Source organism: Oxyura jamaicensis, chromosome 1 (assembly GCF_011077185.1).
Source record: "Oxyura jamaicensis isolate SHBP4307 breed ruddy duck chromosome 1, BPBGC_Ojam_1.0, whole genome shotgun sequence".
Taxonomy (NCBI): Eukaryota; Metazoa; Chordata; class Aves; order Anseriformes; family Anatidae; genus Oxyura; species Oxyura jamaicensis.
The window spans coordinates 110,068,540-110,211,926 of record NC_048893.1 but is presented as its reverse complement, the minus strand read 5'-3'; the positions used below and the strand labels follow the sequence as shown (position 1 = coordinate 110,211,926).

The following is a 143,387-nucleotide window of genomic DNA, read 5'->3' as shown; positions in this document are numbered from 1 at the left end:
CCTCTCTGAAACAGGCAGATATGAAAGTAATTTAAGCTCAGTGAAGTCAGATTAAGTAAGTGAATGGGCTTGCTGGATTCACTAACAATTAAGCACTCATGAAGAAACTGGTTTGAGAGAGACCAGCATCTGAAACAATTACATGCTCAAAGTACAAGGGCAGAATGTCTCCTTAAAACCTACCTGTATGACCTGGAGGACATAATGTCCAAGCAAGTTTACTCTTTAGTGTTTCAACTGTCAGCTAATGTTCCCATTACTATTAAACTGTAGTGATATACGAGCAGCTGAGAAAACTCTAGTGAGAACATCACACTTCATACTGTCAAAAGAACCTTTCAAACACACCCAGACAACAAAGAAGCTTTAGAATCTACAATTAGTTTTAGGTTTGTGCTTGATTTGATTTTTATAGCTTATAATAGAAGTCCATAACAGAAGAAATCGATTGGAAAAAATCTTTGCTGGATACTAATAGCCACAAAAGCTTACCATGTTCCTGTTCTGAGGAAGGAGGTAAAGGAACTGTATCTGTACACGTCGAGGTTGGTGTATCTGGCTTCAGCGATATCAAGTTTATTCTCCTTTAAAAGAGCAGAAATAGTTCAAGTACTTAAAGCTTTCACTTCCACTTTATTTGAACATATACTTTACATAGAATCATTTAACGTTGTTTAGATGTATGCTACTATTTTTTTTCTTATTATTATATGCTGAGCAGGGCATTTTTAGAAGTACTTTAAATACAGCCATTCATCTTTTTCAAGTTAAGACTGTCTGCAAAGGTAAGGATTTTAGCCTGTTTCTTGACACCTGTTAAGGCTTTTAGTTCTACTGCAACAGCTTACCATTCCTCTGCTAGCCTTGTCCACATTAACACTTTAGACTGTTAAAACTCTAGGGAATTCTTTTGCCCTATGAAGTCCACTAACAATTCTCCAGTGGAGGAAAAAAAAAAAGAAGTCATTTCTTTACATCACACTCATCAGATTTTCTATTTTCTTCTGCTAAATGCCTTCTGGATAGCACTTAAAAATAAGCACAAGAGTGGCAGAAGATTAACTGGACTATAAAAAATACCACAGGCAGCATCACGCATGCTATTTCAAGATGACATTCATAGCATAATTTGCTAATATGATAAAAATATAGCTTCTCTCTCAAAAACCCATGCAGGTTAATTTGCACCATCAGTCACCCTGCCCTCCGGACAGAACTTTCAACTACTTAAAACCTTTTCACTTGTTAGTTCCCATACAGATGAGCACAGATGTATAGAAAGCCATCATTCTGTGACCAACTTCTCCAAGAATTTTTAATGCAATTGTTGATGAAATCCAGTACCTGCTTTCTCATTCACCTCTTTCTCCCTGGCCACCTACTAATTGATATATTCCTATGAGAAATACCCTCAGACTCCCTCAATTATAAAATAGCATTGTTTGCTGACAAGGTCTACATCTACCTAACTGAAAGGCTGTCCATACATCCTTACTGTGGCCTACCAGCTCAGGATCTTTATACTGCAGGCTGTCTGGCAATCAATGCATTGATTACAGGCTTAAAAACATCTAAGAACATCTAAATCTTCACCTTAGGAAAAAAAATGCGATCAATACATTAAGTCCCACACTCTTTTACTTCAAAAAGTATTTCTTGTCAGAAGGGTCTTATAATTTTTATAGCATTTCCTGTCAGCTGAAAGCTTCAGGCACCATCTTTCAACAGAAAATGGGATGTAAAGAACAGACAACGGTCTCTGACACAGACAAGGTCTAACAGTCAGGTTAACTTTGCTACTGCTTCATATTTTAGATAGAAATGCAAGAACTGTATGTTTAGGACTTGAGACATTTTGACCTTTTAGCTGCAATACAACTGGAACAAGAAGTTCCACGTCAAGACAGCTACCACCAAGACACAAGGCTAGGAATTTATGTCTAAACCTCAAACCTTTAAATGCAGCACAAGCACAGCTTGTCTTGGCCTTCGGATTTATGACTGCAAACGGCAATATAAATCTCACCTTGGCGTCTTGCTCCATGCTTGTAAAGTGTTGAGAGTAATCCTCTTGGGCTGGTTTACTTTAGTACTCTGGCTGACTGGCTGGCTCATTTTCCTCTCGTCTGAAGATGAGACTGGAACATTTTTTACGCCAGCAGGTGTGGAAGGCAAGTCCTTACTGGCACCTGTGAGTGTCTTAGGCTGGAGGGTGGGAGTGCTTGGAGGAGTCCCCTCTGTCAGCCTAGAGCCTGGGGAAATGGCTTTGTGACACTGACTCTTCTTCACTTTCTTCTCTGTTGCACCAGGAGTCTTGACATTTATCTGAGGCTTCTCCTTCAGTGGTATTCCCAGTTCATCTTTCTCAAAGGTAACAAATGAACAGTATCCATCCGTGGAAGAAATTGCAAGAAAGGCTCCATCACTGGACCTATTCGGATTTTTTTCCATTAGGAGCAAATGTTAAAACTTTTTTCTTCAACTCCCACCCCCCTCCATGTGTAACACACATCTGTTCCTCTTCCCTTCCCCAAGTATATGCATACTTCTAAATAAAAATGCATTCAAGTGAAATACATGCAATTCAAATGAACCAAAGATCTTCAAGTCTGGCCTTCACATCTGACTTATCTCTCTGGCCTTGTCTGTGATCAGTGGTATTATGCTGCTGCTAGCACCTGCACTCATCTCAGCAGGCACAGTTCAATTGCAGGTACAGAAACCCTTCAGCCACAGTTTCTGAAATATTGCTGAAGTCTAGACCAGCAGACCAGCATTCAGACCAGCAGAGCAGTTTAAGCTTGTTAGCTAAGATCCCCATGCTAAGTAGAGATCCCTGGGCTCAGAACCACTGTGGTGCTCATATGGGCCGGCCCATGGTACTTATTTCACCAAGTAATATCAACCACTGATAAAAACCACAGGATTTCCTATTATCTTCTGCTCCCCTCCTCCCGACACACAATGATTTTCAGTTTCTGAGCATCAGTTATAACTTCTGATAGAGGCTTCCACGTTGTCCTCAGATGAGGAATACTGGCTAGAAAGGCGTAACAAGCCTAGTCCAGCAAAGGGATTATCCTCATTGCAAGACTTGGCTTCCATTTTCAGCTCCCGTTCAGAATTCCTGCATCAAGCCAGATAAATTACTTAGAAGTAGTACATGAAGAACCACCAAGCAGAACTGTGCAGATAAAGCATAATTTGGCCAGGACACAGATACTTGAGAGCAGAGATGACCTTTGAAACTTCTGAATAACGTCATTATTACCAGTAACACCACCTGGACAATGAGTACTTTCCAAAGTCACCCAACTACATTAGCATTTGTACAAATTTTCTATTTGTCTGTACAACGCTATCTACTTGTCCTTCGGCTGCTTGCACCTTGTTTCCCAACCAAAGAACCATAATTCTCCAGTTTACACAGCAGACGAGATGACTTGCTGTTCAGATATCGCAATGACAGTGACCAAAGATGCATCATAAATGAAATACAAAAATAAAGCAAGACACAGGAAGTTGTGCAGAGCCTCAGCGTATAAGAAGGACAACCTCCCCTCTCCCCGCCATCACAACAACTTTTAAGAATCTAACAATTACATACCATGAAATGTCACTGAGGGTGTGATAATGTATGTTAGAAACATAGCCAAAGGGGAAAGACTGCTCAGTATCATAAAAAAGCACAGAATCTTCTGATGCAACAGCAAACACCAATCGATAGGGCAAATTCAACAGAGCAGGAGATGATTTCTGACTAATTTCATCTAGAACGTAAAGAAATGAAAACACTGAGAATTTTCTCTTGTATTCACTGCAGGGTAGTAAACACACAATAGTTAGTCATGAACCCAAACAAAGATATAATTACTCATCATGATACTGGCTGAGAAGATGGCACTTCTATAAAACAAAATTTAATGTCATGCACTACCATTTCTATTGCCTACAGATTGCCCTCCATTGTCCTAAGAGAGAGAAGTAAGCAGAAATTTAGTTCATCCAAGTTGTTAACATTTTGTTTTGTCTGTCATATTTTCCAGTTTAAATTCTTCAACATAGTTATATGCACTTTAATACTAAAGTCAAAACAAACAAACCTTAGGAAATACTTCAAAGACACCATAAATTTATACTATCACATTATATTCACAGAGTCATAGAATGGTTTGGGTTGAATGGGACCTTAAAGAGCATCTGGTTCCAACCCCCTGCAATGGGTAGGGACACCTCCCACAAGACCAGGTTGCTCAAAGCCCCATCCAGCCTGGCCTTGAACACTTCCAGGGCATTCTGAACAACTCATTCACAATGTATTTAGCTCCACGCATGGTATCTTGGATTCAGCTCCTAGCTCATCTTTGGCTTCCAACATCAGTTCTTTGTAAAGACAGATTATTTGGACTTGACCAAAACCTGTGCGCCAGCTAGCTATTTTCAGAAGTCCCTAGTATACAGACCTCCTGTTCACTTCCATGATCAGGGAAGCAATGCACTGAAAAAAACAAGACATTAACATAATGTTCATGTAAGGTGCTTATGTTTACAGATTTGTGGACTATCTCTGATTTTCACTTTTCAGGGATTGTACAGCAGAAACTAACCAGTGCATTTAGGAGAGCTACAGAGACTGACAGCAGACCCTCGTCTCCTTACCTTGCACCACAGAACTACAATAGATCTTAAGATTATGATGGATATACAGAACACAAGAATAGGTACTTTTTAAATCCTCCAAGGAATACTATAAAATGACTCTCTAAAGAAACAGGTTTTATTGCACTCCTTCTTGAAATGAGAAAAGCTCTGCTTTTTCACCAGAACAAGAGTGGTCTTCTTAAAACATAAACATTCCTGGCCCCACAGGGCTCGCAATAAGGCTATACTTCAATCTCCAGGTAAGTTCTCATGCAACTTCATACCATTCTTCCCCCCCTCAGAACTCCTGTTCTGGCCAGTAACACCAGCATTGCTTCAAGTTTGACTTCCTTGAATAAACATCAATGGTTGTTGCAAACTACACCAACTCTGTGGCATTTCTGTGATGTGGTTAGTTGGGACTAAAAAAAAAAATTTCACTGGGTTGCTCATTTAGTGCTAAGCCAAATTATTTACTTTTGTTCACAGAAAATGATTAAAAGGAAAATACTAAGCAGTATTTCTGTAACCTACAAGGACAAGTAATAAGTTCATCCGCTATATCAAAAGCTATTCAGAAGGTACTTGAGGTGAATTCAGGGTCTTAGAATCAGGAAACCGCTTCTAAGATGTGGTACAACACCACCTTAAGGAATGTTAAAAGGCTAGGGAATAAAATCATATGGCCTACAAACAAGCAGCCACACTGGCCTTTTCACACGTTTGCTGTAAAAATCATAACCCCCAAAGGATTTACAGTACCTTTATTAAGTGCTCGTCTCAACTCAAAGTAGACTGGGCAGCAGCGAACAGCAAGAGTTGCCTTTCCAGGACAAGGCAGATGACCCATAGGCCTTTTATGAAGAATAAGTATTTCAGAAAACAGCATTTGATTATTATTTTTTTTAATAAAAGGATATTTTGATCTTATTAAACTCTACCTTTTAAGATTGTTTCTGGAGAAAACATACGTGGTGTTTGTTACATTTTCTCCTGATTCAACACAGCCAGCTGCAAAAACAGAGGTCGAAACATTACTCATCAAGTCAAAAAGGTACTGAATACACACTTTCTGCCTATAAACATTTTACTTCTCAGGAATTAGACTTGTCAGTTGGGCAAGAGCTGTGCAACCTGAATACAACTTAAAAAGGCATCCCAAATATTTATTTAATGCTGTTTGTGTTTCCTTTATATTCTTCCCACTCAAAGCTTCTATTTGATGATGCCAGACACCTATAAAAGCAGTGCTTATATGGGCAAACTGATCCCCTCCTTGCAATGTTATTTCTACTATGACTGCAGAATGTTTTTAAAAAAGGATAAAAATGATGAGAGACCTGACAGTCAAAAGAAACCACTCATTATTCTTCATTTCTATTTCAACAGAGCTGTATTGTTGCAGTGTACTTGTTTCAGTTAAGAAACATGCCACAAATATAACTTTTATCACCAGAGAAGCTTGAGGCTCTGGATTGCTAATGAACGAGTATTGTGGAGTCTCTTATTTCCTTCAACGGGAAGATGATTAAGGAGGAATAGCACAATTCAAATAAATAAGCATCCCCTAGCAGTTTGAAAGCAATCCTAATGCACATTCAAAGTAAAGTATAATACACATTACATGTTCTTACATACCTGGAGTGAGTAATAAGGAGCCATCAGGAGTAAAACTGAGTCTGCGGAAAAATGACTTCATGCTGTCATCATGAAACATCCGATAGCTCCTAGCCTGTAACATTGAAAATATGGTTGCAAGAAGTGCCATGAATATGTCAGCTGGAATCCAAGTGCGAAAAGTCATCTAGTTGTTCAGTCCAACCTCACAGAGCTTTTAAAATAAAAGATAAATATTTTAAAAACCATGATTCCTTCAAACTAATTTTCTCCCTTTGCAATAAATTCTTCACAGCTAAGAAAAATAACCCTGATCCCTCTTCAGCTAATCAAAACACTCTAAGAGCAGTCACATTAGACCAGTAATCAAAAAGTAGTAATAACCTGGAGAACAACATTAGGTAACAGTCAGTGTAAAAACCTGTTCGTTAGGCATTTAATTTTAACTCTAGGAGTAGAGATTTAAAGAAAGCTTCTATAACAGCAAAGAGACTTCTCTCAGGCCTGTTCTTTAGTCTCTATAAAACTGTTACAAATATTTCACAACAAAATAAAAAGGAGTAAAAGGAATTAAAAAGGCTATAGCTAGCTTTGAAGTGTTATTTTACTTTGAATTATTTTGGGGAAAAAAAAATTATTTGGTTTCTCTCTTAAAATTAGTGACAATTTAGGAAATTCTAATCCTATTTTTCTTAAAAATCAGACCCCCTTTTTGTAAATTTCAGGCTGTTGAATTTAAAAGATTAATGCTATGTCATATCCATAAATAAATGTACAGCTACACTCTGACAGACATCTTTTAAGTCTTTTTAAAATTCATCATACTATTTTTTCCATGTCATTTTTAACATTTAGAGCCAAAGACGCTGTGTTACTACTTTACTCAGCTGAACTTGCAAGAGATCAACAGCAGCAGGCAATGTTCTTTGTTAATCACTTCTACAATGACAGAGGAAACCTGAAGAAATCTCTACTCATAAAATGTGAAAGTTAGATACAGACAAAAGTATTTGATATGTGGATGACTTGAATGGCAAATATTTGCCCATTTAGTTTCAGAGAACAGAATAACTCGTACAGAATAGCACTCAGCATATTTTCCAGTACCATCAGCGGCACCACAACGTACCTCTCCTTCAGCTCCTGACCCAGGTGGCATCTTGGTAACGTTGAATGCTACGCGCCTGGTTTGCGTGTTGTATACCCGCAGAACCCTACATAGTGGAGAGCACAGTTAGCTGTAACCAGCTTCCCTTCACCTCAAGTTTCATACAGCGTTACAACATCTCATTTTTCAGTCAGGACTGCCAAAAATAAATGACAATCACACAATAATTATAACTCTGTTCATGAGACCGCCAGGGAGGACGTCTTTATGGCTAAGCAAGCAATTAATCACTGACAACTATTTAATTCAATGAGGTTTGTAAAGTACCATCATATGATTCTATATGCATTCATAGAGGAATAAGGGAATTAATGGACAGTGAACAGCCACGCCATTCCTACCTGCACTGTAGTAGCTAATATGTTCCTGTGGGATAGGAACTAGCCTCAGAGACAATTAGTTACATTTCTAGGCTTTTATTCAATTTCCTTTGGAAGACATGAAAACCAGAGTCTAACTCCACAGAGAAGGTTTGAGCTCCACTGACTTCATCTCAGTAAACAGCAGGTAGCCAAAGCATATCCAACTGCTGGTCCCACCATCCTGTCCTTTCTGCCAGCTCAGACACCCACTGAAGCCTTCACTGGATTACGTTGGTTTGTGTTTCACTGCTGTTCATTTTAATAGAAGCACACAAATTTCACATAACTGATCATCAAAAAACAGAGGCTCATAATGACCTAGTAGCCATTAACTCATCATTTTTCTGAGTCTATTGCAAATCTTAAATCAAAACTACTTTTCCACTACTACAATAATTTTCCTTGCAACTGGTGCCAAATGAAACACATTTATTAGCCAGCTGCGACCCCTTCTGAGCAGCACACATGCCCTAGACAGCTTAAGTTGAACTGCAAAGTTCTGACAAAGGCCAAGTTTATGAAGTGTGTGTTTGCTTTCCCAATGACATCACTTACAAAACTGCTTGGGATGGAGGGAGCAAGAGGGCAAAAGAAATATATCAGTGAAAAAAAATATTTTTAACTGATTTCCTAACCTGTTTATATCTTTCTCGAAAATGCATTGACAAGGGTGGACTTATTAGCTCACTGACTACCAGAGAACGCAGCAACCTCTTAAGATGTATCTGGTATCTCTAATGACTAATATCATGAAAGCTTTTTTCCTGAAGACAATTTTCTAAAAAAGGTTATATAAGCTTACTTGCCATTTAGAAAAGACACTCAAACCTCAGGAATCATTTACCACAAGCAAAAAGTTAACTCAATTATCATGTTGCTTTCACATCAACCTTCTTAGACAACAGTCTAAACATAAATAGAAGTCACATTTATCTCAAGAACTCTAAGGCAAAACACTTAGACCAACAGCTCACCTATCACAACTCAGAGTTGCAATGTACTGGCCTAGAGGATCCCAGGTTATTCCTTGGACATAACTCTTGTGTTCATTTAATATTGAAACCTTCTGCCCTGAAATTACAAACAGTTTCCAAATTCTGAATTCAAACGAGTTTTAAAAACATTTCTTCATTTCAGAAATAAAACAAGGCAAGATGTTTTAAAATGTAAACATTTTTTTTTTTTTAAAACAACCTTATTTTGATGGTATCTGACAAGAATGTTGGAAACAGAAATATTCTAGACATACAACAGATTCTAGACATAAATGCAGCCAATTGGTACATGCTAATTTAAGGCTTGTTCCCTACAAACTAACTCAGACAAGCAGCTTGGTTCAGGCATGAAATGTACCAGATGAGTATATTTCAAAACCTTTCTGATTTAGAAAAAAAGTTTCATGAACATCTAGAATACTCCTCAACAATTAACTGACTTTGGCTGAATACAGAGCCAGAAATTCCAGCACTAAAACACAACTTTCAGCTGGGGCTAGATCACCAGGCGCTGCTCTCTGGGGCTGTGGAAACTCACCTACTCTGCTGAGAAGGCACTGAAAAAATATACTGCATGCATGCTGACTGATGGCTTCCACACACCCAGCTTTCAGAAATACCTCTACAGCAGTGCTAACTCATGCTCTTCCACAGCTCACTGTATCATGAAGATCTTTCAAAGGCTTGAACTCTCAGACCTAACATGAATGTCACAAATCTAAAGCATTGTGATGAGGTAAATTTACAGAAAATTCTCATGAAATACTATGTTTTAAATAACAGTGACAGAGTTTCTTCTAGTATCATAGGGTTGCTTTGTTTCAAGGGAACAGCTCTTTGAAAAGATTACACAATGAGTTGAGGCCATGCTGTGTAATTCCCAAAGTCCTTCTGGCCTCCTTGTTCTCAGACAGTGACCAAGGACACATGCCTAAGAAGAAAGTGAGCACGTAATGGTATTTCTCCAGGATGCCCTGAGAGTTGCCAACAGTTTGTGCCTGTAGGATTTCTAAAGCCAGTGCTGTTGTCTTTGTACTAAACAGCCCTATGGATTTTTATTATTAATTTTCTTCCTGCCTTTTTTTTAAAAAAAAAATAAATCATGCAAGCTTTTAGCCTGAATATTATAAGAAGCTCTCCTTGAAGCTCTTTACTTTCATGTACCTCCAACTTCAACCACAAAGCCTACATTTTCCATTAACGGCTTCTTACTTCTAACTTATTAGTTGTGTCTCCACTTAGAAGACACAAAACTCCTCTGCAGCAATAACTTAATGCTAAAAAAAAACAGCAAGAGGGGAAGACATGACACAAATATTATGTAAGTAACATAAAAGGGCATCCAGCTTTTTTTAGTAAAAATTTGAATATATATGTCCATTTAAAGTTGTTACAAACAGTCCAAAATGCAAGACATCTCACCACTATCTGCCTGCACATACACACTTAATTGAACATTCTTGTATTTACGGTAAAGGAGTGTATGTGAACATAGTTAGAATGGGAGAGATATTAAGCATCCAAACCAAGAACACGAAAAACCGTCAGCAGCAGAACATTCATACTTTCATGGGTGCATGCACTGAGAAATTAACCTGGATGCTATTTTTTTTTAATTAGATACTAAGTATAAGAAATGCAAGATTAAAGTTCAACTCTAGTGAAAGTCAAGTATTTCCACATTAGATTAGAACTGAAAGTAATGATTGCACTGCTAATAAGAAAACACCAAACCACTGTCAAGCAACCAAACCTCATTGGTTACTACCACCCATACATACATGGCTGGACACTGCAGAGTGCTAAGTATTCTGGGCTGGTCCAACAGAACTTCTACAGTTGGGCTTGGAGAAGAATATGAGCAATCCCACGGCAGTGGGATGAAAATGAAAAAAAAAAGTTTTTTTTTGCTGAACAGAGCCTAAGAAAGTGTCACGTCTTGCAAAAAGAAACGGCCTACATCCTACATGTTCTTTCTGGATTTGACCGAGGTAGTTCGTTACTTGATACCAGTCAACTTTTATGTGTTTGTTGGCGTGGGGGGAGGTGAACAAGTAATACACAAGACACTTGTATAGGAGCGTGGGGTAAGAAAAAGGGAGCTGTCTGCTCTCCCAGTCCCCTGAGGTGAAGAGATGACATCACACACTTTGAGGGCCTGAGGGTATCCTGATGTGCTGAGCTATCTGCCTCACAATTCCACAAGTTTAGCAACTAAGTGGGCTGTTCTCTCACAAAAAAAGAAAATATTTTTAAACTATTTTGGTAAATACCCTAAGACACTTCCATCAGTACTGGAGCCACAAATAAGAAAAAGCATTTACCTTTATTGACATCCCACATTATTGCTGTGTTATCTACAGAAGCAGATGCCATGTAATTTCCATCAGAAGTCCAACAAATATCGTACACATCTTCTAGGTGGCCTCTAGAAGCCAACAGAGAAGAAATCAATTATTAAGGTGAATAGATACATGTAAACATTAACAGTTTTGTACAATTTCAGGTTAAAAAGAAAATCAGAGATCCAAATAAAAAAAAGCACAGAAGTAAAATGAACAGCATGATTTTCAGCTTCTAAAAAACTTCTGTATTTTAGGAGGCGGTAGAATGTTTTTAAAAGCACATCCTACTGCTACTCAAAATAAGCCTGCCTTTTAAGCGTTCCTTTTTTCCACAGACAATAAAAACCTTGCATTTGAAATCACTTTTGAATTTATATCTAAAGATCTGCAAATGAATAGTTCTAGGATGCGTAACATACAAAAAATTAAGGTTGATTTAGATGCAACTGAACGAACATTGTAAGATATTCAGAACCACCTAAAAGGACTTCATCGAAACCAATTTGTATTGCTTGTAGTTTGAAGATTTGCCATACAGTGTCATTGCTTTAATTTTTTAATAGCGTAAAATTTGCAATGCTAAATTTAGGGAAGGGGGTTTGGCTTTGTTGGATTGCTTTAAGAGCTTGATGCTCCTACGGATCCTGATGGTGCTTCATGCAATTTCACTAGCATGGCTGAAACTTTGCACATAAACCTCAACAGTTGCAAGGAATTTAACAGTTATGTATAGCATACTTATTTTTTGTAAAATAGTGTAAATTCTTAGTAATTTCATCAGTATAGACAGAGACCTAAATTTTTAACAGGTACTACACAGAAAATGGAGCAGGTATAAATACTGCTCATCAAGAAGTACTGCAGAACTACTTTATTTCTTCCAACCTTCTGCCAAGTGAGAGCAGAACATATTCCAACTGCCAGCATTGGTTTAATGCCTTAGTCACTATCAGCTAATACTTATCTAGACTAAACAGGCCCAGTGTGTATATTTTATGAATGACTGAATAGTTTGAAACTATAATATAGTAGATTTTTAACTATTAAAAAGAACTACTTTTTCGACTATAAAAAAGACAGTTCTAGCTTCACAGCTACTGTCTGGCAAATTTCAGTCAACGCTTTCAACTACTGACATTTATTGCTTTAATAATGACCAAAATTTCCACTATAAAGCTAATAAACAAAACTATGTATGTATATATACATACACACACGTTAAATAAGTGACTGCAAATCACAGGAACCAGTTTCAGAGCACATCAGTTGTCATGTCAATTATGTCACATAAATGCCTTAACTAAGAGGATGCAGGTCAGCACTGAATCAAAAGAAAAGGTGATAAAAAGATGATAAAAGGATGAACACTGGAGTAAGCAAATCTTAGAGAGTATTGAAGTTCTAAATACACTGAGCAGAAGACCGTACCACAACAAAAGCCACTGCAGAATCAAAAACCCAGAACAGAAAGCAAGCTAAAAAATATTGAACTACCTTAAAGTTTTAACAACTGTCCAATTCTCTTTGTTGAGCTGTGCTTCGTCTTCATCCTGAAAAGCTAGTGGTTCCAGTTCTTTGCTATCATTCAGCTTCCACAACAAAATAACAGCATCTGTAGAAGAAATACTATGAAGCTTTCTTTTCCACTCATTGTTTTGTTAATACGTTACATTTAGTTTAACATTACAGTTATCTCAGGTATGACACATGAAAACCAAGCCTTAATTTGTGATGAAAAACAAGACACTGCTTTACCCTCCATGTGAGCTACTGATTTTCATCTAGATATTTTTTATGTAATGCTAATAAAAAGAATAGAGACGCCCAGGAAGAAAGTGAGAGTTAAGCACCTAATCTTCAATTTACTTCTGGTTAGAGCTGGCTATGGTTCTGCACCTCAGGTTTTTGAAAATCTTCCACTGAGGTAGGTTAACACTCAGCTCTGTCTCACAGAGCACCCACCCACCTAACACTGTCCCTACTGCGACTGAAGAACCCACATGGCCCTGAAGGGACAGGGCTAAATTTACAGATTCTGCCACAGCACCTCAGTATGACACTAGGCAATATACTCAGTCTCCCCACCTCTGAAACAAGGACAGCAATTATTTTATATCTGGAATACATCCTCTCAGACACACAGACAGTGACAAGTTATTTAGGAACTGCATGACAAGCCTTTCCCAACTACAGTCAGAGGGCACCCAGGACTCCACAGCTAGAAGTGCGAGACAAGTATGAACAACCCCCCATGTTCATTTCCCCTCTCCACTCACCAGACGCCCTAACAGCTTCTTTATGCATTATCACTCACCATCTCCACCAGATGCTAGGATCTCACCGCTGGGAGAGAAGCGCACAACATTTACTGCTTTGGTATGGCGGGCGAGGTTGGACAAGAATTCCACAATAGCTTTTCCATCCGGTCCTTTTTCCACCTTCCATATCTAGTTACAAAAGCATTACAGGTAGTTTTCAGAAACAAGATGTAAGCTGTCTTCATCACTACAAGAATTCACAATTTACTCCTTGGGCAGTCATTCTGAACTTATTATCTGAAACTGACAGCTAAAGCTGCAATAGCACGTTTTTCCCTCTACAAGCTACAGCTGTAATTATATTGCAGTATTATTTTAGTCTGACGAAATATATTACCAAATATTTCCAATAAATTTAAAAAACAATCAAACACATGGCATCATTCTCTCATCTTTCATGAACAACCTCCACCTTCAAGTGAATTTGACGTTTCTATAGATGGTGGTTTTAATATTATGGGATTACAGTAACAACCACAAATAGTAACAGTCAAAAAAAAATTCTCCTTATCTCTACAGGAAAAAGAAAATGTGGATGCAATCCAAGTCCAGATTGAAAGGGTAAGTCTGATCTTTGCATCTCAGATCCTCTGATAAACCAGAATATTTCTCCATTAAGAAAATGCAGCAGTAATAATAACAAAAAGAAAACCTTCTTATTTCTCTTTACCTGCTTATTGCATCTGTAGTGAGACCTCATTACAATATTTTATTTCTTTTTCAAATATATCAGATGAGTGAAGACTTACAAAACATAAGCAGACTCAAAAGATATTTAAAAGGTAGAACTATTCAAGACTGACAGATGGATACATTCTCACATAGCAGAAAACCTGTGTGAATTCTTTGTGTGGGAGTTCCTTACCAAAGAGCACAGAGAGGCTCAAAGAAGTTTTTTTTTTTTTTTTTAATTATTATTATTTTTTTTAAATGGCAAACCACCATGCCTGGATACTGAAGAGATGCACAGGGAAATGAACAGCCCAGCAGTGATGGGAACCTGTTCTGTTTCAGTTTTAGTTCCAAAAAAAAAGGAGGCAAAAAGAAAACTGTGCCTCTCTAGTCCATTAACTTTATTTAAGGAGATGACTAAGATGCATTTAAAAAGAACGTCGCTCCCTCAGTGCACTCATCTGCCCAAAGCTTTCCCAGGCCTAAGGCTTTTAAAAAACCGATTACTGACTGACAGGAACAATGTGCACCAGGAGTTTTTAAGACATTAAACAGCCATCTGGCTTTGCAACGGCGCATCTCACAGACACATCTCCTGGGGCTTACGCTCCTCAGCCACCTGATATTCTCAGCGGCGACCCTCAGGAGGCTGAGGTCGGGACTCCCAACGCCTGCCGACGCCGACCCGCCGCCAGCCCGAGGCGCTACTCACGCGGACGGCCGTGTCGACGCCGGCCGAGGCCAGCCGGTTGATCTTCCCGTCGGCTCCGCGCTGGAAGTCTAAGCTGTACACGGGCTCCTTGTTATGCCACGCTATTTCGCACGTGATCACCTTCATGGCTCCTTGAAGAGAACGCCGCGAGGCGCCGCGCCGCTCACCTCACGGCCCAACCGCCGCCAACGGCCGCGCAACGGCCGCCGCGCGCCCCCCGCCCCTACCTGCGGCGCCGCGCGGCCTGGCCCCGCTCCCGCCCGCGAGCGCGTTTCCCGCGCCCGCTCGCTCCGCCCCTGCCCCCGCCGCCGCGCCTGCGCAGTCGGAACCCCCCCCCCATGCCGGGCAACGCCGGAGGGGGAGCAGCGCCCCCCCGCGGGGCGGCGCCATGATGGCGGGCAGCGATAACAACCTGAAATGTTTTGGCTTTTTTTTGTATATATTTTTTTTTTTTAAAGAAAAGGACATGTAAATAAAGGGCACGTGGACCTGCCTAAGCCTTCTCCTCCCACCCAGGGTCAGGGTCGCTCCGCTTTCTGACGAGTCGAACTGCTTGTAATAAGGCAGAAACGCCAGCCGTGCCGCAGAGCATTATTTACAAACAAGAACATCCTCTTTGGGCACAGGTTTTGATCCAGCAAACTCAAATTTATTTTATTTTTTTTTATTATTATTATTATTTTTATTTTATTTTATTTTTTTACAAAAAATACATTTTAACAGGTAAATAAAAACCATTTCCATTAGTCCACTGTTCATCAAAGTGTAAATGTACATTGTAAATTTTCAATTTTTAATATACACGTGCTATATTTTGACAGTCACCTACAATAAACTCAACTACGGGATCTGATGAAACGTAATAAATAAAGAAATGGAAAACTACACACCAATAAATGGAAAATATAAACTTTTTAAAAGTCATACAAAGTTATATTACAGCCACCTCTTCAAAAATCAAACATTCGATTTATCCATTAAGAAGTACAAGAGAATCGCGTTATCCTTATTGGCATATGAGAACAGATAGCATCTTCAAATTGAAATGCTAACCATTACAAGAAACAGTTACAACTTAATTGGATCATGTTCCTTTTTAATCAGGACAGTTAGCAGTGCAAATGCCAAAATCGTTGGCTTGATAAAAAATACAATTCCTAGGTATTAAAACACTGGATGCAGTTTCATGATTTTTATTTTTTATTTTTTTAAAGCAAGAACCATTTCTCTTGATCACTTTTTGGATGATGAATAATAATACCAGATGTAGAAGCTAGATGTGCTGTCTTTGCCTCCTCTTCTCATTCATGATGACTGGGAAGGAAAAGCATCCAACAGGATGAGGAGAATACTGCCTCCACTGTAACAATGGCTTGTCTCAGCACCATTTCTTCCAGGAAGTTTTTGTGTGAGCATTAGAGCATTGAATTAGTGACTTAATAGCTGCTGTGAAACATTTTAGGAGGTTAAAGGAAAAAAAAAGTGTGACTCTAAAGGATGTCTAAACTTTAAGACAGCATAAAAAATTGTACTTGAACACTTTCAGCTTTAGCTTACTGTGTAGTTTAACACCACAGATAAGACAAGCCTCCTTTTCGAAGTATTTCTATTTCAACCAGATAATCAAGGATTTCATAGTCTGACCCATTTATACACAGCATGGCACATTGATAGGAAAGTAAGTTCTGGAAATGAGTCTCAGCACCCTCACATGCCAGCCTGAAAGACTCCAGGGCAGAATATATGCTTAATGCTACAGCAATTCCCCCCAACCCCACAAGATAACATATACAAGCATTTGTATACATCACAGAACCTCCATGTCAATCCTTTTCAGCACTGGGCTGCCCTGAAAAAAAGTCTTCAAGTCAAGAGGTAGCGTTACAACTGAGATCCTTCAGGAGTCCAACCCTAGCTTTCGATACATTCTCTCCCCTGGGCCACCTGAATCATTCCCATTCCGTCAGATGCCTCTGACTTGGAAAGAAGTGGGTAAGAGCTGCATGTTGAAAACCAACCACTTGAACCCATGTACTGGTACGTACTGGACTTGGGAACCAGCACTGTTGCATTCAGATGGGACCTACTGATGTTCAGATAGGAACTACAGACGGTAGAACCAAACATCACTCCCACTGCAGTCAAACACAGAAACAAACCCTAGGAAGCAACAATCGAGTAGCAAGGGCAGAACACACACAGGTATGTGGTCTCCAAGACTGAAAAGGCTGAAATATCCCATGGCTTTGTTTATGCTGGAAGATTATGTACACAATGTTCATAAGTGGCACCAAAAAATCCAAAAGGGAGTCGAAGATCACTCAGTTTCAGGATGAGACCCTTAAGGAATTTTTTCCTCTTTTAGTAGTAAAACACAGATATTGCCAATATGAGCAAAAATGTTATATATATTAGTCACATTTCTAGAACATTAATGCAACATACAACATTTTTGATAGTAATGAAAATACTGTAGCTTACAATAACATCTCCGAGGTTTGTTCTGAGAAGGAAATCAAGGAAGGCTCCTTTTCCATTTTTAATATATTCCACTGCTTCAATTTCAGAAGAGGAAAAAATTACAAGTATCAATGCTTATATAAGACCAAAAGTCAACCAAAACTTTTGTAGAAAAGTATTAAGATTCCTAATCATAAAAATATTTGCAAATTTAATTACAAATACATTTTAAAAGCAAAATCCTTAATTAAGTACATTGGGGTTGGTCAATATTGACAGTGCTCCTTTAAGAGGAAGTTAAGATAACCCCCACTGTATCTGTGGGAACATTTAAATGCATAGAGTATATACACTTATCGATCAAACTATGTCAAATATATAAAGTGAAGAAGCAGTATTTACACTTTTGAGCCTATACAAAGGTTATAATGGAAGAACAAATAAGAGACTGCTAAAATCTTAAGATATTAAGTACTACTGATTTCATGCATTTGTTCTACAACTTGTCCTAAAATTTCATCTACCACATCAATATCATAATTTACTTGCTGCAAGTCTAGATCAGGCATGATCGTAGCCAAAAGCTGTCCAACATTCACTCGAAGGGAGCGTAGTTTCAGGCTGTGAAGAAATAATTTGATATGTTTAGATATAGACGAAGTTTCATGTTAAAATACACACAACTTTAATTAATAAAGCTGGACTAATATTCAATAATGCAAAGGCTCTGTGCATGACTTCCGTAAACCAAAAGGAAACTGAAACTGCAACAAGATAGTTTCGAGATCTACTGATTTTTCAAAGCTGATTCTCGAGTTTTTAATTTTGAAGGTGTACATTTCCTTAGCATCAAAGGAATACTAAGAATTCTGCCTTTCTGAAAATAAGTTTAATACTTCCATTTATGTTAGCAAATAAGCACTTGCACAATCCTCTACCCATAATACCTCTTTATTTCTCAAAACAGTATTAAAAAACCACAGTATTTTTATACATCCTACCACCAAGGGGAACAAAAGAAGAGAAAAAGACAAGAAAAAAAGAGAAGGCAAGAAAGAGTAGCTTGTCCAAAGGCTTGAAATTATAAAGAGGAATTAAGGTAGGAGTTACAGTACAGAGAAAATACTATTCCTCCTCTTTTTGCTTTCTTTCATGGTTCAACTGCTCTACCGTCTTCCTGCTTCAATATCATCCATTCCTTCTCTTGAGAATTTCTTTCTACCATCATTTCCGTTATTATTTCCAGTAGCCAGTCTTCATAGTGCCAACAAATCCCAATAGTACTTTTAACTTCCACCGCAAACGATGCATGTATTTGTTAATTCTTCCAGTCAGATGCAGTAAGCAGAAAATGAAATGCTGGCAGGTGAAGGGGAAACTGAACCCCAGAAAAACTTGGATTGAAAGGGCTCTCTAGAGGTCATCCAGTCCCTTCCCTCTACTCCCTTCAACACGTATTGAAAGAAGGGGTAACTCAAATCAAGTTGCTTTGGACCTTCTTGTGTTTGGAAAAATCTCCAGAGACGGAGATTCCACAGCTTCCCTGGGTCCCTTTTCCAGAGTTTGACTGCCCTCACTGTGTATATAAGAAAAAAAAGTTTATAAGAAAAAAAAAAAAGTTTAAACAATCTTTTCTTGCAGCTTGTTTCTGTTGCCTCTCATCCCATTCCTGTGCTCGCCAGAAGCCAGGCTTCATCTTTTCTAGACCCACAGCCAGCTGCAGAAGAAAGCACTGAGATACCAGATCTCAAGGCAGCTTTTTCTTCCTAAGGCTATTTCCCTCAGCATCCCCCTATACATCAGACTCTCCAAGCCCCTAATCATCTTGGTGGCCCTCCAGTGGCCAGTGTCTTTCATACACCAGGGAACCCAAACACTCCCTGTCTGATCTCACAGTGCCCAGCAGAGGGCAAGAATCACTTCCCTCAACCTGCTGGCTGAACTCTTGCCAACAGAGCCCAGCAGGCACCGGGCCCTCCCACCACAAGAGCGCACTGTTGACTCACACTCAAACCTCTAATCCCCCACCGCCGGCCCAGGAAGAGCCTCCAGCTCGTTCAACTGCATGGGTTGATCCCAATGCAGCTGAAAAACGTCACTGTTGCTTTGCTGAACTGCTGTGAGGTTTCTTTCAGCCCATTTCTCCAACTTGTTGAGGTCCCTCAACAACATGCCTACCTTCCAGAGTATCGGTGGTCTCCCTCCAGTCTGGTGTCACTGAGAATTTACCAAAAGTTCATCTTGCTCTGTCACCTAGGCCATTAATGAAGGCATTAACAATGATTGGCCTCGATATTGACCCCCAAACCTATCAAACTGGCCAGTTTTACCTCCTAGTCTACCTATCCAAATCATAACTCATGAATTTTGGTTATAAAATTATGGCAGCCCACATGGAAGGCTTTCCTAAAATGAAGGCCCACTTTCCCCTTATCCACAGAGCCAGTCATCTCATTGTAGGAGGTAATCAGGCTGGAGAGGCACTGTTTGCCCTGAGTAAATCCACGATGGCTGTTTCTAATCACCTGGACTATTGTGTGGCTACATGTGGCATCCAGGCAGATATGCACGGTCTTCATGGGGACTGAGGTTACTCCGACCAGTCCGTAATTCAGATCCTCTTATCTGCCTGTCCTGAATATGGGCATGACAATTGCCTTTTTCCAGGCATCAGGAAGCTTAATTGACTGCCACAAGCTTCTGGAGACTTCATCACAAGGCCAACTCCATCAGTTGATCAGCTAGCTCCCTCTGATGCTTGTCACCTCGTTCCACAGACTTGCTTGCATATGTTGAATTTGCTTTGGTCCCATAATTCAGTCACCCTTTACTACAGGCAATGCTTCAATTAACAATTAGGCTCATGGACCTTGGGAGCCAGAGGACAGACCTCACCCGTGGAAACGAAGGTAAAGGAGGTAGTGAGTACCTCAGTACCTCCTTTACCTCTCAGGTACCTCTCATCCTTTGTCCACAAGGCCTCTGCCCCACAGAGCAGCAGGCCCATAATTTTCTGTTTTCCTGTTGCTGCTACTATGCTTACAGAAGCCCTTCTTGCTTGTCCTTCACAGACCTTACTAGTTTTAACTCCAGCTGAGCTCTGGCTTTCAATTCCATCTGACATGCTCAGGCAGTATGTCTATATTCCTGCTGGACTAATCATTCTTCCTTCCACCTTGTACGTGTGCTTCTTCTGGGTGTTTATTTCTGCTAATGGAGAGCAGCAAAATCTCGAAAGCATAAACTCTTGTTTAATGCCAAGATACACCCTGGACATGACCCAGTTCCATAGGACTGCTCTGCAGCAAGTTGCTATAATGGGAGGATAAATCAGTTCTGAAATTGAAAACAAACTCTTTCCAGCAGGGTACAGTTGATTCAAGAAAGAAAAATAGCATGCAAAAGTGAAGTTCATCTATACAGAATATGCTAATGATCACCCTCTTTCTTGCCTTCTTTCTCCTTCCCCTTGTTCTGTAAATTGTGTCTAGAAATTATCTTTTGTGTCTAGAAATTATCATACAACATTTTCAATATTTAAAGAAATGTCAGTAGGGAATTCTATTGTGCAATGGTCAATGCTGCTCAAATACCTAAATCAATAAAAAAAGTTACTTGATGAAGAGATGAAACATGAATGTTACTGAGCTGGGAGTCACAAAAAGCAGTAGAGAAGAATTCCAAGCACCAAGTTTTATTATATGATTATCAGACATGACCTTCAATCAAGGTCTTTCAGATACAATCAGCCAACCAAAATCTTGTTCGATATAGTCTAGAAAGAACAAAATTGATACCTTTCTCCATCAGAAAAATTTACAGTCTCTTCTACATTACTGGTTGTAGAATCATTTGCTCGTGCTACCGCTTGCGGAATTGAAGCTTTTAACTGTGCAATTTCTGCTTTGAGTTCTTCACATTGACAGGCAATTTTATTTTTTTCCACTTGTAGCGTTTCAATCTGGCAAGTAAATCAAAATAAGTAATTTTATACATCACATCCATTTGTGGTGGTTAAAATAAATATAACCAAAACAAACTACTTGTTGACTGCTTTTAATTAACTTTACAGGAAAATTTTATGATATGGCAAATTAGACAAACTGCTTTTGAGCAGCCAGCTGAACACACTGCACTCTAAACCTACTTTGTCAGACTTTCTCAGGTTTGCTTATTTCTATCAATGGAAGCAAAAAAACCATAGGATTCTAGACTATGTTAGCCCCTTTTAGGTGCCTTGATTAGTTAATAGACTGAATTTAACTAAGCAACGTTAGGTACTAGAACTGCTGTGAAACATCCCTTCAAGAAGACGGAAATTTACATTTTTAGTTATCATTTTGTAGCATATAACTGTTTTAACAAACATACCTCACTTTTGTAACTGTCTCTCTCAATGCTGCATTTGTCCAGTTGCCTGAAAACATCATCCAGCTGCACAGCAATTTCATCGACCTCGCTCTTACTTTCACCATCAGCACACTTGCTGCATTCAGTCTTTAAGTTCTGTAGAGTACTGCATTGTTCTTTTAGTTTTGCTATTTCTTCTAATGCCTGCTCATATAGCAAGCTTACTTCTGCCAAACTTCTTTCATGAACGTTTTCTTCTGCAGATGAAGAAATTGTCTCGGTTGACTGATGGCACATTTCTTTTTTCACATACTTATTATTCATTTCTAGTATCCTCTGTTCCAGTGTTTCTACCTGTTTGGTTAATACCTCACATTTGTTTTGGTACATTTCTTTTTCTTTGTTTACTAATTGCAGCTGATTTCTCAGTTCGTTTCCAAGATCTGCAGATGTCTCTGAACGATTATTTACATTGTGGTGCTTAATTTCCACTTCTGCACTGGGAATTGGAATTTCAGTCTCCTCTTCCACCTCTTCCTTTTTAACCACTAAATTTGGGACATCTGTCTGTGTTGCAGAGGTCAACTGTTCACTTTTTGAATCTGAAGCAGTCGCGCCGCAAGGTTCTGTGACATCACAGTTTTCTATCTGCTTCTCCTCCTGGTCCACATTAATACGTTCAGTTTTTACCACTAGAACATCAGAATCTGCAGAAGGCTTTGGAGTGCTGCTCTCCTCTAAAATAATAACATCATCATCATCATCATGGTTGTTGAATGTTCTGTCATTTAATCGAGGTGTTTTTAAAGACACGGGTGTGACACAGCCAGATGTCTTCCGTTTCAGACTGAGGAAGAAAATATTAAATTGATTATTGTGTTGTTCAAATACTGCAAAGTCATTTGTTTTAAACTATGTTTAGTGTTTCTATAAGCACAATTCAAAACTGCTACTCAATAGAAAGAGATGTCTCCCTGCAGCACATGTTAAGATCAGTAGTCACAATAAATACCTTTCCTGTAAAAACAATGGCTGACGTTCACACTAGGTTATTACTTTCATACATTATTTTAAGACAGACTCAACATTTAGGGGTAGAGAAGACTTGTAACAGAGGTTAAGTAAAACATACTGTAGAGTGAGCTTAACACAATACCTTTTCCTGAAGTGAGACAAATCACTAAGCAATTTTCCTTGCCAGTACACAATGTTTTTTTGCTGCTTTCATTTTTCTTCTGCATAAGGTTTCTAGATATCTTTAATTAACATGGTTCTTCCTATTGTACCAGAATTGACATACAAAGTTTGGCAGCTGTGACCCCAAGATGGGTCTATACCCAACATCATCACTTTTATTAAAGAAATTATTAGGGATAAATAGGAATCTATTTTGTATAGGTTCACTAACCTGTTGTCAGAATCAGAATGAGGTGAAGATACTGATCTATTTGAAACAAGCAGAGGTCTTTTGACAGAAGCATTTGATGTTTCTGGTAAAAGTGCTCTTGGAACAGCTTCCTTTCCACTCACAGCTGAGAATGTTTTAAAGTCTTTACTTGAGGAAACAGGTGTTTTTAAAAACATTTCATTATTGATCTATAAGATAATGTTAGTTAGGAATAGAACAAGTTATTATTAGTAGATTCTTCAGAATAGGTTTAAGTAGTTCTGTTAACTATCTGAAAACACTTAGAACTATGACATACATTTCTTCTGCGTACTGCACGGATACAGAAGTAATATATATATATTGCAATATATATCTCCATATAGCAATCTCCCTGACCCCTAGTTTAATATTTTGCAATAAGAAAGGTGAACTAGACTCCTTTTAAAAGCCTCAATTTTCTCAGCTTAATAATCACATATGCAAAGAACAAAGAACCCACAACTAGTTTCTCAGCTTAATAATCACATATGCAAAGAACAAAGAACCCACAACTAGTCTCTATTGATCTGTATTAACTATTGTTTCCTTTGTGTCTCTCCAATGCTGGTTTTAATTTTAGTTTTTTGTGCATGTCTTAAACATAGAAATATTAGAAAGCAGCAAAGGTTTTTTGTATCTTAATGACATTTTTTTGCTGGATTTCTCAGAGGACTCCAGCTGCACAGTCCTCCCGATGCACGGCTGCTTTCTGACAATAAATCTTTCTGATCTTACAACTCTTTCTATAGAAGAATAGAAATAGCTATTTTTAAGTACCATGTAGAATCCTGGGGAAGAGCTTTTTCCAAGCAGCTTTGTAGCTGTGTCTGAAGTCTGACCATCATACACAAAATATGGGATAGATGTTTCTATCATTTAAGTTGCTCATAATTAATTCAGTTTGTCCAAAATGAACAAACCGTTTTACTTTTAGAAATTACTTTTCTACTTGGATAAAACTAACTGCAGGAAAATGAATACAATGAAGTAGATGGATTAAAATAACACATGCAAAATCTCTTCTCCAGGAACTGAGTGACCTGAGGTTAACAGTTAAGAGAACAACCTAAATCTAACTTTGTAACTCAGAATCAAGTTTCCTATCTGCACACTCCCATTACTAAATCATTTTGAATTCCATTTGAATTTGAGTGCCTCCTTGCAACACAAGCTTTCAAAAATACAGCTACTACAAATTCTACACTTATCCCAGCCCCCCGATTTATTTTTTTAAAGAAAACCTTTGTTTTCATCTCCTTATCATATTTCTCTCTACAACAAATCCACTTCCAACAATCAGGTATCATGTCATAAAAATAGCTATCTGTGACTGACATCTTTTCTAGTACTATTTCCTGAGGCAGCTTTGACCCCTTCAAACCCTTTGTTCAGTACTGCATAGAACTCGGTGCATTTCCTATCATTGGACAGCAAAGATGGGGGATTTTTGGTTTACTAAGAGTGAATATAGCCTATATAACCATCAAAACAAAACAGGCTGTTCATCTGATCAGCTGACCACTAGTTAAGGCAGCATAAGTCAAAGCCTAGCCTACTGGATCAAACTGCAGAGTATTGTTGCCAGCAAGAATAACTCCGTTGCCAACGTCAGTTTCCTATTGACTTCAGGAGAGTTACCTGGTAGCCGTAGTCCAGCCGTTTCTTCAGTTTTTCTCTGTCTCTGCACAGGAGAAAGAAAAAAAAAAAAAAGGAGCTTAGATTCAAAGTGTTGATTCATTGTGAAACCATATTAATTTACATCTATGATTAAACACAATACACCTTATTTGGCTAGGTACATTTTTAACAAACACATTCTACTTTACTAAATGAAAATTTTCTGCATTATGAAATGCGTTCATTTGATTCATGTCAGTATGGAACAATGCTAGGGCCGCATGATGAAATATAACCTTCTATCTAAGAAAAACAGTGAGTAGCGTACATAGTTCTTGTATCATGCAAAGGAAGGGTCCAGCAATTTGTGTAAATAGAGGGTTTGAAGGGCGAACATTGAGACTTGGGTCTGGGAGATAAGAGAACCAAGGAGTTTTTAGGAAACTGCTGACTTTTGCATGGGACGCTGCGCGAGCCTTTGACATCCAGCAAAGAGATCACCAAATAAGGAGAAAGGGGGAGTTGAAGGATGACCGAAGGACAAAGCCTGGGAGGAAGACTACGAGCCTTCAGCATGAGCGATCCCCAGAGACTGATACGCATGCATCCAGGAGAGGGTTCGGATTCTGGGAACTAATTATAATAACCCTGCCTTTTCTAGGAGTAGTGATGAATATGTATTAGTCTAGGAGCATAAAAACCAGCCGCCTGATGTGACAAGCGTGCGTCCTGGTGGAGCAGAAATACCCGGCGCACCCAGCACTGTTTGCTTGCCTCTATTTGCTTAATAAATTGCAAACTTTAATTGGAATCCTATTTGGAACTCAATCATTTATCACATGCATGAACTTAGGAACTATTGCAGTTTAAATTTAGCTTAACTTCAAACAAGTTCTCTCTCGGATTAAGATTTATTTTTAAAAATTGTTTAAAACAATAAAAAAAGCCTTCGAGGATGCAAACCAGCAATTCATTAAAATTGCTTAAGTCATTTTTTTTTTCCATGTAACTTAGCTAAGAATCCTCTAATTCTTCAATAAATGCATTGAGGTATTCAGCAGGTTCAATGTGGGCCTTGAAAACAGTTTACCGAGATAAGGGCTCCTAACAGACATAAGGTACAGTTTCTCTCTAACATCCCAAACTATCCTCATACTGCTTACTACTATGGAACACCACCCCTCTGAGAAATGTAGTGAACACCAGCTTCTTGCACTGCTCACCTCACTAGTTATTAAATGAGATGGACCTCTTCGGCTATGACTTTTCTGATTTTTACTTAAGAAGGAAAACAAGCATTAGTCAAAGAGAAATTTGAATGTCCTGTCAACATGCTAACAATGGAGAAGAGAAAAGAAAAACGCTATTCAGCTAGTCATTACTATGATCAGGTCTTGATTGTAGAGTGCTATTTTCTGATGGATGTATTCGCAGAAAGGTTGCAATCATACTACAGGTGAAAGAAAAGTGTTTAGCTTTCACGTTATTTTTCTAGCGTGGACACACTTACAAGAAAGTCTCTAGCACTCACTTTTTCTTATAAGTTTTCTCATATGTGGGATGTATTAAGTCATCATCTTCTGGTTCTTCTGGCACATTACAATCCCTGAGTTAAGAGAAAAAACGGCAACAAAAAGAGCTTTACATACATACTTACATTAGGTGATATAATAAAAAATAAAAGCAATAGTTTGACATTTATCTAAATCAGATTTTACCGGAATTGTGGATCAGGGTTCAGCGAGCAGTACCACTTTTCTGGCAAGTGCTCTATTCCATCTGGAAGCTTCCGCCACTTCAGACATGCATCACATTGTACCCATGTCTGATCAGGCTGCTTTCTGTAACGAAAAATAAACAGAACTTTCACAATAAAAGGTTATTTTCATAATGGAGCATAATGTAGTAATAACAGTATATAAAGTTATTTTATTTAAAAGTGATACTCACTGGATCTCCTCAACTGGCAAAGCTAATGGATATTCTTCATTTTTCTTCACTTTCATTTCATTCCAGTAATCATTAAGCTTTTCTCCTAGAGCCGCTATTGTAAGTCTAAAACCAAAAGTTTTTTAAAAAAATACCTTAATAAAATTTTAGAACAGAAATAACATTTTTAAAACTACGCTGAAATAATAAGCATATGAACATATGAGTATTTCCATTTGCACAACAGTGAGGTTTTTGCTTTTAGCAAATCCTGGAAGTTCAGAATTGTGGGAAGTCATATTTGTCAGCTAGGAAATCACAAGAAAATTTACTTGGGACACAAAGACAGTTTTAAACTGAAACCGAGTCTCCTTGATTCAGAAGCACCGTGCATGTACAGTGCAAACCCTGAAGCCAAGTCATCAGCTAAGCTTCAATCCTAGAATAATCATGGTACAAAACTGCCTCTGTCAACCCGGCACTGAGCCAGGTATTTGGCTGCGTGTTTATAGGTTAATGACCACTCTAAAGTGACCTACAGCAATGCTACACTGAGACTGTAAACATATATTCACATTAGTGTAGTATATACTCTACACGCTGCTAAAAGGAGCAGGCCAGTTTTCCCCTATATTAATTTTTAGCTAGATTAGTTTCCTGATCAGGACTTATCATGCAATTGCACGACTGCCAGAGCTGGCACACAGCAAGGCGTGGTATGGAAGAGGAACAAGCCCCACAGGTCAGGTAAGGGTAAGACCGCCTATTATCAGCATGCTGATTTATATCAGAGTTAAGTGACTGGAAAAACAGAGACTGCGAACCAGTCCCTCCCCTCCCAGCTTATTCCAATACCTACACAACCCCATGCTTTGAACTAACACAAATGTCTCAGCAGTGACCTAGTCTCGCCTAGAAAGCTTCCATCTGGATAACCTCCAAACCCAAGTCATGAATTTTGGTACCAGAAAAAGGAAGTAGCGCAAGGGCAAAAATGAGCAGCAATGCTTGGATTGAACTGTGTCTCTCTTGGTGAGGAGAGAGAGACAGGTCAGCTTACATTGATCATGAAATTGCAGCATCAGCTTTTCATTTCTGTTCTGGGCTGCTTCTGAAAACCTGTACCAGCAATCTTTGTAGAAAGACCTTTACTCAAAGACCTTTAAGTACCTCTATGTCCATATTACAAGTACAAAAAAAGTAAAACATTCAGTGTTCACTGTGCCAGCCTGTGGGAACACAGCGTAAAATTTGGTTAACACAAATAACTATCCTATGGCATATCCTCTGCCAAAGGAACTGTTAGTGCAACCACAAAGGAAATGGTTCAGGGAACAGTTGTACTTAAAAATGAGCACAAGAGCTATGTTATCGTTAGAGTGATTCCCTAGTCTGCTTCAACCCATGTTCTCATTAACAGGTCTGCTAGTATAATAGTGGCAGACACAGGGACTGCTTAAAGCTGGCAGTATCACTGCAAAGAGAGTGCAAACTGTGCTGTGCGTACTACTTAAAAATACAGGCAGATTAACTGTGGCTGCAACAGTCATCTTCCCAACTATCAGGCTTGCTCCTTCTCCACTAAGAGCTGCTGTTTCAACAGCAGGAACAACCAGGAGCTATAGCAGGGGAAGTCTGAACTGCTACAATTAACAGCTTAGTTTGTGACAGCAATCTGATGCGGTTTCTGGGTTGCCCTTATAAGCAGAGCTGCATAAAAATCAGCAAATCGGGAAAAGCTTCATGGACGATTCAGCTGTCCTTGTCAGGGGAACACCAACAATTGCTTGAAGGACAAAACATACAGCTTGAAAAAGCTCATGACTTCTCCTGTCAGAAAGTCTACCCCCACCAACGTTTACAAGTCAATACCCCCAAATTAAGTCCACATTAAAACCAAGTGTTAGGATAGGTAGAAGGGAAATCTATTCCTTTAAGCATGTCTTGTCAAAGGAGCCATAAACAAGTACAGAGACAAACCTGACTGACACATGATTAGGGAGGCAGTGATAAGAACAAACCTGGTCAGTCACGCTAACTATTAAGGACACGTGAAGTGTGAGAATGTTTATTTTTTTAAGTTGGGAGGATGAGGAAAGGGAAGGAGATAAACAGAGAGAACCATAAAACCCGACCAACTAGTATTAACAGAAACAACCAGAAACAACCCTGGACAGTCACACTAATTGACAGGCTTATCAAGAAACCGGTAAGGATGCAAACCCGAAAGCCCAGGTAGTTGGAGGGAGGTCAGTGGAACTATGCCAACTAATGAGGCAACGTGCAGGGGAAGAGGGTGCAAAAATGGGGGAGTTAAACAGAAAAGTGTATAATAAGAGTGGAGATTGCACATAAAACAAGGACTATCAGTATGCTTGGCTGACAGATCCCTGCACTTGATGCCTAAAGTATTTCCTATCACCTTATTAAATCTTAACTACCTTTTTGTTGCATTCTGCCTGCATCATGTTTGTGCCCTGCAAGGACTAAATGCCAGATGCTGGTGAGAGCCACGCATTCGAGTAAAAATTGGCGCCAGCTACTGGAGTAAGACTTGGGGTGCAGGCACCTCAGCCTGCAGTGTTGGCTGCTGGTGTAAGCGAGGGTCCTCAGTAGTTGGAGGGGCCAAAGTCCCTTAGGTCAAAGAAGGGTCCTACAGACTTCAGGCACCAAGTGCCAGCACTTGGGGCACCATAATGAATGGATATGGTGCCAGCTACTGGAGTCAGACCGGGTGTGTGGTCACCCCTGGCCTGTAGAGTCAGCTACTGGAGTGAGTGTTGGGGTCTTCAACATCCAGTTACTGGGGTGCGAGCAGCATCTGTCACAAAAAACAGCAAGTGTGGCACCAGTGAGAGTGCGGGACTCCGTGTCAGATGCTGGAGCAGGACTGCAGGTCACAGCCCAAGTGCCTGGTGCCAGTTGTTGCGGGTGTGTGGAGGGAGGTGTTTGTACCTTCTTCAGACTTGGTGTGCACGGGGATATGCATGTGTATTCACCAGCAAACTTCAAGCTGGATTTGCCAGTGAGTAGGAGACCCCAGATCCAGGCCAGGGTATCAAGTGAGCAAAGGTCTATGCTGATACATCCAGGGGCACTTGTGAACATGGTGTGTCTGTGGGACAAGCATACAAATGCTGCCTGTTTGCCAGTGAGCATCAAGCTAGACCAGCTAGCAAGCAATAGGCCTGTGGGGCTGGGTAAGGCAGCCTGGGACTTAGTCTGAGAGGCTGTGACAGTACTCAAGGGATCTGTGAATTTGCATCTGCTTGTGAATATAAAGTATCACGTGTGTGCCCTCACTAGGGACCTTCAATCTCTATGAGTTGAGGAGACAGGAGGGTACTTGGCTGTTTATGTCCATGTTTTTCGTGAGTCCTGAATGCAGGTGCTATTGAAGGCAGCATCTTTGTAGCAGTGTGTATAACCAGCCACATCAGTGTTTTGTGTGTGTCTGCATCTGTGGGATACGTGCTCAGCTTCACTACCAGTTCAGCCCACCAATGGGAAAGCGGCAGCCTGTGCAGAAAGCCTGGGTATCCCTCAATACGAAGCAGCACAGAAAACAGAAAATAGCCTTGCCATCATGAAAGGAAAGAAATTAGGGTAGAAAAACTCGCAAGGTTTGCATCTAGAACATTTTCACTGGACAGCTTTTCTGCTTAGATAACTCACCCCCTCCATCCCTTCCTTCCCTCCATAGCTTCCATAATGCCAGCACAACCAAGTCACAGCAAAGTAGTGTAAACAGGCTAGGAAATTCACCTGGATTAAAAACATTTCTGATTTTTATTTTTTCTTTCAAATCAGACTAGATTCCCAATCAGGTTCACAGAGCAACTGTAAGAAATACAGATACTGATTGACGGGATGGGTGCAGATGTGAGAAGTGGCAACCCTGAGCTAGAAATAACAACTGGAATGAAGCTACACTCCAGATCACAGCTGCCTTTAGGGCATCTTGTATTTTAAATGCTGTCAGGTAGACAAGGACCTCAGGACATTCAAATCCACACTTAAGAAAGCAACTGAAATGAACAGCTGAAAAATGTGCAGAAAACTGCCTAAGAAATCATTACAGTTAATAGTATGGGATTCATACCTCACAATTTTAGTCATCTACTACACAAGTAGCCTCAAGCTAGTGATTCTGGGCTCATTTTGGAATCAGCAAAGGGCAGAGTTGCATCCAACCACTTTTAAAGACACGCACTTCAAAATGGCATGTGTCATACATACCCTTGATTTCACTGACTGCACAATGAATGCAGCACGACCAGCATAGATGTAAACACCCTACCCCTACTGTTTGGAACAGTCATGCAGCTTAATGGTGGAACATAATCATTTATCCTTATTAAGAAGATTAAGAAACCTTTTATGGTCAAGTATTTCACAGTGAATGACAGTATTCCATAAAATGTTTATATAAAATACACATTTACCTGTATTCATTTGTGTAATCAAAATCTTGTTTGTTATGAGTTGGTTTTAGGAAGTTACACTCAATAATTCCAACTACACCAACACCCATGTTGTTTGCCTGAAAGAGATTAAGATCTATCAGGAGAAAAAACAAAACAAACAAACAAACAAACAAAAAAAACCACCAAATTCCATGCTAAAACCATAAAACATTGTCAAAGGTAATCATAACTTATATACACAGCAAGTAAAAAACTTTCTGCTTATCACCTGTCTCCAAGAAACCACCACCCACCACCCTTTACTCCCCCAACTACAATACTCTTGACGAAACACATCCCCAGGATAAAAACAATTGCATACAATTTAATGCAATTTTGAACGTCCATGCAAAGTAAAGTAAGATGTTACTAAAAAGCTACATCAATATAAAAGTTTCCATCTGTACTCTTAAAAAGAAAAAAATCAGCATTTGAGTGAGAATGATTTCTAATGTTGAAATATTTTTCAGCTTAAATTCCTACCTTTAGCTGACAGCCAACTCTTTCATAAGCTTTGATGAGTCTGTTTTTATGGTACATCATTATTCCATAATGATCTTTGTTTCTGCAGTTAAATCCAAAAGTAATTCTTACAGTTTTAGCCTTTTACCAGATATTAAGGAAATGTCTGGTTAATGTCACGTAACACAAAACCATATTTACTTTGAGTGCTCATTCTAAACTGGATCCTTGAACTTTTTTTATTTTTAAATATACTGAGACAATTCCTTTACTATGCCATTACATAACAAAACACCAGACAATAGCTGCAACATGCCCAACAGAATTAAAACAGCTTACATACAAAGTATGTATTATTATATCATAGAATAGCATAGGTTGGAAGGAACTTAAAGATCATCTTAACTCCACTTCCCCTGCCATAGGCAGGGATGCCACCCCCTAGACCAGGTTGCCCAGGGCCCCATCCAGCCTGGCCTTGAACACCTCCAGGGATGGGGCATCCACAGCTTCTATAGGCAACCTGTGCCAGTGACTCACCACCCTCACAGGGAAGAATTTCGTCCTAACATCTAGGCTAAATGTCCTCTTCTAATTTAAAAGACCACTCCCTCCTGTTCTATCATTATTTACCGAAGTAAAGAGTCCTTCTCCATCTTTTTTTATAAGACCCCTTTAAGTATTAAAAGGCTGCAATGAGGTGTACCTGGAGCCTTCACTTCTCCAGGCTGGATATCCCCCGCTCTCTCAGCCTTTCTTCACAGGAGAGGTGCTCCAGCCCTCTGAGCATCTTTGTAGCCCTCCTCTAGATTCACTCTAATAGGTCCACATCCTTCTTATGCTGGGGGCCCCAGACCTGGATGCAGTACTCTAGGTGGGGCCTCACAAGGGCAGAGCAGACTGGGACAATCATCTCCCTTGTCCTGCTGGCCACTCCTCTGTTGATTCAGCCCAGGATGCAGTTGGCCTTCTGGGCTGCAAGCGCGCACTGCTAGTTCATGTCTCTATGGGGCTGCTCTCAATGAGTTCTCCCAGACTGTCAGGGAGTGCCCTGACCCAGGTGCAGCACTTTGCACTTGGACTTGTTGAACCTCATTAGGTTCACATGGGCCCACTTCTCCAGCCTGTCCAGGCCCCTTTGGGTGGCAACCCTTCCATCCCTTCCTTCTTTGGTATTAACCGAACCACTCAGCTTGGTGTCATCTGCAAACTTGCTGAGGGTGCACTCGATCCCACTGTGAATTATCAAAGGATACATTCAAAAATTTTGGCCTATATATATCACTTTCAATGAAAGCAAGGCTTTTGGAAACCAGCTGTGTTTTTACTTTTTGTCCTCGCAGAATGATCTGCATTCTTGGCTTCAGATACAAAATACTGCAGTAAGCCTGCAAAACACACAGTAATTCCTGTTACTCAAAAAGACAACAAAACCCTCCCTATCCCCCAAAAAACCCACACCAATCAAAAACTATCAAGATACGAATATTTTACAATACACGTTATGTTGGAAAGACAATCCCAGGTTTTAATTAAGATGTTATGAACTCGTTTGTATCAAGTCCCCCCACATGCACACACTTGAATCCACAAAACCCAGGAAATTCAAGTGTACCTAAGTGTGCATAAAATACAAATCACATGAATAGCAATTGAAGGAGAACTTTTAGGAACATGACAAGTTAATCGGGAGTCTGAAGAGGCACTTTTATCATTAAGAGCTCTCAGTCATGCTCAAATACAGAAGGCCTGTATTCTTATTCCCTATTGAGATCTTTAAGATTCTATTACAAGCTTAAAAAGAAAAGAAAAAAAAAAAAGCAATTGTTAACTTTGTTCCAAATGCCTTATCAAACTACACAGCTTTCTCATAGGAGTGTCAATCCATGAATTTTAGTCTGCCTTTCATTCATCATATTTATACCTTCAGTATTTGAAGCGGATTTATGACTTCAATGAGTCTTAGAATAACTGAATGCAGCATTTCAACTGGAACAATACTTCTGAATATTATTCAGAAGAAGTGCCCAGAACACCTAATAATTCCAGGTGCACTTTCTTACAAAAAAATCACCTTCAAAGACTATGGGATCAGTAGCGTAAACAGTGGCTGTAATAATTAGCCTGCAGACATGGTCTTCTACTGGAACTGCTTCCCAGTTCCTTGATCTCTTTTGAAACACAGAATGGACACTTCACCAGCTGGTAACTAGCAAAAATTTATTTGTGAAGCATCATAAAAAACAGTAATTTTCTTCTGAAAAAACAGCAAGTGTTTACAAAAGTCCACAAACATGTTTCATGTTTTTCATATAGTGTGGACATGTTGCCTTAACATTTATAGACATTTGTCTTTCTTTTTGTTTCCAATCACCACCTCTGAAGTATGGTATATGATGTTAAAACAAAAGCACACATCTTTCAGTTTCCACAAAACAAATAAATGAAAGAAAGCATACATACTCTTAGTGAGTAGTCGCTTTCTGGAACAATCTGGTCTAGCCTCTCTTGTTTTTTATATCCTCTCTTCCCCGTTTCATCTAAGTCTTCTGGAATCCTGATGTCATATTTATCCTTGTCGAAGTCAAACTCCGTTTTTTCATTTTTATCTCTAAGAAATAAGATAAAAGTATACTAATTATGTAAAGGAAAAAAAAAAAGATACTGAGGGAACCCAAAGGACATCACGAAGATGAAACAATTCCTTTAGAGTTTTTCTTCACAGACTTGCTAAATTTCACAAATTCACCAGCTCCTTTTTGAAACCCCAGGAATATGAGAGCAGTGACAACAAATGAAACTTTCCCAAGTTCTAATTGTATTCTAATTAGGTTGCGCTTCATGAATAAAAGTATGCAGTATAAACTGTAAATAATGGATGAGCCAAGATGCATGCATTCTTTCTAAATGAAAAATATCTTAATGCTGAAAATTGCCTTCCTAAGGTTTCTATTGCTGCAGAAGTGACACACTACAACTTTCTAACTCAATAATATTTCATTGTGATTTCTTATCGCAGTGCTCAACAGATGGTTTATTTTATTCAGTTTTAACTGACCACAGTTTTGCATAACACTGATATATCATAGCAAAAAATACTCCAGCAATAAAATATTGAAACAGCTCTGTTGGGTTTTTGAAAGTAGATTTAGTTGCAGCACATTAGACACAACATGAAAAAAAATCCCCAAGCGTTCTCTTCCACAACTTCCAATGAAAACTCTCAAATTCAGAGCATGAAAGCTACCCGGCATAGTTAGCTGACTTTATTTCTCGAACAAAAGAAAATACAAAAAGCGATGCACATTCCTAGAAGTCGTCATTCCTAAAAATGAATGAAAGTTTATCTGGATAATGCAACTTAGTTTTTGAACTGTACAAGAAGTAAATTTTTTCTTATGAAGTACATGGCAAGGAGAAATGATTGAAATTAGTAATACCTGACTGTTACCTTGTGCTTTAAGGTCCCTAAAACACAGAAGTAGTTAATGAAATTAAAAAAAAGCCTTTCATCTGCTATAATGGACTGAGATTTTATCTGTAGTTATCCCAGTCTGGGTTTCCTCCCTATACTTTTTTTTTCTGGCAGGGGAGAATAAACTGAAAAAGAACTGTTTTCCTGCCAAATCTACTGAACCATGAAATGGCTCAAAATTGCTTCTGATGGATACCTCGTTATTTTAGGTATTTAAAACTCCAGTAAGCTGAACGCTTAAGAACGCAGTACAAGGAAATACATTCCCAACCAATTAGCTCTATCATTGTTAAAGGAGTGATAAAGTTCTTCCAGACAGGCCATCAGACAGGTTCCCTGCTAGTAAGACAGCAGCAACCATGCAAGAAAGAGAGGAATGGGAAAGATGGGAAATGATGACACCAGCCACCACTGCTATAACAACAGTTTAAAAAAAAAAAAAAAAAAAAGGAAAAAAGGCTATAAGCCCGAGCTAGAAAAGGATGAAAATCCATACTGCTGTGAACAATCCCACATACTTAAGTAGATGAAAATAAATAACTATTTACTTGGAATTCTGTTTACATTACAATAAACAGTTAGTAAGTTTAGGAAGGTCCAGGTCTTGGTCCAATTCACCTATTTCAATTTTTCTTCTGGCACAATCAATGGTATTTTATCAAAGGGAAATATGAAGTCCTTTACATTCTCCTTCCTCCTTTGCTACTTGAGATTAGCAACAGTTCTCATGCAACACTACCGCCCTTCAGATACATCAGTTTGAGTCTAGTTTCCCCAACTGCAGCTAACTCTCCAGTCTTTTGGAGTTACTGTATAAAAAAAACAACCCTTCTATATTTGCATACACTGAATAAATAACAAATGAAATGAGAGATAAAAGGGACTGGACTTCATCTTACCTTCTAAGATTCCAAATTATAATTCTTGTTCCTTTCTTCCCCATGATAGCATCTAGCTCTGCCAGTAATTTCTCCTCAGTAGGAAATAAAGAATGCGTTAAGATGGCCTTCAGGCTGTTTTTGGATTCTGTTGGATCACTTATCTGTCGTAAGCATTACATTAATGAGAATAACTTTGAATTAAGAAGAAAAATAAAAACTTTCAAAAGATAAGCAAACTTCTGCAACAGAATCCTCTGCTTCTCACAGGTTCTCATTCCACATCTCAGATCTACAATTGTAAAGATTTTAACACATTAGTCTAAATAAATTGTAAGATGGGTAGAAGGTTATCTGTAAAGATAAGGAGATTTCCTTCAATGATGTCATCACCCAAGTTTTGCATATACACACAACTTTTTGCTCAGAAATTGTCGAAAGGATATGTTGGTTGTTGAATGTCACTATAGGAACCATGACATGCTCTGCTTTTGTGACCTCAAGGAAAGTCTGAGATAACAGGCCAACACTCATGGTTTCTCCATTCTTGGTGAAGACTATTGCATCTTTTCCCAGGCGCATGGACCCCGATTTAAACCCATTTCCATACAGTCCCACTGGAACACGGCCATTCATAACAGATTTCTCACTGAAGCCAAAGCTGAAATGTAAAAACACATTGAAAGAGCGTAAAAAGCCCCACAGCACTTGAAAAACCAAAAGATGCATTCAAAATGCATTAACTTAGACTTACACACATTGAGATCATCTCTTGTTTTAGAGATCAGGTACTGCCATGCAATTGAACAATGAACAGCTAATGTAAATCCAGAGAAATACAACCTATATAAAATTACTAAAATCACAGTGCAAGAATTCAGAGAACGTACATTCACCTTTAAAGTATTGATAAGAAATATCATATCCCTCGAATTATCTGCATTCACATAGGTTTCTAATAGTTACCCCATGGCTTCACAATAAGTTGTGAGAATATCCCCTTTGGGTTATGGGTTTTTTCTTCCTCCACTTGCTTAAAAATGTGATCTACAAAATTTTCCATTGGTAACTTCTCATTACATTTAAAGCAGAATGCAGTAAAATGCGTAACTGGGTATGGCGCATGGGATTTCACAAGTAAGCTATTAATTATGGTATCTTATAGAAAAAAGAAGTCATTTGAATTCAAACTTCCTCAAATTTAAACCCAGAGATTTATCTGGAGGCAGAATAACATATTTTATACTAAAAAAGCTTGAACAGCAACCTCTTTGCTAACTGTAGAAACAGGAGCTGGAGAAAGAACAGTTAAACCCTTTAGAATATTAAAAGGTAAAATGACAATCCACACCAATTTAACTCCCACTCCCTTAACTTTTCCAGAATACCTTCTATTTTCTATACTCCAAAGGGTTTGAATTGAATATTCCTTTGTCTCTTGTTCACTAATTTAGTCTAAAGCAAGCTTGAAGGGGGAAATGATTCTCCTTAGCTCCACTGAAGGGCACTACAGCTTACCTGGCACAACACCTGCACAGAAAGTTAAGTGGGAATGTTTACAGAAAGCGTAAGGAAATTAGGAGATAAAATGTATCTCGAAAGCTGTATGAAAGCTATAATAGCATCTGTCTCTTCTAGAACCTCTTTTGGATAATCACTCACCTTCAGAAGTGCTAAATTTAAAAACACGCTTAGTAGATTACATGTGATAGAAAGGAATTAACTGAGCAATAACAGAACTATAAATTAGAATCTTTACAAGAAAACAAATTGCAAAAGAGGTTATCTACCTTAGCATTTTGTGCAGCTTCTCTGTGTTCATACCATTTCCATTATCAGTGAATGTCAAGCATATATTGTCATTTATCATTGTTTTGTCTATCCATATCTGCTTAGCGCTCACATCTGGATCATAAGCATTATCTGAAGATGGCAAAAAAAAAAACAAACAAGAACAGAAAACTAAAAAAACACAAGAATTTAACACTTTAAAATAAGTTTACACTTAAAGTGCTTAATTCCAGTGAAGATGTCAGGGAGCAACTCTTCCAAAGTTATTTAAATGCTTAAGTGGCATGCAACAGTGCTGTATCTGGTAGGTATTCCCCCAGAAATAAAAATCCACCAAATGTTAGTCTTGCAACACTGCCAAACAGTTATAAGGAATTGCTGTCCCTAACTTAATTATGATGCTGTGCTCACACCAACTTCTATTTGGTGAATATAGCATCATGGGCTCTCAGTTCTGCATTAGTGCAGATCCTAACAGCACTAAAATTGCAGCAACTTTTCAGCTGCGTGGTTAGGTACGTAATAGTTGCAGAAGTTATGTGCTGGCACAGAGATGGATTTCTCAGAAAAGTCCTTGAATATTAGTCAAGCTTAAAACACAGAAGTATTTTTTTATTAGAAGCTTTTAAATAACTAAATGTGCTAAAAATTAAGTCTCCTAAAGCATTAACCTCTTTATTGTTGACAACACTAGATCAAAACATTACAATGAAACAGCTTCATCAAAAGCCAGCAAACCATGCCTGAAAACAAGATGAAGTGTTCCAGCTATTACAGACAACAGTACTATACAGCTAAAAACTTAGTCTGAGATGAGTGGTTGAAACAGAATGAAATGAGTGGTTGAAATTGAAAACAAAACCCAGACAAGTTTCTAGTTTCATTTCCTGTTTCCCAAGCAGCTGTTGCAACATTCACTTTTCTCCCAGCCACCCAAACATCTCCTCTGACTGACTTCTAGGAGGACAGGTTATTGTGCACAATGCAGACAACAGCTCATCACTAATATACCTGGCAGCAGAAATATCTTACCTGCAGCGGGCTTTTTAATTGGGAAATCTGATTTGAAATACTATCACAACTTCAGATAATCAACTTTGAGACATTAAAAAAAGCAAACAAAAACCTGAAGCCAACCACCCCCCCCATCTCAGGTCTGTGAAACCTAAAATTTTGACTCCACAGGTGCAGGAAATTAGGCGAAAAAAATTACTGCTGCTCTACTGCCATATAGACTCTTTATCAGCAGAGCTGACAATCACAAATACATATCTTGCTACCACAAGTTTTTCAGATCTAAGAAGCTGTGACTTTCACAGAAGAGAAGTATAAAACGCTATACCCTATCCTTCCTACTCACTGGATTTGAGAGAGCCTGCACATTTCTACTGCAAGTGCAACTGAAATCATGGTTCCACGGGCATTTCTTGGATGCAAAGCTGGTTTAAATCTCATCTGCACTAGAAACACTGTCTAGCTTCTCCTCCCGCCACCTCTGCGCTACTCTTGGAATTTGGAGGCTGGGGGAGCTGGAATGTGATGGCACAGTAGGAAGCAGTGTCCCTGCCTCACTGTCTGTTTTGCAGGTTCAACTGAGGGGCAAAACCCAACAGCTCAAGCCAACAGTGCAAGCTGTAAAAGGAATTACAGCTTGGCAGCTTTCTTTCTATGAGCATAAACTGCAAACTGCATCCACAGTGAAAAAATTCATAGAAGTATTTCAGCATCAACAAAAGAGAACATTTCAAGTACAATCAGTTTGAAAGTATTCAAGACCGTACTTGGTGCAAGATTTGTTAGCTCACCAACTCTCTCTATTTAATCTCTTTGATGCAAGTATCACCAAGAGTTCACCTTAATTTAAGCTAAGGACTGTCAGGAGAGGCCAGCAATATAACCAGGAAAAAGTTGACAGAAGGGAGCTTACAAAGCTCATTTTAGCCTATTGAGGATTAGGTTAAACTAAAACTCAGGCCTCTATAAAGTAGCCCTATTATTACTACTTGATATTTGCCTTGTGGTATAGCCTCACACAGCATGAGGAAGACATTACAGGATCAACTAACTAGAAGCCTTTACACCCATCATGTTGCTACTATGCTTCTGAACCTTTGTTAAAGCAAAGCGTATGACAGAGGCAAAGGAAGGAAGAAGGCAAGCTCAGAAGCCTTGCACAGCACGTATGTTAATTCCAGCCAGGTATGGCATGGCATAAGACAGATGAAATGACTTAGCATTTCAGTCATGACTTACCACCAAAACAGCTAGTCCTTTCCATAGCCATGTGGTTCTTGTTTCCTTGTGACAACTCTCCCCTTATCTAGCAGAAAATTTCTTTCTTTCGTTATTTTTCCTCTGGCTTAAGAACTGACAAAACTAGAGCATAGGAAGCTAAAGAATGTGACCAGAAGAGTTGCTCCATTTGGCAAAAGCAAACTGCTCGATAAGCTGAGCAAGTCTTTCCATACCACGCCTTTATTTCGAGGAATGAATATGAGAAAGTAAGCTAATCATTCCCCAACTCAGGAAACATGCAAGTGAGAATATCCAGTTAGTGGTTATTCAAAATAAAAAGCAAGATGATAAACAGGGGCTAGTAAATCAAACATACTCAAACCAGCAGCAAACACAGACTCAAACAGCAGACGATAGAGACAATTACAAACACCAGAATTCTTAGGACATCCATGGACCAACCATTCTAAGGAACCACTCAAGTATAACCCTGAAGATGTTCAACGAGAAATTTTGTAATCCAAAAGAATAAAATAAGGATGTTTGAGGAATACTGTGTTGATGTGCAGAATTTGCTGTTGGATATTTTCGGGAAGCTCTGAAGTGAAGGAAAGGGAAAGGTCCAAATGGATGGAAAAAATGCACAGGATAATGAAGGTGAGGGAAGAGTGGAAATAACACAGGCTAACTGCATGAAAGCTGTTCAGTACACATCTGTGGTTGGAACCTTTGCCACTTTGTTGTACATTCTTACTAAACTTTATTTCCTACATGAGTGTGCTCTCTAACCTGAATGCGTGCCTGTACGCATTTGTTCTGCTAGCAAACCTGAAGATGGACAAGTCAACAAGTTGGAAGAAACCAGCAACTGCAGAGATCCAAGGTCTAAGCCAGAGACTGGTAAAACGCCCAGGGTCTGGACACAGTAACTGGAAGGACTCCAGGTCTTGGCAAAATACCCAGAAATGTGTGTAAATATGAGAGCTAAGTGACCAAGAATAATGCACATGTGCCACTAACAAAATTTAAACGTGGTTAACCATCAGACAGGAACAGAATAAGGCAATTTGTGGGTTCTTGCAAAGCTCTCATCCTTTGGTCTGTGCTAATCTGCCTGTTGCCAGCTGTGTCTGTACAGGACATTAGCGTGCATGCATATCCTTGGAATTTGTGCTCAGTCTTACTACTGGCTGGGCCTGGGAACCACAAAGAGCAATAGGCCTGCATTTGGTGGACTAGAAGAGAAAAAATTCTCTTGGCCCCACTGTCCTCTGCATTTGGCAAGCTTCAATAAACTCAGTAAGAAGAAAATGCCAAGTCCTAGAAGGCCCCCGCAACAGATGTCAGATAGTACACATGCTGTCAAGAAAGAATGAAGTCAATCTGTCTGACTGTACCCAGACAAGATTTTGATAAGATTCTGAATGATAACAACAGGGTTTCCTTCACTGAAGAGAAAAAAAAAGAGTTTTAAAACAAGAAAAAGAGGTATTACAATCAAGTACTCAGGCAACTACTGATCCACATACCTATAAGTTCTGCTACTGCACTGAAAGGCCAGGTGTGACTGGTGGAGTTGGTATGCAAGAACTTTGGACAAAGCTGAAATAAAACAGAAACAATGGCATTAGTTTGTGTTCTTCAACAAGAAGTTACAAAAAAACATAAAAGCCTTAGACCAAAACTAGCAACAGAAGCTTAAGCACTCAAATATTAAAAATGTAAACCTTAAACCACAGTACGGATCTGGGAAAGGGAATAGCACCCAATACCCTCAGTGACTTGCTATCCCATTCCTCCTTTTACGTATGTTGATCAAAATCACCTGTTAGTGGGACCCATCAGACTTTCTCAGCCTAGCAGTTTATACGGATGGCAATTCAAGCTCAGACATTTTAGCCTTGCTTATGATCAGATGCAACCACAGGAATGCAGCCACTACGTGGATTAGATGACAACATGCAAAATAAATATACATGCTTATTGGACACAGCTTGCAGATGTCAGTGACAAAAGTATTCTCAAGTAATTCATGACAGCCTGGGTTTGTATACATTCACCTAGATCAAAAGAACATGAAAACCAGAAGTAGATATCCGTACCACTTCAGGATTTGTTGATGCAATTTTTGGGGGAAGTATAACTGCTGAAAGTGATGGCTGTATTTGCATTACCATTTAGAATACCTGTAATTATACTTTTACAAGGTCTTTAACACAAATCTGCTGCACGTATATGCTTAAGCCTTACTGGCACAGTTATATTCATAAAAAGCAGTACCTATGAACATGTAACACTGGAAATAGCCCTTGTACAGCGCCGCTGCATCAGAAAAAATAATCCATATTTTAAAGTATTTTCCAATTTTTATATATAAAGTGCATCCATATTCTCACCTAATACATTTTACAGAACTACTACACTGACAATCACTTGCACATAATTAGTAAGGTCTAAATAAAAGCAAGCAACCACTTCAAGTCTTCAAGTTCACTTGTCGGCAAAAAGAATAATGCTAAGAGCAAGTTCCAGAGCAGCGAGCCAAGTGCCACGGTGGGAGCACAGCAGCAGCCCTGGTTCAGATCAACATAAATTGCCAAGAAATCTCACCTTGATTCAAAGGTCACAAAGCGCGTAGAGCACACTTTCAGACTGCAGCTTAACCGTTGTATTTCTCCACCGAACTAGGCTGCAAGTACGAGTGGGCTCTACATTCTTCACTGCCATCTGTGTTTTAAAATCCCACTTTTATAAACTCCAGTAAATTGAACCAGCCCCAGTCACTGTGCTCCTTTCAAGTTCACAACAGATGCTTACAAACAATTCAGAATCTAACACGAAGATGACATCAAGCCAAGTTCTGGGAGCCTCACGTATACCATGGCACATGCTCAAACAGACCTTTCAGTTTCGTTCTGTACTGTATCACAGGCCAGCAGATCTAAAGATCTGTGCTGTTCTCTTCACTTCAACCTTTCACAGTGCTGGCAGCATTTGTTTCTTTGCTTTCTAAGATGATGATGATAATCAAAATGTACCAGGAACAACTGGATTCCCCCCCAACCCCAAATCTCTCCTTGCTGAAACATGATACTAACACAAAACAAACAAAAAAATCAAACAAAACCACCCCCACACAGGTACACACTCAAATATTTAGCATCTGCTCAGCCCACTGCTGAAATATTTCTTTGCTGCTAGCCAGTGAGAGACTCCTGTCACGCAGAAGGTAGACTGGGACTGCGCAGTAACCACTGGCACTGTAACCTCAGCAATATGGACTTGGAAAAAAGTCCTGACTGTAGTTTCGAAAGGTGTGAATTCAAAGTTGTGGCCCTCCCCTGGTCAATAAGACTGATGAAAGAAGGAGCCTTGGCACCACTAAAACTGACCCTCACAGCCAAATGTCCTTTTTTTCCCACAAAGCAAAGCGTATGTGGGCACAGCAAGAAAATCTCTTCACGCAGTGCCTGAGTAACGCAGCACTTCTCCATCCTTCATTTCACTGCTGCGTACTAGTGACGGACGTTGAGAAGAATAGCATTGTAAGGAAACCCCATTTTTTATAAACAAACACGTGCCGATCTCCTGGGACACTATTTCATTTGATAAGGTTTTGAAAAAGGCTGAAATGTGATATGCGATGGCGGGAATGTGAACAGTTACGGGAAACTAGAAGACACGGATGTGGCCATGGGAACCATCAGAAACTGGTTCTTGGCTTTAAAGCTCCACCAGCAAAAGGCGAGCGTCCCCCAGGGTGGTTAGTGGGAACATCTGCATCTCAGCAGATAGCACCATTTGTTAATGCAGGGCTGTGAAACACCAACACGCAACAAAAACAGCTTTAAAAAAATGGAGACAAGCGCTGCAAGGCCATTAGCTCCCCAGGTTGCTTCAGAGCACATCCAGCTGGCTGCCAGCACAACTGAGTGAGAGCTCGGAGGGAATTCCTGGAGCCCATTTTGTCCCCAACACTTCATTTCAGCAAATCGCTACTTTAATTAGCTTTGTGAATAACTGCATTTCCAACGAATGCAGTAAGAAAGTTACTCCCCAGGTGAACGCTCACTTTGGGCTATTTTAGTATGACTGCAGCTGAGGTGATCCAGCTGTGCTGAATGCTAGGCCCAATATATTTTATTAACTAGTGGGTTTTGGTTGGCTGCTTCATTTTTTATCCTGAAAGCAAGCACAGCAAAATCCCTTTTGAACATAGAGCTAAACCTCCATCTCCTTCAAACTGCATGTACAGTCCATGTTATAAAAAGACTCAGCTGCACTAAGGAGTCTCCTGCAGTTACGATGAGCAAATAATAAGAAGGCAGCTTACCTTTGAAAATGACAGACAGCTTTGGGAATTTTATTGTTACAAGAAAAATGGAACTATTCCATCCCTTAAAGAGTTTAAGTCATGCACAAATAACATAACCGCTGAACAGTCTTGTATTTTAGAAGTACTTTGCAACTTTGGGAGGAACAGCCCCATTACCATTCTCTTCCTCCTACTTTTCTTCCATCTGGTTGCTTCTTCCTTTCCTGCTACACGCCTTCCTCCTCCCTGCCAGTTATGCTAGCACGGTCGCATGACAACATAGCGAACCACATCATGGCACCGCTCCAAATTAAAACTAATTTTTTAAATCTTATTTTTAATCTGGATCACTTCCTGATCTGTCTCATCGCACAACTGAGAAAAAAAAAAAATGTTACCAGAGCAACAGCAAGAGATAAATGCCAGGGTGGGAACGAGCTGCCAGGCCTGCTCGCGCTACCTGTGCGGTTCATGCACGTTTCTGAAACCAACTGAAATGTTTTGGTGAAACCCAATGTATTTCTAGACCACAGCTGCTGACAGAAGAGGTTGTGACTGTCAGTTTTGTGTTGCTCTTTGCTGGAAAACAGTGCCCAACTGTATAAGAGGCTCTGTTAAAAAACAAGCAAACCAGAAACTGGATCAGCTGCTTCATTTCTTTAGTGAAAATCTAAGGAGAAATCATAGCTTTGACTGAAAATGCACTGAATGTACATTTAAAGTCGTGACTACTGATGGGAAAAAAAAAATAAGAAAAGCATACAGCACCCTAAATATTACTCCAATAGTTGTCTATTGCACCAATTCTAGGGGAGACTTTTCATCTGTAGAAGTTTGCCTAAGTAGCATCTGTTCTGAACTGCAGCCTGACCCGTATCGTGTAGCTTTTGCAAGAACAGTTAATGCTGGTGAGTTCCCCCCGCCTTTAAAGAAGCTACTAAAATTAAGTTTTTACCTCACGTTTTTATTTTTCCAAAGCAGGAAAAGCTGAAGAGCTGGGCGAGCCCTTCCCTAACAAAACACACCAGACAAACCGTGGAGTTCACAACACTCGCGACAATTAGAGGGCCAAAACGAAAGTGCCGTTCCTGAGCTTCAGGCCGATGACATTTGCAGATAACCTCTGCAGCCAAGGCAGTTAAGGCAACTTAAGCAGCGCCGGGAAGACACCGGTGTCTGATTTTCCTGACGTTTGAAGAGCTCCTTAGTGCATGATTCCACCCCAAATTCGAGGGCAAGTCTCCGAATTACTCTGAATTAGCGATGTTTACGATTCCGAGGGTAACTCACAACACACACACCGAAAGCCACAACACCCCGTTTCACCCCCAAGGCGTTAAGGAGCCGAGCGCGGAGCCTCGCCCCGACCCCACACCCAGCCCCGACCCCACACACGGCCCCGGTCCCCGCCGCCATCTCCCGGCCCCAGCCGGGCCCTGACGAGCGCGACAACCCGGGGGGGGGGGGTGCTCGCTTCTTTCGTCCTCCCCGCGCCCGTTCCCCTCCTCCGCCGCCTTTCCCCGGTGCTCCCCTGCTCCCCTCAGAGTCCCCCCGGGCCCTGCAGGGCCGCTCGGAGACGCCCCGCTGCCGCCCGCCCGCCCGCCGCTCACCGCGCTCAGGCGGATGCCGCCCTGCGTCTTCGCCGCCATCTTGGGGGCCGCAGCGAGCGCCGGGCCGGGAGCGAGGGGAGGGGGCGCACTTCCGGCTCCTCCGAGCCGCACCGCTCCCGGGCAGGGGCGGGACGGCCGTTAGGCCCCGCCCCGCGCCCCGCCTGAGGGACAGGGCATGACGGGGCTTCTTCGCTCTTCTTCTTTATTTTTTATTTTTTATGTTTTCCTCTCCCTGTTTTTGGGCAGAGCTGCCCCGAACGTTTCGTGCCCTGGTTCCCAAACCAGCCCCAGCCGCCCCTGCCTGCGTTAAATGCCCGTTTCTGAGGCTGGGGGCTGACACTGCCCCCGTTTTTCCTCCGAGTAAAATAGTTAACTAGTGAGCCCTTATTGGCCCTGCTAGTTAAGAAACACACGGCCCCACGACCTAAAGACCTCACCGAGTCAGCAGACTGTAATTAATAAAGGTTTCAGTTACTGTAAAAGAAAGGTGCTGCTGCCTCAAGCTTCCTTATCTGTCAGATCGCCCCTGTGTGAAGTAACCCAGGTGTTGCCTCTCCTCGGGGTGTTTTGCTGGGCTCCTGCTTACCTGACACAGCCTAGGAAGGAACAAGTCCTATAAAAACCCAATGTAAAGGCTGCAAGTGCAGCGTTCATAGCAGCAGAGGCTGCCATGCTGCTGCTTCACGCTCCCTCCTGCAGCTGTAGCATTGGATCACATCTGTCCTGACCTGGTCAGAAGTGTAATTCTGGTTAGCTGGTGAGCACACCCTTTAAATGCATAATTGAGATGGAGTAATGACGAACACTGTGTTGCTACCTGCAACTGTTTGTTTTTGCCCAGCAGAACAAGCTCAGCTGCAAGCCCCTGAATGCAAGATAAGAACCAAAAGTTTGATCAGATGGCTTTGACTGCCCTTGCTCGCTGCAGCTGGTCTGTCAGATACACTTGCATAACGAAGATTGCACAGTTCCCTCCCCCCTTTTTCACTCGGTCTGGCCTGTGTTTGTCAAAGACAGCACTGAGGTCAAATTCCAGTGCGTTTATGAAATAAGTCAGACAATTAAGGACACTCAGCACAAGCCTCCCTGAGTGAAGGTTTAGCACCACCTGTATTCTATCAAGTTGCATACAGGTAACATCTGCAAAATGCAAGAGGACTAGAGGCCAGAATTCATGCTCCACATACTATTTACCCGCAGAAAATTCCTCTGCTGTTTCATCAAAGTTACTCTATTTCATCTGTTTGCAGGTATTCTGAGCAGTGCATGGCTACTTACCTTGAGTCCAGATTACTAATTTTCTTCCTGGAGAACTTTAAATAACCTATCAGTTTACATGCATTTATAGCTGGGAAGGTCACTGGTGGCTATTGTAATCAAGCTGTAGCTCTCCAGCTCCTTTTGTCATCCTCCCAGGTTTTCATTCTATAAATCTCAAATTTCTGCTGTTAGAAAGGAGCTATTATTTTGGTTGCCGAGAAAAAGAAACCCCCACAGATATGGGTACACATCACAGGAGAAGGGGTTCAAAATAAAAGCCTGAGATACAGTAATTCATGGTGACTGAAACCTGACAGGCCACTCACCCTTAGCTGAGGAAAAGCCTTCAACAGACCTTGAAATGCTTTCCCCTGCTTTCTTTAACAAAAGTCTATAATTCATGATTTATTTTTGAGGTGGGCCTAGCAAGCCTTCCCATAAACATGAAGGAGATTACTGGCAGCCCTGGGGGTTGTAGTGAAGGCCCCTGCTCTGGGAGTTACCATGGAAAACGTCCCTGTTTCCTCTACCTGGAAGTGCCATCAGTTTCAAACAGACATTTTTTCCTGCATCAGCCTGCTCTTGCCACTGCTTTGCAGGAGTGGAACTGAGACCTGGTCTGCTGGGCAGTCACAGCTGCCATTAGATCCTGCTGAATTTTTGGAAACCGAGCATCAGGAGACAGCCATCATTTAATAAGTGGGTAGGTTGCCCTGGGATAGTAATTGCAAAAGATGGAGGTGTGTTAATGCCAAACCTAAATGGCCAGCCCTGCTTATTTTTATTTGATTAAGCAGGTACTTAGGAAGCATTCAGTGCCTCAGTATTACTAAATTAGTCTACACTACAGCCTTTCTCAGGAAACATGCAACATACTGCAACGATTTTCTAAATACCCAGTGTAACCGAACATTAGCAGCTTTTCAGGTGCAAGATACATCGCTCTACCTTATGAAAGATGTGCAAAGACTCAGGAGAAAGGGTGAAATCTGAAAAGCAGCTTATACATCAAAGTCATTGAAACCATACTTCTCTAGCCTTAGATCTTCTCAAACTCAGTTTACAGAAGAGTTCTCTTCCTTTCAAATGAAGAGGCACTACCTTCAGGGCATTTACCTGAACACGTGAAAGCACAGAGCCTGGAACTCTGAAATCTCTGGTGCACAGAGAATGAATGCACTGTGCAGCAGCAGCCCCTGACTGCCTGGGGAGAGGCACTTCCTCCAAACAGGCGGTCAGTGCCTGTCAGCGATCCTCTGATGCTGCAGCAGCAACTTCCTTCATCAGCTAGCTCTGCTTGCTTCTTCAGGGCACAGAAATCCTGGAAACTCCTCCCAGCAGCACAGGACTGGGATCCCAGGGTAGAAAGTTCAGGAATGGGAATGATGGGGACATTGGAGGGGCTTGTGATGAGAAGACTGGGGAGGTGGTGCAGTGTTTCCCTGTGGGGATGTGCATGGGCCAGTCCAGAGACACTGCTGCAGGGATCCAGACTAAGCCATCACGCACTGAGAGTGAATTTGAGGGCTTTTACAGAGTCAGAGAAAAAATAAAGATGGTCTGTGAGCAGTAAAGGTAGTCTAAAAATGAGAACTGCATTTGAAGAGGTATTTCAAAATAACATTTAATATTATTAGAAGAATTACATTCAAATGTAGTATTGAACACACTTAATCATTATTCAATGCTCCGTATTTAAAGTTCTGCTATTCTTTGGCAGTTGTTTTGGTTGCACCAACTGTATTTTTCTTCCCTTCAGGAAAAGGAAACTTGTGAATATTTAAATACTTTTCCCTCTATGTATCATGCACTGTTGCTATGCTATCCCAAAGCTGAAGTATCCAAGAGGGAAAGCTAAGCTTAGTTATTCTGAAAACAAGCAAAAACTAGACAACACAGAAGAGGCATTTCCTCTCCAACTCTTGGTACTGAGTTTGAGGCTAAAGTTTTTCAGATGTATCCACGGTCAACTCAGATGGCTTTGGTAGTACCATTTTAAGAGTAGTACAACCTCCTTCTTGCTGTGGATTTCACAGTAGTGTTAAAACGGATATAGTCAGCCCCATATAAGAGGAATAAAGTTACACTGTTAAGAGATAACTTTACACTTACTTAACTGCAAGCTTCTGCCACCCAAGTAGGACTGTTTTAGTTAGAGCCCTTTCCTCCTTGACCACACCCCTTTTATGACACAAGATCTGCTCATTTACTAAGTTTAAAAGACTTTTTCCTCTGACGAATTAGATTCTGCTTCAGTGAAATGCTTCTGCAAGTCAAACACCTGAGGCCATCTGCAGAACCACAGAACAAAGGCAAAAGTACGCACAGAAGGCAAGAGAGAAGAAGCAGGTAGTATTTTTGTAGAAGGTAACATCATCTTAGAACTGTCAGAGAGCTTTATGCTCCTAGGTCACAGATTCTAGTTTTAATGCTCACCACTACAGCCTGGGTGGCAGGGCAGAGGAGTAGGTGATGTTTGATCCCCTGCACGTCCCGGTACAGGCAGCCAAAATGGGACATTTCCTTTCAAAGGGAATGATGACAAAATCCTCTGTCTAAATTACTGCTTCACCACATTTAGTTAGTGAGGAAACTAAGTGAAGACACAGGTTTATAGTTCACAGGAGAACGTAAAGCAAAAGGTTCACTGACAAAAAGTTGTCTTAGATTTTTAACAGCAGATTTGGCAGCAGATCATCAGAATTTTAAAACAAGTCCCTAAGTATGGAATGCAACCAATAAAAAGTTGAAAGTAAAACTACCAAGTCATCCTGAGTATCAGCAATATTCTTTTTAAAAAAATCATTGAATTTATGAAAGTAATGAACAAAAATATTTTTAAAATATCCTACTCCAATTTTCAAGTGATGCTTAAAAACTTTTTTTCACTTGTGCTTATTCCAACAGCATTAGATTGTTAATAAATTACATGAATACAAATAACTCACATTCCTAGTCTAGTGACTACACAATATTACACTTGTCTGTTACTTTCCTTACTGTAAAAATTCACAGAAACTAAGTTTAGCATAAGCCTGTTATAATGTTACCTTCATACAGCATTACAGTATTATCACAGTAAAGCATGTTCAGCATTTCATAGTTTTAGTTTATAATCCAAAGATGGACTCATACATCTGTAGGTAAAAAACACTGCAGAATAACATTGTCTTTCTTGTGTGAGTTTTGCAAAAATCCCTGACCTCCTGACCCAGTGACATTAAACCATTCATTTGGCACGTCCCCCCCTTTTTTTTAATAAGAAAAAAAGAAAACAAAAATGATGAAGTCCAATACCAAGTACATTGACCTCAGTTGTGGTGTTCCAAATAACACAAGTAGCATGTACCAGTCTGCAGGCATATCTAACAAACCCATTTCTCTAGAAACAAATGTGTTTAAATAAAAGAGCAGACAAAGCTTTTCACCACAAAAACTATGACAAACTTCCCTCTCAGACAAATCAGCATTGCAAGTTCAATCAGAAAAAACACTAAATATGAAAATCCAGTGGAGTCCACCTCCTCACTGTTTGGTGGCAGAACTAATCACCCTCTTCCACATTCCAGACGGTGGAAGCAGTGCAGCACCAAAACAAGCTGCACATGGAACATTACTGTAGTCACGGCAGTGAGAATGACTTCCCTACCTCCGTTAACACCTAGGAACAGCCAAATACATCTGTTTGTATAAAAAGTGTCCTTTAAAAAATGATTTTTCTTTTCACTTTACTTAGGCTGTCAGTCTACAGCAATTTATATTTTTACAGGAATTTTATCTTCATTTAACTGCATTTCAGAAGTTGCAAAGTAATCTTAGACGCTGAAAGAACAAAAGTTCTTTCACTTAAAAACTGAATTAGAATATTCTTAATAAACTAACTAAAACAAAAAGCCCTCAAAGTAGTGCAAATTATAAAATGTTACTGCATAGGTTTGCCTTTTATGCATGTGTTTGCTTTTTGTTTAGGAATCACTAATCCTGAAGAATGCTATTATAATACAAAGCTGAAGTTACAAACATGGTAAGTTTGCAGTTATTTGCACAATGCAAAGACTTATAAAATGCATCTGTTTCAAATTTAAATGATTTGTTTAGAAGTTGGTAAGCATCAGGACAAGTTAAAGAAAGGAGTTATAGAAGGGGGTTTTAACATCATGAAATTGCTCTTCTGCAAACTGATTGTACACTGACATGCAATATTATCTTCTCAAATTTACTTTCAGAACACAGTTCCAAAAGTAGTTTAAAGTACTTACTTGAGAAGTTGCTGGGTAAACGGTACAGTTGCTGCCTTCACCAACTCAAAAATATTCTTCCATTATTTACAATATCTTTTTAATCCTTCACATTGAAAACAAGTAAAAGAGTAAAAAACAAAACAAAACAAAACAAACAAAAAAAAGAAACAAACCCAACCAGTAACTATGGCAAATTACCACTACACTGGACTTCCTCCTTCCCGCCTCCCCAGAAACTGAAGAATCCTGCTTTTTAACACCAACTGGAAAGAAGTACACTGCAGAAAAGCAGGAAGAAACCCCAAGTTTCAAAACGCCAGTTTCAAAACTGGCAAAAAGAAAGAGAAGAATTGCAGTAATTTTTTTTTTTTTTTTTTGCTATTTATCGACCACGAGTGAAGCATCTGACACGCAGCTTAACTTTCCATGTTTTCAAGGAAGTCACATTCAACGCTCTCTTCAAGCTGTTGCAAGATCTTTATGCCATTACTGCCAACGTAGTCCACAGAGAGAGACACAGAAGTATATGAATGCTGGGATTCACTCCCGTTTGTTGTAAATGCACAACACAGAGTCTTGAAGAAGGGCATAAGCTGGGTGATGCTTGATACAGTGCGGAAGTTCAAAAGAGGAAATCTGTGCCTCTTGGAAATTCCCTCGTTAGTGTTGTTTTTTTCCTGTAAGCATGCAAATCAAGGTTTACCAACATTTTGGCATTGACACAATGTTCTACTAAATATGGCTTATTTGAAGCCTTTACTATACACTTGTTTTTATACTGAGCGATCCACAGCCTACAGCTCTATCACAATATAAATTGTGTAGATGGTATACTGAGTTATTTTTACATTCAGGTTTGAGCTGCCATTAAATGAAAGTCTCACAATTCCAGAATACTGTAAATCTGGACTAGCCTTTAGAAACAACTGCAGAATATAGAGTTAACTCTAATAACAGTAAATATTAGTATTTAATCATATGCATTCCCCTATTCCTTTTTCTGTAAGTATCAGTCCTAAAACTTAGTGGTAATTTAAAATGCTATTATGGTAAGCATTTTTATTTTTGCCAAAGAACAGCATGCTGTTTTTATAAATACCAGTCCTGTCTGCCTGAGACAAATTGTTTAAACCTGTGGGCGGATTTAAGGGAACAACAAGGAAAATTGCCACTGTACACTCAAAGAAATCTGACATCTTCAAGATCTATATATGAAAGCACGCAGATACATTTTTTAAAGCCCCAGGAATATTATTATAATATCTAAAAACCTCTTGCCTAACTTATAAGCTTACCACTTATTTAGAAAAGTACGTTAACAGCTTCAAAAGAAAAAAAAAAAAAGGACTCAAGTAAAGCATTTTTTCTTTACCCCATATTTCTTCTTTAGCAGATCCATGATTCTTACTATGTGTGGTCTGCATTCTTGATGGTTTTCTACAAGATGAGAAGTCACGTCAGATGACTCTGTGTCCACCTCTGGGACAAATGCCCATTTGTACCTGAAACAAATGGAATACATTGATAAGAAGACAGGTATAAAAATTCCATTTGCATCACATTTAGTTTAGCAGAGCACTTGTTTGTTCACAGAATGAGCTGTCATATGTATAATGTTATGCTATCACCAGAGCCAAACTCAGTGAACAAGGAACTTACTATCATCTCAGTGCTTAAATGCAACCGGCTCCAAAAAATTCCTAAGCATATGCAAAGGGAAAACAAAGAGCCAATCTCTGTTTTTCTCTTCTCTACATTTTTCTCTGTGAGGGTATCTTCAAATGAAGTAAAATCCTCTTACACTGACAAGACCAAATACCCCAAATTACTTTTATCCTTGCATCAATGATTGCACTTGTAAAAAGAACAAATGGAAAAATTAACTCTAGAAAAAAAATATATCTGAAATTACTTTAAAGGACAAGAACAGATATGACTTGGAGAACACCTAAGTAATTAGAAGACTTACATTTGAAACAACTGCATCCTGTCGGGTGGAAATGAAAGTGCTGTGTCCAAAAACTTACAGGCTGATAAGTACAAGGACAGCTCATTCTGCTGGATGTCAGATCCACTGCCATCACCAGAGCCTTTCTGTTTGCTTATTTTGCTGTTGCCTCTGTGTTAGTTACAATTGAGGAATGCACAGTTAAAACACAAATCCAACATTTTTCATTCAGCTAAAGGAAAACATCTACGTTTACACAAATGTGCACCTGTACCTGTGCGCAACAAAAGCCTCTTTTTTTTTTTTGTCTGTATTAACACTGGGGTTAATATAAGAAGAGGCTGTAAGCAGAAAACTGGTATCTAAAATATTCAGAAAAAAATGTCAAAATGTTAAATATCCAAAACACTTACTTTGCATCTCTTCTATTTTTGTATGCAACTATTAAGTACCACTTTTTTTTTGCATCTAGAACTATTTTAGCTGCTGAAAAAAATCCTAAACTGATTCACTAGTGCCAGAAATACATGACTGCAATTACAAAACATCCTGCTGTCTCTTTCCTGTCCCTGAGGAAAAGTTTAAAAAAAAAAAAAGTAGATACAGAACAAGCACAATTGCTAACAGCTTTCACAAGTTTCACAAGCTTTCATCAGAGAAATGGTAATTCTTACTTTGATGGTTCATCTTCCTCAGTTAAATCTTCCTCCAGTTGTAGAAATGTCTGAATCTTTAAATAAATAAATAATTTATGGGGATGCTGAAATGTTCATACAACTCAATCATTAAAAGATGCGCTTCACACAGTAGTGTAAGTAATATAAAGAATAGCAGGCTCTTGGTTTACTTTCATGACTTGAAACAAGTTAGTAAGTCATGCAAGACACTACATTAGCAACAACAGCAACATCAGTCAAAAAGGCACTTCCTAAAGACAATGATAATTATTTTCCCAAATTATCAAACTAATGTAGACCTCTGAAAACATTTCCTTTTTCAAACAACAAAGACAAACTAGTTTCAAGTTACCACTTATTCCTTACCAATTCAGTCACCATAATTGGCCACAATGAGGTTAGATGTTGAGGAGAAATCCTTAACAAAAGAACTCTGAAGAAGAGAAACATCTGTGCGGCAACTAGAGAAGTCTGTCCAACCCGGAGGTTCTCTGACAGTCGCTCTGAAATAAACATTCAAAAAGTGAAGAATAAAAGTATTATTTTCTTGAACACGTGTTGTTTCAGGAAATCAAAATATAGAAGGTGACAAGATAAAATTTTTGCTTTCATGTTCAGTCCCTTGCACTCTATTAACAAGTATGTCATTCAGAAGAAGTCTGAAAACATAGAGGTGTTTATATTGGACAAAATTATGTCAAAACTGACATTTGAGGGGAACAATAACCCAAGAGTGGCTGGTAGACTTCCACAAAATAATCCTGTTTCCATTTATATTTCTAGGCCAAAGGCTTTGGTTATACAGATTCCTGTCTCTCTCTTAATGAGATTGTTTTTGGTAGAATTCAGAGATTCATAGTATTATAAATTTTGTTAATAACTCTTTTTAAAAAATGGAAGTATGACATTCCTTTCTTACACAATTTATGTATGTATCACAGCTGAATAAAAAAGGCAGATGAAAAGACCATAAATTTTACCTTGTATTAAAGGGAGATAGAGATGATACTGATCAGTTTCTCCACTGAAGACAGCGAAAGCTTGCCGCTTTAACAACATTGCTTTTTGCTCAAAACTTGGGTAGAGTTTTAAGGCGCTGCTCTGCATATCTATAACACATAAGAATTACTTCTTATCTACCATAAGGACTTCTTGTGATTTGGGATTAAAATAATTCCCACGTCCTGAGATATTTTAAAAATATGAACTCTCTTTAGGTCTACAGATTGGAATAATATATTGGTGATGTTCCAGATCTACTCACAGTAGTGGGAAAATTATATGAAGCAGACACTGCAGCTGAAATGAGGCTCCCCAGTATTTTCAGGCCCTGTTTGTCCTAATGTGCATGAATCTCCTTCTCTTTTCAGCCTCTTAAATCCACAGAGAAGTGCTCTCAAGACTTACTGAGCAAAAACTGAGTTGGTAAGTTAAAAAATATATATTGTTTAAAGTTGACAGTTTTGCATTGTAACCCTTCAACTACTCTCTCAAAAGGTCTGAAAAGGGGACAAAAGCGGCTGCTTCTTTCAAAGCTCCAGGCAAATTCAAGCGGTCCTAAGCCACCTCTTCCCCAAGGACTTACTCTTCTGTACTGTCCTGAAGCCTGAATTAAGAGATCAAAGCATGCTGCTCAAAGGTTTGCTGCACAGGTGCACCATATTCCTGCCGCTCTATGCAGTACACAGATGCATACAAAGTTAGCCAAAGTCTCCTTGGTTTCTAACAGGCAACAGTTGCTACAGTCACACTTCAAGAAGTTAAAATTATGGTCAAATGTGCTTACAGGAGTCCAATATTAATGCTTATTGAACAAAAATACTTTTAAGTATTGTTTGAAACATTGTTTGGCATGTTTTGAACATCACCAAAATACAGAGTCAATTTAGCAAACTTGTTCAATTTAGTTTTTAGTAGAGAATAAAGTTGGTAACAATCAATTATGCAGATGCAGCATTGTCTGCATTTTATCAATACATTATTAAAAATACAACTAATAGCTGAAAAGCAAATACATTTCAAATTACTGTAGAAATATGTCAGCAGTAGCTAGTACTTACTCATCAAATCTTTAAACATAGTTTTCTCGTGTGTTAGAAGATGATCAATAATGGATCTCCAACTGGATAAGATATAGAAGGAATTAGACAACCAGAGAAAGCTTTGGTGTAGATTCATTTCAAAAGATTTTGTCAAACATTTCATACTGGGAAACAGTTTCCAAAGCGTATTCAGTATGCAAAATCTTATGTATTTTAATGCATACTAGATTCTAGGTCCTTCAGCTCTATTATATGCAGTTCTCATATCACTAAGGGGAGTTACCAGCATGAGACATGTTTATTCTTCTGCACCATGAAAAAAAAAAAAGTGTTTATAATCCATTTAGTATTATAAGTTGCTGAGCCCTATTTTTAACGTTACTAGATTCTGTAAGAATGCGCTGAAGAGAATTTTCAGTATTAGCCCATTCTCCTTTAAACCTTTCTTTGCAAATCATAGAATAGAATCTTGGAGCACTACAGTCTCACGTCTTACTGTTTGCACGAAGTGTCCATTTGGAAAAAAGCTGGATCCATATACAGCTCGAGAACTTCTTTTTTCCAGGCTCGCTTGGTGTAGGCGTATCCACTCAATGAGCCGAGCAACTGAGAACCAGCACGAAAACTAGGAACATTGTAGGTACTAGGAGAAGAGAACAATAATAATAAATACCAGTCTTAGAAAAGTTACATTTATGTATTCAGAAAATTAATTGCGTTCCCCAGAACCTCTAACCAAGTTATCTGAGTAATAGGTAGGCTATGTCTACATTAGCTCATAACTCAGAGCAGTAGATCAGATGATCAAAGCAGTTTGTACAGAAGCAGATTAGACATATCACAGCACTGCCCATCTCCGCTACAGGTGTCGTTCAAAACTTCCCCGAAAGAAAATTTCCAAATTGGTCAACAGGCTTGGCAAGGCACAGCAGTAAAGGAGACCTGGGCAGAAGTGTAAACTGGTAGGAGCATGGAGAATGGACTCTCCATTAACAGCTTGTCCTCTGGCACCTTCGTTCTGCTGAGGACACAGACACCAAACAGCTTCCTGGGAATCCTGACTACAGCAGCTGCTCTGACCACGTCTGAACTCAGGTTTCAGGTTGCAGAGGTGGCACTCAAACTAACAGGAGTACGACTTCTAATGAGAAGGGATGCAGTCAAGGCCCTCCAAACAGAGACAAATCACAGTATTCACTTCAAAACTAAGCTACTGTTCTAACAAAATTGCAAATGTAAACATAGCCATCAAGTATTACCCTGAATTCTTTTTGTCCTTGACCATTCTCTTGGTTGTAATGAAAATGATTCTAAAAGCACGGACATAACTCTATGCAAAACACAGCAATGGCTGCTATTGCTGCATGAGTTTGCTGGGGCAGTGTACACTTACTGGATATACAAGATACGCTCCCAAAAGGGAAGTTTTGTATTACCCTATTGTGGAAGATGGCTCATCATTCTAATTGTAGAACCACAGAATGGTTTGGGTTGGAAAGGACCTCTAGGACCCTCTGGTTCAAACCACCCCTGCCATGGGCAGGGACACCTCCCACCAGACCAGGTTGCCCAAAGCCCCATCCAGCCTGGCCTTGAACACCTCCAGAGATGGGGCATCCACAAGGTCTCCGGGCAACCTGTGCCAGTGCCTCACCACCATCATGGTAAAGAATTTCCTCCTTGTATTTAATCTAAACCTACCCTCTTTTAGTTTAAAGCCATTATCCCTTGTTCTGTAACTACAAGATCATCAGAAAACTAAGGCACAGAGAACTCAGAGTAGCTGACAGGCTCACTGATTCTACATCTGAGCAGCTTTGCAAAGTCATTGTTGCAAAATCTACCTAGTAGTCATGCTCATTACCTGTGCTCTTCCATTTGGGAGGCACGTGTGTGTCAGCAGCAGAAAGAGCGGGGTGAGAAGTAGTCTCAGAGGTTTATTTTAACTGACTATGTCTCACTCCCTAGACTTCCCACAGCAAGCAGAGAAAGAAGCTCTTCTGGGGTGTCATTCAAGACAGCAGTCTCTGAGCGCAGTTTGACAGGACTATGGCTCATAAAGGAAGTTTCCCTTCCTTGGGAAAACCTTCACTTGTTAGTGAGACTACAGATAATTTTCTAGATCAAAAGATTATGGTACAGAAGGGTACAGGAAGGGGACAACATTCTTGTCTGTTCCATACAGTTGATGACTAAATTAGAAAATTATTTGTAGTGACTTTGTATTTCAGATCTCCAACTCTTACAGTTCCCCTTGACTACTAAGCACTCCTGAGAAGAAGGAAAAGCAAAAGTCTTACAGTGTGGTCAAAGTCAGACCTAAAAAAAAAATCAGATGTGCTGAGAGAGAAGTCACCTGTGGTTGCGTAGATAAGGAAATACATAATACAGCAGACGGGAAATCAATGGCACAGCTTTCTCCTTCTCATCACTCCGGTAAACCATGTCCAAAAGAGAAGCAAGAACCTTAAAAATGAAAAGAATGTCTCATTAATCCTATAGTAGGTATTTCTCACAAAGGGGAGAAACATGCTATGGTTCAAGATAGAATGTGTGCGCATGTGGGATGCCTCATGAAATATTTAAGCTCTTTTTTTTAAGCTCCCATTTAGTTTACCAGAAAAACAAACAAACAAACAAACAAAAAAACAACTAATGCATTCCTCTGCTCAATAATATCAATAAATAACCACTGATGAGAACAGCAACTGGAACACTGGATCCTACTTACTTCTGCAAGGAGTGAAAGAGCTTGGACGCTGTATATTGAAGGAGCAGAGGCAGAAACCATTGACGATGGCACCACTGAAGTATCTGCAAGAGGCAAAATCAATTGTTTAATTTTGACTTCAGACCTGATATGGATAAATTTTGCTGTTTGCTAATTTTCTTCCCAAGCAGAACTGTTCCTTGCATGCTGGTATTACAATGAAATGCTCCCGGGCATCTTGCCACAATGACATCCTTCATGCCTCATGCTGTTCTGTCCCATGTTTGCACACACCTGTGATAAGCTCTCCTCTGCATTACATACAGTATGTAGTTATTTACTAAACCCCCCTAGGTTGTCACTGTTGGTGAAGGACAATGTTCACTTTTCATCTGTATTATCATCTTCATTATCATGCAAACTGCACACTGACTGACACACTGTACTCTTCGCTGATTTAAGCAGAAGAGAGAAAGTAATGGAAATTTGGATAAAATCACATTACCATTCATATCTTCAATGTTGAACTCATCTGGTGAAATCTGAGGCTGAGCTTTCACCTCCAAGTTCCGACTCAGCCAACTAGTCTGTTCCAGAGAAGAACCAGCAACAGTCCCTACAGCCTCCAAGATTTTTTGGGTCACCTCCTATAAAACAACCAGATAATCTGACATCAGATGAAACCTACTGTCACTTGGCCAATCCAGTGAATCCAGGCAATTCCTTTTTCACACAGAACTTGTTAGGAAGATCAAAAGTAGGTGCTTTTATATCTTAGAAACATAAATACTTCTCTGATCTATTTACCTATCTGTGCTCTCAAGATAAGCTACTGCTCACTTCAAATAAAACAAGGCACGAAAACGGGAAGCAGGGAAAAAATAAGACTAGTTTTGGTAAGTTTTGGTAATGATTTTCCATGTAAGTCATTACCACTAATACAGTATCTGTTCAGCATCAGTCCCGATACGCTTTCTGCATTAGATGTCATCCATCAAAGACATGATCTGAATTGTTCAGCCCCTCATAAATGGCATATGAATGCCTGTATTGTTTTGAGACCTGCTAGTTCCTTTTTCTTCCTTGCCTATTTAGAGATCATTAAGTGAGGCTGAGTTCCATCTTATGGAAATTCATCTGTCCATATTTAATTCTTTATGTTAGGGGTAAGACAGACATCACATCGAACTGTATTCATAGTCACATTTTAGCACATTACACCAAGTGAAACGAAAAGCTGATCACTCTAGGGAAACCAAATCCCAAGTACCCAAATTAAAGCAGAGGTCATGTGTGAAGAGGCTAAAAGATAAGATGGCAAAACAGTCCATTTTGTAACAACTGCCATTTGGCTGGCCAGTCTCTGAAGCAGAAGTGGAGACTCAAAAAAGTGTTGACACACAGAGGCCATAACATTGTCTCACCTCACAAAAAGTGTTAGGTTGGCTCAGAACCAAAACTGCACCGATGTGGGTAGTGCTTAAATTGTTCTAGTGAAACCTCAGTTGGTAGAGGAAGAGAACCCTGCTCTACTCCACCCCTTCTTCACATAAATGCGAGCAGATGGTCATTTACATTGCCAAATCCACCTATGAGCTTCAAGGATAAATTATGCTACTAATTTTAGTTTTGAGATTTCAATACTTACACATATGACATGGACTCATGACCATCAGATTTGTGTTTTGATTTAAACTCTGAGAAAAATCATGTAATAATCCAGGGAAAACAGCTTTGAACAGTCCACAGTTGCCATTGTGTTTTCATGCATTTTTGACTACATTTTGTTAGAGACACTCTGTGCATCACGTCTACCATATTTCAGTCTCCCCATCTTTATTGGATGTAAGTTATAACATGTGAATGCACATTCATACATTCTAAAAAACACAGGTGGACTTAGATACAAAGCACACATCAGGCCATCTCCACTTTTACTTAGAATCTAACAGTTCTAGATGTATGAACTAGAAGAAAAAGTTATAGACATAGAGACTGTACCTGCAAGTCTTTTTGGTCTTTTTTGTTTTCTAGCGTAGGTGTCCTTGTCACAAAGTCATTCAGAGTACTGTGGGAAAATCAGTTGAATCTGAGTTAGCAATTGGATAGGTCTACTCAATACATCCACAAGCCACCTTCTCTCTTATGTAGTACCGTACCTGAGAAGCAGAAAGTGTCCAGGAGGAGCCAAGTTCAACTGCACAGACTCCTTCAGAAGTCCTAATAAGGACTGGAAGTTCTCCTGCAAGGCTGAGACCGGCAGTCTACCAAAAAAAGAACACCAAACACACCCAAGCTTGAAGTTAAGAGTTAAGGCAAAAAACAACATATGTGTCTAACTTGGTGGCCCAAAAGCTTCCATCAATATCAGCCCTTCAGATCCTGCACCTTCCTAACTGATCCAGCAGTATTGTATAAGTATCTGGTGCCACACACCATATGTGTGTGCTACCATCAGTAAATGCTAGCAGCACGTGCAGCATGCCAGCACTGTGAAAGTGGCGGCTCTCCAGGGGAAAGAAAACACATAAAGTTTAGCTAACTCCACTGCCTGCCAGCTTACTTTATCTCCGTAGCTGATTGCATACAGCATATTGTACAGTCTAATAAATCCCAAGGCATCCATATGAGAAAAGCCAAGTATATGAGGAAAAGTTTTGATTGACGGAAAATTTCCAATCAGCTGTCTGACCCACTAAATGCCCAGCACAGACTGTAGTCATAGCAATTGTGCCTTTCCGAAAAGGAAGGAAAACGTAGAAGTTCTCTATCGATTCATCTGGAAACACAGACCAAATAAGGACAAAGGTCGTAAGAAGTCATCCAAATGTCTTGCTAATTAGATGTCTGAGGTATATTGCTCCAGTAGTATGAAACGAGACTTTTAGACTGGCATTATCAACACATCAATGGAACAAAACATCATAGCCCAGTTATTTTGTATCTATCTGTCACTTAACAATGAAGTAGCAATAACCTACACAAAGGTGTTCTGTGACACTGTGACTTGAAGAACAAAGTAAAGCAGGAACAGTAATGCTAGCTGTTATCCGAACGCTTCAAGTAAAACAGAAAATTATCTTAAATAACTGAATTACCTTTGAATGAAAGCATAACTGAACTGCAGCATTGGAATATCTACAAGAGAGGATTTCTGAAAAATAAAAGCAAAAATGCAGTTATTTGCTCTCAGAAGAATAGAAAGCCCAAGCTGCTGGAAAACACAACGCTGCTAAGAAGCCATTGGTACTCCAACAAGTGACCAGCCACGGTACAACTGTCTATACAACAGTACAAGGGAATTCTGAGCTTTCATAGAGGACCCCTGTTTAGAAGTAGTCACATTACTTCTAATATCCACTACAGTTTTTCAGAGCTGTAGAAGCTCCCATGATGGCATGCATCATAGCAGTACTGGCTTCCTTGAAAGCCAAATGGAAAATAGAGTCAGCATAGAGTACTTCTAACTGTTCAGATAAGGGTAAAGGAATAGAAACATGTCACTGAGTCATCATCTCTACTATCAGAGGACCCTCCACCTTTTCATTACCAACAACGTTTCAAGCAAAAGTATTCTAAAGAATCTACTTACGCTGATTGATTACAGAAACCCATATTCTGGAAAATATAACAAGAACAAAACCAAATTTCACACTTAAAAAGTAACTTTCCTTCTAACAACATCTAACATATGCTATTCTAGGTCTATTCCAATGTATTAAGAAAACACAGTTATCTTCCTGGTTACCTCTTCACCCTTGATTTGTGATGGTTTCTTCACTACTTCTTTGACTAGATGTAATATGGTATCAATTTTCAATGTGTTAAGTGCACATATTAAGTCCACAAGAATAAGCTGTGATGCACTAGCCACTGGAAGAATCTGATGAAACAAAACAAAAACCACATTTGTCAGATATCTGTACCACGTAAACCACAAGGCTGAAAAGCAGCCTTCCGTGTAATAACTCAAATATCATTACTTAAACAAAACTTAAATGATAGAAGTTAAATCAACCATGCAAAAAATTCCCCACAGACACATTTCTCCCAACACCTTCATGAAGACAATTAAGTGCTGGGTCCTGCACCTGGCTTCTAACAACCTGATGCAGTGGTATAGGCCTGGGGAAGAGTGGCTGGGAAGCTGCCTGGCAGAAAAGAACCTGGGGGTGTTGGTTGACAGCCAGCTGAACGTGAGCCAGCAGTGTGCTCAGGTGGCCAAGAAGGCCAACAGCATTCTGACCTGTATCAGAAACCGCGTGGCCAGCAGGACCAGGGAAGCGATCATCCCCTCATATGCAGCACCAGTGAGACCGCATCTCGAGTACTGTGTTCAGTTTGGGGCCCTTACTAAAGGAAGGATATTGAGGTGCGGAGAAGAGCAACAAAGCAGGTGAAGGGACTAGAACACAAGACTTATTAGGAGCAACTGAGGGAACTGGGGTTAGTTTGGAGAAGAGTAGGCTTAGGGGAGACTTCATTGCTCTCTACAGCTACCTGAAAGAAGGTTGAAGCAAGGAAGGTGTTGGTCTTTTTTCTCAGGTGACAAGTCATAGGACATGAGGAAATAGACTCAAGTTGCACCAGGGGAGGCTTAGACTGAATATTAGGAAGAATTTCTTCCCAGAAAGGGTGATCAACAATGGAGCAGGCAGCCCAGGGAAGTGGTGGATTCCCCATCCCTAAAGGTATTTAAAAGATGGGTGGACATGGCTCTAAGGGAGACATGGTTTAATGACAGGACTTGGTAGGTCAGACTGATGGTTGAACTTAATGATCTTGAAGGTCTTTTTCAACCTAGATGATTCTATGATTGTATGAATTTCAGCATGACCAAATGAAAGCAGAAAAGAAAGATCTTCTGCTCAGAATACATGCTTAGTTACAGAGAATATTAGTTACATCTCTAAACTTTCTCTGGAAATGGAGCTGATCCAAGATATTTAAATTGGCAAGTTGTAATCCTAAGATTACAATCTGAATAAAAAATAGTTATGACTGTCAGACAAACTACTAGATTGTCATTTTTATCTGATTATTTACTTAGGTTTAATTGTAGCTCTGATGTTCTGTGGAATTACATATAACAAAAACATTTAAGATTTGCCTTTGTCACTTGTCAAAAGCAAACAAACCACCACCACCACCAAAAAAACAACCATCAAGCAACCTATAAACAAGTCCAGAGTTTAGAACTGATTGCATGAATGCAACATTTGCCTCTACATTGGAAACCTAATTCCTCTCTTCAGTTTCACCTTCATTTTACTTTGATTCCTATGAGGTTTCTTGCTATTCCACACTGCTGCAATTGCTGCCATCAACTGGATTCCAAGTTGTGCTGTCAATGGATTCATGAAGTCCAGTATTTTAGTTCTTAATGTCTATAGAGGGGGGAAAAAGAAAATATTTCTTTTAACTTTGGAAGGTAAAGGCTAACTTACAGTCTTTAAAATATTCTTCCTTTTCCAAAGATGTCCAGAAAATACACAATAACAAAAGAATTTCTTTGTATATTTGGCAGTCAGGCCAGTTTTGCTGATTTGCCTATGAGTTACGTGTGTAATTATTAGAGAAGGGAGGCACATATGTTAGAAAACAGACTGCAAAATATAAAAACTTATTGTGTTGTTTTTTTCTCCTACACGTACTTTTCACTACTATAATTTACCAATATCTACAGAAAAAGGGAAAAGCATAGTATTTTTATTCCCTCAGGTACATGCTCTACTGCCTGCAGAAGGTGCAGACAATTGTTTAGTAACAGAAGCTCATAGAAAAAAAAACACAAACGTGTATATATATATATATATATATATATGTCAGGTAAGGGACCGGGATAGGCAGAAGGAATATGTAAAATTCTACTTTTGTAGTAAGACGCTGTAGATACTGTGCAAGTCAGGAGCTCCTAAGAGTTCTTCAAAAATTCTTTATGCCCCAGTATCATTCTGGAAATGACAAAGCTATTCCTATGAACTCGATGTAAAATGCACTAGTGAGGGAGGAGATGACAAGATATACAGCAGTTTAAAAGAACTCCTACTTTGGTTGCTTTAAAGTACGCTGAGGAAGAGCCTTTAGTTGTTCCAAAGAAGTCAGTTGGTCTTTTCTGAGAGTCCTCCCTCTTTATAATGCTCCAAAGAAGGGACATGGTATTAATAATACGAGGCAGTTCTTCCAAAATGGCGTTCCTAGCATTTCTCAAGTTTGCAGGCTCAGCTAATGATGACTAGGAAAGCAAAAATATGAATATTAAAATACATCTATGCACCACGGAGTGCTCTCATTCTGTAATTAGGAGACTCTTTTGTAATGACAACTTTAAAATTAATTCAGCTGTTCTATTTATGAATTACACTGCTGCTATTAAAGTCTACTGAGTTCGCCGTTGACCATTTTGGGATGCAGAGAATCAGTTCGTCTTGAAAATTTTTAACATATAATACCCTCTTATGCCAGGTGTTATGAGAACAAACACGTAGGGGATACATCAGAAGGCATGTTACCAACTCAAACAAAACCAGAAAATTTTGTTAATGACAAAGCAACTACAGGCAAGCTGCACACCACGTATTTGTGTGATTATGAACATCATGATTATGAATATCATCATGAACAACTTTACTTAAAACTAACTTTCCTTTCTTCAAATAAAAAAGAACTAAGTTCAGTCCCCTTCCCTTACACTTTTACTTAGTTCACTTCCTTGATGTATTGTCAGGCTTCTTTAAGGCTATCTTTCTTGTTCAAGCTCCTCTTTACGACTTATAGTCACCTCTGAGTAAAAAGGAATGCATGCTTTGATGAACTAGTGCCAAGACGTCAAGCAAGTGGTAGGCATTAAGCAGTTACCTTTTTAGTTTGATTAGGGTGATCCAGAAGGCAGAAGTGACCAATAGTTGTCAGACCTTCCAGAAGGGTTAGTGGGTAATCAGGCGTAACATTCTCTCTTTTAGTGTTTAAGCTTTGGAGGAAAAAATAAAAATAAAAGAGCTCAGCAGGCCAAGCAGTATTTCCGTGAGTAAAAATTCCAAGAGAGATCTAATTCTATTCAATAGTTGAGGAATACTGGAATATCAGAACAAATGATTCACAGACGATGCTTGGACAACCCCAATTCCTTGTCTAAATCTTTAAGAATATAATTCCCCATCTCACCATAAATCTTTAGTGTTCAATTATTTTTCCTTACTCCTTTCACTTACTGACTGTTCTCAACAGTATCACTGTATTTTTCTTCTGCAGGGTCTCTATTCCCACTTAGGCCTCCAACATCCTGAGTCTTGTCAGAACCGGGCACTTCTTTGTACTTGGATGGCAAGCAGCATCACAGCTGCCGGTCATTCTTGCTGCTGGTCCCCTTTCCTCTTTTCTTCCAACTGCAGTGAGTCCTACTGCGACAGTATTGCATCCACCTCATCTGGGCTCAAGGGACAGATGCCTGCATATGCAGCAGGGTTTGAGAATCAAACTCTGGGAGCTACAGTGCTAAATGAGTAAGTTACTATGCACTACTCTGTAGTAAGGGGAACTTAAAAACAAGTTTCAGCATAATAAATCCCACACTGCGGACTCTTACCTTGCAGATGTTTTCATGGATGCTTTCACAGCTTCATTTTCATACTGTTTGACAAGCTCATCCAGGTTTTTACATATCTGTACAACAAACGGTGCCACAGTCCAGCCTAAAGACTTTCCAAAATAGGGCAGGGAAGATGTGACTAAGCCTACCCAAGTGGGATGCATCCCATAGCCATACTCTGGTTGCAAACCTCTAACAACAGCAGAGACAAATAATCCCTGTGAAGTTATTGGGTGTGGATAGACATACTGCATCGCACCGATAGCCTGCTGGAAATTAAGAGCCTGCTGCCATTCCTTGGAGAGGTCTGGCTGATTCTCCTGCTCCTCAGGCATCTGTCCAAGATGGTGCTCCAAGATAATCAGTACCTGCAAAAGCTTCAGCAACTCAATCTGGAGCGGGTGTTCGCTCCATATTTGATCATGTCCAAAATTGATTAGGCTCTCTTCAAAAAGATCTTCTTCAGGAACGTTATGATCTCCATCTGCCATAAGCAGTTCGTACCGCTTCTGACTTGTGTACATAGATGCAGACAAAGAAAGAAGAACAAACTCCTGAATTTTGCATCTTCCAAGCAAGTTGCGTATGAACTCTACATTCTTACTCTCTGCTGCCTTTGCCATGGTAGCCAGCTGGGTCATCATTCTAATCAAGACTTCCACACTTTTTACCTGAACATCTCTGTTGCCAAGCACGTCTCTGTGCGTAACCTTCAAGTAGCACGGATAATATGAGCGCAGAAAACTGAGACAGAGGTAAGTGAGCAATTCTATTAGAAGAGAATGGGGACACATGGTTGGAGACTGAGTCTGAAGCTTGCCATAAAAACTCTGCCCTACAAGAGCCTCCTGATGTCGAGCTAAGAGATTGTAGATAAGATTCAAATGCGCTGTGGAACTGGTATCCATGCTAGTACTAGCTACAGCTTCAATAAATTCTTTAGGGTTTGTTTTAAGCACTGCCTCCAGAACAGAAAAAGCATATAATACCCTCTTGGAATCATAAGGTTGCAAATATAACAGCATATGTTTGAACAGAGCCTCGATCATCTCCTGTTTTTCCTTCTGCTGCTTGAGCAACTTAGAGTTGGTAATTTCCTGGAGCTCCAAGTCCAGCTCTTCATCACTTGACAGAGATTCGGATGCTTGAGTCCTCTCAGAGTCAGCACGCACAAGATTTAGCGCTACACTAGACTTGGAGCTTTCAGGAAGGGATGCATGGAAGGAACCTGCATAGTTTGCGGTCTCTTTGCCATCAGCTGCAGCACTGTCATTGTCCTCATTGCTCACTTCCTGCAGCTCCAGAGAAGGAGAAAAAGAAGATGTATTTTCACTGTCATGGCCTGTGCTGGTGTCTGCTGATTCTGTGTGCTCACTATTATCTTGGTCACCGTCTACCTCACATGAAGTTACTGGATTGCAAGAGGCATCACTTGCAAACTGTTCAGTTTTTAACTCTGGCTTCTCTGGATCTTTTTCCACTTCTGCCCAAATTGCTTCTCTGTCCACAGTGGTAAACTGGCTCAATGGAAGGTTTTCCTCAGAATTGCTCTCAGAGACACCAGACTCTTTCAACGAGGCCTTTTTCTTGTGAAGCCAAACATGTATATCTTCTAGAAAAAAAAAATCAAGAGGTATATAATCAAGAAATGTATAGTAGGCCATTATACAAATATCCTCTATATGGAATAAATTATTGTAAGAAAAACAAAAAAGATTAAAAATAGTCTATTAATTGCAATGAGAAAAAAATATTTTTTGAGGCAAGATTTTTTTTTAAAGTGGTAGAGAAGTACTAACCTACTCGAAGTGCAAGAGAAGAGGATCAAAACCCTAAGCATGTGTTGTTTCTCTTATGCTATGATTGCCTAGATGTGACAATCTTTTTTATGCTTTCTGAGCATAAAATGTTTGTTGAGATCAAGGAAATTAGAAGGTTAAGAACTGAAGTTATTGTTGTTGTTTTTTTTTAAGAGCTAATGTTTTCCTTGTTCACATGCTGCAGAACAAGGAAGGAATATATTAGCTCTGTGTTTGTATAACACCTATTAAACAGGTCCCTTTGGATGCTGTAAGTGTCTGCCATCTAATTACTTACCAATCAAGACAGAAAAACAATTACGCAAGCAGACAGCTAGGTTAACAGTAATGAAAGAGACAGGTGACACAGAAGTTTCGTTTCAAAGAAAATACTGGACACTTCTATGCTATCTTCCTGATCTGCTCCAGGAAAGAACCTTGACTTCTTAGGCCATATAATGCAGGACATCTCATAACCACACTGCTCCCAGCAATCCCACCACTGAGTAGACTGCCAGTCTTCACAGGACTCCATGCTTGGAGCAATGCTTGAGTCCTTACTTACATCTCAGTGTTCTCCAGCTACTCCCCAGAGGTTTCTGTCACACTAGTTGTCTGTTCCACATTTGCTACATGATCATATGTGGTTCATAATGGTTCTCATCATAGATCTTAAGATGAACATCTCCTAACTGTCAAATTTAGTCAGTCACAGTAAAGACTCCCTGGCATGGGTGGCTGGAGGTGATCCTCAATTGCAAATCCCTCTCTCTGCATTCCAGCTGTGGGATACCTCAAGCTGCATGCCACAAGGGGCCAACACTCCTCTTGAATCAACATGGATGATCTTTGGACAAAGACAGTTTAATCTTCAGAAGTTGGCAGAATTAGGGTTGTGTGTGTGCACGCCCAAAACAGCAAGGTGTGCTTCACAACCTGTCTGATTATGTTAGCATGATGCCAGGGGAATCATTAACAAGAGATGTAATCTGAATAATGAAATCTTGTACGCAGGTGCTTGGTCTGCTAGGATAACAATGGGCAGAAAGTAAGATTTGCCGGTCTATCCTGCCTACTGGAACAGTTCCTGGACTGTCGCAGTTGCCAAACTGCTCCTGAATTCCATTTGGTTGCAGACTTAGTTTTGCTTGAGAAGGGATCCTGTGAACAATGAATACACATGCAGTGTGAGTTATCTGGGAATGGCAACGAGAAGTGTGGGACAAGATCCCAGAGCAAAGCAAGAAGCAACCCAAACCAGCAGTGTAGGTGCAGCCACTGTAACAGAAAGTGCCATTAGGCCTTGAACTAGCATGACTTACTCATGAACTCTGCTTTAGGCATCCCCAGAGGTACTTGGATGAGGAGGAATCTACAGAACTGAGGCCAGACAACCCACTGTAATAGGATGCCATCACAGTTCAGAGACCACCTTCAGTAGGTGTTCAGGAGTATGTAATGCTACGCCAACACTTACAGTTTCAGCCCAAGAACAGTGTTACCTGCTGAATTTTTCTGTTTGATGTAGTGGATGGACGTGCGTTGTGTCTTTGGATGAAGCAGCAGCAGCAGGACTGGTTCAAGAATCCGTGCAACATCATTAAGTGAGAGAGCACGGATCAGCCAGCCCTGTGCTGCCGCACCAATTGCGCCATCTGAACAATTGAGACTGTCCAGTACCACAAACAGAGACCTGAACAGAGAAACCAGAACGAATAAGAACAATTGAAATCTCCCCCAAAAATAATGCAAACAACAAAGTAGTGGCAGGGAACAGGTTTAGCGCATGTTCAAGCAAGCATCAGCCAATAGCTCATCTCTGCTACCAACAGCTTGAGCATGCACATTTTTTCCTTCTACAACACATGCAACTGTAGAAGCAAGGCCATACATATTTTCACATTGTAGAAGAAAAGCATGCTTTGAAGTTCTTTCACATATATATTGAGAAAGACTTTTAATACCTTTATCTCCATTTTTGTATAAAAGTTATGATCTCATAAATATGAAGTCACTCAAAACTAAAATAAGTTTTCTTCATGTTGGTTCTGTTTTGTTTGGAAAAAGTCTAACCCACTCCAAGAGAAAAAAGCTGTCTGCTAGGCAGGAACTTGTCTGCCTGAAGTTACTCTTCATACATGAAGCTCCTTCTATTTTTACAAAAACTTCCTTCATACAAGAACATAAAAGCACTCTTCAGTGCACCATGCATATTGAGCACAAGCTGCAAGTGAAGATCTTCCTTTTGCTTGCATGTCTCTACAGCGAACGTTTTTTCCAGCCCAGAAAAAAGAACAGAACAAAGCATAAACAGAAGTCCAAACCAGTGAAAATGGAAAATACCTATCGAAGGACCGATTGTGAGAAGTTACTCTGCTGCCTTGGATCTCTCTGGTCAGATGCCACATGACAGAAAATCTGAATAGTGCTTCCAGCCTTGTCCCCTTTGCAAGGAAACAAGACAGATATCAAGACAGATGTGTTATTTTTCACAGCATTTATCTCCAAGTAAAATTTTAGTGATTTTTAAACTTCTAGCAAAACAATATGTTGTGTAGACAAACACACATCCTTCTCAGGCAGTTTGGAAGCACTTGTTCATTTTGCAATAGGCTAAAATGAAACGCCATATATCCACAAATGCACAACCAAAACTTACCATCCACAGTGCTTGCAGAAGAAAAAAAGATCTGGCAATACACCAAAAACATATTGCAGGACTCTAGTGTGTAAACACTTAGACTATGTTTGCTGTTAGGGAGGTTCGAAAGTTAGAAGACAAGTAAGAATGCATTGCTATATCAGTTAGTGTTTAGAACTGTCAATTTTGTTTAAAAGGTTTTAAAAAAAATTCCAAACTTAAGTTTCAAAATGGCAAGTGAGAAGATATGAAGACAACACTGAAGAACGTTGTTGTAAGTTTTGTTGTGCAAGACGCTTCTCACAAATGAACTCTAGGTTATTAAAGAACTGTTTTGTCATTAAACTAGATGAGTAAAGTAATTAAGAACTGGCTTAGTTTAAACACAGCTTACTTAATATAGGAACTAAAGGGTCAAATATGAAGTTTAGAAAAAATCAACACAAGACAAAATGATTTGAGACTTAGTCATGGGGCTGGGTCATTTTGGAAATAGTGACAAAAAATGCGAGCTTTTAGATGCTACGTTATTTGAGCCAAAACAAAAAGTGCTCCAGCATTAACTGATACAGCTTGCATCTGGGGGTTACGTTTAGCAGTAGTCTCACGATGAATCAGTCCCAGGGAATCGCAGGGGAGTGGACAGGGAGTCTGTTGGACTCCTGAGAGACAGAGGGACCACTGAAGCAAAGAGCTGGGAGGGAAGGGACCAGAAATAGCCTGGGAAGCATTGGAACAACTCTATCTCAAGTGATGATGGGTCTTCAGTGAATACAGAACCTACCTTATCATGATCCAAAAGGGCATGGCATATAATGTCTTCGCAGATATTTGCTGAAGGTGCCAAGCAATGCAGCCTGTAGAACAGTTCCACACAGGCAATATGATGTTCCCGTGTCTCTTTGTTCAGCTGATTCCAGAGCACACAGGCTACTCTCTAGAGTACAGTAACAACAATAAATAATATTAACATCATTTCTTCACTGACTTAAAAGCTTTCTGTTGCATAAAAGTACTCCATTACTGAAAGGGATTTCCAAATCTTAGCTTAGCAAAGAGCAAGAATTCAGGTCACACACTCGAACCTAAAGGAATGCAACATTCCTAACCCGGTATTACAGGATAGGTAATTCAAAGGGAGGTGCACCACAAGTTGAGGAAAGCACTTCTGCTTCTATTCTCTGGGACAAAACATTACAGATTATACATGTGTCAGGCACAGCAGCTGTAAGCACAGTAATTAACAATAAGAGCTTGGAACCAATCCTCATATCAATAAATGATCAGGACAAGGAAAACATCTTTGAAATAGATATACTGAAAACAAGGGGGAGGGCATGTTATCATTTACCTACTAATATTGCCTCTTATCTGAAAACTTCTCTGAGTGGTATCAAAGTTCTCCAAAGCATAGTGTTTAGGCTAAGGGCACCTAGCCCTTCCAGTCAGAAACCAAGTGCCTCCACCCTTAGAATTTGGTCAGAGGAACCAAAGCGCAATTCAAAAGTAACCTGTCGCTTTTGAACATCCTATTGTGAAGTACATGAATAAGAATAAAATTGCCTTAAAATGCTTATCGAAGCAAAATAAATAAATAAAAATACAAAAACAAAACAGCAGCAACACTGTAACATAAACGTACTGCCCATTCATATGAATGTTTCCTTCCCCACCCCATCCCTGGACGTAGAGTGCAGTTGGGCAGTAAAAAAGAAAAAAAGAGTATCGATACCTGGTAGAAATCTGTTTTCTCTGAGATGATCTTCAGAACTCCAGGAGCAATAGGAGGAAGCGTGACCATCTGCAGCTTTCCAAGGAAGGGGTTGTGCCCAGAGACTTTGTATCGCTTCATTCTGTCTTCTATCACAAGCGCCAGTGACTGGGAATGGTTGATCACCTCCAACAGCGTGAAGATGGACACATTCTGAACATAGCAGTCATTCACACAGCAGCATACTGTCATTAAGGACTTCAGCCACAGAGGGAAGCTGGCATCACAGCCTCCTCAGAAGAGAAGCAAGAAAAAAAAAAAGTTGGAATACACTAGAGGTTATGGTCGTATTTCCAACAATTCCTCAGTAAGCTCACAGAACCCAGAGACACAGATGACTGCTCAAATCCAACTGTGAAGATCTCTCTTCAAAGCAAATCATTCTCTTTCCCCTGCTTCTTCCAGCAGAAAGCTCTTATAGGACCTCTGTGACCCACTAACTAATTCATTTCCGCTTTCCAGTTTGTTTACTCACAACTAATTTTACAGCTGCTGTTTTTTCAGCTGTCATTTTCAAAACTAACAACAGAAGTCTGCTGATCCAAGGATGCTCTCTGGAGTAGCATTGAGGCTTAACATTTCAGCAACCATAAAGCACATGAGGAACTGATATGGCTAACAGCAGGTCAAGCCACTTTTGCCTCTCCTAAGTGAATAATCAGATAAAGTTTTATTAGGACTTGACTGGAGACAGTCCCAAGTATGAACTCCTACCTCTGGCTACAAAGCCAAATATTTTAACTGTTTACCACCTTGAAAAAATGAACACCTGTCCTGTATTGCATTCAACCCAGATCTTCATTATTATAGGTTCTCTCCTTTTGCCTTTAAACCTTACTCTATTCTCCATACTGTGCAGTTAAAAATTACTACAAAAAGAATCTATAATCCTGGTACAATATTCCAAAGAAACATGATTATGAAGGCCCTCCAATTATACAAGACTGTTCTGGTATGTTAGCTTGAATCAAATTCCTTTGGACTTTGAGGGTAAGGGAAAGGGCTGTTCTGCTTCTGCTATGGTTTGGAGCTCCAGCTTTCCATCTACTCTGCCTGCTTCTAACACTTCTTTTTGGTGTTTATTTTTTTGGAGGGGTTGTTGAAACTCCTGAACCCTGCCACAAACTCTCCAGGCCACAAGACCTTTTCAGCCCTTCAGCTACAAGTTTGGTAGTGAAAGCTTTCAAAAGAACATGCATTTAAAAAGCTTGAGAAAAACTGTCCCTCAGCTCCAAGACACAAAACCCATACTGATGTGGTAACTCTCAAGTTCACAAGCAACTTGCATTCATCCCTGTTAAGAGGCATTACTGCTGGTCTCAACTCTTGCAAGTAAGTGAGCTCATGCTGTTATTTGTGTTCTCAAATGCACAAGCTGTCCAGCAAAGGAATCTTTTCTTACCAGGAATCTGAAACAAAGAGAGATACAGCTGTTCCATCTCTTCCTCTGAAAGGTAGACTGGGAACGTGGTACAATCCAACAACAGGTGACAAGCTGCAGCAAAAGCTTCCTTGCAGTCACCTCTAAGGGGTCCCAAGACAAGCATCACTTGTTCTAAGTCCCACTCTTCTTCCTTTTCTTTTTTATTACCAGAGTTGCGTTCAGAAGAAAGAAGATGAGAACTTTTGTTCTTGAATGGTGATCCTCGAACTGAGAACAAGTCTGAAAGTATTTGTTTAAACTGAGGTACAGTCATTTGCTTCGCTTCCCACGTACTCTTTTTCTTGTTAGCGCTCTCAGGTAATCTGTAGCCATTTTCTTTTTTCTCTTTTCCCTCCAGATTCATTGCTGAGATGCTTTCATTACTTGCTTCTTGAAACTGCACCCCAAAAATGTATTTACTGGCAAACTTGGCAACCAGCTCTTGGATGCAGTGCAAAGTCTTCTGCATACTCCCCCCTTTTTTCCAGACATCATCTCTCTCAAGGGTCACAGTTGGTACCCCTAAGTGCTGAGAGAGCTCTGGGGAAGAAGTGCTTAGACCAATGCCACTGTCTTCTGATTTCAGGGGAGGGAATGGAGTCTCATCCTCTTCCTGCAGCACAGACTTGGTCTCCAAGGTTACATCCCCACTGTCCTTTTTCACTGGGCTCTAAAAAACGGAAACAGTAACGTGGTTAATGTGGCACTACCTAGATCATTTTGAAGTATGTGGAACTGTGGCAAGCAAATAGAAACAGAGAATAGAAGGGAATAAAAATAAAAGGGAATAAAAAAAAAGAAATAGTAACTGCAATTTCTGGATGCAGATTTCTTTCATAAAATCGCTTACTGATAAGCAGTCCAATTAAATAGCATTTAAAACATAACAATTGTTTATGTAGTCCTCACAATCCTTGACTCATCAAACATCAATAGTTCCATGTCTACAGATACTTGGCAAATGGAAATGTTTCCTTAAACCAATTTACCACCGGAACAGTATTACTTATCTCTGATTATTTCTAGCCAGATGCATTTATTTGTTCTACTGCAAAACTTTGCCAGGCTGTGCCTGTGTGACTGCTTCATGCCATCTATTCCTCGTTTGCTGTCACGGTCACCTGCGCTCAAATAACACCACATTGTGTTAAACCAAAATATCAATTTAAAGCCCTACGGACCCAACCAGCTGTAATGCTGGGCTTGATCTGGCAACTCTTAAGAGCTGCATGACGCCGTGTGCCTTTCCAAACTGTTAAGATCACACTCTTCTCAAGAGGCAGGATTAGAGTCCCAGTTTCAGACAAGACTCCTTCATCCTCACAAATACTTCAAACAAGTCAGAAATGGATGCCCAATATGAATTATAGGACACTGAATAGCTCTTAAAGGGGCAAAAGGAGATAAGTTTTGAAAAAATTTTATTGCTGCATTTATCATTGACATTTAAATTTAGAGAATTAGCATTTAAAAATCAGGTTTGTCACTATTAACTGTAACGTCTGTAAGTACTGGAGAAATACCTACCCCATTTCCACTGCCTGTCTCAACGTCCAAATAGGAAGGGGGCATTTGTACTTTGCTAAGGACCTTAAAACAGGTCCTTAAGGCATGAGTGAGTTCAGGTAAACATAATACTTCCATGTTTTCCAAGAGAGATTGCACCATGTAACTCAGCATCTGGGGAAGATACTGAGTCTGCACCTCAGAGTAGAGTTCCTAAAATAAATAAGAATTATTTAAAACAGTTACCAGATATTATTCAACTATGAAGCAGCACTACTTAATCATTAATAACATTGGTTCATGAATAGTTAAACTAAAAATTTGATTCAGTTCTATTCTTTCTTCTTTTATTCTATATGATAAAAACCAAATCATGCCCCAAACATTTTAGGATAGTCAGTAAGCTACTAAGAGACAGTAAAGTCCCAGCAAATGATTTACCCAAGAACAACAACAACAACAAAAATACACATTTTCATTCCTTTCATAGAATCATCATATTTGAAAATGAAAACAATTTTCATTTTGCTAGGCAATAGCAAAGATAGCCATATAGAAGCATGTGCAACTATACTTTGCAGGACGTCATGAATACACACATGCCTGCTCATTTGCTTACTTCCATTTTATGTAGTCACAATACAAATTATTTGTTTTTAAGTATCTAAAGATGTTTAAGTAGTTAATTGCAAGGTTGCCTTACCAAAGGAATCACGTCAAGAAGAAACACCAACAGCGTACAGAGCTCTGAAATTGTAGGAGGAGTGCTAACATTTTCGAGAGGGTATCTCATCTGTGTGGATTTGTTTCTGGCATGGAGAGAAACTTCATTTCATAAACTCTTCTCATGTCAAAATTCTTGTTACAGTAAAACAGCTTCAGCAAAGTAAGTACAAAATACTGAGCTAGGCCTTCAAAGGCAAAGTAAGATGGGACTCCTAATACAGCAGCATAAAACATTGTGTCAAAACCACCCAAACTGCAGCTTGTATGTGAGATGCTAAAGTGCTTCTAATTTTCAGATCAAATCTCTACAGACTATCTTACTAATTTAAGTATAACTTCAAGTCTTACATTTAAAAGGAAACAAAAAGATACCTTTTTCCTCAAAAACACTTCTTCATCCAATGAAGACAAAGAAAATATCTTCCCTGTCCACCTCCCTCTTAAGCCTTTCCCACCCTTAGCTGCCATTTTTAAACATTTCTTTTGTTATTTTCTTCCAGGTTGTTATTTTTTCACGCAAATGATTACTTGATTGAATTTTTGAATTATTTTAGAATGAGACAGATATTTATGTTGCATGCTAACATATGTTAAGGCCCTACCAAAATTTAAATGTTTTGATAAATTTTTTTATGATCTTATATTGATATCTGTTAAGGAGCACTTTTTGGGGATGGAGAGGGAACACTATTGTTTGATAACAAACACCTGAAACAATCTTCAAAACATTTGGTCATGTAATCCCAAAGGAAATCCGTGCTTAAGGATGTGATCAGTAAATTGACTGTTTTGACAATTTCCGAAGCATTTTTGTTCTCTTTGATTGCACTGTGTAAAAGGAGAAAGAAAATGGAAAAAAAAGAAAAAGAAAAGATGTCAGTGAGGATTTTAAGAGCATGCACGTTATATAGTAACTGATGCATTCTAAAAACTTTTTTTTCTCCTTCCTCTGCAAGCTACAAAAAAATGATCAAGGACTACATCATACTGGAATGGCTAAATTTGGAGTATCTTTTTCCAAGATTAAAGAAATCAAACCTTATTTAATCAACACCACCAACATGCAGTGCACTTCATATTTTTCTGTGCTAATCACAAGAGAAATCATGCGTGTGTGTAAAACACTTGGAAAGTCATAAGAAATTTGGTCTTTTATACAATAATATTAACTTTATTAATATTAACTTATTTAAAGAAAGTTGGCTTAGTATATATGATATGATTTCCGTTCATAATTGCAAACTTGTAGTTGTACCTTGCAAGTATGTTTCCACTTTGATTGTAGCTGAGTTTGAGATCAGAACCAAGAGCATCTTTGCAGTAAGAATAGAAGGCTCTAATAACTTCAAGGAACAGATCCCCAACAACCTGTGGCCCTACAATTGAAGGAAAAAAACATCCTGTAATTGTACCAAAGTGATTGCCAGGCATTTCAGTTAAAAGTTTATTTAAATGTAAATTAGTGATTACTAGACCAAAACAAAACAAACCAAAACATTAACAACAACAAAAAACACGAAGATTTCTGAAGTATGAGGAAAATGTTTATGTGGCTTTTTAAAATGTCAGATTTTTTAAAACATCTCAGTTAAAATGAACTTAACTACTTAGTTTTTTGTTGTTGGCAGGGTTTTTTGTTTCTAAACTTTAGCTAATACCACTCTGTTTCATTTTTAGGTACTTTTGAAGTAACATCTAGGAAGAAATAGTGTTGATGCCGCATTACACTTGAGGCAGTTCAGTAAGACACCTACACTGCAGTCATTGTAAGTGGGCATAATCGCACCATAAACCTGCAATTCACATACCAGGAATAATCACCATGCCTGTTCCTATGAGAAAACGAGCAGATTTCCCAATACACATTTATCATAGTAGCCTTGTTTAAATTTTGAGGAACAATATCTGAAAAATATATGTAATCGAGGAAGTTCAAGTTAGATGTGTACAGTCAGCCACACCTGATTTTCATGGTCAGTAGTTCTTTGTTTTATCTGAAGTTGTGTATAAACAAACATGCACAACACCCCAAAAACTGAATTAAAAAAATATTGAAACCATTCCAGTGAGTGTTTATACAGGAAAAAAAATGTTACATCACTAAGAGTAGCAGAAAGAGTCGAAGACTCTTGTTATATTTTCTATTGCTACCTTTAAAAAATAAAGTTCTATTGCTAAAACCATTTCAAAAGGAACTGAAAGTCATACTGGCTTAAGGTTCAGGAAGTTATCATTTGTGCACTGATCAAAACAGAAAGAATAATGCTGTATAATGTAGTTCAGCAAAATAATCCATATTTGTGGTTCAGTTTAACACTGTCAGCAAAATAAAACATATAGTAGGATAGCATCTGTCATTTACTTTCTAAATTAGCATACAAATTACTCGACTAATCTAACAAGCATAGTCAGTTGTCCCTCCTTCAACATTTTTCTTAGGAAATAAAAATGCTTTCTATAATAGGTTTTAATGACAACTGCTTTTTAAATGTTCTTAAAAAAAATGTAACAGCTGAAGAAGATACTGGCACCACTGTCTTATATACAGACTAACATCTGCTTCTATTAAGGCAGCGTTCATTTGTTAGGTACGTAATACAGAATTATGATTTTCCCTGCCAATGCTTTGGTAACACTTTAATATGAAATGTGCTTAAAAAGTCTTTCCTGACCCATGAAAAAGGGTAATCTTACCAGACACAGAAGCCTGTAAAACCAACCGCCACTCAAGAGTTTAGGCTCAGTACCTGAGCTTTATGCATGATATAGATTACAGGCTTAGTCAGTGGTAACTTCTCTCCCCAGCCAGCATAACACCTACAATACTGAGGATTACAGTCAGGCATTAAGACTCTATTGGCTTCTAAAAACTGTTAACCGCTTGTACCCATCAGATTCACATAATATAATTCCAAAGATGTACCTGTATATGGTTCTTACAGAATTCTATGAAACCCTAAAATCTGTCCAGTCCTTTAATATTTTTTTTTGACACAAAAAAGAGAAGTTGCCCTTTAAAGGGTGGGCTGGCAGGGCCTCACCCTCTGGGAGCTTCTTGTACACAACAGCACGACATGTGACAGGCAGGGAAGAGGAGGAAATGCTTCACAGCTCAGTCATGAAGTCTCAGACCGCACCTCCCACAGCAGACACACCCCCAGCTTTCCACACCCATAACAGGTTATTTCCAGGTGGAGCAGCTGCAGGTAAATGGCACTGCCCATTCTGGCAGCATTAGCACCATCAAGTAGCAGCCTACAGTGTCTGGAAAAACATCATCACCATCACTTGAGTGATGAAAGTCTACAGGAAGGCCCACAAGCACAGCCAAGCACTGGAAACAAGTCCAGGAAAAAACAGTACTGGTAGTTTTCCACGTAGAAGCCTCCTTATAAAACGGGGGAAAAATAAAAGATGCCTGACAGATTAAACTTTAATCTCCATGGAGCAGAATATTGAGGTTAGGGCAGAAGCATTTCTTTTAAACTGGACTCTCGGATCGCAGTTCTGGGCACAGCAGAAAGTTCCCGTTAAGATACATCCAGGCTACACAGTGCAGTGCTCTGCAGAACAGCCAGATACAATCTGAAGGGTGCTTGCTCCAGAGCACTGTCCTGAACCAGTTCTAAGGCAAGGAAGGCAGTCCCCCTGCACAGTAATGTACAACACACGCAGACTCAGAATTCGGAAGAACTCTGCAGGGTGCTGTCTGGAGTCCCACTTCCAAAGCTGATGAACAGCAAGTCATAACAGTTTTTAGCAGTCAGGACAGACGTGACAAGTAACGTTACCTATTTCAGGTTTATCAAGGAGACTGATTAGGATGCGGAAAGGTTTCAAATAGGCTTGATGCTGTTCCTCTGTATCAGACTCTGAGAATTTCTGATGTAAAATTTCAGCCAAACTCTAGGAAAAAGAAAACATCAAAATGTTATATGTGCAAGAGAGATTGCCATTTTATTAAGAGCTGAAGTCTTCCTAAGTTTGATTTTGTACAGTACCAACTACAATCGAATTTCAGTTTTCCATATAGGGTAGACAAATCAATGACATCTTCTAATCATGAACGCTGAAGAGCTGATCTTATTCAGGGAAGCATTTTTAAATAATTCAGGTAGTTCCTCAAAGATGCCACCCTTCAGTTTCATTAGATTCCATTTGTATTTGTAAGGACATATAATATTGGGACAAATAAAGCACAGCAAGCATTCAGAGAAATGAAAATGTAACCATCAAGAGGATGCTATATTTAGAGATAGACAGCTTTGAAGGACAAACCAAGTGGCACAGCTAACAGTTGTAAGCACAGTTTGTGCTGAAATTTAAAAAGATCAGAAAAATATCTGTATAGACTGACCACCCACCTCAACTAAAAGATCTTTAGAGTATTTTCCAAAAAAATAAATAGCATGGTCTTCAGAAGATGTTGAGTCTGGAGCAAAAGTACCTCCTTTAATATCAGAGCCTGCAAGATAAACAGAGCCATCACAGGTACAGAGAAACACTGCATTACAGTGAACTACACACACCACAAACACTACACACACATTGTCTATACAAGTATTGAAACTACACTGTATTTTTTACATTTGTGATTTTAACATTTTGCTTGAAAGCAACTCGTGCTGCCCAAGGACAGCCCTCATAACACAGTTTGAGGCATGCAGATGTGTTATACCGAACCTTGAACTTCAAAACAAAACCAAAGTCAGGTCCAGACACGGGGTCATCAAGGGCAGCCTTCAAGCAACTACACAGCTACAACTCTTGTCCTGTCACTTTTAGTCACCTCTGGCACTTCAAAGAAGGCACATGAGGAGAAGCAATAGCTCTTTCACAACTCCTTCTTTGACAATTAAGTCTGCAAAGGAACCTTTAATAGACTATTATTTCCAGAAAGCACGTTTAAAATAGCACCCTACTCTGCAGAACACTGAACTAGTCCTGGGTGAACTGTGGAAGGGGCCAGAAATAACTCATCAGATACCCGGTGATTCAGGGCAGTGAAATGAATTCAACTCTGAAGAGAAAATCTGTTCAATAAAACCAAGCGTTCATTTGGCAAACAGGTACTTCATAAATGGAAGCTAAACAACATTTTATTTTATCATCGTTCATTAACTGCTGAAATTGCATGTTACATTTTAACCACCCAAACAGTTTTCTTAGGTATTTAGAATACTAAATAGTGAGGTATATTGTGCAGTACCTAGCAACCATGCGTATAATCTTCTGTTGAGTGACATGTCTCTCCTCAGCAATGTCTGCGTAGCTGCTGACAGAATATGGACTAAATCAGACCTGCGCAGTAGAATAGCGCTTTCATCGCAGTCCTAGGATGAAAAAAAAAAGATAGCTTAGCTGTTTATGAATACTGGAACAAGTCAGAGTTGTAACGAGGTGTCGTTGTTGTTGCTGCTTTTTAAATTGGTAATATTAGTGTTTTTGGAAAAAAAATCAACACCACAGTATTTTGTATACTAAAAATTCAGGAAAGGGAATCTGACAGTCATGTGATCATTTTCATATTTATAGCACAGAGCCACAGTTAAGCTAGAAATACTGAAGACTTCATTATGTTATGCTTAAGACTTAAAATTACTTGGTACCTTCAAAATACTGATTATACTACTAGGTAAGTTAGGAAATGATGGGGAACAGCTGATGTTGTAAGCAGTATTTGTTTTTCTAGCCTTTCACAGAATTATCTTGGTTTAGTACAGACAAAATCAAATGCTCTTCATTTTTTCTCTGTGCAGCTTCTCAAGCCTGAATACTTCAAGCATCTTCCAGTTATCACAACATTCACCATCAAAGCACAGCTTCATTTGATGTAAAACTGATGTAAATGATGTAAAACTGAGTTAGCTGTAAGGGGCCTGAGTAACAGAGGTCTCTCTGCTCCTATTAAAATTGACAGAGGAACAAGAAACTGCAAAATCTGTTTACTGGTTTTGAAAGTCAGACAAAATTCAGATGTCTGGTAATAACAGAGGTGGCAGCTGGACTGGTTCCAGAGAAGATACTTTCCTGCACAAAACACTTATGTGACAATAATAAAATAGTCTTCTTACCAAAGCTGTATAAAACGGGAAGAAGAAGAGAATAACTTCCAAAGTGTTTCTTTGCACAAGAACATTTGAATCCAGTACTGATACGCACAAAGACTTTATCTGTAAAAGGAAGGAAAGCACAATGGTATTTTACTTCATGATAATATTTAAACTATAATCACTGCAAATAATCACAAGAACAAAAAGAAAGCAAAAACTTTTTTCTTTTTTTTTTTTTTTCTTTTTTTTTACATGTGAACAATATTGTTTTAAATAAGAGGATAATTACACACTTACTTCCCATCCCCCAAAAAGTGTTTTGTGGAATATTGTCAAAATATTGTTAATAGTTACAAAATACTTGTTTTTTGTAATAATACAGATGTCACAATATGATATCACAAGCTACCAGTCTCACAAAATGCAGATATTAATTACTTAAGGTAGCACTACATTAATTCTATCACTAAAATAAATTACTAGCTATTGAAGTTTTCTATTTTAATGAATAAAAATACACTAAATTTCGTAATTGTCTTCTAGATTGTAAACACTTGAGAAATCCACATTATAAATTGGATATAAGGCATTCCAAATTTTACCTAAGATATAATTCAGAACAAGAAGATGTCACATCTGTCTACTGATTTGAAACAGAGTCAATCTTTTACAGCCTTTTACAGTAATGATTATCAAAAAGTGCAGAAACTTCAGAAGATTTGCATTCTGCAGGGTTAACAAAACCTGTATGGGAGATTCTCTGGTACATTTCAGATACGATGTCTGCATGAAGAAATCGTACCAGGCAATTCTGAAGTGCACACCTTTCAGCCTATTTTTTTTTTTTTCCTCTGACTCTTCAGAGTGTGTCATTCTAATATAACACAGAGAAGGCACAACATGCTAGCATGCTGGCATTGTGGTAGATAAGACTGTTCCATAAGGAGCGTGATGAACTTACTGTGAGCTTATGATCGGTGCCAAGCATGTACTTCTGCTGTTTTCCAGACAGCTCTCTGTTGATATGACTGACAACAAAAAGAGAAGCAGGCAGCCGGATGGACGGGCTGACCAGAACACTGCCCCAGAGTGCTCCATAGAAAACTTCTTTGCCCATTAATAAGGAGAGCTTCACAAGCAAAGCATCTGTTCTGTACAGAAATATATTTGACACAAAGTAACAGATTTGTTAGTACAGTTTTATACCATACAATGGCAATTCTACTCAAAGCTAGTATTCTAGGTCACAACATTTATTTATTTTTGTCCCCTTTGTATTATCAGTATTGCCCTTTTGACATGAAGATGGCCAGCATCTGATTGAACGAAAAAAAAAAATCAAAAATGCTAGCCTCAAAACTTTGTCACTGTGCTACTCACTGAAACAAAGTTTCTCTGCATACTTTGGAAACTTTCACAATGATCATCTGTGAACAGAAATTACCGCAGTAACTCTGATTGCAAAATATTTAACATATGTAATGCTGAACTGGAAATACTGTAAGCTGATGGTAGACTTGGAAAGCCAATTTTATCAGCCTGGAAAGTGGAAGATATCCCATAGATTCATACTTACAAATCAATGGGCTCAACTTTTAAGTCTTGAACGAACAAAAACACGAGCTAAAGTGACACACTGTCACTTATTGCACACAGAACTGGTACACTGAAATTAGCTTAATGGCAATCATGTCAGAGGTCCTATGACTAAAAGGCACATTCTCTGCTTTGGTAACTGTGTCAGCACTCTGGTGTCGAAATCTCACATGAGCAATGTAGAAGTGAAAAGGGAGAAGTCCAGTACAGAAGAGAAGAAAAAAAAAAAAAAGGCATTCCAAACCCCTTTACCCATTTCCTTAAAATGTAGCCTTTGAGCCATTTTTTTCTTTTCCACGCACGTTTAAGCATTAGAAGGAAAGTGTCTAGGCTGAAGCACAACCTCAGCTAGTACTTCTGCCACTTTTAGGCACAGCAGGACATGTATTAGTGTTAGTCCATAATGTCAGTTTCAAAATAAGCTGAAACTCCTTCAAAGGCTCGACATGGACAGAAAATTTAGTTCCAGCAGATTCCCTTTCTTCCCAAGTCCCCAACAACCAGTGCTATTGGAACAAGGAAAACTATCTATCATCACTATGTCTCATAAGCCTGCCTGACAAAAAGCACACACTAAAATTTATCTTTCTACAGCAGATGTATAAGAGGTAGACATGTGTCCACAGATCTGGAGTTGGCAACTGAATGCTATTCACCAAGCTGAGAACACATGCAATCTATTCTTAGCTGCTCCAGTGACTGATACAAGTTGACACCTTAACAATTGTTTTTAAGAGGAGGCATTAGATGTAAAACTGTTTTATCAACCATAACGTATGTAGTTTACCATTCAAAAAGGGCAGAGAGCAGCCAACACATCCAGATTGGAAACACAGAAGGAAGTACACTACAGATGTAATGTTTAGTGACTGTTTAAACAAAGAAACATTTGAATGAAACCTACAGTGGTTGAGATCTTATAAGATCTTACAAACAGTTCCTGTAACTGAAATAAAACCATTACACAAATTGGTGCCCTTCTCAGCATAATTCCTGATCCTGATTTTATCATACCAAATGTCATTGTCATTACTGCCAGCGGCACCTGGGAATGAAAGAGATTCTTTTCTCCTCAATAGATGCTGGAAGGGTTGCCTCTTCCTTATGTTTTCAGAACCTGAGGGCAAGTACCTGGTATAGAAAGACTGAAAAGAAAATACAATTCAGCTGCTCTCTCATGTTACAACATTTAAATAGAATTTCCCACAGAGCAGTGGTTTGGAGAGTCAGGTTAATTATTCAGGACTTTGGAAGAGTTTTTAAAAATGCTTTTTCATTCTCTTCTCTCGACACATCTATTTTTAACCCTCCTTTTCCCCTTCTGTCCTTTCCTCCTCCTGAGATGAAAATAGAAGGGGAAAAGGTTTTCTACTTTAATGCTGTTCATTGCAGCTTTCAAGGACTCCTCATTCTTCGACCCTTAGAAGCCCTTTATCAAACCTCTTTACATAGACAGCCGACAGAAATTTCTTGAGAATTCCCTAAGAAAGCAAAACACTGTGTATTACTTTTAAATTAATGTTAGTTCTCACCTGTCATAAATTTCTGATCCTTCTTCCAGGCCAGGCAGCAATCCAATTACAAAGGCTTGAAGACCAGGCAGAAGGGACTTTTGGAGAGGAAGAAAATATTTCTCATATAAACCAAGAAGAACAGGCCTCACTGACATTGCTGCATTTGCCAGAAGAGGAAACAAACCAGAGCTATTAAGAGAAAAAAAAAAGATAAAGAAATAAATTAATAAAAAAGAATTTAGTCCATTAAAAGAGACTGTGAAATGCATAAGACTTTAAAGAGAAGTTTACCTGTACAAGAATAAGTCCTTGGCAAGCCATTTTGTCCCAATTATTTTAAAGATTATTTCATAGGTTTCTAGTGCCTTTAGATGTACTCCACTAGGTAGTGCTGGATGCAAACACTGAGATAATCTTTTACTGATGATCAGACGCCTTGGCAATAGAGAATACTTCAGGTTACTCTGAAGAGCCTGTGGAAGAAAGGAGATTAGAATGAACTAGGAACTGGAAGACAAACGAGGGGACAGGGACAGTGTTCCCTCATCCTATCTCCAATGGAAGTGGGGAAGTGACAAGAGGAACCTGGCAATAACATAAGAATTAAATAACCATATTTCCTCATAAATTAACATTTCACTTATAGCTGAAATAAACAACCCTCCCACCAATGCAGGCATGATTAGATGGGACAATAGCATCTTTGATGTTTTTTATAATCTTGTGTGGCTGTATTTGGTAAGCTTTAGTAACTATAGCCACTATACGGATGTGTAAGTAAAAGACCTTCAGGATAGGAAATAACTAAGTATTGCAGACAGGCCAGGTCTCTGGAAAAACAAGCTGTATCACTTTTCTTTGGAAAGATTACACTTTTCCTCGAACCATGCATGCATTTCAGCAGGGCAATTAAATATGCTTCTGCGATCAAGAAAGAGATGATTAAATAAAGAGGCTGCAAGTAAATGCCACTTCAGCCTTTGACCACCATCTGCTAATGCAAACAAGTGTTTTACTGCAGGTTGACATTTGGGATGTTTTCAGGATTAGGCAAATTCTTGACTCTCCCAAAGGGTAAGCCACAGTTTTATTCTGTGTAGCTGCTTTAAACTCAATGTTCATCTACCATGCCTGAAAAAAGGTTTTGAAAAAGCATCAGGCAAATAAGCGAAACCATGCTCACTCCATTACAATAAAAAAATAGTCCAGCAATGACGACAGCATTCATTTGAACACTGAATCCTGAATACTCGTATCAGCAGTACGAGACAGAACCCATCTCATTTGATGATGAGATGGCCATGAAAAGTTAGATCCACTACAGTACCATTGCATTTTATCTCCCATTTGCTGCCCTGCCTATGCTGAGAGAGCAGTTGTTAGGGAAGAGTTTCTAGTAAATAAATTTCATTCGAGAAGAAAAAGGCTGTGAGTTTGTAACAACAGTAAAACAGAAAGCAATGTCATACCACTCTGAAATACATATGGTAAAATGCCATTCAGAACCAACTAATTTCCTTTCTTCCCCACAAGGAGATCTGCATTTCAATAGGCATTAAAAGCTAGAATTGAAGAATACAGCAAAATTTCACACATGAAATTAAAACAGGTTGTCTTTGTGGAATTATCTTTGTATTTGAGAGGGGAAAAAAAATCTTTAACATGTTGTCTTGCAGCAACTTCAAAACCAGGTTGAAAGCTGGACTTTGAAACATTCTGTTTATATTGGTTGGTATATATTTGCCCACACCCTCTGTATATATAAAAGATCATTACAAAAAATAAGCTAGCGGTAAATATTTTCTCCATGATCTCAAGATCAAACAAATACCATCTTAATATTCTATCAGGTAAAATGTAATATTATCTAGGTAAAAAACGGCAGATGGACAACTCTCCTATGGGCTTGGGAACTGACATGTACCATTCACATGTTCTTTCGATTCTTGTCAGCTTGATTTTACGGTGTTCAGCTACATATGGGCTGAAGCCCACCCACTTTTTTCTCCTTTTCTCCAACTGCCTTCCACATTAGCAGTTATGACGGCAGAAGTGTTAAATGTCACTGGCACTCCTAGTAAGAGTTGGTTGAGAAGCCTGGACTGCCAGCAAGCACTCCACACACAGTAAGATCATCACTGGGTTTGGTTTTCACAGATCACTGAGAAACCAACAATCCCAGAAAACTAACAAGTGCTTGACCTCCCACTGGCTTTTATAATAAGGACTTTTTCCTGGCTTACTGATCAAAATGAGACATACAAAACAATGACTTGTGTCCACATGCATATCCAGACTGCAACTTTTTCAAGGTTCTTTTTCCTTTATGGCTGACCAGAGAATATATTATGCACACATAAGATTTTCTAATGCATAAGCATGCTTATAGTTTCTTTGAACATGAGATATAAAGGGTAGAAAGAAAGGGCTGTCTACTCTTTATAACAGCGTATGCACATGGCCTAAAGCACTAAACAAACACAGGCACACACACAGGAGTATTTTTATTTCCACATTTACTGCTTTAAGAAAATCTGCACTGCTTTATAGAACCACTAGAGATCAGTTTGATCAATTCATCTAGACATAAAGTAAATAGACAAGCAAATCAAGGAAATATTTTTATTCACATAACTAGAATTCCAGAAAAATCCATTTGTAAGATTATCTTCAACCAGGAGATACTCTTGTTTAAGTCAACATCGGTTGGGAGGGGATAAAGGAGAGCCTGTGATTCCATTTTCCACTGAACCATTTTCCAAATAAGTATATATTAAAAAAACAACAACAACAACAAAAAAAACACTCTTAACAGAGCTCCAGCTTCTGTTAAAATAGCAGTGTGAAGTTCAAAGACTGTAGTGAGGAAACTGTAAACTGGGAGCTGGAGTTATATCAAAATGAAGAAAAAAAAGACATTTTCCCAGTCCTGCAGACTGTGTTTGTGTACTGGGTGTGAAGTTTCATAAAACTATTACAAGGCAAAGCTTCCTTTCTTGAAGATATAAGCCTTGTCTTCAACAGAAGGCAAGTGGTGCTCGTGTTTGTATCTCAGCCAACGGCTGTCATAAAGGCAGGGCAGTCACACTCCTCATATGAAGTAACTGGCATAATTAATGGCTATGCTCAAAGGCTCTGCATTTCAGAAGAATCCTTTTCTTCCCTCCCCTCAAGAACAGGCATATTGTAGCATTAAATGCTGAAATAACACTTGGGTAGCAGCAATGATTTTGGAGTTTCTTCCCCCTTTCCCTCTGATCTGTTTGAATTCGGAATATAGCTACAAGCATTTTGGATATTAAAATAAATAAATAAATAAATAAATAAATAATAATAAAAACAGAACAAAACATTAAAAGCACCTATTTCACAGGCAGGCCTGCATATGTTGAACCACTACCTATTTCTAGGTTAGGAAAATGAAACAAAAAAAATAGACATTTCTTCTATCAGAGAGACTTTGCAGAGCTGTATACGGTTGTATCCTCTTACAGCGTTGGAACAAGCCAGCAAAATCCACTACAGCACAATCCCATTTAGCACTAGGACAATTCTGGATGCAGCAATCTGTGCTGAAGATTTGAAAACTTTAACCACAAAACAGTGTTTTCCAAACACAGAACATATACAAATTTGAAAAAAAATATATATATCTATATCAAAAAATAGTTTGAAGCTGTATCCATGAACGGTAATGAGAAGAGGATATCCCTACTCTTGAAGCATGAAGTAACTTAGGCTGCAGCTTCTAAAGGAGTCGTTTACGTAACTAGATATAGGACTCATCACCATGATGTGGGACAACACATACCATACAAATTTAAAACCAAAAATCACTCTCCTACAAACTCAGAGTGTAGCATAAGTAGGCTGGCAACTTTCACTGATGCTAGCTTTTGTTAAAAGAAGTTTCCCACCTTCATTCATGCTCACACTTGGTACCTGCAATTCTGTTTAAACACTGCAGGGGAGATACACCTGATATAGCCTTAGAAGTCTAGGTCAGCTAAAAAACACAGGCAAAACTGTAGAAACTCACCTCAGGCTCTCTCTAGAGTCAGTGTGGAACACAGGCAGTTTTAGGACAGGACTCATCTGGCCTACTTTAAAGAGCAAGAGGTGAGTCACAACTACCTAAAAACCTTTATTTCTCTCCCTGGCTGACAGTGATTCAAGGTGAAGCTGTCCATAGCAGAGACAGCCCAAGTTAGGTAAGGTTCATCTCTCTCAAGTGACAAAACACAATCTTTTGAGAGATCTACAAACTGACCTGTCTGGCTGATCATTCAGACTGAAGTTGACCAGTTTCTCTTCTGTTTCTGTGGTTCTAAAAGTCACCATGAAACAGAAGTTTGATCAAGAGAAGCAACAGAGAAGCTGTGAAAAAGAACCTTTAGTTAAACCTTAGTAACAGAAAGAAGTACCACGGCTGTCTCTGTTCACCGTAAGTAAGAGCATCAGGAGCTCCAAGATCACTTTTTTAGTCTTGGCCAAAAGCATCTGGATCTGCTCCCTCCGTTCTTTACCCTCATCTTTAAGTAGGAAGAGACCGCATTGATTCCTCCAGCCCTTGCACTGAAAGAGTAATTCTACTGAACTTCTATGGCAGTAAGTGAGGATGTGGGTGTCTGCTTGTGAGACTCAATAGTACAAAGTACCGTTGAAGCCTTCCTATAGGGAAAAAAGCCACAGAAAATATTACAAGAATATAAGCAAAAACACCCACAATTAAATTAAAGTCAGCAAAACAAAGATCCTTGTAAAGCTTATGCTTGTAAAAGCATGAAAAGTCCTTCCAGAGCTCCTCGACTTACTCCTCTTCACTCTCTCTCCCTTTCTTAGCATTTTCATGTTTGCTTAGCACTAGGCATCACGGCACACCAGTTACTGACAGCCAGGCTCACATGCAGTGTTAAAAAATGTTTTTAAAGACTTTTTTTTTTTTTTCAACTAAAATAATGATAGTCTCCTTCCTCCTCCCCACTCTCTCGCTGCTCATTCATCTTTGGGTTATAAGAAACTGAGTGCAGATGAAATTAGGCTCTTTATGTTAGAACCCTGCCACAAACAGAACTCACCAACAATATTTATGTTTTAGAGCACAATAGATCAAGCAATCAGAGAGTTTAAGAGAATAGCCATTGACGCCTTATTTCACAATCTTCCTTCCGGTGGCACATTCCCCTGACTTATCTGTTATCATCCCTATTTTCAGACAACAGGCAGAAGCAGATGAACACTGGGCATGATTTCTCTACCAACTCTTACGCTCCTAAGACGATTAAGTCCACAAAATACCACAGCAGATGGACTGATGTAACAGCTAAAAGCCTTTTGGCTTGGCTTCTGCTGTGCTGCTATGTGTTTTGGCAATTCCGTACCTGCCTAAGAGTTTCAGATCAGTATTAATCAGTTGCAGTGTATTTACCCACGTCATGATAGAAGATCAAAGCCTAATTCTTGACATAGGTATGTAGTCTCTCAATCTACGTCTAATTTTCCCTTTCCAGGGAAGCATTCTGAAGGCCTTTATCTCTCCTTATTGCCCTCAGCAGGAATCAGAGAGAAACAGTGAAGGCAGAAACGTGTTACTCCTGTTACAGCAAATCCAGCTTCTCTCCACAAAGAGGAAAGAACTTGTCTGCCCTTTAAAAAACCTTCAATTAGGACTCTCCTCCCCTTTGAAAACTGTAAAATTAAGGTTTAGCAACAACAGCAAAGTCATGTGGGACATCTATCCTAACAACAGATGTTGCCTTATGAATTCTGCAAGTTGTTTCCTCCCATCCCTGTTTACTTGATGATGCAACTACTCTTGCTCCATGTACACTCACGACAAGCGTTATGTTAAAATAGACCAAATGGGACACAAATAACATACACCTCATTTCTTCGGCAAGAGAAGACACACTTCCTAGGTGTTTTCCTGTACAAGTCTTTTTCTTTCTCCCCATATCCAGACATATTTTCCATGGTCATAAAAATGCACTACCACCAGCAAGTCAGTTATTTCCCCAAACACAAGGATGTGGTCAACTAAGTGTGATCTTTAAATATGAATTTTGACTCATAAGCTATGATAAAATCTTTGAGCTCTTGTCCTACATAAAGCATTACTTAGCTGCTCTAGACCGCTCTAATTTAACCAGCATCCTGAGGATTTTTTTAAGGTAAAATCTAAATTAGACTTAAACTGTATAAAGGGAACAAACACCATTCGAAAGAAACCTCTGCTGGTTTTACCAGAATTTCTCATATTCATATAAAGGATTCTGATTTAGTACCTTCCCTTACCCCTTCCTATATGAAAGAGTATTTATTGACTGATTTTTCAACTTTGCTAAGTTACAGAAAAGTTAATAACAATACAAAGACAATAAATCAATGAGAAAAGATTCCTGTAACAAACACCATACCTTATTGAGTTTGCCGAGGGAAGATATAAGATCTGCCCATTCACTTGATGATTCGAAGTTTCTCAAAGCTTTCTCAATTGCTGAAGAATAATTTCTGTATCTATAATCACCGAGTAACTCCTGCTCTTCTGGATCCATCTTCAGCTCTCATATCAAGGTGAAATTTCCTGGTAAACTAAGATATGTACACAGTTACAGAGAGGAAAAGGAAACTTAAGTACTGTCAAACCTAAAATAATCATAAGATAACAATAGATAAATAGAAACACTGACAGATTGCAACGAACTGGTCATCTGATCAAGTTGCAACATGAAGCCGAAAATCATTTTACAAGCATGACTTCAACTCTCCACTGCCTGTTTTTGTGGTTTTGCAGTCACATTTTTCTATTTATGAAACATATTTTTTTCCTTCCATGCACGTGGATCTGTCACACAATAACAAAGGAAAGGAAAGTATAAAGTCTCATTGTGAACAGGCTGACGAGCGGTTAGGGAGACATACATAGCTTTTGTAACTTATCTGGGCAGTGTTTTGAAAGGTTAACTGTAGCAGTGGCATGTGAAACATTTCCTATCTAAATATGAATTTTCAGGGGAATCCTGATAAAGGGCCTCCTGGCTCTCAGCAGAAGGATCCCCCAGAACTCCGCACCTCTGTTTGTCAGCAGCCGATGTAAAATTCAAGGTGTTGTGCAGAACAGGTAAAATTCAAGGTGTTGTGCAGAACCGTCACGCCATGCGTTCAGGTCTTCCTATCGTTCACCAAAATGTACTCACATGCTTTTAGAGTGAAAAACAAGTTTTACAGGCCAGATTTCTTCATATTCTGTAATACATTTAGGTTAAAAAAATAAATAAAGCAAACAAAACCTGCTTTAGAACAAAAGGAAACGGGCCTGGTTGCATTTTACGTACTATAAATCATATCTGCGCTCCTATGTTAGCTATGACAGCCGTTCTCCTGCCAGATAGTATCACAATAATCTCTTAAATGCCTAGGTTTCAGAATGCCAGGCTTAGGTCCACCCCTGCTATATCACCGCCAGAAAAGTAAATGAAGCCCTATAAAAACATTTTGTTTCTGAAAGATATCTTCGTTCAGTTTCCTACTGCTAGGTCACAAAAATAAGTCTAAGCAATCTACATCCTTAAAAAAAAAAAAAAAAAAAACATAAAAAAGAACAACAGAAAGAGCAACTGTGTATTGTCCTTAAACTGTAATAAACAACAATAACTACACTGATATAACACTTTGGTAGCAAACTCTCAGAAACAGAAAAACGCCAGCTGATGCACCCAAAAACAGAAAATGATTTTAAAGGCAGGTTTTGCCTTTGATAGTGCCCTGATAGTAGGGTTCAGTCATTGCTAATACAACCACTTCAGCCTAAAACCACCTCTATAAAAAAGTATATATATATACACACGTGTATATAGTATTATGGCAAGGCCATGAAGACCGCGTGTTGCTTTTTTTTTTAATTTTCTTTCACAACTGTGGTAGAGATTTTTAAAGCTTCTGTTTCCACCAGGATGTACGCAGTACTTCAGGCAGCAGGGAGATTATGAAAACAAACAAACCCTGTCTCCCTCTGCTCCCCTCAGTACCTCAGCCGCCGGACCGCATTCAGACTGCCTGAAGCCAGCAGGAGCCAGGAGGCACTGCAGAGGCTCTGTGCAAGCCAAGAGTACCCCCACCTTCGTCGGTAACACATCCGTCCACACCACTCCCCATCGTGCAGCCACTTTGCTGACAGAACACCTCCAGTTTCTCCGTTTCTTAATGGTAAATAAAGGCATGGGTCGACTAAGTGGAGAGGAATCAATCCCGTTATCAACAGCACTTAAAGAGGTTCTAAATACGCTGTGGTGGTCGTGTCTTAGGCATTCTCAGACCATTAAAACCTGGTCTGCTCAGTAAAAAGTCTAGATAGAGTCTGAGGGTAAAACAGATGGTACTGCTCAAGAGAGAAAATAAGACTCCAACTGGGGGGGGGGGGGAAAGAGTGTATTTGGACACTTTGCTCCGACAAAGGGGCTGCACGGCGGCAGGGTGCCATCCCCGGCAGCAGCGACGGGCTCCGTGCCTGGACGCACACCGACGCCCAGGCACCTACGCTGCCAGCAAGTTTTGGAAAAGCCGAACGTGTTAACGCCTAACAGATAATGGAAGGTTTATTTGTTAAAGCAGCCGGTCGGTGACAGGTGGCGTCTCCCCAAACCCCGCTGACAAAGCGACACCGCGCGAGGCCGGGCCGACAACAGCCCCCGTCGCGTAATGGCCGCCGCCGCCGCCGGGCGACGCCCCAGGTGCCCCCCGGCCCCCCCCCCCACCCCAAGCCGTTCCCGCCACGCCGCTACCTGGGGTCCCGCGGTCCGGCCGCAGCGCAGTCCTGGCGCGACGTGTCCCGGCCGGCCGGGGGGCGGGGCCACGCAGTCCCTATGGCAACGCGGGGGAACCACCCGGCCCCGCCCGCTTCGGCAGCCTGGGATAGACCATTGAATAGAGCGCGGGGGGGATGTGGTGGTAGATGGGTGTGGGAGGGCTCCGGGTGGCTCTCGCCCAACGGCGACTGCTCTTGTCGTTACTTACCTTTAATCCAGCAGGGAAAGCTGCCTGCTGTATGGGTCGGCAAGCGCTACAACGGGAAATCTTTTCCCCTGTCCCCCCCCTCCCGGTGAGGGGAATGGTACATCCCAGCGGCTCCCCTTTTTGGAGCGCTCCCAAAATGGCGGCTGGTGGCGGCGTGAGGCTGGGAGAAGGTAGCTCAGACCTCTGCCCGCTGCTTTTTCAAAAGGCTCGAAAGAAAGCCGATATGCACGGCTTCTAGTACTCACGGTGAAAAAATAAACTAGCAAAACACCCATGGGAAATAAAACACGTGGTCCTGACGGACAAGGATTTACATACTGTGTGTTATATGTGTGTCTATATATACCATTTAACCTCTGCACATGTGTGTAGGCAGAACGTAATCCCGGTGGTTAAAATTAGCTGAAAAAGTAAAGGAGCATCCACCCACCTGCTCAGTTATTCCAGATAGAATAGTATTTGTGGCTTGTATGATTATGATGGATATTGTTTCAGCAATGACTCCTGTAAGTTTTATGTTAATACATGCTAACATTTATTTGAGACCACCTGTCTTTCCCTTTCCTAGATTTTAGTAGTGTAATTTGACATGTTCATCTAGCAAATAAAAGCAACATCTAAGGGCTGTTCATGAGACTGCTTTGTGCATGTGCTAGAAGAATGGAAGCAAGATGTGATGGCAGGAAGGCTTCCATGCGTGCTTTTACTCCCTGGTTATGTACATCGCCATCTCTTCAAAGGCAAAACAGGTTTCAAAAAGTGCTACTGGCCATGCATTATCTCACCATAAGATCTTGGCAATTATTCACAGGCTTTGATACAGTCCATATGGCAATTGCACATTCCATCCATTTGGGAAGTCAGCATCTGCTGGCAGTGCTACGGTTGGTATGTATGCATGAAGCACCCCATACCCCCAGGTAAAGGTGTGACTTGACAAAACACTAAAACATTTTGCAGTGATCTACAGCATTATTACAGATCTGTCATAGTTTCAAAAGACATTATCAGAAATGGGGTGGTAGTAGGGTGTATGCAAAAGCAAGTTCTAAACTCATTTGAGGCTCCCTTCTAATACAATAAACTGGCTTGCCGGTCATTTGAATACAACAGTTTTCCTTGGATATAGATGGCAGTAGATACATTCAGTACTGCAGGCATCAACATAGCTTGTCTTTCTAAATGACAATGCCATCAATTTAAGCTTCAATTTCTCAATTTTAGTTTTTTGTACCCTTCAAATTTGGTGTAGCTTAGTTCTTGGAAATGAAATTCAGGTCTTCTGAAAATGTGCCAGACTGAGCAAAGAACTCATATTTTTGATGATGTTCTTAACACATGACTTTTTTGTCCCAAAACACAGAGTTACTTAGGATATTTTAAAATTAGCTTCTGAGGGTTTGCTCTCATTTTAGAAGTTACTTTTCCCCCAGCAAATTTGTCATAATTGGCTGCACCAGTTGAATGTGGCTAGGCAACTACCTTCATTTCATTAAGATTTCCACCCAACTTTTGAACCCATTTGCCATTTCTGCCACAAGACAGAGGTCTTCTGAAACTTTAAAGAAATGGGCAGGCAGAGGAGAGAGATCCCCCGGGGTTCCTGCTGTGGGAACAGCGGCTGTCAGATAAGCTCCAGGCAGTCTCGAGTCTCCTGATAAGGCCACGGAAGTGCTCAGCCTAGTGGCAAGTTTTGATCAGAGCATGCATCAAAACCAACCAGACTCCAGACCAACACACCTCCTTAGCTCTGGTGCTTATAAACCTGCTGGTTGCTTTAATCATTTTAAAAATAACGGAATACTTTTTTGTTTGCTTGTTTGTTTGTTTTTATCAGAGGCTACGCTAATTCAAAGTATGCCTATTGTACTAACTATTCAGTACTTATTCAGTACTTTTTATCAGGAAAATATATCAATTATCAATTAATAAATCAATTTGTTGTATGCACCATTGCAGAAATGCCCAAGATAACTCCTGACCCTTGGAACTGGATCAAGCAGTAGATTTACTGATGTAATAATGATCTCTGGAGATGCCATTCAATCTAATGAACAATCACTTTAACCTTCATGTGATGTTAACATAGATCTCTTTGGTTCATACTGGAAAAGTCTACTCCAAGGGTATATCACCTATCAGATTTTACTTTTTTTTTTTTTTTTTTTTTTAATAGAAATATTCCTCAAAATTTTAAATCTCAAATGTCTACAATGAAAATATACAGCTTTTTTATTATTTACCGAGGGAAGTTTAGTAAGTTGCTTGTTTTCAGTATATTATCTCCTTAGCAGAAAGTAAACAAATGTGTTCAGAAATAAAACCAGAGCTACTACTGCCATTTGTCCTCTAAATACTGCAAAACTCCAAACAAAACAAGCAATGCCCTTTAGATCAGGGTGTCTGAGAGTGGGGGTGCATACTTGACGATAGCAAGGGAAGGATTTTAAGAATATAGAGTAACTGTGACTCTAGATGGTGAGCAGGAACCAAAGACAACAATTGTGACTGGAAAATGCATACTTGGGTACCGTTCATTCAGATCTAAGTGCTAACTTTGTGAAGCAATCTACAGACAATGAAAACTGTCCTACAAGACCACAATGTTGTCAGTCTGGGGGTTTCTTTTGTTGTCAGCTCCAAATGAAATCTTTACACAATAAAAATGAAAACTGAAAAATTTAAACAATGTAAAACATCATTATTGTCCCTTTGCTGAAAGGAACTCTGAAAGGAACTCTGCGGTATTCAAAGCCAGGATGCTGCCTATATGTTGATTCATACTACTCTAAGTGTTGGGTTCAATTAAAATTATCTGTGGACATAAATTTTAGAGTTCTTTTCATCTTCATTTTTTATATAGGAAAACACTTAATTGGAATTTTAAGGAAACAGCATGTTAAGCTAGGTATATTTCTTTATATTTTTACGTAAACTGACCTCAAATTCTCTAGGCATGTCTGCAGTGCAGTTTTAAAAAAACAAACACACTGCACTGAAACCATAATGGATACAAAAGTCTGTCCCACACTACAGTCATCAGTGTCACAGAAGATCCAGAAAAAAAATTTCTGTCTCTAATTCACTTCCAAGTCATAAAGATTTAGAGCAGACCAGACCCCTTACTGGTTGCCCCCATACCTTTAAGGTCATTGGCTTTCCAAAGCAAAGCTCTGCCAAACAGCAAACCTTTGAAAGTGACAGCTGCGTTATTAACCAGCATACTTGGATGTCTGTAACTTCTCCTTTGGACAGTCCCAGGGGCCCTGCACACTGTCTATATCCAGCTGATACGGCAGCAGGTAGAGCTTCCATTCCCGATTTTGCCACTGCTGCCTGACTGCATCCTGCACAAGACATGGCATCACCAAGGAACTGCCCCCACTGAGCTCTCACAATTGTGAAACCAATTCCTGTATTGTTCCATGTCACTCCAGTTACTGCACTGCCAGGCATTTTCTTCGGCTAATAAATTCCAGAGTAAAAATGGTAGTGACATGCTGTAAAAATAAAAACAGTAAATCATGTGTAAAGGGTTTATATAGTAGAACTGGTTATTATTTTATCCCTTTCCTAACCCTTAAACACTCAACAAGCTTGCCAGAATCTGAAAGCAACAAAACGCTTTACACATAATGGACGTGGGAGAGATGCAGGGAAGCAGCCTAAAAAAGAAATAAATAAAAAACTGAAATGATGGTTGAACAATGCAAGCCCTGTCCAAAGGCCCAGCCTGCCACGCACGTTGTACAGCCTGTCCTCTCCTTCTGCTCCTGGCAAACAGCCCTCCCCTGGAAGCCTGCCCTGCTCAGGCCCAGCTCTGTTCCCAGGACACGGCCCTTGCACCGTTACCGCAGTGGGCTGCATGTCTCCTGCTTCCCGGCTGCTGGTCACTCCTGTGAACAAGCAGTATTTTCTGCCTCATTACTTCCACGACACACCTGTTTCCACCTCCCGCCGCGGAGGTTGGGTCCACACAGCTGTTTCTCCTTCCTCAAGTACTGCACCATTCAACCCAAAGGTTGTGGAAAGGTCTGTCCTCTGTTACTTCTTTCAGTCCACATGGGAAGAAACCGTAATATTATCAGTTTCACCACAAAAAATGGCATTTCCGAAATTGACTACTACATCATCTTCCACTTTTCTTCCTTACCCTGAAACAGGGTAAGTAGATCTAACAAAGACATAGCACCGTGAAGGAGGTTAGCGTAAGAATTTGAAACATCTGCTATAAAACTTTCAAAGGTAATTTGCTTGACTTGAATGTAAAAACAAAGCATAACAAAACAAAACAAAAAACCTGGGATTACCTGGGATTCTCACAGTCTCATTTTTGCAGAAACCACATGAAAGTGGGGGTGAAGATTTGGGTAAAGCTTCGTTTGGAAAGTTTGTGCGTGTCAACTGGAAGGGCACGCAACTTTTGGAAGTTAATGACTCCACTATGAAGAACTAGGTATGATTTTCCATGCTGGATTAGGTCTCTTAAAAGTTCTGTATGAGCTACTACTAAATCAGAACAGCCAAGTTTTATTTTGCTGACATACCAGTAACACAAAAGAGCATAGGAAAACCATGGTCCTTTCTGTTGCACATCAGAATGATAGTCAAGTTACTCTATTACCAGGATGACCTTTGCAGCTATGATACTGCAGGCAGCGTGTGGTTACTACATAAAATGCATTAAAAACTTTCTAAAGGGATTTTATAACTGTTCCGCTGCCCTTAAATATCCGGCCTCAGAGACTTTTTTCTTTATAGGGAATAAATTAGCATGAGAACTCTAGGGGCAGCACTCATCCTCTTCAACTGGCTGAGGGGTATGACGTGTGCCAACAGTTCCATCTTAATGAAAAACAATAGCTACTGTGTCCTTTAAAGACTGACTAATAATCACACCTTTGTGCTGCGCTGTTAAGCGATCACTGAAGCCACACATATCGTGCCCAGTACCTTTGATCTAAGGCTTCCCTGAACACAAACAGTACCATGGGAAGCCAGTGTAAAACCCAGTTAGCTAAGCCACTTGGGCATCATCTTGATGACTCCCGATTAAGAATTAACATGACCATTACCCCATTAACAATTTTTCACAATTATTGAGGCTCATAGGCATTTTTTTTCCTGCTCTTTCAGTTTCCCACAGCAAGCATGAGAGTGTGGCACCCTCCTCCTGCATAGCACAGTCCTGCAGGCATCTTGCCCTGCAGCAAAGATGGGGCAGGGCCTTGGAGCCTCCACCATGGCTTTTGTGCTGGACAAAACCAGATATTATGGAGAAGGCTGCAGGGTTATTGCCTGAGGGTGGCCAAAACCCATTTTGCTCCTACCTGCTGCAGCCAGCTACCTTACCCTACCCCACCCTACACCTCTGCTGTGACATGCCTGTACCTCCCAGCTTCAAGTGCTGGGGCAACCCTTTCAAGGTTAAGTATTTGAAAATGCAACAACCAACATTTAAAACCCCACAAAAAATAGGCGCTCTACATGTCACTGCTTCCCCTAGTTGTGATTTTGTGCAGAGAACATTTTTACTCTGGTAACTGTGTATTTCAGCCCTATCCTCTAATAGTAACATAACATTCACAGTTCAATTTCTCTACTACACATACACTTAATCTGGGCTTTTAATAAGGAAACTTCTGACTGCACAATAAATGAACTGGAAGTCCTGGAGAAGTTTGTTATCATCAGTTCTGTAGTTTATTTTCTCTTAATATATCCCAAACATCACACATTCCAGCTACAGGTCTGGATGCAAAAAAATGAAGTGTATTTTCAACAAACATATCTTTTTAGTATCACAATAACAGAAATCCAGAAGTAATCATTTATTGATGCACACATTAATAAAGCCCACTGGATAAGTTTTCCTACTAATGGTATATGAGTGCTATTTTTATTTTCACCTAATTCCATTTTGTAATGGCAATGAATTTTTATACAACAGTGATTCTGTTTGAGTCTGATTAGCTTCCCCCAAAGACTGGTTAGATTGTAGCTCTGAGAAAAAAAAAAAAAAACACCTCTCCTTTAAGAAATCACATACAAACTCAAGAAGCACCTATGGTCCCCAGAAAGATCTGTTGCACTAAGAAAGCATAAGGCATTTGTCTCCTCATTTAACCCCCATGTCAGAGATCCACAGGCTGTCTCAGGGGCAGTATGAGAAGTGAAGGGCTGGCAATGATTTAACGGAGGCTAACTTCTGGTAAACAAGGTCAGGCACCTCAACATAGGATAACGTGGTGTTGCCCTAATGTGATCTGGGCTGGAACACCCCACAAATCAGATGTCAGGCTGCCCAGTCAGTGCTGTGAGCAGAATGGACACTGCTGGGAAGCACCCTAGCAGTGTTGGAGAAACCCTGGAAATGTAACCCCCACCGTAATGACAAAGGACCCTCATGCTGCTGTGGAAAGGATGAGACTGTTCTGGGTGTTACTACCAAGGCACAGGCTGATCTACAGCCGTATTACCACTTGCAACGGTCCACAAACTGTAAGATCACCAGGTCTGAACAGTTTTCTCACTAACAAACTGGCCATGAGGACCATCAGCATCAGAAGGCAAAAGGGCTAAGTAAACTGGAGTCTCAGCCCCTTCCTCTGGTGATTTAGGGGCCTTAGGACCTGCCATGTCTGTTCTCACCCACCCAGGACAGCAGGCATTGAGAAGGATGTGGTCACCTTTTCTTTTCTCATTTAACATCCGGGCTTGAATCCTGGACAAGACTGTGACACCAATTTTGGACACCCCATAGGCAGTATTTGGCCAGCCCTCTTTCTCATGCACATTTTTCTTGGTATCTTCCACAAATTTTGTCATGAGCTCCACCAACTCTTCCTCAGTGATTGTGTCGCTGCGAAACTTCTTCTGTAGTTCTTGGCTGCAGCCTCGCAGAGCTGAGCTACTTGCCATACTAGAGACATTCACCACTCTACCTGGTAAAAAGAGAATAAAAGCTGGTTACATTTATACGCACTAAATACACCCAAACTCGAAGTAAGTTTGCTCTACAGTTGTGCGTTCACTGCTTAAGTGAATACCTGTAAAATATTTTGTGTGAACTATTTTGCAGAACTTCTGGAAGATCATAGTCTACTCAGCATTCAGTGCCTCTAGTGAATTCCATCACAAAGGATAATTTAAGGTGCTAAACTGCTAAAGCTCTCTACTGAACTTCAGGTAGGCTTGCAGGATATAGCCTGTTACGGTCCATAGGCACAGTCAGAGTAGTAAGTGGTTTTCTCAGTTAAGGGCAGCCAGACTTTAAACAGTCTTGAAATTCTGGTGGAAAGCATTTTCACTTCAGCAACAGCTTTAAGAATGTGCCACAGGAAAAATACCCCAAACACTAGAATAATGCATAATACAGCAAAAGCAACCTAGTTCCTGATGCACTGAGAGCATCAGCTTGTTTATAGAATGGTCAGTCTACAAATCCCAGCATGCAAAATTGCAGTAAGCTATTTCTCCCCTAGCACTTCAGCACAGAATGAACTAAGGAACGAATGCAAGGTTTTAGACCTTAAAAGCCACAGAAATGAATCATTTTTGTTAATGACTTTATTAAAATACTTGTTCTTTGCCCTTGGTATGAGGGACTAAATTGCAACTTTGGCGCTCTTTACTCTCTCCCACCTACTGACTCAAATTCACTTTGTGTCCTTTCCCTCCTCCCTATGGACTCAGAGTTCCCAACTTTTATCTCATCTACTCCTTTTCTCATGCAAACTGTAGGTGCACTTAGATGTGAGTATAGACTACACTTCACTTATAGCATCAAGCACTGATCCAAATCTATGGAAATATCACACAATCACAAGTTCGAAAATACTGCTATTGAAAAAAAAAAAAAAACACACCATCAACAAGCATAACTTCAAGAGTTTGATGTAGGAATTGGATCCAAATACCCTCCTTTCAAATTATGCGTGACATGTCAGCAGCATTTAAGCACTCCAGGTTTTGACAAGAGGAGCATTCTTTGCAGGACAGTCATCTGATGAGTACAGATTATTTGCATGCTGCTAACATTGCTTTATTATTGATGCATCTGTCTTCTTTCATCCTGGTCTCCCTCCATTCTATTTACCATTTTTGGTGAAGTTTCTCCTCTAGTTCCTCCTGCTACCACCACATTACGGCAGTGTAAACCATCTTTGAGTGCAATTTATAACTACATCACTAAACACCTGCGAATACGGCAAAGGCTGTGATCTAGAGACAGACCAACAGCCTATCGAGACGGTTTCTTCAGTTGCAAGGAGAGGCATATCACATCAAACCCAACGGGAATACTCCTTGTAGTTGCTTTCTTATCCTAATTGTATCATCAAAATGCCCTTTCTAAAGCGAGAACAATTTATGTAGGCAAGTAGCATGGAAAGAACGCGTGTAAATTCTTCATTGCTTCTTGAGGGCGCCGTGAAAATTCTACTTCAGTGCAGTGTGCTTGAGACATGACAGGGTTTTGCCAGTTAATGAGCACCAAAAATTCACATAAAACTATTTCTCTACTTGTTATGTTACACTTACCATAAGGCTTCATAATAGGCAACAATTCTGTGCAAATATTCTTGGTTCCAAAAAAGTTTGTCTTCAGGGTAACCTCTGCTTGGACTGCAAACGGAGTTTGGTCATGAACTTTTTTTAAGAGGCAGTAGCAAGGGAGGAAAAAACAAAACAAAACAGAATTATACTACTGTTTGAAAGGCAGTTATTGAACTAACAAAACCAAACAAGTTTATCTTATCACTGTCCAATGACCTACCTACTCACATCTAGTTCTCAGAGTATGGGCTGTGACTACCACATCAAGCAAACTTGGAGGTGCCCTCTCCTCTTAAATGCACGATGAAGCACTCTGCCAGCATCCTGACATATCTGGGGAAGGGATGGATAAGAGGAGAAATCGAGAGGAAAGAAGATCCTGAATCTAGGATACTGCCACTGAAGATGCAGAAGTTAGACTACTACTCTAGCATTAAGATCAAAAACCAGGACAGACAATTGCTTCCATACCCTGGCTCATTTCTTGCCATGTCTTTTGGGTTCTCAGACAGGACTTGGGCAGAGCAGTACAGAATTGCAACAAACACTGTAAAACATTCTATAAAGGATGCAGGCATAACAATTGCTGCAGTCTGTTGTGGTTTAACCCGGCCGGCAGCTAAACACCACACAGCCGTTCGTTCACCCTCCCCCCTCCCTCTCTGGGATGGGGGAGAGAAACGGGAAAGTGAAGCCTGTGGGTTGAGATAAAGGCAGTTTATTAAGATAGAAAATAATAATGATAATAATAATAATATGTACAAACAAGTGATGCACAATGCAATTGCTCACCACCCGCTGACCGATGCCCAGCCCAACCCCGAGCAGCCGGCCCCCCCAGCCCGGCTAGCCACCCCTATAGCCACCCCGTTTAGCATGACGTCAGATGGTATGGAATACCCCTTTGGCCAGTTTGGGTCAGCTGTTCTGGGTTTGTCCCCTCCCAGCTTTTGCTGCACCCCCAGCCTGCCCGCTGGCAGGACAGAGCGAGGAGCTGAAAAGTCCTTGGCATAGTGTAAGCATTGCTCTCCAGCAATTAAAACATCAGCATGTTATCAGCACTCTTCTCATCCTAATCCAAAACATAGCACCCTACCAGCTACTAGGAGGAAAAATAACTGTCCTAACTGAAACCAGGACACAGTCCAAAAAACCATGATAAATACCAGTGTGATAAATCATTTCCCTAAACAGACAGATCAGTGCTGACACAAGCACAAGCGTAGGAAACATGAAGCTAGGAAAGAGCAGGGAGCTGACTTAGGTAATCATACGGTGCGGCTCCATGGTCTGCTTAAGGCTGTGATCTCAGACAGAATTGACAGCTTGCCACCACCGAAAGTGGGGTAGGATGTGCCATCAGCTGACGATTTGGCTCAGCAATAAGCCATATGCTGTGCGTCCTCCAGCTTGAGGGGAAATAAGTTAGAGACAGCATTCTTCCTCATCTGCTACAGGCTCAATCTCTGCAGCGATCAAGGCCACCAGTATATAGAATAGGTAGGTCTTCACTTGGTCTCCATAACCCAGACCTACCTAAACTCAGAGAAGCAGTAACAGATCACTTGCTGGTTAATACACGTGTGGTTTTATTGCAAAACTCAGCTTAAATGACTGTAAATAAGTCAGCCCCAAGCAGATCACTTGGTTGCATTTAAAACAGAGATAAAAGCCAGACCACAGCCTATTGCAAAAGCTGTGACAACAGGAGAAAAAACTAGAAATCCACACAATCCAAAACTCCTGCTTCCATGCTCACTCTGCAACTAACTCCCCTGCTCTCAGAAACCCACTCATTTGTCAACAAAATATTACCTTGTAACATCCAATTGATACGCCCTCCCCTGACTTAACAAGCATTACTAGAATGACTGCTTTCACAGAAGATCATCCAGAAAAGAAGTCATGAGTACAGAGTCATTTCATACAGGGACATTTTTGGTGGACTAAGGACTTTGCTGGACTACCTGTAGCGCAGCACAACAACTGAACAATAAATTCAATTTAATGACAAACCTGATCTTTGACAGACAGCAATAACACACAGTACTACAATAAAGAAAGGATGCCATAAATTCTGGGATGGCAGCAAAAACCAAGAAAGCAAGAATTAAAGCCAAAATATGAGATAAGGATCAGAGCAAGTTATTATACTTAGGTGTAACTCTCTAACCTCTGTTAGATACTCACACAATAGCAGTTACAGATAAGAACTGTGATAGAGGAGCTGGTCATATGATCTACTGCTGACTCATGGTGAATTGTCAGCATGACAAGTCAAGTTCTAAACGTCTGGCAGCAATTTAGGACTAGAAAAATCTATGCTGTTGTAAAGGAATTAACAGAAACCTCACTGCTCATGCTATTTTCATCTGTTTGTGCTTTAGGGATATTGCTTAGTGGCTGACTTGGTAGCGTTAGGTTGATGGTTGGACTTGATGATCGTAAGAGTTGCTTCCAATCTAAACGATTCTGTGATTTATCTGTCCAACATCTATATAATACTATATCTGAGATATCTCACAGATGAGCTCTAGCTGGTCTTGCTACAGTTATTTCTGGATTTTTTGTTTCAGCTGTCCATGTATCCACCCTGGTGAAGGCTACAGTCGCTGCAAAGTCAGCAAGGGGAAACACAAACTGCACCTCAGGGTCTAGTCTAGCTCAAACACCTTGTCACTGGCAGGTTGAGCTAGAGCCCTGATTATGAACTGAAGAAATGCTGGCCTGGAGACCTGCAGGCTTTTTGTGCAATAGCCTTGGACAGAGATGCAGTCGTTTAACCATTGCTGTTAGGTTTGAGCACCGCTCTATTTGTCCATCTTCAGCAGCAAGTGAGGTTTGGTCTGTACTACCTGACAGGCTGCCTTAACCCATATTGTGAGCAGATTAAACATTGCTTATGCTGTGCTTGAACAGTTAATGTCCTAATTAGAGATCAGGACAGGAAATAAAAAAAAAAAAAACAACAACAAACAGAACAGAAGATAGATTAAAAAAACAGAAGAGCAAGCTTTTACTGACAGGGAAATTAACTAGTAGTCATGCCTGTGATTTGCTCCATCTGGAGCTAACATGATTCTCAATTTGTTTTTATAAACATCTACAAGTAGGATGCACTCTTCTACCTTGTAACTGTGGTGCCTTCCTCACTTTCACTGCCTTCCTATCTACTAGGAGATGAAAAAGTTTAAATTCTTGCTCAGCCCAGCAAGATTTAGATTAACTGTTCTATAGGTAACTGAACTATCTGAGAAAGTTAATGGGAAGTAAAGGTGACAGGAACACCCGGACCTGAAGGTTCTTTTTATCAGCTGGAACTCCTGAGCAGATAATGCACAGAGCAAAGTATAGGGCTCATAAAACACAGAAAACTCAAATCCCAGAGGAACATGGCCAACTTTCATACCTATAATGGGCTGCCATAGGTCTGATGCAACTCACATGCACCAAGGCAACAAACCCCTCTGCATCTAGAGTATTTGCACACTCTGTAAATGATGCAAATAAAATACTCCAGGGAAGCATGTTTACATACACAGTTAACCCATCAGGTGCTCAAAGAAGAGCTGTTTCACATTGCCCTCTCATCTTACTTGAGATAGTAGGCAGCTTGCCCAGCCAGAAAAGCAGCATGGTGCTGGCACAGAAATCCCATAAAAGAAAACTTTATAAAAACCCTGATGCATATACCATCCTTTTCCATGTAACTTTATACCACATATGACTAACCCAGACAGTCTGCTTCCTACCTTTGAAAGCTATTGCTGCATTGTTAACCAGCACATTCAGACCTCCATATTTCTCCTTCAGGAAGTCCCGCAGAGCTCTGATACTCTGCGGATCATCAATATCCAGCTGGTGGAAGAGAGGATGCAGCCCTTCCTTCTGGAGCTTCGCCACTGCTTCCTGGCCACGTCCGGGGTCCCGGGCTGTGAGGTACACATCCCCGGGGAACTGCTTGCACATAGCCCGCACAATTGCGAAGCCGATCCCTTTGTTGGAGCCGGTCACCACAGCCACAGGCACGCTGGACATTGTCCTCTCTGAACGTACACCAACGTGACAGTAACTGCAAATGGTAAAGAAGAAAAGTTTTACACTCTGATGGACAGAACAGATAACTAAAAAAGGATTAAAGTATTTTTTTTTTTTAAATCCAATTTAGAATTTCTCTTTGAATTATGCAAACCTACACTACAACTGTACATTAACTTCAATTTAGTGAAGTAGTGTGAGCTATTAGCAAAGAAATATATTTGGTGTTAAAACGTTTTAACTCTGCCACTGGTTGGACTTTAAAATAAAGTCACTCGTCCACTGCATCAACTTAACTTTTGATAGGATTACAGTCTCTTGGACGTACACCTTACAGGATGACCATTTCCTATTTTTCGGGACATTTGGCTAGTTCAGGTCAAGCACAGATGAAGTCAAAACTGAAAAACCTGCGCTCAGAAATAGGAGGGGAGCAGCTTAATCCTGAAGTGCCAAGCAGAACTAATTCTAGTGTTTTCAGAGGGATACAGGAACCATGCATTGCCCTCACAACTTTTCTTCCTTTTAACACACCAGCCAGCTTTAGACACAAAGTCCACTTCAGAAAACTGCTCTTCTTGCAGATGCAGCGCATTAAAACCTGCATTTCACCCATATAAATGGGTTTCAAAAGCAGTTTCTGTCCACTTTTAACTGCTATTCCCTTCCAAAAGGGAGCTTGCAAGTAACCACGAGCAGGCACCTAGCAAGAAGAAATCCTCACCAGCTCCCAAAAACCACCCACATCACGCCGGAGATGCCGGACAACTCATGCCCAGCCTTCCCTCCCGCTTCACTACAGAGGCCCCACTGGCCGCCTACCACCTCCCCAGATCCCCTTTTTCGCCCTAAAATGAAAACAGAAGGGATCCCACAAGCCAAGACCAGGTCCCCAAGAGACTCATTGCAGGCCGTTGAGGCGAGGCCGGCGCTCCCCGACCCACCTCTGGCTCTCCGTGCCTGCCCCGGCTCCCCAGCGCCGCGCAGCACGAGGTTGACCTGGCCGCCCGGCGCAGTCCGCGCTCCCCAGGGGCGGGCGCACGTACCTAAGATGGCGGCCGGGGCCCCGCCTCCCGCGGCGGGCAGGGCCGGTGCGGGCGGGCCGGGTAAGGGGCCGGCGGCGGTGTGGGCGTTATTCCTCATTGCAGGTGGGCTGGAGGCAGCTGGGTGGGTGCCTGTGAGGCGGATGGGTGCCTGGGGCAGCCATGTTTGGCTGTTGATTTTCCGTAACTCTAATATGTTTGCTGTTTGGAAACTGGTTGTGTTCTGTGTGCATAAACACCCGTGTCTCATTTCCTTTATGCAGTTATGGCCATACCTTGGCCAAGGTGATGCTGAAGATAAAGGCTTCCCCTCGTCTCTCATCCCATCACCTACCCCTCATTTATGGGTCTGCTTGTAGCACGTTTGCATAAATGTAAAGAGCCTCTGTTATAAGCAGGCCATGGTCTGATTTCTCTTACTGAAATGAAAGAAACATGCAATAGTTTTTTGTTTGTTTGTTTGTTTGTTTTCCTCCTAAATCTAGGCTGCCTAAAAAAGGCAAAATCTGTTTCTTAATATGAGGAAAAACAGAGGCCGGACAGGTCGAAAGAGAAGAAGAAAACACTTGCAGAGTTTCATGCATGGAGGTACTATCCCTGGAAGTACTGCTAAATGTTTATCTAGGTATCATTTTATGATGTACGTTTCTCAAACGCTTTTGTATTTTCCAAACAGCATTCAGATTCTTCTCCTATACGTATATTCTAACATTACATTCCCAGTCAGAACCTGGTGAATATTGTGAGCTCTGTTTTCTGGTTGATGGGAAGTATCACGTTATTCTTAAGTTCTTTCTCCCTTGAATTTGCGGAATAACTCCAGCAGTTCTGAGAGCTCCCAGTGCCCAGAGGCCCAGAACATTGTAAGCTAGTTCAAGGGGGGCCTTTCTTGATATTCTATTATACTGTACTAAAAAGTTCAAAATACAGTTTTTCTGAACATACAGATATTTTTTTTGTATTTGTTTTGTTTTACAATAGAGCAGTATTTTACAGCATTAAACCTCTCTTTCATTTTCAGTCAACTGCAGTCACAAACTGGAATATATTGAGCTTAAGAAGTGGCTGAAAGACAGAGGGTTTGAAGACAGTAATTTAAGACCAGCACAGTTCCAGGGTAATGTTCCAATTATTTATTGGTAGTACATATTTCTGATTAAGAATGTTGTATTCCTACTTTGAATCACACACATGGCTGGCATTAGCAAAAAAAAAAAAAAAAAAAAAAAAAAAAAGCCAGTTACCATTAGCTTTTTAAGGACTTTTGGTAAGTGCACTTTAATGTCATTTAACATGACCAAGTGTATGTGGAGGCCTGAAATACTTACTGTAAACTGTTTCATATATAGAAATACTTTTATGTAAAACTCCGGTATGAGAGTTCTCTGGTATGCTGTTAAACATGCAAACCTATGCTAAATTCCTTGTAGAAATTGAGACTTTAAGTGTTAATAGTACAGTTTTCAAGAAGAAAGTATCATCTCAAGTGTTTCCAGTATCAGAATCTAATCTATTTACCTTTTATTTTTCTGTGCTAGTTCAGCACCTATAGTGATACAGATAAGAAAATGATTTTAGAGGTCAGAGTCATATACTACAGTTTACAATAAAGATATCTACCTGTATTTTTTCTCTTCAATTAGATAGTGTTTCAAAAACTTTTGCAACATTAAAGAGAGAGTAAAGAGGATAGAATGAATCAGAGAAAAATATTGAAAATAGAAATTGTAAAGTGAAGTTAAAACTTTGAAAACAAGATCAAGAGCTAATGATGAAAGATGTGCTTAAAGAAAAAAATGGGAAAAAGGAATTGAGTAATTGCTAGAACTGTACAGCAACTGTTGCAGGGGTGCAGGGGAAGGGCTTTCTTCAGGTCCTGAAAAACAGTAGAAAAGTCAAACGAGAAATAGAGAAAAAGAGATGGGGTGTATCTAGAACAATCTATAACTGGCTTTTATGATTTTTCACGGAGATATATGTTCTTCTAGACTTCTTCCTTGTGGGCCTGTAAATTTATTGCAGCTTACCATAGTCTCTTGTATTTTACTATAAACATTCTCTTTGTTTCTGCTTCAGGTACAGGAAGAGGACTGATGACAACAAAAGCTCTTCAGGTTTGTAATGTTGATTGTAATGCAGGAGCTCCTCTAGGTTTGTTAAATTATAATAATTGAATCATAGAATATGACTTTTGCCACAAGGAAACTCAAAATTCCAGACAAGGTGCTTGCAGTCCCTGTTGTGAATGTAATTTCTATCCTAATTCTAGAAATTGTAGTGTTGTTGTATCTGCAAAATTATATTGTATATACATACCCTGAGGACTCACTGGATGAGGGCATTACTATACTCATTTACAGCAATTTAGTATGCAGTCTTATGTTTCAATTTAAGGCAGTCAGTGGCTAACTGAAAACAGAAGGAGCAGGCCCGTTTCTTGCTGTGTGCGTTCTTCCTCAGCCCCTGGCTTCTAGCAGTTTCCTTGCTCTTGGGGTAAATTGCCTCAGGAAGTTAAACCGGTAGAAGACTCTTACCTTTGATAGATTTGCTCCTTGAAATGGCACACCTTGGTTAGACCAGGTGGTACAAAGGGAGCAATTGCACATCAGGGAGGGAGATGGAGGGAAGGGGTCAAGGCTTTTAAGCAGCATTTGGCATTAGATTATCTTAACCATAATGTGAAACCACAGCTTTAACCACCCTTCAATGACCCTCTTCTTTGTTGATAACCAAGTAATAAAGATGTAATTTCGCAGACATTCTGAGCAGAAAAGGGGCATAATAGAAAAAATATCTTGACCTTCCGATACTGGCACAGCAAGACTGATCTCCAGCTGTGGAGTGCCTCTCAGAAAATAGGCTTGTTGGAGAAGTTTCCTAACTGGCATGAGAATAGTATATCAAATATTGGGAAATCAGACCCAGAGCCTTTTGTGAAACAGAGAATACAGCAAGCGATAGGAAGGAGATGCAGTGGAGAGTCTATGTGGAGAACAGTGTAGGTTCTCATGCTGGCTCAGCATATGGTCTCAGGGCCAGAGCCAGCAATTGAAGCCAGAGGCTTGGATTATCCACAGTGCCGGGAGTCTACAGTTAATGAAATGAGAGCTATACTCAGCTATGCTTGAACAGGATAAGGAAATGCAGGAGAGAAACGGGAGGACATTGATTTATGCCCTTTCCCTACAGGGATGGACGTGTATCTCTCAAGTAAGGAATGAAAGCTAATTTATACACATGGCAGCTTGAGCAATATAAGGGTAGATGTGACCTTAAACATTCCTTCTCCATGCTTTTCTGTTGATAGAAGAGCAGGTGTTTTTGAGATCAGTTATAAAATATATCATACATAGTACAGAAGGTAGTGATGATGAGGAGCCAGGCACCAAACTGTCTTGTGAACAGGTGAGTTTCTGCAGGTGACAGTTCATACTGGTTGCGGTCATACTCCTTCCCTGGACTGTGACTGTCTTAAAGCCATGTTAGTTTCCATTAAATTCAACATCACATCTGATTGCTTCCTCTCATTAGTGTTCTCTGGGCTTTCTCTTCATGAATCATATAGTATATGAGCCACTTACACTTGACCTTTTTTTTTTTTTTTCCCTCGAAGGCAGGAGAACTGGTTATTTCATTGCCTGAAAAATGCTTACTCACCACAGACACTGTTCTTAGCAGCTGCTTAGGAGAATACATTATCAAGTAAGTGAAAAGTGACGTGGCAATAAAGGAAAACGACTTTCTCATCTGACCCTTCCCATGGATTGCTCAATAGTAGATGAATCATCTTAAGTGGTGGTAGAATTTTGAACTGCATATCCTAACTTGTATTTTTGTGTACTTTCCTGCATGTGGAATGCTCAGATAATTAGCTAGGCAGAGTTGGAGGCATGGTGCAGGTTTGAACTTGACCTGTCTCTAGAGCCATCTTGAACCTAAATGCCAGTTATGAATGGTTTCTTACAAATTTAAAAGTATGGTTCAATAGAAGAAGGCGAGTAACATGAGGCAGGAAAACAATCACCTGAACGTAGCCTTTTAGAAAGTTCAGGACAAAGGCCTGTGCTGGATGTTGAGTTGAATCATAGAATCACAGAATGGTTTGGGTTGGAAGGGACCTTAAAGACCGTCCAGTCACAACCCCCTGCCATGGGCAGGGACACCTCCCACCAGACCAGGTTGCCCAAAGCCCCATCCAGCCTGGCCTTGAACAACTCCAGGGATGGGGCATCCACAGCTTCTCTGGGCAACCAGTGCCAGTGCCTCACCACCCTCTGAGTAAAAAAACTTCTTCCTTCTATCTAATCTAAATCTACCCTTTTTTAGTTTAAAACCATTACTCCTTGTCCTGGCATTGCACTCCCTGGCAAAAGTCCTTCCCCAGCTTTCCTGTCAGCCCCCTTTAGGTACTGGAAGGCCACTCTGAGATCTCCCTGGAGCTTTCTCTTCTCTAGGCTGAACAATGCCAGCTCCCTCAGCCTGTCTTCACAGGAGAGGTGCTCCAGCCCTCTGATCATCCTTGTGGCCCTCCTCTGGACTTGCTTTAATAGGTTCATGACTTGCTGTAATAGGTTCATGAGTACTCGTTATCTATGCTAGCCCCCCCCTTCCCCCAAAAAAAACAACAGGAGGTGAACCTGAAATTTTTACCACAAACTGACTTTTATAGCTTCTCAATAAAATGAAGTCAAAAGCCCCCTTGAAATCATCAAAAGGACTTGGAAATTACGTACAAAGAAGTTTAAAATAGAAGTTATTTATAACATTTCAAAGAATTAAAAGATAGACAAAATACTACTACGTCAATTTCCTATCTCACCTCTGTGTATCCAATTTTTTTTTTTTTTTTTTTTAATAGATGGAAGCCTCCTGTATCTCCTTTGATAGCACTGTGCACATTTTTAATAGCGGAGAAGCATGCTGGTGAGAAATCTCTGTGGAAGCCATATCTTGATGTTTTACCGAAGTCATACACTTGCCCTGTATGTTTGGAGCAAGATGTAGTGACCCTTCTTCCTGAACCTTTAAGAAATAAGGCTGAGGAGCAGAGAATGATGGTCCATGAATTGTACACGTCTTCCAAGGCTTTTTTCTCTTCCCTGCAGTCTTTATTTGCTGAGAACACAGGAACTATTTTTAACTACAGTGCCTTAGAGTGGGCTTGGTGCACTATAAATACCAGAACAATATACATGAAACATCCTCAGAGGGAATGTTTTTCTCTTGAGCCAGATGTTTATGCATTGGCACCATATTTAGATTTGCTAAATCACAGTCCAAATGTTCAGGTAAGAGACTAAGAATAGATCACTTAATTTCTTGATTTATGAATGTACTGTCCCAATGCAGTATACATTTACGTGACAGTTTAGGACTGTTTGGAGGTTAGCAAGAGTTCTCATAGTGGGGAAGTTGTCTGTCTGGACGACACCTGCAGTCTGAGTATGCACGGTTCATGGCTCTTACTTAGTAAAGCAGAGGTACAGGGAGAGCTCTCAGTTTCTGGCTGAGATTTGCTTCCAGGGTAGCTATTGGCAGAAACCTCTTGTAAATATAACCCTACCCTGCTCTCCCCACAGGCTCAACTCCTAAGACAAATCTTGAGTTACACAGTCCTTGGGTTGCTTCACCACTGGCTTCTGGGTAGCCTTAGGAGAGTGTACAGAGCAGTTCCGCCTGGTGACAGAGCTGGGACTGTGCCAGCGTATTTCTGGGAGAGCATAAAAGTGGTTAGCTCTGTGTGAGGCCATTTTTATTTGGGGCTTCTGTAATAAGTCTACAGAGTGGATGGCAGTCACATCCTGCAGGCTAAGGCTTTGATGTTTGTTCATCGTACTAGTATTTTTAGATTAATCCTAGTGTAAATTTGTCCAAATGGGTTGCCTTTTCAGACATCTGTAACAATTACCTGTTTGCATCCTATTATTGCTGTGTTAGAGAAGTGTTCAGTTCTGTTGGAATTTAATATTCAAGGCTTGATTCCTTTTTCCCCAGCTTCTGCCAAGACTAAAATTTTTACCTTTTAATTTCTCAAAGGTAAAGGCTGCATTTAATGAACAGACAAGAAGTTACGAAATACGGACAAATTCACAGTGCAAAAAATACGAAGAAGTATTTATCTGCTATGGACCTCATGATAATCAGAGACTGCTACTAGAATATGGATTTGTTGCCATTGATAACCCTCACAGCACTGTTTATGTCTCATCAGGTTGGATTTATAAATTGTCTTGACATTAAAAGGTACAAGAGTAGATAGCAGAGTGTGTGAGCTAACACTGTTTTCAACAGGAAATGTGGTTAGAAACAACTAAAGGATGGTGAAGTTCATGTGCTTGCATATACATATATGCACAATGCATATTAAGGCATTCTGGTCTTTTATTACCATCAAAATATTTCTGTGTACTTCTGAGAAGTAGAGTGGAGTTGAACTGCATAGAACTTAAAGATTGGTGTTTTCAAATTGGAAGCAACTTTTTTTTTTGGTAACTTGGTAACTTTTTCTTCTGTATAATTGTGATTCTTACCAGTGTTTATATAGAGCTTCTAACTGGATGTCTTAGATTGTATCATTGTTTTCAAGATTGAAGTCCTGATTCCCACTAGCTGGAGTTACTGAAAGTTTTTCATAATTTCAGTGTGAGTCAGAATTTCCATTACAAGGATACAATCCTGCAGGTTGCTGATTGCTTTTAAGATGTAGTGAGCACCTCCCAAATACATTTTTTATTATGTTGAAGTTCTCCCAAATTTAGCAGTTTTAGTCTTCTGTCTTTTAGCTACATGACAAATACAGTTGAAATACCATTTCAGAATCGAGGGTTGTGGTTTCTTCTTCATATTAGTTACATAAATATTTTAAACGTGTTTTTATGTAGATATTCTTCTCAAATATTTTCCACCACTGGACAAGCAGAGACATGCAAAGCTTTCCATTCTGAAGGATCATGATTTCTTACAGTAGGTATCTAGAGTTTTTTGTTTCCATGTGAGCTTTCTTATTTTTTTCTGGGAGTCAAATTTTGCTTCTGGTATCAAAGTCCACCATAAAATCATTTTCATCTAACAAACTGATTTGCTTGCTGTTTGTGAGAGAACATAAAAGTGGTAAACACCAATATCAGGCTTCAAGGTCCAGCCTGTCTCCTAGTTGTGGGCATCAGCAGAGTAAGGTTAGTCAAGGAATCCTCTACTTCTGAAGAGCAAATCATCTCTTGTTGACGGTTATCAGGAAGAAAACTACTGAGCTGTATAAGACAACCTATACTTTCTGTATCTCAGCACTTCTGTCTTTTTAGAAACTTGACCTTTGGATGGGATGGACCATCTTGGAGACTTCTTACAGCCCTCAAATTGTTAAGTCTTGGAGCAGATGAATTGTAAGTTTCAGTACTTTCTGAATATTCAGACCATGTGCATGCGTCATTTTCCTTTGCTCTTTGCTGCCTGTGTGAGACACTGGGGACAGGTTTGGATCTTGTGTCTATCTGATTGACGCCAGGTGAGAGGGGAAAAGAAGAAGGGCAGAGAAAAGTATATAATGTGAAGAGATTGCCTATTTCTTGCTTTGCTCTTTTATTTTCTTGTATTAAGCACTAGACACACCCCCATTGTTTTCCCTTTCTATTTCAAGAACCAGATGTTTCTTTAAGATTCAGACTGCAGGCAATTTTTCTGTTGATTTGATAGAACTCTTATATGCTATTGACCTTGCTTGCTTGCTTCTGATATTCTGAGGTCATATAAGATGCTGAAAGTCATCTCCAATGACTATCAGTGAAGTTTTGATCATTTGTTCCAAATGGCAAGCATGCCTCAGACAGGTTTAATACAAAATGGTTACCCAAGCTTTTCTTGTAATAGTATTTTTTTTAAGTTATCAAAAATGTTATCTCTTAGTTTTAATTTGGGCAGCTGTTTATGCTTCAGAGATTGATTGCTGAGTGGAATAAGTTGATTATAAGAACTAAAAATAAATCCCCATGACACTGGTTTTGGGCACATGAAATGTGTCAATATGATAATAAGCTCTGCCTGACTGAATAGCTTTCAGTCCTTACTGGTGCTGCTGAAGTTGGTGGCAACATGGCAGACCAGTGAAGACTAGAAGCACTTGTCTAAGTACAGACTGGCTTTGGCTGAAAGGGTAGGGGTGGAACTGCTTCTTTGGACCTTTAAATATCTCTTTTCTCTTGTTTGATTCATCAGTCTCATATCTGTATACTCTGTGCCTTTTTCATGCATGTTAACCTTACTTGCCTTATGCCAACAATGTTACTGCGAGTATAACCATGTGTTGATTATTTAGTTGTGGAATACAGCAGGTGATTGTGTGTTGTTCAAACATTTTGATTCTAGTACTTGCTGGAGGAGAGTGCTGCTTGGTGATGTAATTTCGGCCAGAAATGAACAGCGGGCTTTGAATATAACGGCAAAAATATGCCATTTTTTAGCAGAGAAGACACAGCGTGTCCTTCTCCAGGTAATTTGGTTAGAAGAGCAAGGTAGCCCAGATTCCTTTCTCTTCCTGTATAAATGTATGGCAGTCTAATTTTCAGGGTTAAGAATTTGGGGGTTGAGTTTTGGGGAAAATTGACTTCACTGGGGTGGTATCGGGTTTGTTACCAGGGTGACTGACACCGCTAAATAAATTGCTCAGCAGAATTTGTGGCTGCAGCAGAAAGAGGAACCACGTTACAAAGCTTATACAAAGCCCTATAAACAAGTTAATAGTATTTAAACTTGCTCTGACCTCAATATCAACATGTTTGTTGAAATTTCTTAAGTTAAAGTTTCATTTACATCTTAAAAGAAAGTGCAGACTCCAATTAATAGGCACGTAAGATGTTACAGACCTGCTGTGAGTACATTTGCTGCAGAAAGTATGTTCATTAAAGCCAGCCAAACCAAGCTAAATACCCTTGTCAGCCAGTCATTTGTGAGAGTGGTCTTCAAGACCAAGTTACTATTAAGCTCTTAGAAAAACAGTCTCTGCCTCCTTTCTGAATTTTTGCAAACAACATGTATGTAATGTAAAATTGGATAGCTATAATGGCAAAGGGTTTTGAAAAGCACACTTTTGCAAAGGAAATTTATGCACAGAGTATGAGGTGAATCTGGTCTTGAGCTACATCTTGAGGGTAGTATGGACTTAGGAACTTGGTATCAGGTAAACATTTCCCTTCCCATCCTCTCCTTGGTTTTGTTCTACTTCCTCTCCACACGATGATTGTTTCCTTTAAAAAATAAAAAATAAAAATATGTTTCGACATAATACTGCAGATGAGCTTTCCACAAATTTTGTGTTCATGTCCTACGTTAAATAATGTGAACTTTGAGTAATTTCATCCTGTTTCTATAAACTTCAGATTTCCCAGTTGAAAAGGGACAAAGAAAACCTCAAAAAACACCTGTCTTTGGCAGAAGCACTACACATGGAAGATCTGAAGATACTACAAAAATCAGCAGAGATTCTTTGCAACTTGAAAGCGACAACAGCTTGACCCATCTGGAGCTGTGATAGCTGTGGTAGATTGGATCTCATTTACTATGGACATGCCTTGCTAAGCTTTTTTAATGGACCTGAGCAGCAAAGAAGAATGTAGAAATTCATCAGAAAATGCTCAGTTTTCTTTATAGGGTCACATGGACACTAGAGGCTTATTTTGTTCTTTGCTGACCTTCTTCAGTAATACAAAAGGTTACCCCAAAGGGTAGGGAGGAGCACAGGCAGCTTTCATCACATCACATCCAAATCATGGTTGTTAGGAGCAAAACAGATTCTGGGGTAATTAGAGCAGCTTTGGGACTGTGGACTCCATTAGTTCTAGATTTACAGCTCCATGTGGGGCTAAGGCATGGATCATAGGGTCAAGCAGACGTTCTTCAGCATGTATTTGAGTTCTGGCAATTGACAGAGAGGGAAAGGACAGAGCTACTTTTATTTGCCCTGTACTAATGCTTTACTTTTTTTCCCTGAGGTCTGTACGTATGCCTAAGACTTAGTAGTTCACGTAGCGTCAATTCATTGCTGGAGCAATAAATGTGGACCAGAGCATAGATCACCATCAGCTTCTTTGTGACTGACCCCAAATCATTTCCCTCATGGTTTCAGCTCATGTTTCTGGAACTTAAGGATATACAAATTTCCCTCCTTTACCCTCAGAGCTTCTTCCAGAGTCACTAGTTTGTGTTCTAACTCCTCCTGCTGGGAATGAGTACTGAAAGGATGCATCATCTTCAAATTGTTTCTTATTTGGAAGAACACACAGGCAATTCATTCTGTTTCTGTTCAGTTCTTGTGATCACAATGAGGAATATTTTTATACTGTCTTTAAGAGGATAGTCTTGTGAGCTGCCTTTCAGTATGAGTCCTACCTTAATAGGGAGGTCAAGCTACCTATGTAGTTTAGAAGAGAGAAGCTTCTTTGAGGGCATTTCCGAGTGGGTCCTTGTTTGAGCTTTATAAGCTTCATAATTTTGGTTGTGTTGTGATTATTTCCCATTATATGGGGAATCACATTTTGTAGAATTTTCATTAATATTTCCAGACTGTTTTTTTTTAAGAATTGTGTTTTTAAAGAGTGTTTATTTTTGTAAATATATTTTTCTACAAGACTATTCTATGTTTTTTTTTTTTTTTAAAATAAATGAAATAGTATACAGTAATAAAGCTATTTTGGCTAATGTTATTTAAAGAAAATGCAGCAAGTAAACAACTTCTAAGAAATAAAAATGTTCAAATGCGCTTTCGGACTTTATTTGGTACCTTGTGAACAAGAGTGTTATTGAATAAACTTGTTTGGAGTTGAGGATTCCAGGAGTTTTCCCTGCCTCTTTTTTTTTTTTTTTTTTCTCTGCCTTCATGTATTTGGATCAGGAGATACTTTGATACCTCACCCATGTGAACTGCTGTTCCTAAAGTGTAATTATCCAGTATCTGCATAAGGCTATGTGAACATGTGATATGTTTTCTAAGCAAAACAATATGTCATCTCCAAAAATTCCTGCATCTCACTAATGTTCTGATCTTGATGACAGCTGCTCCTGAGCCATCTGGTCCCATTGCTTTGAGGCAAGTTGAGGCTCTTTAATATATCTCCCTTATTTTTTTTTTTTTTTTACCTCTCCTTTATGATTTACCAAACACTGGAGCTCTGAGAAGGATCTTTCCTGAACTAGAGAGGTATGTTAGCTGAGGTTCAAAAGACTGGGGGAACTGGAAATTAATTGCTGTAACTCAGTTTCTATGACATTGAAGACAAAAGTTCTCCTTGGTTTTGAGGTGACATCCTTGTGATCTCTTCCTAGGTTTAGAAAATAAGCTATTTCCATGTAGTTCACCTGAGTGCACCGAGACTTGTACTCTAAGGCTGTCTAGATTGTGTGGAGATGCTGACAGTGTGGTTACTTTACATTTTGAAACCAGGGGCAGGGTGAATGGGTTGGAAGGAGAACTGGAGTGCCTCTAGAACCATGAACAGTATATACTGTGTCCTTTAGACCAACTTAATCTCATTTGCTTAAACTTGTAAGTCACATGGCACCTTGTTCTATCCTCTAGTTGGCCCCATACTGAAGTACTTTAAAGGAGGACATGACTGGATTTGGGTATGCAATCGCTGCTAATCCCACCAAGAGCAATCCTCATCAGCTTGCCTAAGGGTCCTTCTGCACCACTGAACCTGGCTACAGCAGACAGAGCAGAGCTGAGAACCCAAACCTGTGGCAGTTCACTTGGATTAGGTCTGCAAAAATGCTTACAGAAGTCATGAATGACATCAAGAGGGGGGTAGTGACTGAGCATTCAAGTGAAAGAAGCAAGGGCTTTCAAAGGAAGTTTGAAGTCAGGTTCAAAACTATGTGAATGTGGTGACATATAAAAAAGTTTACATGGGTTCAGAGTGCATGTATGTGGAAGTCAGACCTGCTGGTAGTCGCCAGCCAGAAAACAGTCTTCAGTTTTAGGTAGTTCTCTGATTTCAAAATACTTGAGAGGAGTATTGGTATTGGAGAATGTTGGTGGTGGTATATACATTTGACCTGTGCTTACTCTTTTAAGGTGTTGGTGGTCACTGGGGAAAGAGTACTGGGCCAGATGGACGCTTGCTTTGAATGTGTCCTGCAGTTTTTATGATTACCATTGGACTGGTTGTCTTCTTAGGTTCTTTTAATAAGATCTTTTTAATTCTGTTAGAAAAGATGTGTTTTCTAGCTATGGTGAAGCTACATAGTCCCGTGGTAGTCAGCAGGGCACTGCTAACAACCCAGCTGAGCATCCAGTTGTGTGTGTGTGGAAGACTGAATAGTGTTTTTGTTTGCTTTTTTTTTTTTTTTTTTTTTTTTTTGGATACTGGTTTGACAGAAGTTTATTTGCTTCAGAATTGCAGGATAGGCCACACATTTATACCACCTGTTCTGAATATGGGTTCTACCTCTGTAACTCCTGCACTCCCTGAGGGACTGTAGGAAAGGGTTCTGGCAGAGCAGGATAGCAGGCAGCCTGAATCGCTTGTCTGTCTCTTGGATGTAAACACAGCAGTAAGCCCCCAGCTTTACCCTAAGCACTGTAGCAAGTGTTCTGAATAGAGCCGTGTGTGTTTAATGTCAAAGACAAAATCCTGCTCGAAGAAGTTACGGAATTGGAACTAGTGCTTTTGTAACACATCAACAGCAGTGCATTTATAACTGACAGAGCATAGGTAACAAATCAGTATATACATATGTATATACATATATAACACACACATATATGCACAGTCAGCAGTCATACAAGCTTAATATATATATATATATTTCAATTAAATCTAAAACTATGTGCCAAATGGAGCATCCTAAGCTGGTCAAAGAGTTGGGGTGCTAGAGGGGGTAACTGCACTGGGAATGCTTTCCAGGTGTCTTAGAGAACACTAGATCGAGTTTTCAGAATGAAGATGCTTACTGTTGGCCTTTACCTAGAGCCTCTTTGAGCTTCAAACATATTTATTGTGTAGCTTTAGTGACTTGCTGTTAATGATTGGCTCTGGCTGTTAGTTTAAAAAGGATTTTAGCTGTGATCCCAGTGTGGAAAGATGTGGTGTATTTCACTCTTAGTATACATTTCCTTTCTGATCATATCTGCAAACCTCAGCAGTAGTAGGAATAAATCCCAGCTTTATACCATTAGCCATACAAACCTAGTATAGACCATGGCAGTGAGCTAGATTCTCTTCCAGCTTGTGCAGTATTACTCAAAGAGAGCTAAAATAGGACTGCATTCTGTGACTGCGTTGAAGACACTGGGTTTGGGTAGGTGTAATGAGAGAAGCTTTATTTCCTGTGATAAGAGTGTGAGACAGAAATAGCACAGCTTTTTTTTTTTTTTTTTTTTTTTTTTTTTTTTTTTTTTTGTCTCGGGGGGCATGGGAGTTGATCCAGTGCAGTCTGAAGTCACTGAAAAATGATAAACATGAAACCTCATGATAGTATCTTTCCTGTGTCAATTTATGTAAATATGGCATGGATTTTTCTTTGATCTTCTACAGAGAGTGGCTTCTAGTTTACAGTTTTCTTCAGCTGTAATGTGTGGAGCTCATCCATCATTGCTAAGTGCCTTTAGACCTGTCTATTCAGGACAAGATAAGGGAGTATCAACTCTCATACCCTGATAATTAAAGCTTTTAGGTACACTGTGAAAACATTTCAAAGATGACATTCCCAAAGAAAGAGCTTTTAGAAGTGATGTCTGCCAGGATATGTAGCCTGTGCCTACCTAGAAGGTAAAGAATGCCCCTGTACAAATGCCACACTTTGGCATAATTTGAAGTGATTGTTTGCACTCAGTGCATCAATGACTACAGATATGAGCACTAAGATTGAATGAAATTGTCCCAACAAAACTTTATGAGTTTCATTATGTACTAAATATGAAGTATAGATGTTAAAAGATTTACAAATATTGTCTTATTTTCTTAGTGAGTTTGAGCCAGCAATTGATTTTGAACCATGTGAAATTCAGGATTTTTTCTCATTTCAGTGCAAAAAAGCTCAGTGACTGAATTCAATTAAAAGAACTGAATTTTAATCCTATTTGTAACAAAACTTAGGTGGCATAAATCTGTTAAAGATTGGAGTAGAAAGAAAAAAAATATTTCCAACATTCACTTCTGAGTGTTGTAGAGAATATTTGTAATTCCAGAATTAAGGTCTAGAAAGCAGTGAAGCACTGCAATGAGCTATATTAAGTGGAAAAGCAATAATTAATGAACACCAATCTAAATTGTGTAAAACTAATGCAATTTCTGTGTTGTCCACTAGATGATGCAACTGTACTGCAGAGAAATAAGAAATTACAGTATATCTACATACAGTTGTAATCCTGTTTACAGTATTATGTTTTAAATAGCAGGCTGCATAGATTTCTATGGATACATTGTGGTTGGTATTAGATAAATAGTTAAAAATGTGGTTTTCTTACTACTGGGTTTAAGTGAAACTCAAAGCTTTATAGTCTTTTATTTTCCTTCAGTTTGATTGCATTTAATTTTTTAGGAGTTGCTCCTTTCTCAAGTTAAATCACGTTGCTCTTCCCTGAAACTATCACCCTAGATGGAACTAATATGTCAAACCATCTTTATTTTATTTTTTTAACCCTAATGGTTTAGGTAGTGGGATTGCAATGTTTGCTCACGTCTTTTTCTTTAGAGTTTAGGTGCTGGATTCATCTTTTGCACAGGTCTCTTCAGTAATGTCCTTTGATGTCTCTGGTTGAACTCTGGTTGAAACATTGCCTCTGTGCAGTGTGGTTCTGTGGGCTCTACCTCGTGTCTGTTCTCTAGTGTCTAATAGCGATAAGCTGATGTTTGTCCCTTTCATTCCCTGGAGATTTCTCCCCTGCCCATTTTCACGACTGCTCGTTACTTTTGATGTATACTTGTTACCTTGCTTGTTTTCCCTGGGACTCCTGAAACAGTCAGTGTGTGTCTACACTGTGCGTCCTTAGAGCCCCTTTGGATTGTCCCAGTTGCCCTGTAGATAAAAAGAGGACTGGAAAGAAATGCTGCTTGCAAAGCTACTGTGTTCTTCTGAAACCCACTCTCCTGTTCCTTAGCTCTTTTGCCCTGCCTCCAGTGCTGCACATGTGCTGCAACATGCCAACCTTGCGAGCACTGGAGTGGGTTGGGCTCTAGCACCACCATGTGTGCGGCAGGAGGCAGGTATTTGCAATGTACTATTAATGTAAGATTATTTTTCCTCTTTACATAAACCTGTACTTATTCCAAGTCTGGCAGAGCCAGCTATGTGCTTTACCTCTCCATAAGGATGCCAGAGCTGGGCTGGAGAAATTGGTAGAAGAGCGCCGTATCCCTTGCAGATACATCCAGCGGGCACTGGATGTACTATTTCAGTAGCTCCCTCCTGCTGGGGCTGCTCTGGAAGGAGCTGGCAGTGACAGTTTGGCTCCTTTGACCTTTGGCAAGCAATGATGACTATGAAGAGGACAGAGGGACATTCTCAGCATGGGGCTGGTGCCATGCCTGTCTGTACCACCCTGCCTGGGCCAGCTTTCAGAGCCTGTATCTCTGTCCTTAAGAAGCCAGCCCTCTTTGCAGCAAGCAAGTGCCAGTGACTTTGTGTACCCTTCCCATGACATGAGCTTTTCATGGGCAAAGATGCTTGGGTGTGGGTGGGCTGGCCTGCAGAGGATGTTGGCAAGAGATCAGAAGGGACTGTGCCATCCCAAGAGGACTCACGCTGCTCTGAACGGTTTCTGAGGAGTGCTTAGATGCTTGGTTAGCCAGCCACTGGCTCAGGAGTGGGAAAGCACCGTGTAAGTCCTGGGAAACTCCTAAAGGGCTGCTAGAAGTGCAGTGTGGGCTGGGCTCCGGAAATGGAAAGGGAAGGGTAGGCTAGGACAGGAGGAACAGTGAGGTCCTAATGGACAGGGGATGTTTGGCACCCTTATGAAGAGCACACACACCTATTTGTCTTTTCTCTGTCTGTGAGTTCATTAGAGAACTGGACAGCACTGGTGCCCTGGCTTGGTGTTCTTTCTGTGGTGGTAGAGCAGGAGCCATAGGCTGAAGGCCAAGCACCCTGTTTGGGCCAGAGCCACACTGACAGAGGGAGCCCTTTGGCAGTGCTGGTCCACTGGGATGTCTCTGCTCCATGCTGCCGCGCACATGGAGATGGGGAAGGATCCCTCCATGTTGCCAGGTGGGAAATCCCTCTTGTCAGGCATGCTGCTTATGGTGATGCAGTAAAGTCAGCCTGTCTGTCACGGAGACGCATGCAATGTAATGCATCCCACCATCCTTCACTTGCTGTATGGGATAGAAGTTGGAGGACATGACCTGCTCTGGCTGGGACACTCTTGGGTGTGGAGCTGTCTGGTGAGATAGGGAATGTGTATTGGAAGAAATAGAAAGAATGCAATCCCCTCTGGCAAGTTTCCTTTGGCATTTCCAATGGGGTGCTCTCATGATCCAAGAACATGCTCCAAGGCTAAGGCAGTATGGATGGTCAAAGAGCTGGACTTTGAGCACACAGTCAACAGAACTCACAGAGACAGCACAGTTGTGACTGCTACTTTGAGACTGCTACTTTTATGTCACATTTGGTAGAAGCTGGCTAATGTGTTCAGAAAATACGGGAGAGAGGAAGGAGAGACTAGGATGGTCAGATATGCAGAGATTTTATTTCTTGTGAATCCAGGCTAAAATACCAACAGAGAATCAGAAAATTACATATAACATGTTTTGAAGCCAACCCTGATCATAACAATATTGAAGACATATGCAACAGTAGGTGATTGTACTTCTCTGAAGAGGTTCCTGCCTGTGGGAATGGCCATTCCCTTTCTAGATTCAGCTAGAAAAAACACCTACGCTTGGCACAAGTCATGAGCTACAGATCAGACTGATTTAAACCTCAGGAGACTTAATATTGTCTCTCTCCCTGGCTGCTTCTGATTAAAAAAAAAAAAAAAAAAAAAAAAAAAAAAACCTGAAAAATCACTTCATACCATGTCAGTTTAATTCCCCTGGCTTGAAGGGAGTTACATCTCGCCTTTGATATTTAGCCTCAGGGCTTCATTAGGCATAGTTGTGGTCCAAAACTTGACAGAAATCAATTGGTTTATGTGAGTTGAAGCTTAATTTTCATTTTTGTCAAGAAAAGATCACAATGTGTTGCAATTACAGGGGGGTTATTATAGCCTGGTGGGAGGATCAGAGAGCATGACCCCTTAGTCAACTCACAATTTGCACTGGAAGCACCCGGACGTAGGCAGAGCTCTTGTACTTGGGGAGGCCTGAATGTGTAGGTATAGGTGAGCTCCAATACCCCTTTGTGCAGTGTGGTTGGACTGGGTAAGAGGAGGCCTTGGCTGTCCTGACGCATGTTATGCTTGAGTTGTGGTGGGATTAACATCCCACAGCATGAGTGGGAGTCTCGCAGTCGCTAGGTTTGCACAGCTTCAATCTGGTACCTGCTCTTGAGGCAGCTCTCAATTTCCTCCACAGTAACAGCACAGGGACAAAGCCACAGAGGAACAGCACCTGACACAGCTGAAGCGCTGAGGGTAGGCTGCCATATGTCTGAGTTTTTCCCCAAAAGAATGTTGTACAGGTAAAAAGAGCAGAATTTGGTTCTTCCTATGGGATTTCCAGAGGCCAGATAGCTCCTTTGGTGCAGCAGTGACTGACATATGTGCCTGACCAGCCACATGTACACAGTCAAGCAGCATAGTGGAGGCTTTTTATGTCCAACAAGACCTTCATATGCTGGTCTTCACATACACGTGCCAGGCAATAGATCTGCACCTGTGCACAGCCTGATACACATCACCTGTACATGCTCTGGCCACCTGGGCAGCGTGTGCACGATAAATCCACCACCACGTTTGTGCTTGTGGGACTTGCTGGCAAGTGAAGTCTCTGATTTATGCCTCTGATTCATGTTGTTTATCACAACATTGGCCACTTTTATTTAAGTTTTTCAAAATCCCTGGGAGAATCACCTGATGAGGACAAACACCCCTCCATTCAAAAGAAGAGAAGCAGCACTGGAAAAACTATGGGTTGAGCATTCCCAATTTCAACATAAAATGTTTTCATTAAAGAAAATGTGCAGTGAACTGTGAAACAAAGAAAGCCCAGACCGCTGCAAAATAAAACAGCATGAAAAGTGCTCTTGATGTATCCACATTCTCTGGATTTTCCCCATTTTCCCCACTGCTTCAAGTTGAATGTAAGATCTGAATCTAAGTCAATAACAAGATGCAACTGTTGAATGTCAAGTAGGGGGGGAAAATGTGAGCGTTACTTGGATAATTCAGAAAACAGCTGCTGCAGCTATGCAGCATTGTACAAGTTAGAAAAAGATGCTACTCCCCTTGGGAGGAAGAGACAAATTTCTGGTAACTTGGTGTCCTAGGGCCGACAGGCAATGCTGTTGTGATGCTGTGTGAGCCCAGGCCAAGCAGAGATTGGGGTTGGGATACATCTGTGAGTCTGGGCTTTGGGGTCTCAGTGCCAGCTGCCTTCCTGATAAACACTTGTCTGCCTCTGATGGGGCTGTAGAGTTAAAGATTGTGAGGATAACAGATATGAAACAAGGCCCTGAGACAAATGCTCATGACAATCTTAGGCAGTAAATGTAGGGCTAAATGGACTATTCTGCTTTTAAAAGGAGAAAAAGTCAAAAGAGTACTAACAGTCATTTAAACCATTCTCTAAACACCTCATCCGGTCATATAGTTTGAGCTATTTTTCCTTGTCTCAAAGCTCTCCACGACCAAGAAATATTTTAAAAATATGGTATATGCTAGTTGTTGCTGGTTGCAGGTTGCAGCTTATATGTAAATCAAGTGCCCCTGACAGAAAGATCCACTGTACATCCTCTTTGCACTCCGACCACTTTAATATTAGAGAATCATTCTCTCCATTAGTGCACTTATATTATGAAGAATGATGTGGAACAGGGGTATTAGCAACTCTTCCTTTGTTTATAGCTAAAATATATCTGACTGCTTAAAAGAACATGAAAACGAGTTTTGTCTTCCTTTCCTATTACTGTCAAACAAACTTCACCTCCGCGCTCAACATCACATGGAATTTGTCACTGGCAGGAAGCGTAAACCCTACCTTGTGAATATATAACTTACAGTCACTTCAGAGGGAGAAAAAAAATCCTTTCATCATGTTCAGTTTTCTTCACTGTTTTATTTCACTTAAAACATCACTCACTACCAAATGGTATTTGTCAGTAGTAATTGGCAAATGCTGGAGGCAGTTTTCAAGGCTGTCTGAATGGAAAATCTCAAAGCAGTTGTCTGCTCTGAAAGAAAATATTACATTTGATCTTTTTATGATTCTCACAGACATGATGTATGTCTGCATTCCTTAGCCTGAAGAATTCTTGGTGTTTGGGTTTCTTTTCCTTTAAATGACAGGAAGTAGCACTTCACTGTTATTTTGCAGTATTGTCTGAGAATTAACCACAACATAATGGTAATGTACATTTTTTTAATGCTTTACAGAGATTCGTTTTTATTAGCCATTTATTGTGGTTTTGCTTGTTGGCAAGATTCAGATCCTCTCAATGATAACTGTGGCTATTGCATTTCATCTGCATCTGTATTTAGACATGCATTTCTCCTGATGTGTTCTTTCTAAATAATGTCTCTCTCAAAGATTGCCATGCAATAAATCACCTTTCCTTAATGCAATTGGACAAATGTATTATTGCTCTAGTCACCTCTTCCCCTGCACTTTTTGGTCATCAAGACAAGGGATAGATGGCATGTTACATTAACACTGTGGTTCAAATCCACAGAGCTGGGTTTTTCTAGCACAAAGTAAAGCCCAACACAAGGGAGTGGAGAACACAACAGTGGGCGAGTATTGACTCTGAGAGCTTGACAGCCTTGAACACTGCTTAAAATGCCACTGCTATGCTCTTCAGCATTTTAAAACCTAATGCCATGTAAAACGTGGTAAAACCAATTCCCATCTTGCAATCACTTTATAACTTTTAAAAAAATAATTTTTGGTATGACAAAATTTCTGTTGTGGGGTTCTTTTACCTCCAATGTTGGTGATGACTAACTGTGCAGTGTGCTAAGAGCCTGGCAGCACAGGTCCGGCATGCAAAATGTCCCTGTATCCCAGAGGCGAACGTGATGTTGTTAATGGCTGCAAACGTTGCATCTGGAGAATTCCTGAACACCCTGGCCTAGAAATTCCCAAGTGTCTGTGAACCCCAAAGTGATATGTGAGCTCCCTTGGCATTGCTGCAAAACTTCTGCTCTTCCAGCCATGCAGCACGGCAAGGCCTGGTGGCACCATGGTGACATACACAACACTCCCTTATTCCCATGACAGGGCACCTCCAGGCTGGCCTCTGCTGTCTAAGTCTGTGTGTCAGGCAAGGCTCTGCTCTTCTGCCATCTCCTGCTGGCTGCTGGACCAGAGAAACTTGGAGCCGGTTCAAAGTCTTCCGAGCAATGGCAAGATTGCTGAAAACTTCCTCATAGACCACTTTTATTGTCACCTAAGGCCCTCGCATCTGCCTCTCATCATAAGGTACGATTATACAAAAAGAAAATTGTGCTGATTTTTGGTATTTTTTTCACTTGTCTTCTGGATGCCAGCTGTACTAAATTTAAATTTTATTTACAATAATCAGATTTAGAAGAAAAAAAAAAAAAAAAAAAAAAAAGAAGAAGAAGAAGAATGATTGCTCCATGAAAGCTAGAAGCCTGATTCCACAAACTGAGGCTTTAAGCGCTGTGGTAAGGGAAGACTGTGGGCAACTCTGAGGTGCTCTGCAGCTTTACCTTAGTTGTATGACTGAAATAATAAATGCTGGTTATCTGCAAGAAAACAGTGGTAATAGGGCTTGGTTTGCTACAGTGAAGCAAAATGCTGTCATTCATATGGATGATACTCTGGGAAGCAGTGCTCATAGTGACACAGCTGTGTGTGCACAATGGACACACAAACACGTGTGCATACAGTTTCCTTTTAAATGACAGCACACCTTTAAAATCATAGTGCAATCCCATGGGAGGGAAAAGGATGGCTTATTTGCAAACAATGCTGTATTTACTTGCTACCAAAATGGAATTAAATTATTTTCCCTCCACGAAGGACTGTGAGCTGTTCGAGCCCAACTGTGTGGCTTGTCCTGTGCTGCCAGGGGAACGGGCTCCTGGGGATGATGGATGCAAACCCAAAAGAAATGGAGTTTTGTTAATTTTGCTGCCTATGGAATAAACTGATTGTAATGCAGCATAGTACTTAGTATTTTCTCTCTCTCACTCATCTGCAATGAGAGCTCATTCTCTTCTGTCTGTAGGGTTGTGCTCACTTTCGTGCCTGACTGAGTTCAATAAGTCATACCTTTTTCTGCAGCCTGTGACTTGAGTTACTCAGCCACATCTGCTGCAGCTCTGATTGTCCCTTTTTCACAGTTTCCAAATTAATGGTACATCGGAGATTCTGAATTCAATAGCACTATTATACAACAAAACTATGCAAGAGCATGAGCAAAATTAAAGACAAGCTGTGACAGTCTTCTATCCCCCAAAGTTCTGTGGGCCTTGTTTAATTATTATCCGCAGGCAGTTACTGTTGTCTTCTTGTAAATCTTGTGTGAGAGTATTCCGGAATGTTTTGCTTTATTTTTATCACCAATCAACAGAACAATAAATGCACGAAGAGCCATTTTCCTCTCTTCTGTTGACACATGGAGCCAAGGACTCAGGGATGACCACAGGCTTTCACAAAACATGCGTGTCAAACCTTTTGGCCAGAAGGACAGGGCGTGATACCAGACCCAGCAGGAGAGGCCCACAGAGAGGTTAGAGTATCCAGAAGAAGAAGAAGAGCATGGGGGTGGTGGATCCAAATGAGGGCTCTGGGTCTAAAACCTGCAGGTTTAGGGGAATCTCAAGTTGGTCTGGATTTGGTAGTCCAGATCCATCTCGAGACAATGACTAATGAACAGCCCCAGCCAAACGAACCTGGCAGTGCTGGAAGATGCATCCTGGTAGGTCAGAGACTAGAGAAATGGGGAAAGGAAATAAGGGCTGCACAATCTCGGTGCTGGAAACGTAGGCTGTGTAAGAATACATGCTGAGGAAGATACTGATATGGCTGAAAGGCACACAGGAAGAGAACAGTACATGCAATACTCACAGGGATTTCATCAGAATTAGTCATGGTTTTCACATGAATAATTGTTTCTGAGTAAGCAATGTACTTTTCAACAGCAGCAGTATTCTACAGAAATGATGGGCTGCTTTCATGTAGCACTGTATCAGAGTTTATCACGTAGCTTTCCCTGGGTGCCCGCCAAATATCTTATTAAACAACTTTTTAAATAAAACTTGTAACCTGGGCTGTGATTTAGTGATTTATTATATTTGAAAACACATTGAAGTTCCAATGAAGGTCACTACTTCTTTGATTTGAAAGTCATTATCATATATTTTTAAAGTCATTTGCTATAGTTATTATGTAATGTTTTATACTATAAAAAATCTACAAATGCATGTTGCTTTAAAAATTCTTCAAGTTTTAATAACTAAAATATAATTTTTATCATTAAGTGTGTTTGATTTTGAATGTATTTTAAGGTCTGCTTCCAAATGTTCATCTCCCTATCACAATGCACATGTATCTCAGCTGAATTCAGGTTGAACTGAAAAGAAAATAGATTGAATTAATTCATCTTAGTGTTTTTTCCAGACAATATATGTCCATATTCTGTAGTATAATTTTTGTACCCAGGAGTCATGCAGAAAACCATCAGGAACAAAAGAAGTATAAGTAGGGAGTGATCTCTACACTTCCAAAACATTTATGGTCAAAATAAGCAACAAGCTTTTATATCTGCCATGTGGGCATAGTTTATGACATTTTAACATTAAATACATGAACCAGATTCTTTCTTTCTGAATTCATGCCAACCAGAACTGGTTGGCTGTTCAAACTAATTGGGGTTAAGTGCAGTTCTATGCAAAATGCCCATTCTTCCACCTACTGTCTAACACAAGGCATTCAAATAGGAGCCAAGAGGTGCATAGACCATATTTTGGCCCTATCTTCAGGAAGAGATTCACTCCATTGCACATTTGTTCTTTGGTTGAGGCACTTTGAAGTCAATGGGATATTTGAATTTGGGATTTGGCTGCCTGCAGGATACTGGTATCACCTTGTGACTCTTAGGTTTTGGTGAGTGAAAATGCTGGTTCAGTGCTCAGCTGCAGTCAAAGAGGCAAACAGACCGTTGGAGATGACTGGGAAAGCACAAGGAATGAATAGAGGATATTTTGGGCACTGTATAACTCATGAGTATACCACCTTTTAGGTAGGAATATTAGAGTATAATGTCATCTACTATAATAAAATGTAATATAATTTAAATTATATAGCACCCACATCTTTGGTTACCACTTCTTGAATACAACAAAACTAGAAAATATATAGCAAAGAGCAGAGACTGAAATGATCCCTACATACAGTGAATTTAAATGTACCAATTTTCATAGGTCTGGGAAAACAGACAAATGGAATAGTAAAGGGTTATGATAGGAGACTATAAAATCAGGAATGGTATGGGGAAGGCAGATAGGGAAAGATCATTTATTCTTTCTCAACATACAAGCAGTAGGGGGTGCCTGGTGGGATTATAAAGAAAAAAAAAATAAATATATTTTTTTTTCACAGTAGTGCGTAATTGCCTTATTGAGCTTATTGCCTCAAGATGTCCTAGAGGCCAAAAGAATTTGCTTTCCTGGTTTCCAAAAGGGACAAGACAAGGACAGAGCCAATTATCTGGGTACAAACTAAAACAAGACCAGCATGCTTATGCGATGTTTTATGCTTTTCCCTTGAGCATCTCTACTGGCTGCTGTCGGAGACTGGATGCTGGGACAAATGGTCTTAGTTCTTGTATGGAACTGACATTTCTCTCTATGTTTTTATATTCAGATAATTGCCAGATGTTTTTTTTCTGACTACCACCTCACTTGATGGTACAGATGCATATTTTGCTGCTCATTGTTTTACATTTCCAGAATTACAAAAGTTGCATTATATGTCCATAAGCCACAAAGTGGACACAGGAGCTGAATTCTGCTTCCTGAATGGATAGCTTGAATGTTAAACACTTATCCAAAGCAGCTAAAAATGTGAGCGCATAATTAAATTTTTCAATAACACAGCTCACAATAGTGATAGTTCATCACAGATAATTTCTGAGAGGTGTCCATGGGACTAGCATATTGCTCAAGGTGCACGCTGATGGAGAGCATGTTTCTGATTTTGCAAAATATTGAGAGACAACTACAACTAACAAACTGAATTATTCATGGCAGAATGAAGGGAAACGATACTATAGCTTCCCAGAACTACTGAATAATACTGTTGTACTGCAATTAGTCAGAAAGTTAAAACAAAAGGATGAATTGGCACAGGGCTGCAGTTGTTTCCAAAGGACAGAAAATGCAGGGCAGAGTCCACACATTAGCAGGTGACAGGGTTGCACTTTGGAAACTTGCAGTGCCTACCCCTTTATCTACACAACCATGCTTATTCAAATGTACAAGTCTGTTTGAACCATCCAACTTTGTGACTTAAAAAAAGTCTAAAGAATTGCTCAATGTTTTATTATTTAAATCTCAAAGGGCTTTTCTTTGGCAAACCCTTTCTGGGTTACAAATTTCATTTACTCAGGATAAGGGGAAAGTGCTGGCACTGTAAAAAAGACCTCCTCCTTTTAAAAATGCACATAATTTCAAATTCTATAATGTTTAAAAGAGAAATATGACGTGTTTAGCAGATTTCAGTGTCATTTCAGTACCTTAGGATCCTGGAAGTCCATCTTAAAAACAAAATGTTGTTTTATTTCTGCCGTATAGTTCTCCTTCAGATGTTTTGAGACCTAAATGCAAGTTTTAAAGAATTGTATTAGTAACCCTGGCTGAATGCGTCTCTTACTCAAAATGTTATTTCTTAATTTAAAATTATTTAGAATAGTAAATAGTAATGACTACTTTGTTTAAGATTCTTTGTGTGCATGGCTTGGATTTGATGCTTCCTCACTTAGCTGCAGACAAGAATATTTTTAAGAAGCCCTTGTAAAACTTGCAGGAAATATATGTGAGATTTAAATGTCACGTCTCAAGGGAGCTGAGAGCTATGTGCAATTGTTTTTAGTTTATGACTTGTGTGATTCTACTAATGACGTGAATGATGTTTTTTTTGTCTTTTTCTGCTTTTTCCAGGATGCCTTTCCAATGAGCTGCTTTGCTGAAATAAGATTCTCCTGTTTGTAGTCCATGCATTATTTTAAGAAGAAATCAAATGAACAATTATGGAAATGTAACTCTGGGGTGCTTATGACAAGGAAAATAGGGAGCCCCATTAAACAAGGAATGGGAATCAGAAAAGCGGACCTCTAGATCTACCACCATGTGCCACTGAGAACTACTCTTTTTGTCTTTTATTTGGTTACCTTTCTACGAGAACTGGAGTAAAATCAGTACAGGATCCTCTGGGTGCCCTTTTGGCTGCATGGAGAGCAGATGCTCACTGTGACCTCTGCATGCGGTTCCCTCACTGCTCACTTTGGGGAGGAATAAAAGTGCTTGCAACACCTGTTCTGGTGAAATGATTACTCTGCTGAGTGTTCAGTGGTAAGGTATGAATCACAGCATCGCACGGTGCTGTTTGCTTTCATAAAACATACATGATGCAAGAGGGGTCACATCTGATATTTGCTTATCTTTCGGCTTGTTTGAAGACCAAACCACAGCCATGTTGGGATAAAACAACTGAGGTTAGATAGTGCTAGCAGCATTCTGTTAACTCCTCTCCCAGTTTACCACGAAAACCTCAGCGCTGATACACTTTTGCAATGCGTACACACCAGGCGAGTAATTCAGAAAAGTAGCTTCCTGCAGTGTGCCAGCTGACGCCGGCTGCATGTTGTAGTGGTGCTGCCAGCCCGTGCGGTGTGACAATGTGAGTGGGAAGACCAGTGCCTTTCCTAGAGTGGGGGTATTCCTGGCGAACATGGTTACTTGGGAAAGCAAGGCAGCTGGGGTTTTCAAAGGTATGCTAGGCATGCCAGAGAAAACTGGTGCAATTTGGGTGCCTGACTGTCTTGGGTACCTTTGAGCACCCAAAGCAGAGCTGATATCATGGCTCGGCCTTCCTGCAGATGTGCTGCGTCAAAGACACGTCTTAAAGACAATAATTTTACAGCATTTTCACTACAATAATAGTTCTTTATTACACTTCTGACTGATTTATAGGGGCTGTATCAAGGAAACAAGATATCAGATATATGTAATGGCAGCTTCTGCAAACACACCTAAGCTAGCTAGTTCAATGCTAGCTCCAAAGCCAAGCTGCAGGGAAGTAGCCTGCAGCTCTGGTCTGAGAAGGTGGTCAGTTCTCAGACAAGTAGAGATATTAATGATCCCCCAGCCTGATTAGAGCTCCATGCCTTTCAGTCGTACAGTTAACTAGAACGTTTTTAGCCACCTGGGGTGGTATTGCACTGGAACATGTTCCCCAGGGACGTAGTTACAGCACCAAGCCTGTTGAAGTTTAAGAAGTGGTTGGACTGTGCTCTCAGTCATACAGTCTGAATTCTGATTTTTGGGTAGACCTGTGTGGAGCCAGGAGTGGGATCTGATGATCCTTGTGGGTCCCTTCCAATTTGACATATTCTATGATTCTCTGATTCTTCCTGAAAGTCACCTTGGTTATGCCCACAAAAAGACATGAACACACCTTCTGACTAGTTGTACTAACACAAGCTGCTGCATTTTGGTCAGTGCTTCCCTGGGCCTCACGTTGCCTCACACAACCTATGCAACGTTAAAAGCTCCCAGTGGGAATGGTTTCATCTCACTCTGGTGTTGCACACACCTAGAGGCCCTCATGAATCACAAAACCAAAACCTCAATGTCTCTTGTGTTGTCAGGGCTTTTCCACTCTATGGCACGTTTTAATGTGAAGCCTGCAGGATTTGGGCATTACCCAGGTTCACCTGGCACCAGACCACTGGACTAGTCCCCAGTGCAGCTACACATTTTGGCTGCATGCTAACTTTGCAGATTTCTGGATGAACCTTTATAACTCAACAAAACAAATACCATTTTCCCATATCTTGACTTTTTACCACTAAATAGTGAGAGACGGATTCCTGCCAGTAACAGAGAGCTATGCTATGGTTTACATTGTCTTTGGGCTTAGATCTGATGATGTGCAGGATCTTTTGGACTTGTTAGTCTCCTGAGCCAATTCCTTCTTACGTCACATGCATGATGCAACAGCTATGGGACAGAGACAGGCCCTAGGACATATATGATGGGCATCATCTTAACCAGGTTTCTTAGCATCTGCAAGGGCTCTGGTTTCATTTTCTGCACAGCTTGTTCTCTCTGTTTAATGGTGGATGTTGTGTTTTTCAGGGCTTCTTTGCTCTATCACCAAACCTGGATTTGGAGGCTTAAAGTATAAACTTGTTCAGATTGAGCTAAAAAAAATAAAATGAATCCTAGCTCTCAAAGTAGTAGCAACAAGTCATGTGGGCCACCCACTGTTCAGTGCTGCCAGAGCACCACGGTGAATACGTGTGTCTGGATGAGAATAAGCTGCTCCAGCAAGCATGCCTCCTCCCATGCTGAGGTTTCCGTCTGTTTTCACTAGTTCTGAAGGGATGTGGGTGACAAGCCTCTGGAGTATTTGGAGATAACTGCATGCTTCCACTCTGAAAAGCAAACAGCTCCTTGGTGATAAGATCTTTGATTGCATACTGTGGTTTTCTGAGATGAAGGATTCTCGTGTCCTGTGCTACCTGCAAATGGAAGAGCTGCTGCCCTTGCTGACACTGTGCTCTCCCCGGGGTGTGACATGCCTGCTCCCTGGCAAGGCAGGGAGAGCTGTCCCAGCACAGAGGGGAATGGCAGCAGGTGGCAGGGAATAATATGAGTTCATGCTCTGAGATATTAGACATAATTTGGCAACAGTGCAATTCTTTTTTTTTTTTTTTTTTTGTATTGTAATGTTGGATGTGGAATTTACCACAGCACTTTCCAAAATAAACACACCCTCCCTTTTTGCGTCATATGAATTGTCCGTACCTGCTGCAATATAAAACATGATAAAGGATTAGCTCAAACAGATCATGGGGCAGGTAAGTGACAGGGTTCAGAAAGACAGCTGCTGCTGTTCTGCTGAAGTTTCCTCTGAGCTGCATGCGCCACTACAAGCCAGAATTTGATAATTTTACTCCCTGTAAACGTAAGACTCTTACCCCACAAGTAATTCTCCTGCCACCTGTTAAATGCCCTTCCACATCTTCTCTCAAGATAATCTCACTTGTAAACACAACATTAATCTTCGTACCGATGAGTCAGAGGTACACCTCCACAGTCCAGGTCATCACCTTCTGTCCAAACAAAAATCTTGGCTGCCTCTTGGCAATCCTCTTAAGAGTGTCTAGCTGTCAGCTCAACAGCAACCTAACTGGAAGTGTACAATAGCATTATTTTGCCTGTCATTCAGTTTATAATCAACATATTGATATGGGGCCAGTTTATTGTGCTGTTAAAACACCAGCAATCCCCCCAGAATAAAAATCAAAAAGCCCCAAAGTTATTCGGGATCAACTTCAATACCTTACCCTAGCTTTAATCGGTTTTTATCTGCTAGCTGCAAGCTAGATTACACACAGTATGGGATGCCTGTATCTGCCAAGCCACCTCATTATCGCTCCTTTGCCTTGCTGCTCACAAATAATTGCACCTGTTTCCTTGTATTTCTTGCCTGCATGTCTCTTGATCCATGCTTCAGCTGTAAACTTTTTGGAGCATGGGAGATTTTTATGGGCTATGTTGTAGAGTACTGAATGCATTTGGGTCCTAGTACAAGAGAAAGCCTTGAGAACACTTAAAAAAGGTATTTTGACACTAATTCCCTAAAAAGCAATGGGGAATATTGTTTACTAAAGCAGGATACAGGGTCAGAGCTTGGTCATTCTTTAACTTGTTGGTCTTTGGTCTTTTGCAATTAATTTAAAGGGAAGGGGGGGGGGGGGGGGAAAGGAAAAGGGACGGGTGGCTTGCATCCTTAATTTGGTTCTCATTTATAAAAAAACATTACTACTTATATTGAAGGATCTTCTGTGCAAGTGCACTGCTGCTATGAAGCACTCTGGGATTTCTTGCCATTGCAGGCACCTAGGGACACAGGCTATGTCTGAAACTTTTGAACTGCTTCTAACACCAATGCTCAAAATGTCTGTGCAATTTATCTGGAAAACTGTTCAAAAATAATCTTTCTGGGTGGTTTTCAACCTAGGGCATTTTTCCTCTGTTCCAAGGCACAACTGCAGGGAAATGGCCACTTTTGCTAACGCTTTTGTTAATTATTGCAGCCTACAAGAGATCCACTTTGCACAATATCACTACCTTTTTGTTATTCAGAGGGCAGACAGCAAAGGTAATTTTAGGTTTATTTGCAAAGCAAATGACCATGTGAACAAATATATGTATAATATCACAATTCAGGCATCAGCCCACACTCTGGTCAGCCAGAACTGTTATGATAGGAACCAGCCTCTGAATCCCATATGATTTATAGTAAACTGGGTTTGTATATCAAGTGGTCAGTATGTGTCCTCACTCTTGTCCATCAGCAAGTTCCTTCAAGTGCCTGGTATGTTTCCTGAGCAGTGTGATCTGTTACCTAGCTACGGAGCTGCTGGAGCATGTAGTCTAGGCTTTCCAAGCATCTTGTACTGAGGTCCTTCCTGAATCTGAGGAAGGTCAGATTTTCCATTTATATCCTCCTGGGTTCAACTGACAATAAATTTAGGAATAGCTAGCCTTATTAGAATAAATAAATAAATAAATCTTAAGACATTGAAAAGCAGAAGAGACACAGACCCAAGGGAAATAATGGACTCTTGAATGCAATTCTGCAAGAACTTTTCTGATCACTATGACCGTTTAATCTCTTTCTTCATGGTTGCCCTGCTCTCTCTCTTATCCCTTCTTAACAGAGAATGTTCCTGTGTTTTATCAGCCATGGCCACTGTCTCCATCCATGTACTTCCTTTGCTCAGTTTCCAGGCTTCTTTTCTCCTTTGTTCTTCCATCTGTATTAAAAATTGTTCCAAGTCACTGTAGGTTAAAACCTTGACTCATTAGCTCCAGCCTCCAGCACCGCTGGCCCTTGGCTACTCTGTCACCATTTTCTGGACTTAGGTTGAATTTTAGGTTGAAAATTACTTTCAAAGAGAGGTTGCCTTTGCTTTCACTAACAAGAGTGGCACCTGTAATATCTCACAATCATTTTCTTAATTCTTCATCTGTTGAAATCACGTAAGCACATTGGCTTATTAGATAGCAGGCCTCAAGGCTACAGGAAGATGTGGTCAGAGAAAATATACTAGAGTGTTGACTTTGCTGTTTGGACCAATTTTCATGTCCATCACATGTTTAATAAAACATCCCCTAGATCACCATTCACTGCTTTGGGTTTCAGAAGTCAATTTTTGTCTGGACACATGAAAGAGTTCAAAGGCACAGGGTCCCCTCGTGTTATTCTGGCACATGATCTTGTTTTGGAAGCCCTGAGGTTCAGGCAGAGGAATAGAACGGCTAGGTTTATTTTCATTGTTGGGAACGGGCTGTGGTAGCTCAGCAACGAAAGCTGGAAACACAAAAGATAGGACGGCTGCCCGCCCGCTTTGTAAACTCTGCGCAGGTGGCTGAAAATAATACCTGAGCAAATATCACCAGTCACTTCTGAAACTTTCATTGTATGAACATTTGCTGTAGGTGGTTCACACATCCATTGGCGTTTGCTTGGCAAACAACCTGGCTTGGAACAAAAGAAAAGGACTTCCAAGGAACAATTATGCATTAATTAACCTTACAGATAATGTTATCAGTGTTACTTTTTCTGCCATTAAGAACTGTAACACCGTTCTCCACTTTAATCTTAACGCTGACAGTATGTGAGAAGCTTTAGCATTTAAAGGTGGTGAATTTTTAGCCAGCATGTTTTGAAGACCCTTTAGTAGCTTCCAATTGTCTTGTGATTTCTTAAAAACAAATGTTTCCAGCAGACTGGGTTTTCACAGAATCAGAGAATGGCTTGGAGTCCAGCTGATCAGGTAGCAAACTGCACGGTGTCTGTTCAGCTCTCTGATTCTCTTCCATGACTGTGAGCAATCTTTTAATGTTTTGTGCATCTTGATTTTCCTCTATAAAATTGGAAAGCTACATTGATTGTCCTATCCTCTGAGGACCATAAATTTGCCTGTAGAAAGACGTTTCATGGATACATGCTTATTCCTGTAGGCAAGTTAAATTCAAATAGGTAATTCATATTTTTTGCAAACCCTATTTTAAATGAAAAAATCATTAATATTAAGTGAAGTTGTCTAGTGGGTGGCCTGGAGAAAGCTCTAACTGAAAAAACTGGCCTTCAGCCTCACTGTTGATAGGGAGGGTGTTTGGAGAAGTAATTATCAATTGCTTTATTCACAAAGAAAGGGCTTTGCACTAAAGCCTTACCCTGTTTTAGCTTGTTTTGTCTTTCCCTGTTCAAGCTCAGTCCTGAGTGATCAGTTCTGGAGTTTTGGTGCAGGCCTGTCTTACATATTAAACAGTTCAGGATGCTTAATTAAGATCTTCAGGAAGAAAATTGTTTGCAGCTTGATTTTGAGAGGCCCACTGACAATCCTTTTAACTCTCACAGTTTAGCACAAAATAGTCCTGATCCCTGAACAAGGCACCTGGCTACTTTGGGGCAAGTAAGAAATAGAAAGATAATTTGAAATAGGCCATTAAAATATTTTTGGTAAATATATGACAAGGACTTCATAACATTTTAAAATGCTATACATTTCCTTGCACTGTGGAGGCACTGTATTTTCAGGGCCTGCCTCAAGTGCTGAAGGGGTTCCTCTAGGATCAGACCCCTACAGAACAACAACAACAACAAAGAACTCAAAACCGTTTTTGAAAACCTCAAGCTAATTTAACCTCTTCTGCTCTGTTTCACTTGAGCTGTGAGGTAACTGAGCAAGTGAGGACGAGCCCATTGCAGGCGACTTTTATCCACTGTGTAGCTCTGAGACTGTCCCCCAGCTCAGCACTGTTCCCGGCATGGCTCTACTCAGTGCTAAGATGGCTCTGCCCTTTCAAGTCCCACTCCCTCCTAGTCTCCTGCTCCACAGGGAATGCATGCTTAGTGTTTTGGATATCTGCAGCTGTACCCAGAGGCTGAAGGGACAGGAGCCTTCCTTCTCTGCAGCACTCCAGACGCTCATCATGCCACAGCTGTATCTGCCACTTGCATGACTGCTGTGGACAGCAAGTTTAGTTGAGGATGGAGCCTAGGCTCCTTGATCCCCAGGTTGTAAGTAATGAAAAGGCAAACCTTTTCCTCCTGCTCTGGTTACTACCAGATAGTGATATTCCCACGAGGTGATGATACTCTGCCTTTAAAATACCTTTGTTATGCATCTGCCAAATAGCCAGAGCTTCATGCTCACAGATTTGAAAAGTAAGGTTTTTTTAACAGGAGAAAAACATCTCCTCTGGGAATAATTTAATCTCTGTCAGCTGAAACATTGCTTGTGCTAGCATTTAGAGATTCTCAAAAACTGACTCTTCAGGCCCTTTCCCCCAGGACTGAAAGAACTGAGGACTGCAGGGCTCTTCTCCTCCAACTGATAAATATTTTAAGCTTTGAGCTTCCTTTTGAAAATACATTCACAGAAGCAAAGGCTGAGCTCAAAACACAGTGGATCTTGTTCCTGAGGCCAGCCTCCCATTGTGCTCTGGCGCTTTGTGCTCTTGGATGAGTGTGAGCCTAAAATGGTGTGCATGGACCAAGTGGCTGGCCACGGACTCCTGCTTGCAGAAAGCCCCCTGTCCTTGCACATCAGCACAGGAGGGACATGGGTGCTCCAGAGCATCTGTTCTGTGCTATCAGAGGTACAATACTGATAGCAACAACCACCCCAAGGACTTCAATATCTCCACAAGGAGATATTGATCAGTAGTAGACTCACTGGGGAAAGTAAAAACACAGCAAGAAACAGTTCTAGTTCTGCAGCTATGCTTTTTTATTTTTATTATTATTTTATTTTAAATTTCATAGTTAAAAATATGATGGGTAGATTTCCCTTATTTAATTAGAGGTCAGATGTTTGTACTTAGCATTTATATTTTTCTTGGTTGGTAAAGTCCTAGAATATACTAATTTATCTCTCTCTTTCAGCATATGTCTCTGAGATTACTGGAAATGCTCACCCTGTGAAGCATCCACTATAAATAAGACTTTTTAGGAGCCCTCAGGAAGGAAATGGTGTGACTTGGGGAACTGCTGCTAGCTGACATTCCATACTCTGTGAAAGCCAAATGTGTATAGACTTTGCTGCTTCCCCAGCTTTTCTTAGAAACTGATGTGCTAGTAGCCTTTGCAGTCATCATTTCATTAAAGACATTCCCTATAAATCTTTATGATCATATGTGTGTGGCCACAGGCATAAGTAGGCTGGATCTGGCCCAGCATGCAGAATGCTAACACCACAAACTTTGAAGTACTGTGCAGGTGAACCAGGAGTGGCCTCTTTTCCCCATGATAAAGTAAATTGGAGATACCAGGTAAATACCAATCTGTTTTCCTGGTGTGGTGGTTATTTCTGAATGGGGCATAAAGGAGATTTGGAAAAAATCTCTGGCATCACTCAGGAAAACAGGAGAAATGACGCCTGTCCTGGTGTTCTGCTGAGATAACAAGCTTCCACAGAATCACAGAATGGTTGGGGTTACAAGGGACCCCTGGAGATCATCTAGTCCGACCTCCAACTGGACACTTGTGTCCCTCTTGTGTGGTTCCTAAAATTAAACAGTGCATTGGTTATGGAAACTTTCGCCCCCTTCTTCATAATGCTGCTTTAGAGCATTACATAGTCAAGAAAATGTTATTGTGTTATTCTGCAGTTAGACCCATTCCTGAGCTGAAAGGGAATGTTCACTGCAGACACTATATACAACTGGCCTTCAGGTTTGTGTGAAAAAGTACAAGTTTCAGTGGAAGGCCTCTGTTTGTGTCTGCCTATTCAGTGAGTGAGGCAGAAGCCTGGGTCACCTCGGTCACCTCCAGCAGCAGCCAGGCCCTCACCCCGTGGAGAATCAGGGCAAGTGGTGGCCATCCCAAACAAGTGGGCCTGAGCCCTGCTTTGCTGTAGGGGCAGAGGCCGAGCCTGGGCTCTGCAGCCCAGCCTGTGCTTCCCCCTCCGCGCCCCCAGGCCTGGCTCCCTCCCGTGTGTGTGCCATGGCATTGTTCGCAAGGCCTCCAGCCCTATTTACCCAGCTGGTGTCAGTGCAGATCGCTGCTTGGGTTGGTCTACAGAAAGATTTGCCTGAAAGGTTTGCATATTCTAAGAAACCACAGTGATTAAGTACACATGAAAGAAAGCATTATGATGAATAATCAGGACATAATCAATGATACCCTTTTTGCATTATAAATGACGACGCTTACACTCAACAGCTTTTAGGCAGAGTGTGGGTGTGACAGTTTGAAAAACAGTGTGTAGCATGACATGAGACCTGTCAACTCTTAAATGAATTAATTAATGATCTGCTAAGCGTGCAGATTTTATATGTGTCAGTTATTTTTCTGAAATATCTCAGGAGTAAAATATTATTTACAATTTATCATTCTTATTAGTAAAAACTCAGAATGAGAATACACAAGAGCTATGACAAGTAACACTAAAGGTTATGACAAAAATGATTTGTACTTTTATCAGTAATAAAAAAAACAACAATCAAACCTCCTTTCAAGATTCCTCTCATTCAAAATTCTCTTCAAAGTGTCACTTTTGAGGTAGATTGTTTTCTTTTTGTATATAGGAGCTGGCTATATTTTAGGATATTTTCTTCAAGATCAGTGCCAGATGCTTAAAAATGAGGATCAAAAGAAAAACTTGGATTAATTTATTCTGCTGCATGACTGATACTAATCCTGCAATTATGTGACCCTTCTTTTAGGACTTGACTGGTAGCAAAGAAGGACATCTTTCAATTTGAAAGGAAGTTTAATAAAACATCAGTTTTCAAGTATTTTTCAAGTCTCGCAGGGAAGCCAGATCTGGACCTCCCAGTGTTTCCTTGTTCTGCTTATATCTGCACCTTGTCCATTAGCTGGGGCTAACTAACCATTGCAGCTGTGTTATTTTTCATCATTTTAATCTTCAACAGCAATTCATCGGACATGGGAAACAGAAAAATTTCTTCTCCACAGAAGATCTTTAAATAACTTATTTTACTTCATAGTTTAAAAAGAGTTTAATATTACCAA

At 40.1% G+C, this 143,387-nt stretch overlaps 5 protein-coding genes and 2 long non-coding RNA genes across 12 annotated transcripts in view; 2 read left to right on the top strand and 5 right to left on the bottom strand.

Annotated features, from left to right (window-relative positions):
* CHAF1B (chromatin assembly factor 1 subunit B) overlaps positions 1 to 15,112 on the bottom strand; it is a 16,499-nt gene extending 1,387 nt beyond the window's left edge. Inside the window, exons 1-13 of the mRNA XM_035315746.1 lie at positions 14,831 to 15,112; positions 13,443 to 13,575; positions 12,623 to 12,740; positions 11,108 to 11,211; positions 8,763 to 8,859; positions 7,388 to 7,472; positions 6,280 to 6,373; positions 5,583 to 5,652; positions 5,404 to 5,495; positions 3,608 to 3,770; positions 2,027 to 2,431; positions 493 to 584; positions 1 to 5 (exon numbers count right to left, since the gene is read on the bottom strand). The exon at positions 1 to 5 is cut by the window's left edge and continues 1,387 nt beyond it. Of these exons, the coding sequence (XP_035171637.1) occupies positions 1 to 5; positions 493 to 584; positions 2,027 to 2,431; positions 3,608 to 3,770; positions 5,404 to 5,495; positions 5,583 to 5,652; positions 6,280 to 6,373; positions 7,388 to 7,472; positions 8,763 to 8,859; positions 11,108 to 11,211; positions 12,623 to 12,740; positions 13,443 to 13,575; positions 14,831 to 14,956 (1,584 nt within the window). The 5' untranslated portion in view covers positions 14,957 to 15,112. The remainder of the gene's footprint in view (positions 6 to 492; positions 585 to 2,026; positions 2,432 to 3,607; positions 3,771 to 5,403; positions 5,496 to 5,582; positions 5,653 to 6,279; positions 6,374 to 7,387; positions 7,473 to 8,762; positions 8,860 to 11,107; positions 11,212 to 12,622; positions 12,741 to 13,442; positions 13,576 to 14,830) is intronic.
* Positions 15,113 to 15,457: 345 nt separating this feature from the next.
* On the bottom strand, positions 15,458 to 45,966 carry MORC3 (MORC family CW-type zinc finger 3). Its single transcript, XM_035315745.1, has 17 exons — positions 45,848 to 45,966; positions 41,452 to 41,524; positions 37,687 to 37,819; positions 36,343 to 36,557; positions 35,918 to 36,065; positions 34,007 to 34,154; positions 32,800 to 32,931; positions 31,565 to 31,684; positions 31,061 to 31,158; positions 26,637 to 26,741; positions 26,405 to 26,527; positions 26,218 to 26,292; positions 24,708 to 24,750; positions 23,049 to 23,236; positions 21,662 to 22,487; positions 21,088 to 21,251; positions 15,458 to 17,911 (listed from the first exon to the last, which is right to left on the bottom strand). The coding sequence occupies exons 1-17, from the start codon at positions 45,884 to 45,886 to the stop codon at positions 17,758 to 17,760; spliced, it is 2,784 nt and encodes a 927-aa protein (XP_035171636.1). The 5' UTR covers positions 45,887 to 45,966; the 3' UTR covers positions 15,458 to 17,757.
* Positions 17,918 to 20,081, bottom strand: LOC118160768. The gene is made up of 3 exons (XR_004747666.1): positions 20,070 to 20,081; positions 19,089 to 19,094; positions 17,918 to 18,470 (listed from the first exon to the last, which is right to left on the bottom strand). It is a non-coding gene; the product is annotated as an uncharacterized LOC118160768 (long non-coding RNA).
* A 5,741-nt stretch (positions 45,967 to 51,707) lies between the features above and the next one.
* Positions 51,708 to 94,259, bottom strand: DOP1B (DOP1 leucine zipper like protein B). 5 transcript variants are annotated; one of them, XM_035315736.1, is made up of 37 exons: positions 94,123 to 94,259; positions 91,759 to 91,933; positions 85,634 to 85,815; positions 85,361 to 85,531; positions 83,194 to 83,383; positions 82,254 to 82,352; positions 81,389 to 81,512; positions 80,544 to 80,644; positions 79,971 to 80,085; positions 77,435 to 77,555; positions 76,888 to 77,007; positions 76,157 to 76,262; positions 75,475 to 75,666; positions 73,927 to 74,617; positions 72,486 to 72,757; positions 71,538 to 71,690; positions 70,456 to 70,556; positions 69,615 to 69,805; positions 66,311 to 67,925; positions 65,584 to 65,695; positions 64,775 to 64,960; positions 63,987 to 64,112; positions 62,474 to 62,608; positions 61,824 to 61,879; positions 60,885 to 60,989; positions 60,727 to 60,793; positions 59,231 to 59,372; positions 58,747 to 58,829; positions 58,372 to 58,481; positions 56,512 to 56,658; positions 56,034 to 56,095; positions 54,954 to 55,082; positions 54,340 to 54,476; positions 53,971 to 54,026; positions 53,318 to 53,467; positions 52,721 to 52,850; positions 51,708 to 52,025 (listed from the first exon to the last, which is right to left on the bottom strand). In XM_035315736.1, the coding sequence occupies exons 2-37, from the start codon at positions 91,894 to 91,896 to the stop codon at positions 51,765 to 51,767; spliced, it is 6,876 nt and encodes a 2,291-aa protein (XP_035171627.1). In that variant the 5' UTR covers positions 91,897 to 91,933; positions 94,123 to 94,259; the 3' UTR covers positions 51,708 to 51,764. The 5 variants fall into 5 exon arrangements, with proteins under 5 accessions (XP_035171627.1, XP_035171629.1, XP_035171631.1 ...); XM_035315738.1 differs by having other exon boundaries at positions 64,775 to 64,957; XM_035315740.1 differs by having other exon boundaries at positions 66,311 to 67,922.
* On the top strand, positions 75,629 to 100,834 carry LOC118160766. The gene is made up of 3 exons (XR_004747665.1): positions 75,629 to 75,643; positions 79,530 to 79,538; positions 100,706 to 100,834. It is a non-coding gene; the product is annotated as an uncharacterized LOC118160766 (long non-coding RNA).
* LOC118160765 (carbonyl reductase [NADPH] 1-like) lies at positions 100,798 to 108,025 on the bottom strand. The gene is made up of 4 exons (XM_035315743.1): positions 107,893 to 108,025; positions 106,663 to 106,982; positions 102,896 to 103,003; positions 100,798 to 101,298 (listed from the first exon to the last, which is right to left on the bottom strand). The coding sequence occupies exons 2-4, from the start codon at positions 106,946 to 106,948 to the stop codon at positions 100,862 to 100,864; spliced, it is 831 nt and encodes a 276-aa protein (XP_035171634.1). The 5' UTR covers positions 106,949 to 106,982; positions 107,893 to 108,025; the 3' UTR covers positions 100,798 to 100,861.
* A 47-nt stretch (positions 108,026 to 108,072) lies between these two features.
* Positions 108,073 to 118,806, top strand: SETD4 (SET domain containing 4). 2 transcript variants are annotated; one of them, XM_035315741.1, is made up of 11 exons: positions 108,073 to 108,115; positions 108,477 to 108,579; positions 109,013 to 109,108; positions 110,068 to 110,105; positions 111,605 to 111,693; positions 112,850 to 113,279; positions 114,028 to 114,202; positions 114,873 to 114,954; positions 115,293 to 115,373; positions 116,353 to 116,476; positions 117,363 to 118,806. In XM_035315741.1, the coding sequence occupies exons 2-11, from the start codon at positions 108,510 to 108,512 to the stop codon at positions 117,495 to 117,497; spliced, it is 1,320 nt and encodes a 439-aa protein (XP_035171632.1). In that variant the 5' UTR covers positions 108,073 to 108,115; positions 108,477 to 108,509; the 3' UTR covers positions 117,498 to 118,806. The 2 variants fall into 2 exon arrangements, with proteins under 2 accessions (XP_035171632.1, XP_035171633.1); XM_035315742.1 differs by lacking the exon at positions 108,073 to 108,115 and adding an exon at positions 108,142 to 108,338.
* Positions 118,807 to 143,387: the final 24,581 nt, after the last annotated feature.

Bases quoted from the DNA above. Each gene is read 5' to 3' on its own strand.
- MORC3 (XM_035315745.1), bottom strand. From the start codon at position 45,886: ATGGCGGCGAAGACGCAGGGCGGCATCCGCCTGAGCGCG. The intron at 32,932-34,006 runs GTATGTATGCTT...TGTGTTTTGCAG, and splicing joins AAAGCGACTACTCACTAAGA to GCTTACTGCAGTATTTTGTA. The intron at 21,252-21,661 runs GTATGTTTGTTA...TTTACTTGCCAG, and splicing joins GAGACAGTTACAAAAGTGAG to ATTGAAACGCTACAAGTGGA.
- DOP1B (XM_035315736.1), bottom strand. From the start codon at position 91,896: ATGGATCCAGAAGAGCAGGAGTTACTCGGTGATTATAGATACAGAAAT. The intron at 72,758-73,926 runs GTAAGAAAAGAT...TTCTCTTCTGAG, and splicing joins CTCTTTGTTTCAGATTCCTG to GAGGCTGTGATGCCAGCTTC. The intron at 64,113-64,774 runs GTAGGAGTTCTT...CCCCCTCTATAG, and splicing joins CGTACTTTAAAGCAACCAAA to ACATTAAGAACTAAAATACT.
- LOC118160765 (XM_035315743.1), bottom strand. From the start codon at position 106,948: ATGTCCAGCGTGCCTGTGGCTGTGGTGACCGGCTCCAACAAAGGGATC. The intron at 103,004-106,662 runs GTAGGAAGCAGA...TCTTAAAAAAAG, and splicing joins TGCAGCAATAGCTTTCAAAG to TTCATGACCAAACTCCGTTT. The intron at 101,299-102,895 runs GTAAGTGTAACA...TCTTTTTACCAG, and splicing joins GCCTATTATGAAGCCTTATG to GTAGAGTGGTGAATGTCTCT.
- SETD4 (XM_035315741.1), top strand. From the start codon at position 108,510: ATGAGGAAAAACAGAGGCCGGACAGGTCGAAAGAGAAGAAGAAAACAC. The intron at 108,580-109,012 runs GTACTATCCCTG...TTTCATTTTCAG, and splicing joins GCAGAGTTTCATGCATGGAG to TCAACTGCAGTCACAAACTG. The intron at 113,280-114,027 runs GTAAGAGACTAA...AATTTCTCAAAG, and splicing joins ATCACAGTCCAAATGTTCAG to GTAAAGGCTGCATTTAATGA.